The sequence below is a fragment of the Lissotriton helveticus genome, chromosome 7 (genome assembly GCF_964261635.1).
Source record: "Lissotriton helveticus chromosome 7, aLisHel1.1, whole genome shotgun sequence".
NCBI classification, from domain to species: Eukaryota; Metazoa; Chordata; class Amphibia; order Caudata; family Salamandridae; genus Lissotriton; species Lissotriton helveticus.
Window position 1 is genome coordinate 1397737409 of NC_136068.1, and position 144179 is coordinate 1397881587.

General features: G+C 44.7%; 1 protein-coding gene across 1 annotated transcript; it reads right to left on the reverse strand.

The window, feature by feature from the left end:
* Positions 1-4775: 4775 nt before the first annotated feature.
* Positions 4776-103643, reverse strand: LOC144767433 (uncharacterized). Its single transcript, XM_078650867.1, has 3 exons — positions 103554-103643; positions 37147-37241; positions 4776-7054 (listed from the first exon to the last, which is right to left on the reverse strand). Exon 3 carries the CDS (start codon positions 7047-7049, stop codon positions 5706-5708), a length of 1344 nt encoding a protein of 447 aa, XP_078506993.1. The 5' UTR covers positions 7050-7054; positions 37147-37241; positions 103554-103643; the 3' UTR covers positions 4776-5705.
* Between the last annotated feature and the right edge of the window lie 40536 nt (positions 103644-144179).

The following is a 144179-nucleotide window of genomic DNA, read 5'->3' on the forward strand; positions in this document are numbered from 1 at the left end:
TTTGAATGAATTTAATGAAGGTTTTTTTTTGTAGGTCTGGCCTCATCCTTGCTACCTCAAGGTGGATCATTGACTCGAAAGGTATTGCATGTACCACCTGCTGTGTACAAAATGGCTGTTTTGAAAGACAAGAAATGACCAAGTATGCAAGAATGTATGTACAATGTGGGTTTATTTTCGATGTGTCGATATATATATATATATATATATATATATATATATATATATATTTATATAAACACACACAAGTTTTCCGTAAAATGTATGTTAAAGGTGGAATGCCTAAATAAGTTAGATTGTATTTTGTTTTCTATTATATATAAATGATCAAGAAGTGCTCACAAGTGTTTGAACAGAGATGTGGGGTGTTATGAAATAATAGAAGATTTCAAAAAAGTTACTCAAATGAATGAATTTCAGTTCGTGATATAGTAATTGTTAATTTAATCTTCCACTTCCCATTTTTAGCCCAAGGGGCATCCCCGTATTTTTGTTGACACCCCAGAAAAAGTAGTTGCTCTTCCAAAGCAACATGAAAGAGCGGCAAGCGCTAAAACACAGCCATTAGGGTAACAGGAGAGTGGGACCAAAGAAAGCCAGACAGAGATACTGCTGCGGCCACACACCGGCACAGTGTATCGGTATATATCTGAGGTAAAATGTAAGCAAATCATGGCAAATAAAAGTGATTGCATTGTAAATGACATGCACTCAACACCAGGAAAAATGCCTTGTGTTACCATCTACAGCAGTGGTCTTCAAACTTTGTTATGTCAAGCCCCCCCTTTTCAAAATACGTAGGAGGCATGCCCACCATACTTTTTAAGAGGGTGGATCAAGCCAATGGTTAGGTCAACATTATGAGGCAGGGGGACAAGCCCCATTCAGGACCCTCATCAAAATCGCATCAAGGATTCCTCTATAAAGTGATATCATGACCCTTCGGTACACAGTCCTGTACTTACAGTGTAAATTTCCACTCAAATTCAAACTGTAAAGTTCTCATAGCCCCATCCAGAACATATGCAATCTACGTCACTTCTTCTGCTATGTAACACCAATACCCCAACTGCAAACACCTGGACAGATCCACTAATACCAAGCACCATTCCGACAAACTTTACATAGCCCATCTAAGCACCTCTTTAAAACACACCCTTTAGGCCAACTCTTTAATACCTCTCCAAGAACCCTTTTTCAAAATCCCATCCAGCTCTCTTGTTAACAGCCCCGTATAAAAAGCTCTCTGATGCTGGTGAATAAAGCAAGGCAGCAGTGGACCCCTTTTGTGTTCAAAGGTTAGTCCCATGCTGATTACTTTACATTAGTAACTTGCCTCTAAACACAAACATTTCAGCTCAATCCCCAACTCATCCACAGCTCAGCTCTGTCTCGCTGGTGCCAAGTTATAGGTGTGAGGAATGGATTGTTTGTGCATCAAGGCAGAAGGTGAGAGAGAGATGAGATGGGAGGGGAATGATGTTTAAGTGGTGCTACAAAATGGTGGCTCCGTATGTAACAAACTATTAAAAGTAGCTTAAACAGGAGCAAAGTGAGAGGGGTGATAATGTATGTAGGTCTTACCACATACTGCTTCTTGTGCCCAAGTGAATGTTGGTACCCTGGGCATGGCCCCAGCTTGCCCATGCCACAGGCAGGTCCTGCTAGTCAGTCTCTTCCTTAAAAGCTCACATTCAGTATCACCTTACTGAAAGCTCCATACACTCACCCGTCTGGAAAGCCCCATCCACCAAATTTAGAAAAACCTGTTAATCTCCTATTGTTCAAAGACAAGTTCAGTTTACCTCTTTACATGCCTTTGCCCGTTTAAAAATACCCATTCAATTCCCAAAGCTTAATCTATATGCCCTCTGCAAATTGCTAACCACCTACCAATACAAAATCTTATCCAGTCCTCTCCTTTGAAGCCATAGCGAGTGCACCTTTTTCAAACCATAGATGCTAAGTTTTCCAGGTCCATGCAAAACTAGCTGGCTGCAGTCCAGGTTTTTTATCTGCATTCTCAGACTTGTATTCCTGATTTTATAGTGAACCAAACATGACCTCAGTCCCACAATGCAGAGAAAAATCTCTGGAGCAGTTACATGAGTATAGCTATCAATTATGCAGAAGGTGCACTGACACCTAATTCCAGTGGCTTCAGACCCATTAAACTATGATTATTTCAGTTTTGATTGTTTTACAAACACAGCAGTTGGGGTGGTGAGGGGATAATCTTCCTTGCTCGCCTAAAGGTCTCTGGCGCCCTTACTATGCAACTGACCAGTTAGCATGCATAGATTTGACAAACTTGAAAGGGTTGCAAAGCACCCTCCAGATCACCCAGTAAAAAGCAACCTCTACTCTACTTTAAATAATAATTCCCCCTTCAAGCCCCATCCATAGCAGCCACTCTACCTCTCAATGCATGCAGACTGCAGCTGTCTGTAGATTAACACAGTGGCAACATCCTAAAAAGCCAGTGTATGTGTAAGTACTGAAAATCAGACTGCAGACAGCTACAAAAGGATTGGAAAGGGATTTTGAAGCACAATGTTTAAGCCTCACTGCCCACCTTCCCTAACTTGCTGCGTTTCCATTGATTTTTCTGCAACGAGCCTTCGAGATCGAGTCAAATGCAGAACAAGCCCAACTTCCTTTTACGAAGTAACCCAAAAACAACAATGACAAAAATTGGTTAGAAAATGCATCAGTGAAACCTGCTTGTACATTTTGTCTGTTGTGGGGCTCAAATGCCATTGAGGCATGGACTGATACCCACCTTCAGATTACTCCACACCCCACAAGGGACCCCACAGTCTGAAGACCTCTGATCTAGATTGTGCTAAAGTCAGGACATGAAAAATTGATTGTAAACTCACGCCAACAGCAAGCGGAATAAGAAAGCAGAAGAAAATAGCGTTTGTACAATACATGATTCATTATTTGAGGAATCTCTAAGCATTGATTAGTCAAGCCAATACGAACCATCAACATTAAGTTTACAGATTAGATTGAATGGGGCCTCAAGCCCAAATGGCCTGCCAAATGCCATTTTTAGAGCAAATGCAGATTTGTGGGCCGAAGTTTTGACTTCCTATATAAGGATGTTCTTCTAACGAATGTGGTTCCTGAGACATGGCATGGAAGTATTCTGTAGCCTATTTTCAAAAGTGGTCCCTCCAGAAAAACGACCAATTACCGATAAATAGCCCTAACAGATGTTGAGGCAAAAGTCTGTGCTACTTGTTTATTTGAGGATCTGGAAAAATGGTCACTAGACAAACATCTAATCCGTATAAATCAGTCACTCAATCAAGTTTTTGTAAAGGTGAATCCACAGTTACTTATAACCCTGAAGGCCGAAAGTGCAGTTTTGGAAAAACAAAATCTATATGTCGTTTTTGTAGACTTAAAAGTTGCATTCGACTCGGCCGCATGAGACACCCTATGGATAACATTTATGGGATGGGGCAATCCCGTAAATGCCATTATTGTATCATATACAAACACTTGGGTTCAGGTTAAATTAGGGGATTGCCTCAGTCTGACTTGGCGAGCCAAAGCGTTTAATGGTTTTAAACAAAGGTGTGTACTTGCTCCATGATTATTTGATCTTTTTATGGCAGATTTGTTCCAGCATTTGGATAAGGCCAATGTCCATCCACCTAAATTTGCAAATTTTCACATAAAATATTTACATTATGTGGACAATATGATCTTACTTAGTTAGATCCAAATAAGTCTATAGTAACTTATAGATTCTTTTGAAGAATATACAATTATAAATGGTCTTGAACTAAATACTAAGAAAACAAATTAAACCGGGCAAGCTGGAGTTCGTCTAGAGTTTGATCTCCTCAGCCTAGTCTTAGCTATATAGGCAGCATTTCTCAAATGTATGTATTCTTTATCTCTATCTGACTCCATCTCCGTCTGGCGAACATGTGTTGGCAGGAAATAAATCACTCAAACCATGCTAGTGCTTGGAAAGCACATTTATCTACCTGTCTCCAGACTTGAGTTGCAGTCTAAATTTCAGGAAAGGACTAGAGTCTTTCTCAAACTTTTCCTGAACTGGAAAACAAAAGTCATCTCATTTATAACATCTAAGGATGCTCTGGCAGCAAATAAGCATACATGGGCAGTCTTAAGATCATTTGATAGACTGGAAATACAGCCTTACCTGTCCGCATATTTTCCGTCCCAAATGAGGGATATCTTTTTGAAAATGTAATCTTGGCAGATATCCAACTAAGGATTGAATACCAAATTGGATACAACAATGGGCATCCAACCGTTGCAGACTTTGTGGCTATACACAACACACTTTATTACATATTGTTTATGTCTGTCCTTATTTACTTGAGGCTCGGTCTGTTCTTTTAAAGCCATTATTTTTAAAAGCAGGAGCAAGAACATTTTGTCAAGCTGTAATGCTTTGTTTATGAGGCAAATCAAGCCGAACAATTTGCCAGTTTGTTAAGTTTCTGGTTTTGGTGGAAAGAATGTTTGAGGCCCTGATTATGAGTCTGGCGGTCTTCTCATCCACTCGAATCCAGTGCTTGTGGTGCGGCAGTGTCATTGCAGCAGGTATGTTTGGCTCATTGAAGAGCCTAAACAGCGTTCCACCCACTTGACAATGTCTCCAGCATGTCCATTCACGGTGTGGCATGCACCATGTTGCGCTTGCCACACAGTGCACACACAACCGTGCACTTTTTGGGGGGCAAATCATATGCCCACTGCATGCAGCCCTATGGGCAGATGTTCCCTGGGGCCCCTTTCCATGCCTTTCTGCTAAACATTTCATGGTGAGTTCTCCGCCATGAAATGCTTGGTGGAAAGGTAGGTCAGCACAGCTACAATTCCAGTCTGCTTTCTCCACCGCTTCTGCCGTGGGATCCTGACAGAGGCGGCATTCTTGTGGTGCTTCCACAGCCACCATTGTAATATGGCAGTCAGGCCACCTGCGTGGTGGTGGTTGGACTGCCACCAGAAGTTCAGCGTTCCCAGGGCCGCCAAACTCATAATTAGGCCCCAAATATTTATATTAAACTGTTTTAATTCTTCTGTGCTAAGTGTATAGTTGTAAACACTGTGATTATATGAAGTTATCTTTTTATATCACATCGATATTTAATGGATTGATAAATTATAGGCACTTATGCACTTTAGTTTTAACATGCACTAATTGTTTTAAAAATCTTATCTTGGTTATTTTTCGGCTATTCTTGCATAAAGCGAAAGTTTCACTGGCAAAATGTGGTTCTTTTATCTTGTGCTATTTGTGATGATTTTTATTAATCACACAATAAATATTACATTACATTAAAGGTTAGTCACTCTACTTATATTGTTTTGTTTGTGGTAAGTAATCGACTAACACATTATTGCGCATGAAAAGCTTATCCATAAGCTAGAAAGTGACTTTGTCTTGTGGACTTTGTGACACCCCTGTTTTATATATTTTACATGAAGACATGCAGGTTTTACATTGTATCCTATTCAGATGGTGAAGTTCCTAGTAAAGTGGTTGTATATGGTTTCAAAGGAAAGTTAACTATGCTGTAAGTGCACTATACAAATAGATTGTAACGTTTTTCTGATCAGAATACAAACAATCATGTTCTAGTATCACAACAAGTATATATTGTGCAAAATTATAAAGTCTTTATGGCTGTCACACAAGGTGGCAAACACCCCTATTGTGATACCCCAGTTTGTGGTTCGTACACATGAGGCATGGGCTTAGGGTTTTCAGGCACCATTAGGATGTTAGGAGTTTCAGGAAATTTTTTAAACTCAAAACCAGTGCTCATTTTCTTTTTCCCCCATTTGAATACTTTTTTTAAAACATAGAATATGAAAAATGCAAGAGCTATGAGGAGAAGCCCAACGCAGACCCATATCAGTATCAGTGTAGTCTTGTTCTGTGCAGAAGGGGAAAGTGTGGGGTGTAATGGTATGGCAGTAGGAGAAGTGGCAGTGGTGGTGGTTGTGGTAGTGGTCCGAGGAGCAGGCAAGGGGATAACAACAAGTCTATACAGGTTTGCTGCTGAACCCTCACTATTGGTTGCAATGCATGCATATAGGCCTGACATACTCAGCTGTACCTGGTTTAGAATTAGCATACCATTTTTAACAAATATGGATCCCATTGGTGAACTCACTGGCACTCCAGAAGGGAGCAACCATGTCAACCTCGGAGTAGGGTAGCCATTTGCAGAGCACACTAACCCAACAGGGAAAGGCTCTTGTACATACACTTCTTTATAGAGGTCAACAAATGATGGCTTTGAACATTCGGGGGCTTTCACGTCTCTGCTGGTAAAGGAGATGTTGGGTACCAAAGAATGTGCGAACCACTGGTTTTCAGTGATGCTCACACCTCGGTATTCACACTCCTCGGTTAAGCTGTTACCCATCAAATGTATCTGCAATGACGAATAGTTGGCTGAAGCTTTGAACCACATTGGTGTGATGGTTGACAAACTATTGTAGCCTAGGTTTAGAATAGACAACTGCACCAGGCTTTGAAAAGCCCTATCTTGAATGAGAGAAATCTTATTTCTGGAAAGATTAAGGGTTTTAAGCTTGCTCAGGCCACTGAACATTTGACTATTAATCGTGGTAAGGCTGTTGTTGCTCAAGTCCAGGTGCTGTATTTGCAAGTCTTGGAAAGCAGCTCTGTGAAGATCCATGCTTTGTAGATTAACCTCATTTAACATCAGACGTGACAGGCTTTTGAGGCCGCTAAATGCTGAGTCATCAATGAATGCAATGTTTGTGTGTCTAATAGTCAACTCAATCAGATCGTCCAAATTTGAAAATGTTCTACGGGTGATATCCAAAGTATTGCAGAAATTCAAAGTCATAGTAGTGATGTTCGGGTGCCCAATAATGTAATCAGGCAAAGATTCACCAGGTTTGCAGCAAGAAATGGAGGCCGTGTCACACTGGCAGCCATGCGGGCATGTCACACATTCCACATGCAGGAAATGCAGCACAGAGAGCAGCAAAAGAAGAGTGCAGAAAGTGTAAGTCATGATCCCTGAAAAGAAATATTGAGATATTACAATAAGTACTAAAATGAAACAAATTATTAATATCTGATTTGAAGAAAATGCACATAAACTTTCTTATAGCATAGAGATTTTACAACAAATTGACACACTCTCCTGTGGCTGGGAAGACAGTGGAGTAAAGAACAGTATAACATAGGTGTTAGAAATAGGGTTCTTGGTTGGCTGAGGTATGCACCCAGGCAAGGCAGGAAATCTCATTCTAATCAGGGACACACTAAAATATAGTCTAGTCTCACCCATTGGCAGTATGTCACAGAGCAGTCAGGCTAATCCAAAGAGACAATATGTAAAGTATGTGTGCAACACACACACAGTAACACAAGGGATACACCACAAAAAGACTCCACACAAGTTTATAAAAATAGGTTATTGTATTGACATAAAAAAGACGAAAATGACAAAAAACCATTGAAGACTTTGCAAGTGCTGACGTGGAAAGACATAAAAGTAACTAAAGTGGGCTCGATTCACAAAAGTAAACTAAGACCAAATCCTAACTTTACGACTTTCGGTATTCTCAAAAGGCATTTAGGAGTAGTAAAGTTTGGATTCCTAACATTACTACTCCTAAACTGAGAAAAATCCTAACTTTATGACTTTCAGTATTCACAAAAGGCATTTAGGAGTAGTAAAGTTTGGATTCCTAACATTACTACTCCTAAACTGAGAAAAATCCTAACTTTATGACTTTCGGTATTCACAGAAGGCATTTAGGAGTAGTGAATTTAGAATTCCTAACTTTACTACTCCTAAACTGAGAAAAATCCTAACTTTAGAATTTTAGTTGCACAAAGATCCCTTTCAACGGAGTCCTGTCTACCAGGCTAACTGTGGGTGAAGAATCAGTGCTTTGTGTGTGGAAAGGAGTATACCTATTGAAATGTGTGAGACCCTTCCATTCCTCCCTGTCCAGGAAGACCCATCAGAATGCAGATGAATACAGATGCGTGCTCAGAATGTGGATCAGCCTCACCCTTATGTGTTTGTGGCTGTCTAGAGGGACTGCACAAAGTGTAGCTGTCACCCAGCCCAGACATGTATTGGAGACAGGCTAAAGCAAAGAGCGTTATAAGCACAAAGAAATGTCCACGTTCTGAAAGTGGCATTTCTAAAACAATGTTAAATCCAACTTCACCAATAAGGAGGATTCCTCATAACCATTCCAAACATTTGAAACATGAAAAAGCTACTCTTCTGTGATCAGGAATCAGAGCTTTAAATTGTATTAAGGAATTCCCAATGCTAACCTAAGAGAGGAGCAGGTTTCAAAGTGCTGAAAAACAAAATAGACTTTGTCACTACCAGGACACACAAAACATAAAAGTGCTAGTCCTACGTTTAACTTACATAGCACCCTACCTAGGGCCTACCTTAGGGGCAATTTATGTGTAATAAATGGGGAGTTTAAGGCCGGTTAAACAGTTTTATATGCCAAGTCGAAGTGGAAGTAAACTGCACTCACAGGCGTTGGATTGGCAGGGCCTGAAACAGGTTTGAATGGCTACTTCTGTTGGTGTCACAATTAATGCCGCAGACCCACTAGTTGCCTTTGAAGTACAGGCCCTGGGAAATGGCACACCACTTTACAAGGGACTTACTAGTACATAAAATCAGGTATACACGAGTGTCATTATGTTTAGGGGAGAAGCAAATGCACTTTAGCACTGGTTAGCAGTGGTAAAATTCCCAGAGTCCTAAAGTAAACAAAATGGAGGTCAGAGAAATAGGAGAAGGAATACAAAACGTTTGGGGTGGCCATTCAGAGGGGGTAATTTTCCAACTGGACCCCCCCAGCCTAAAGTCAGAGTAACCTAATCAATACCTTGATGGACTTCCCTGCGTAGGGAGCCAGAACACGGACAATGGCTCACAACTGAAGAGGCAATTGCCAGTTCTACACCTCCCTGAACCCAGTTAGATCCCTCTATCTATGCGGTCAGGTGCCACTGAGCAAATCCACGGGGAATCCTTCTTGTTACTTGTGGGCCCCATCTGTGCAGCACCTAGCTTTAAATTTCTCATAGAGGCATCCCAGTAGGCAGACAGTACCACCAAGGCCAACAAAGTCATGTGGCCCAACCCATCCCCTGGGTCCGAATTCTGTCCCCAACCAACCCAACGAAAGTTCTGTCCACAAGGACACCAACAAACAGAGGCCACAGCAGACCGTGTCAAAAGCTAGGACCCAAGCCATCCAGGGGTCTGTTCTCTGTAGTTTCTCAGAGTGGGGGGCTGTAACCCCAGGTGGTATTAATCCTTTCTGCATTCCACCTCTCAACAGATATGGGGTGATATCCTGAACCCAGGGCCTGTGCCCTTAGGCTAAACATGTGCCTGTCAAGCCAGGATTTCCAAGGGAGTACAGTCTGACAAATGGAAACACACTCTCTATGTGTGGCACAAGATTCTGCCTGGCGCAGGTCTGCCCACCCATGTGAATGTGATAGAGCATGGAGAACCCCTAGGCCAGAAGTGGCCTCACCAGGGTCAGTCTTGGGCTGCTCTGACCTCAGAGCTGGCAACTCCAGGTCCTCCCACTTGGGATTGTGTCTCCCTCTTACACATCCAGTTGGGTTTCGGAACCCTCTTTTTTGGATTGGAATTGTCAGAAACCAGAACTGGTTGGATGCTTGTGGCAGCCACCCTCCCAAGTTCTCCTGACACTGTGGGGGCCGTCAGTGACAGTGTGTGCCCCCCCTTGGTACAGACCAGGCTCCCCTGCTGGTGCTCCCGGCTCCCCTGCTGGTGCCTCCTCTGGGAACAATCCAAGCTCCCAGGCTGGGCATAGGGCACCCTGGGTCTCTGCCCACCCCACCTCTCCTTCAATTCTGAGAAGGTACATGTGACCCTTTAACCCACCTTATACTGGGCCTTCTCTGGGTTACGGTGAGCCTCCTTTACCCTCGGTTTGGGGTGAACCTGTACCAATCCACTTAGGGTCACTCGCAAATGTCTTTTCAAACACAGTGATACTCACCCAGTGGTCTGCCTCCTTTGCACGTTCCCTGGGGTCCGAGAACTTGCATTCAAGCAGGTGTTGGTGTAGACCTCGAAAATAATAACTGAACATTTGCTCTCTGGCAATCAATATGTACTACCCTTCAAAAGTGTTTGCCATGCTGCCCTTCACCCAACCATTTAGTGTTCTTTAAAAGTACCCTGCAAAATCCTCCCAGGACTTGTGAGAAAGTTTCTGACTGCCCCTTGATCTCAACCTATACCCTACTGAGGTGAATTCATACTCCTTAACCAGGGCCCCCTTCATGGAGGTATACCTCAAACTGTCCCTGTATTCTATGGCCAGTAGGGCGTCCCTAACACCACCACGAATATGCCTCCATAAAAAAATGTAAATTGATACTTGTATAGCGCACTACTCACCCGCAAAGGTCTCAAGGCGCTTGTACGAATACCGCTGTGGATCCCATCCTAGCTTTCCCTTTGAGGTGTCCACTCCTGGGCACCCCCAAGGTGGAGGCCAGGCATCCTTAGCATTGTGGGGGCCGTTGTGGAGATTAAGCAAGCTATTGCCCAGAGTTGCAGAGTGGGACTCCATGATTGGAATAGGCACCGAGGCGAGAATTATCAGGTCCGTGGAATTTTGAGCCCAAGACCCGCCGAGGCAGGGAATTGAACCCTGGTCCCGGGCTAGACCTCTGCATCAGGGTCTGCCGCTCTAACAATTGAGCCACTCTTCTCCACATGCCAGCTCCCCATTCCTCCTCAGGGATCATGTGCACCTCTAGAGCTACTGCATATGCCTGAAACCACTGGTGAATGTCATCTCCCTCCTAGAAGCTAGGCACCAAGCCTCCTGGTATGCGGGCTGTCTCTTCAGCACTGGACACAGTAGTTTTGCTGCCACTAATATTGTTTTTGCTGAACCCAGGGTTATTATTTCCAGCTCTTTGAGACTCAGTTCATGAGCCCACAAGAGATGTTTCTCCTCCTCCAATGCATTCTTAGCCTCAGCTTTTCTCTCCTCTGAAGCTAACTTGACCTGCTGCAGCCTCCCTCCCCTCTCAGCCTGTCTGTTCTTGAGCTCTTCAGGGCACAGGGATTGGGATGAAACACTTCTCACATATTCGGGTTAACCAGGGGACTTTCTCCCTGTGGGTTACCCTCTCTCTTCTGTAGCCTTTGCCCAGTAATTTGTGTTTCTCCTCATCCTTCTCTGGACCACTGCCCTCTTGAGGCCCTGATTCTGAGGTCAGGTACAACCAGGGTTCAACATTTTCACATTTTCAAGAGTGCTGAAGTAGTGCTCTTCAGACGCTTCCGGTGGTGCAGATTGCATCCTGGGGATATCCTCCTAGACTATAAGGGTGAACTGGTACTCCAACTTGGGTTCACCCTCTGAGATTCTCAGTCCCATCTCTCTGCATAACCTCCTCAGCTCAGCCTTGCTATAGCTCCTAATGTTGTTGATGTCTAAAACCATATGTGTCAGGCCCCTTCAGAGAGGGACATTTTCCAACAATAGGTTTGGATATTTTTTTGCAGCTTTCAGTTTGATAGACAGGGCCAGTCCTCAAAGGAAACTAGTATGTAGTGTTGTAAATTGCTACGGACCTGCTGTGTTTTATGTAAGCACTATACACTGGTACATGGCTTTGTGTTCATAACATGGATCATGCCAGCGCAAGAAAGATCTGGACAGGATAGGGTGTCACAGTCAAGAACATGCACTTTTTGTTGTGTTTTCTGTTAAATTGCCTAGGAAATATCTCATTCCACTTTTGACACTGTTAAGTTATTTTATAATGACCAATGATCCTCTGCCTTGAAAGCCCCTTCTTTTAATAATCTGTGGATGATCTGTTGGCCAAGAAGTACACTGCCAGAGCTCTTCAAATATAAAATCTAATTTAATGGGTTTCAGGTCGAGTTATATGTATAAGCATGCTTTACCAGCAAGAGACATTGATCATGCTCAACCTCTATCAGCAACAACCTGCTAGACTACCATCCAGTTACTGTCACCTTCTTTTCTGTTAGCAGAGGTCTGAGCCCCTGGCGCAGACATGCTAAATAATTCTTCCTGGCACCTCCACACAGACACCCAGATAAATAACTTCATGGGTGTGCTGGCTCAAGATTACTGGCTCATGCTTACCCCTGAAACTTCGTCCTTTGCACCAACACTTTACAGAAACTCATGCACCACTGCACACTTACCAGTACACACTCTACTGGCATCCCAGAGACAAAACCCTGTTGCCAGGGAAGTCATCAGCTGCAGCTTGCCAACATAGAGAACAGTCATTCAGTGCAGCATTAACACTGCAGCCCTCATGCACACACAAAAAAGAAATCCAATGACACAAAATACCCCACTCCAAAGCACCAAAGGATGCCGGGTCAGTAATGGACAATTATCCCAAAACAGCTGGCCAAACCGTCACGCGCACTTAGGTGCCCCAACCGCTCCGCCCTTGCTGACCGTGATGACAGCCAAGACGCCTGTAAACCTGGCTGCAATGGGACAAAAAAATATAATTACACAGTTTATTATCATTTTATTTTTCCTTTTTCCACTGTTCACATGGCACCTTAGTGGAGGAGCCACCGCTGTGTAAAACATCTCTGAAGTATTGCAAAGTCAAGTATATTATACAAGGATGCTCCACCGGGAGCAATTCTCTTTCAGAATACCACATTCTCTCATTCTTACACTCTTACATGTATCACAGCATTCTGCAAACATTCCACAAGAACCAACAAACACTCAGACAGGAGATGATAGGTATAACTCTTCCACGATCTATAAAAGTGTGAAACATAAACTAGACTTGATAGATCATTATACATGAAAGATACGATCTGGATGTCTTAAAATATGTACCGCCATTGTATGTGGCTGGTCAGTTATTGACTTTATTGTTATTTTCTTAAATTAGCTTTATTGTAATTTTCTTAATTGCTCATTGAAAGCTGGTTGATATTAGACTTGATAGATCATTATACATGAAAGATATGATCTGGATGTCTTAAAATATGTACCGCCATTGTATGTGGCTGGTCAGTTATTGACTTTATTGTTATTTTCTTAAATTAGCTTTATTGTAATTTTCTTAATTGCTCATTGAAAGCTGGTTGATATTTATTATGAATTAGATTTTATATTTCATTAAATGGTTGTTGAAATTTCAAGTTTATGGATTTTTTAGTTTAAATTAAAAATAAATTAACTTCTGATTTTATTTGTGAAAATAAGGTAAACGGACTACCTGGCTTGACTTAGGTAAGTCTAGGAGGCTACTCGTTAGGACAGTAAGAGACAGTAGAGGTTGACACACAGATACTCCACATTAGTACTAGGAACATCAAAATATATTGCGTGTACAACTAATCTAAAGAAGGACATCTTTATAAGATGAGATGAGTCCTGTAAAAATAGTCTTTTGTGTGTTAGTTTACTACTCATCTGGTAAGTCACCTACAAGTGTGATTAAACAAGTATGTACAAATAAACATTAATGTCCTTATGTTGAAAAAGATTCCTATCGACAATTAGGATCTTGTATTGAAACGAATACATCAGACTTACAGTCTCGACAAGCGTTTTAAGAAAGCCCAGTCTTTGAACAATCTCTGGTCGTTTTTTTTTTTATTTTAGCCTGGGGACAGTGGAGATAAGTGAGCCATCACAGCAGAATATATTAATCCTATATAAAAAAAGCTTATGTGCCCATTTGTTAATATTAGGCTCATAGTACGACTCCGGTATCAAAGGGCAATACATTAATTTACAGAACAAAGAGTATCCCTGATTAGGTTCCTTGGGGTCATTAATGTTCTCCTCCCAGGTCAACTCTTGTATTGGGTCCTGCCATGACACCCAGGCAAGAGGAGGTGTGGGGCAATGAAACTGATCTCTGACTAGTCTGGGTACTGCTTCCTAGGTATAATTGCGTCCAAGTCGCTGAACAACCAAGCTGTCTCAACCCCTTCCGATAATGCACCGGGTCAAGGTCTAAAATCTCAGTAAACCAAATGCAAAAAGGCATGCACAATGCTTTCGAAACAAATGAACACAGAAAGCAATTGAGAAATACACTTTCCTTTTGTTCAAGTTCATTGTGCGCTAGCACATTTGTTTTGTTCTGCTCACTCCTATACAAAATAAGGGAGCAAGAAGTCCAAATTGTAAATTCATTTTTATTCCGCTTATAAATAAACACTAATCCACCACCTGTCCCTGGAACCCCTATTTAAACATTTCAAGCACACTTCATTCTGGCATTTCTTCTGAAGAGTTACATTCTCTAGAAAGGTCACAGTAGGGTGCTGCTGATTCAGTTCTATAAAGGGACAAATGTTTTTGCTACCACATATGTATATATATTTCAGGTTCTGTGTATTGTGTTGGCTAAAGAAAATATAAATATTATTTATATGAAGAAACCAGCAAATTATTACATTAATTAATCTTTCGTTCACCTGAGCTGGTGGTGTTGTAGAGCTCTCCTTATAAGGAAGCTGCTCTCCACCTAATACTTTGGAACCAGGGTGCCCTACTACATTTTTACAAAATGTATGCGGCACTCTAAGCCTGAAATAAATATACATTGTGTATGTAACTGGCGCTTTTTGCATGATAACCCCCATTATTTGGGCTGATGTTGTTAGTTTTTTACTTCTGTGTATTAGGACTTTGCTTATCAGGCTCTGGCCTCTAAAACATGTCAACATTTGGTAAATACCTAATTGGTATATTTAACTTACCTATAGGTTCCTAGTGTATGGTATAAAGTATACCCAGGGCCAGAAAATATGTGTCACTAGTGGACTGCAGCAGCCATTTTGTCACCCAAGACCATACAGTGACAGTGCAAACATGACTGCCTAAAATGCGGGCCTACCATTGTATCCTGGTTGTGAAGTTTTTAAACTGCAAATTTAACCTGTGAAAATAACCCCTTTTGATGGGCATTAACCTTCCTTTTAAAGATCACCCCTCAGTAGACCTTACTGCCCATAAGGCAGTGTGTATGGTATTTCAAAATATGACATGTACATTTTTAATTATACAGATGTCACTATAATCAAAAGGTCACACACGCTATTTTCAGTCTGACAGGAAAGCATTGGGATACAATAATAAAAGTAATAATGTTAGCTTCAACTACGAATCTGCTAAAAAATTAATTCTATGACTTTTTGAAATATTTATTACAAAGCTAAATTCACAGGTGAAGTTGAATTTGTGATATAAAATTCAGAAAAGGTACTTATAGAAAGTTACTGGTCCCTACCTAAAGCCTCCGGACACCTATTTGAGTGAGTTTCACCTGTCAACATGAAACTGAATAACTCCTTTGATGGGGTGTGAACTTGCTCCCAGAGATGAGAATAAGGCCTTGGGCGTGGGGAGATGTTGATTTCCTCTGACAGGGTGACCATCTGGGCTCTGCCGAGGAACATGATTAGTTTCAAAGAGGCATACACTGCCACAGACAAATGTTAGCTGACCCTTGGGCAGGGCACTTGTTTGTTTCCCCAGTCTGGCAGGCACCAATCCGAGTGGGAGAGGAGCTGCACCAGAATTGGTTTGAAGTGACCACAGAGGAGTGGTGTAACGCCCCACTCCACCTCTGTATTTTGTGGCACATGGACGTCAGGTATTTGGGTCCCTGAGGATGCATATTAAACTGATACTAGACCTTTTCCATCACCACCCAAGATTCTGTATCTGTAGGACACATATAAAGTACGGCCATAGGCCTTTGCTGCCAAAACCCATGATTCAGTATGATTGTGAACCCTTTAGTCAGAGTCATTTGGCATTCCAAGATGTTCCTGCTCCCCTATAGCCTTGTCACATCCACCTAACCTGGTACAACACATTCAACATATCTATACTGAGCCCCACAGTCCCGCTCACCTTTCCTAGTATTGCTTTTGCCCTTCCAACAGTATGTGCCAAACTCTCACAAGAATCTGAGTTCCTGTGATATCTGGTGGCAATTTTGGGTGCAGCGCTAAAACTACCATGCCCACTCACAAAGCCATGCTGGTCTTTGAGTTCCCTTTCCAGAGAAGAAGTCCTTGTTCCTGCAAACTTACCCAACTATGAGTTTTGGCCCTTTTTATTTCCCGATGCCTGTTTCTCCTCTTTTGTACCGATGCCCAGTGGAGTATCTCCTCTGATTCACCGACACAAAAAGCCTAAAAGACAAAGAAATTACTTCTTCTTCTAGTCCAGGTCAGTGCACTGAACCAGCAGGTTCCCTTTCTTAAAAGACAACAAAAGAGAGTGATGTAGAAAAAGATTTGAAAGGACAATGCTAATAACAATATGTTTGATTAACAGTAAAGATTTTCAACGTATTTATTCATTGGTGCACAATAAGAAAGCCTTGAGGAATAAGAGTGATGATTCTTTATAAGACTGTGATAGAAAATGTATTTAGTGCTTTGCATGAGTGGGCTAGTCTTGCTGAATCTTGACTCCTCTGAGTACCAATAATCTCAGGAGTAAACACACAGAATTCGAACTGTCCTTGAACAAGAGTCATTTTAAGACATTGATTAGCACGATCAGAGGTTAAAAAGAGCTACTAGTTGGGGCTATAAATGCTATAATTACTATTGTATTGTGTGAGTCTAGTAATATTTCTGTTAATGAGTCTTATGTTTGTGTCCCAATAGTGCCTTCAGAGAATACCCACTCATGAGTGAAGCAGATAACCAGGTTCATGGCATGACACATGGAACCCAGAGAATCTTTGTCTTCCCTTCCCTTCCTCAGCCCCAACCCCACTTTCCCCTTGGAGACAATTGCTAACTCTTGTACGATACGTCTGTTGAGGTTTGTTTGCGAAGGGTAGAGAAGGACTCTCTTTGCTCCTGCAGATCCCTGCAATTCAGATGAGTGCAGTCTTCACAGAAAATCAAGTCCACAAAATGGATCACTGACTGTGCGGAGATGGAGCAGGGAGACCCTTTTAACTTTGTGGATTTAGCCCTAATCCGGGTTTTTCCTGACAGCACCAGTCTACGCCTAGCTATGATGGCCCCGCGTCTTGGGTTCGAGCGCTTTGGGTAATCTTCGAGACCCAGTTCGTTGTTCTGAACTCCTATACCCCTTACTCCGGCCAACCGACGACGAGTCCTCGTTGCCTTCCTGTTGTACACTCGGCGGCATAAACCTACCATCAAGCAAGCTTCCATCTAGAAAAGGTTGTGTCGTCCATATTTACCTACCTTCCGAGATTGCCCTATTATCAACCCCCGTACCGAACCAACATCCAGACGCGGCGGCCCCGTGATACCATTCTCAGTGCCCCCACATGAACGGAAGACTCTTTCCTGTAAAATCCTACCTAAATTGACCAACCGGATCATCACGACTGACGTGCTTTCCATCTCTCCATCTCTCCTTCCGTGTGACTAATTACTGGGTCACACCCGGAGTTCCTGCCATCTGTTCTTACGACATTCTTGAAAGAACCTTGTCTCTTAGACTCCCGACCCCTATTCTCATAAGACAGTGTGTCCCCCTCCCCAGTCACCTGTGCCAGCCCTGACGTAGGTGCCCCACACCGAAACGCGTGTTGGCGTTATTATGGCATTTACCACCAGGAACGGCCACTATATTCCATCTCTCTGCCCTCCTCAAACTGTACCTGCATCCATGCAACCATTATTCCATCTTTTGTCGGTTGCAGGCCTAACCTAATCCATATGTATGAAATGACAGAATGTATTAGAGTATGAATGATTTTCTGTTGAGCCCCCCGTCCCATTCCCTGGAGTGAGTGGAACACTGCATTTTTATACTTACACCTACCTATGAATGCATTTCCTTTTACGATATGATGATCAAAACTTTAATGATTTTATGAAACTGTATATTTAAAATTCTTTGATTATCTTTGCAAATGTGATTCACTGTACTAAATTAAACCAAATAACTATAATTAAAAAATATATATTTTTCCTATAAAAAGTGTGGTCTATTCGCCTTTTTTGGCCCTGGTTATTCGTTGCTCCCTCCTAACCTTAAATGGATCCCATCTGGGACCAGTATTCATCATTCTAGGCAGGGTGATTCTTTCTATTTTTGATTCACAGAAAATCAAGTCCACAAAATGTATCACTGACTGAGCAGAGATGGAGCAGGGAGACCCTTTTAACTTTGTGGGTTTAGCCTAAGCCACACCCAGTCCCTCATTCACACCAACTATCAATGATCTTGCTAGAACTCAGCTGCAATGCAATCCGACTTACATGGGTTAAAGCAAGGAAAGAAGATATTTAAAGCAAAGTTAGTCGGACATAAACCCTGAAGTGAACCTTTGGGGAGAAGTCATGGAGCTATACCCAAAGCACTTACGCTAATAATTCAACCACCCCACTTTTCTATTCCTGGAATCAAAGAGAGCTCCCCTATGAGCCCGGTAGTAACCCCACATTGAATTTATGAGTCTTAACACTGAGTCTTGTGCCAATGGGTGCTTCGGAACACTTAATGGGCATAGCACCAAATACAGTGTATTAATAAACCGATGGCTTCCTCAGTTCCTTTGCTGACCAGCCTTCTTACCGGATGCTGCATCTAAGGTGGCTTTTGCTATTTTGTATCTAGTAGGAAATGTGGCAACTTAAGCAGTACCCCAAGTCAATCAAGGCAAGCCTGTGTTGTATAAATTCCCAGTATTCTAGGAGAAAATGCAAGGCTTATTTGCCAAACACACATCCATGCAGGCTAGCAACTAAGAGCTACTGAATTAAATGCAAGGTAACAAAGCTATATTATCCTAGGTATCTGTTTTACACAGGTTAGTAGCTTAAACACATTGGCCTAAAGAAAAGAGAACCTACCCCTTTATTTGTGCATTCAGGATGAGCTTAAAGATAACCTTTCCCAGATAATGGATCCCAGAGAAGAGTGTTCGGAGTTCATTAACCTTGTCTTAAACTGGATAATTGGATGGGAGAAAGGAAAGAAGAGAAAGACAAGAGTGAGGTCATCTGAGTTGTAGTGTATTTTAGTGATAAAAAGATACTTCTGACAGAAAAAAACCCTGAGGGAGGTAAACTTATGCTTATTGAAGGGGTTTGAGTACTGGAGTAAAAGAGAAGAGTAGTAAATTGTATTTATGTCTCTATTGCGAGCAGATAGGACATTTCGCTGAGGAGCGTCAAGTGAAACTAAGGACTTCTAGAAAAACTGTGGCTTTCATTGGTACTCAAGTGCTCGTGATCCCTTGCCGTAAAATGAAGGAGCTCAAAGGGGAATGAGATTGACCTTTCAAGAAGCACTGTTTACGAGATCTCCCAGTACTTGGCCAACCATGTGACTCATGTCCCATAGCAATTCCCAATAACTGTGACATTGGCAAATACCAAAAAACGTTGGCTGTTTTGTTAGACTTTGAGGCCCCAAGTAATTTCTTATATATAATTCTTGCCAAAGATTTGAGGATTCTGTTTGTACCTGAGGAACACCCAGAACTTGTCAGAGGTAGGGATGGGTCTGAGTTGTCTTTGGGTCTTAATATTTATTTTTCTAAAGAACTTGTTATGGTCTTCAATAATGGGCATTTGGAAAATATTCATTTAATCTTATTGATACTCCAATTTTTGGAGGTATCATAAGGTTGCCTTGGCTACAAGGGCACAATCCTCACATAGATTGGTCCACTGAACAGTTACACAAGAATCTAAATATTGCTTGCTCCATTGTTTCAGTGAAACATCAGAATGGCTAACACCCTTAACATATGCAGCAAATCTGGCTCAGGACAACATTTCATTACCCAGGTAGTACTCAGAGTGTCACAATTTGTTCAAAATCTACCACTCAAACCTCTCATCACAGTTTTGACTGCAGGATAGATCTAGCTCATGGAGCTGAGCTGCCTTGTAGTAGAATCTGTTCTTTGATGGAGCCTGAAACCAAGGATTTGACAGCATACTTGGATGAACTGCTGTCTAATGGGTTCATCCATCACTCACCTTCACTGTTTTTTTCCCATTCTTATTTGTTCCCAAGAAGAATGGTAAGCTTTGTACTTGCATGGACTATAGGGCCTTGAACATGTCAACTGTGGAGAACAAACACACTTTACCACTTATTCCTATGCTTCTGGATCAAGTGAGGAGCTCCACTATCTACACCAAATTAGATCTACATGGAGCCTATCACTTGAATCAGGTGCTGAGCGAGATGAGTGGAAGACTGCCTTCTCAACGAAGTATGGCATGTTTGAATATTGGGTGATGCAGTTTACGCTGTGGAAAAACCACAACAGCTTTTCATTTTTTTTTATAAATGAAGTCCTTCTGGACTTCCTTGATCTGTTTTTCATAGAATATATCAATGATATTTTATATATATTCTCAGGCTGAAGAAGAACACGTTACACATGTCATATTGGTTTTGCAACTCTTGAATTAACATCAGCTATTCACAACCTTGATAAATGGGCTTTTCATAGGACTCATGTTCAGTTTTTTAGGTTCATCCTTTCCCCAGATACCATCCATATAGATCCCAGGAAGATTAAAACGATTCACCAACGGCCTACTCCCTCTAACTATAAAAAAATCCAATCTTTCCTTGGGTTTGCCAATTTTTATAGGCGAGTCATTCATCATTTTTCGGACATAGTAACTCTGATCACAAAATTGCTTCCAAAAGGAACTCCATTTATTTAGACAGAGACGACCAATCACTTTTTTGTACTGCTCAAAGAGAAATTCAACTCTGCCCTAATCCTGAAATATCCCAACCCCAATCAACCCTGCTTCTTGGAGGCTGATGCTTCCCAGTTTGCTGTGTGAGGGGGTGTTATCTTAACAGGATAAACAATCCAGAAGGATGTACCCCAAAGCCTTCTTGTCCAAGAAGCTAATAGCAGCGGAACAGAATAACACCATCTCTAACCGCAGTTTGTTTGACATGAAATTGGCCTTTCAAGAGTGGAGGCACTATTTATTAAGAGCTCAAAACTTAGCTATATATCCAGATAATAAGAACTTGCAGTTCCTCGGATCACCCAGACCTCTAACTCTCTGACAAATGAGGTGGGCCTTTTTTTAGTGAGTATGATTTTGTGATCACTTATCACCCTGGAGCAAAACAAGCAAAACCGTATGCTCTCTAACATCTCGAAAAGGTTCCAACCTATCTTCACTCCCTAGTGAGTACTTGCCTACCCTGCCTCAACATAGACTAATTGGAAGTTGTGAAAAGAAAAAGGGACATTCTGAGTTATTCCTACAGGATCTTCAGCTGGCCCTCAAAATGTGTACCTCACCATGTCTGGGTACAAGATCCTAAACACTTTATCAAAGCTGGATTTTTTTATCATGAAGATTGAATATTTGTTTCCACCCTTGAGCTACAGCAAAAAGTATTACACTAGTGTCACTTTACTCCTTTGGCGGTCATCCAGGTGAAGAGAAAACAAACACAGTTTATTATCATTTTATTTTTCCTTTTTCCACTGTTCACATGGCACCTTAGTGGAGGAGCCACCGCTGTGTAAAACATCTCTGAAGTATTGCAAAGTCAAGTATATTATACAAGGATGCTCCACCGGGAGCAATTCTCTTTCAGAATACCACATTCTCTCATTCTTACACTCTTACATGTATCACAGCATTCTGCAAACATTCCACAAGAACCAACAAACACTCAGACAGGAGATGATAGGTATAACTCTTCCACGATCTATAAAAGTGTGAAACATAAACTAGACTTGATAGATCATTATACATGAAAGATACGATCTGGATGTCTTAAAATATGTACCGCCATTGTATGTGGCTGGTCAGTTATTGACTTTATTGTTATTTTCTTAAATTAGCTTTATTGTAATTTTCTTAATTGCTCATTGAAAGCTGGTTGATATTAGACTTGATAGATCATTATACATGAAAGATATGATCTGGATGTCTTAAAATATGTACCGCCATTGTATGTGGCTGGTCAGTTATTGACTTTATTGTTATTTTCTTAAATTAGCTTTATTGTAATTTTCTTAATTGCTCATTGAAAGCTGGTTGATATTTATTATGAATTAGATTTTATATTTCATTAAATGGTTGTTGAAATTTCAAGTTTATGGATTTTTTAGTTTAAATTAAAAATAAATTAACTTCTGATTTTATTTGTGAAAATAAGGTAAACGGACTACCTGGCTTGACTTAGGTAAGTCTAGGAGGCTACTCGTTAGGACAGTAAGAGACAGTAGAGGTTGACACACAGATACTCCACATTAGTACTAGGAACATCAAAATATATTGCGTGTACAACTAATCTAAAGAAGGACATCTTTATAAGATGAGATGAGTCCTGTAAAAATAGTCTTTTGTGTGTTAGTTTACTACTCATCTGGTAAGTCACCTACAAGTGTGATTAAACAAGTATGTACAAATAAACATTAATGTCCTTATGTTGAAAAAGATTCCTATCGACAATTAGGATCTTGTATTGAAACGAATACATCAGACTTACAGTCTCGACAAGCGTTTTAAGAAAGCCCAGTCTTTGAACAATCTCTGGTCGTTTTTTTTTTTATTTTAGCCTGGGGACAGTGGAGATAAGTGAGCCATCACAGCAGAATATATTAATCCTATATAAAAAAAGCTTATGTGCCCATTTGTTAATATTAGGCTCATAGTACGACTCCGGTATCAAAGGGCAATACATTAATTTACAGAACAAAGAGTATCCCTGATTAGGTTCCTTGGGGTCATTAATGTTCTCCTCCCAGGTCAACTCTTGTATTGGGTCCTGCCATGACACCCAGGCAAGAGGAGGTGTGGGGCAATGAAACTGATCTCTGACTAGTCTGGGTACTGCTTCCTAGGTATAATTGCGTCCAAGTCGCTGAACAACCAAGCTGTCTCAACCCCTTCCGATAATGCACCGGGTCAAGGTCTAAAATCTCAGTAAACCAAATGCAAAAAGGCATGCACAATGCTTTCGAAACAAATGAACACAGAAAGCAATTGAGAAATACACTTTCCTTTTGTTCAAGTTCATTGTGCGCTAGCACATTTGTTTTGTTCTGCTCACTCCTATACAAAATAAGGGAGCAAGAAGTCCAAATTGTAAATTCATTTTTATTCCGCTTATAAATAAACACTAATCCACCACCTGTCCCTGGAACCCCTATTTAAACATTTCAAGCACACTTCATTCTGGCATTTCTTCTGAAGAGTTACATTCTCTAGAAAGGTCACAGTAGGGTGCTGCTGATTCAGTTCTATAAAGGGACAAATGTTTTTGCTACCACATATGTATATATATTTCAGGTTCTGTGTATTGTGTTGGCTAAAGAAAATATAAATATTATTTATATGAAGAAACCAGCAAATTATTACATTAATTAATCTTTCGTTCACCTGAGCTGGTGGTGTTGTAGAGCTCTCCTTATAAGGAAGCTGCTCTCCACCTAATACTTTGGAACCAGGGTGCCCTACTACATTTTTACAAAATGTATGCGGCACTCTAAGCCTGAAATAAATATACATTGTGTATGTAACTGGCGCTTTTTGCATGATAACCCCCATTATTTGGGCTGATGTTGTTAGTTTTTTACTTCTGTGTATTAGGACTTTGCTTATCAGGCTCTGGCCTCTAAAACATGTCAACATTTGGTAAATACCTAATTGGTATATTTAACTTACCTATAGGTTCCTAGTGTATGGTATAAAGTATACCCAGGGCCAGAAAATATGTGTCACTAGTGGACTGCAGCAGCCATTTTGTCACCCAAGACCATACAGTGACAGTGCAAACATGACTGCCTAAAATGCGGGCCTACCATTGTATCCTGGTTGTGAAGTTTTTAAACTGCAAATTTAACCTGTGAAAATAACCCCTTTTGATGGGCATTAACCTTCCTTTTAAAGATCACCCCTCAGTAGACCTTACTGCCCATAAGGCAGTGTGTATGGTATTTCAAAATATGACATGTACATTTTTAATTATACAGATGTCACTATAATCAAAAGGTCACACACGCTATTTTCAGTCTGACAGGAAAGCATTGGGATACAATAATAAAAGTAATAATGTTAGCTTCAACTACGAATCTGCTAAAAAATTAATTCTATGACTTTTTGAAATATTTATTACAAAGCTAAATTCACAGGTGAAGTTGAATTTGTGATATAAAATTCAGAAAAGGTACTTATAGAAAGTTACTGGTCCCTACCTAAAGCCTCCGGACACCTATTTGAGTGAGTTTCACCTGTCAACATGAAACTGAATAACTCCTTTGATGGGGTGTGAACTTGCTCCCAGAGATGAGAATAAGGCCTTGGGCGTGGGGAGATGTTGATTTCCTCTGACAGGGTGACCATCTGGGCTCTGCCGAGGAACATGATTAGTTTCAAAGAGGCATACACTGCCACAGACAAATGTTAGCTGACCCTTGGGCAGGGCACTTGTTTGTTTCCCCAGTCTGGCAGGCACCAATCCGAGTGGGAGAGGAGCTGCACCAGAATTGGTTTGAAGTGACCACAGAGGAGTGGTGTAACGCCCCACTCCACCTCTGTATTTTGTGGCACATGGACGTCAGGTATTTGGGTCCCTGAGGATGCATATTAAACTGATACTAGACCTTTTCCATCACCACCCAAGATTCTGTATCTGTAGGACACATATAAAGTACGGCCATAGGCCTTTGCTGCCAAAACCCATGATTCAGTATGATTGTGAACCCTTTAGTCAGAGTCATTTGGCATTCCAAGATGTTCCTGCTCCCCTATAGCCTTGTCACATCCACCTAACCTGGTACAACACATTCAACATATCTATACTGAGCCCCACAGTCCCGCTCACCTTTCCTAGTATTGCTTTTGCCCTTCCAACAGTATGTGCCAAACTCTCACAAGAATCTGAGTTCCTGTGATATCTGGTGGCAATTTTGGGTGCAGCGCTAAAACTACCATGCCCACTCACAAAGCCATGCTGGTCTTTGAGTTCCCTTTCCAGAGAAGAAGTCCTTGTTCCTGCAAACTTACCCAACTATGAGTTTTGGCCCTTTTTATTTCCCGATGCCTGTTTCTCCTCTTTTGTACCGATGCCCAGTGGAGTATCTCCTCTGATTCACCGACACAAAAAGCCTAAAAGACAAAGAAATTACTTCTTCTTCTAGTCCAGGTCAGTGCACTGAACCAGCAGGTTCCCTTTCTTAAAAGACAACAAAAGAGAGTGATGTAGAAAAAGATTTGAAAGGACAATGCTAATAACAATATGTTTGATTAACAGTAAAGATTTTCAACGTATTTATTCATTGGTGCACAATAAGAAAGCCTTGAGGAATAAGAGTGATGATTCTTTATAAGACTGTGATAGAAAATGTATTTAGTGCTTTGCATGAGTGGGCTAGTCTTGCTGAATCTTGACTCCTCTGAGTACCAATAATCTCAGGAGTAAACACACAGAATTCGAACTGTCCTTGAACAAGAGTCATTTTAAGACATTGATTAGCACGATCAGAGGTTAAAAAGAGCTACTAGTTGGGGCTATAAATGCTATAATTACTATTGTATTGTGTGAGTCTAGTAATATTTCTGTTAATGAGTCTTATGTTTGTGTCCCAATAGTGCCTTCAGAGAATACCCACTCATGAGTGAAGCAGATAACCAGGTTCATGGCATGACACATGGAACCCAGAGAATCTTTGTCTTCCCTTCCCTTCCTCAGCCCCAACCCCACTTTCCCCTTGGAGACAATTGCTAACTCTTGTACGATACGTCTGTTGAGGTTTGTTTGCGAAGGGTAGAGAAGGACTCTCTTTGCTCCTGCAGATCCCTGCAATTCAGATGAGTGCAGTCTTCACAGAAAATCAAGTCCACAAAATGGATCACTGACTGTGCGGAGATGGAGCAGGGAGACCCTTTTAACTTTGTGGATTTAGCCCTAATCCGGGTTTTTCCTGACAGCACCAGTCTACGCCTAGCTATGATGGCCCCGCGTCTTGGGTTCGAGCGCTTTGGGTAATCTTCGAGACCCAGTTTGTTGTTCTGAACTCCTATACCCCTTACTCCGGCCAACCGACGACGAGTCCTCGTTGCCTTCCTGTTGTACACTCGGCGGCATAAACCTACCATCAAGCAAGCTTCCATCTAGAAAAGGTTGTGTCGTCCATATTTACCTACCTTCCGAGATTGCCCTATTATCAACCCCCGTACCGAACCAACATCCAGACGCGGCGGCCCCGTGATACCATTCTCAGTGCCCCCACATGAACGGAAGACTCTTTCCTGTAAAATCCTACCTAAATTGACCAACCGGATCATCACGACTGACGTGCTTTCCATCTCTCCATCTCTCCTTCCGTGTGACTAATTACTGGGTCACACCCGGAGTTCCTGCCATCTGTTCTTACGACATTCTTGAAAGAACCTTGTCTCTTAGACTCCCGACCCCTATTCTCATAAGACAGTGTGTCCCCCTCCCCAGTCACCTGTGCCAGCCCTGACGTAGGTGCCCCACACCGAAACGCGTGTTGGCGTTATTATGGCATTTACCACCAGGAACGGCCACTATATTCCATCTCTCTGCCCTCCTCAAACTGTACCTGCATCCATGCAACCATTATTCCATCTTTTGTCGGTTGCAGGCCTAACCTAATCCATATGTATGAAATGACAGAATGTATTAGAGTATGAATGATTTTCTGTTGAGCCCCCCGTCCCATTCCCTGGAGTGAGTGGAACACTGCATTTTTATACTTACACCTACCTATGAATGCATTTCCTTTTACGATATGATGATCAAAACTTTAATGATTTTATGAAACTGTATATTTAAAATTCTTTGATTATCTTTGCAAATGTGATTCACTGTACTAAATTAAACCAAATAACTATAATTAAAAAATATATATTTTTCCTATAAAAAGTGTGGTCTATTCGCCTTTTTTGGCCCTGGTTATTCGTTGCTCCCCCCTAACCTTAAATGGATCCCATCTGGGACCAGTATTCATCATTCTAGGCAGGGTGATTCTTTCTATTTTTGATTCACAGAAAATCAAGTCCACAAAATGTATCACTGACTGAGCAGAGATGGAGCAGGGAGACCCTTTTAACTTTGTGGGTTTAGCCTAAGCCACACCCAGTCCCTCATTCACACCAACTATCAATGATCTTGCTAGAACTCAGCTGCAATGCAATCCGACTTACATGGGTTAAAGCAAGGAAAGAAGATATTTAAAGCAAAGTTAGTCAGACATAAACCCTGAAGTGAACCTTTGGGGAGAAGTCATGGAGCTATACCCAAAGCACTTACGCTAATAATTCAACCACCCCACTTTTCTATTCCTGGAATCAAAGAGAGCTCCCCTATGAGCCCGGTAGTAACCCCACATTGAATTTATGAGTCTTAACACTGAGTCTTGTGCCAATGGGTGCTTCGGAACACTTAATGGGCATAGCACCAAATACAGTGTATTAATAAACCGATGGCTTCCTCAGTTCCTTTGCTGACCAGCCTTCTTACCGGATGCTGCATCTAAGGTGGCTTTTGCTATTTTGTATCTAGTAGGAAATGTGGCAACTTAAGCAGTACCCCAAGTCAATCAAGGCAAGCCTGTGTTGTATAAATTCCCAGTATTCTAGGAGAAAATGCAAGGCTTATTTGCCAAACACACATCCATGCAGGCTAGCAACTAAGAGCTACTGAATTAAATGCAAGGTAACAAAGCTATATTATCCTAGGTATCTGTTTTACACAGGTTAGTAGCTTAAACACATTGGCCTAAAGAAAAGAGAACCTACCCCTTTATTTGTGCATTCAGGATGAGCTTAAAGATAACCTTTCCCAGATAATGGATCCCAGAGAAGAGTGTTCGGAGTTCATTAACCTTGTCTTAAACTGGATAATTGGATGGGAGAAAGGAAAGAAGAGAAAGACAAGAGTGAGGTCATCTGAGTTGTAGTGTATTTTAGTGATAAAAAGATACTTCTGACAGAAAAAAACCCTGAGGGAGGTAAACTTATGCTTATTGAAGGGGTTTGAGTACTGGAGTAAAAGAGAAGAGTAGTAAATTGTATTTATGTCTCTATTGCGAGCAGATAGGACATTTCGCTGAGGAGCGTCAAGTGAAACTAAGGACTTCTAGAAAAACTGTGGCTTTCATTGGTACTCAAGTGCTCGTGATCCCTTGCCGTAAAATGAAGGAGCTCAAAGGGGAATGAGATTGACCTTTCAAGAAGCACTGTTTACGAGATCTCCCAGTACTTGGCCAACCATGTGACTCATGTCCCATAGCAATTCCCAATAACTGTGACATTGGCAAATACCAAAAAACGTTGGCTGTTTTGTTAGACTTTGAGGCCCCAAGTAATTTCTTATATATAATTCTTGCCAAAGATTTGAGGATTCTGTTTGTACCTGAGGAACACCCAGAACTTGTCAGAGGTAGGGATGGGTCTGAGTTGTCTTTGGGTCTTAATATTTATTTTTCTAAAGAACTTGTTATGGTCTTCAATAATGGGCATTTGGAAAATATTCATTTAATCTTATTGATACTCCAATTTTTGGAGGTATCATAAGGTTGCCTTGGCTACAAGGGCACAATCCTCACATAGATTGGTCCACTGAACAGTTACACAAGAATCTAAATATTGCTTGCTCCATTGTTTCAGTGAAACATCAGAATGGCTAACACCCTTAACATATGCAGCAAATCTGGCTCAGGACAACATTTCATTACCCAGGTAGTACTCAGAGTGTCACAATTTGTTCAAAATCTACCACTCAAACCTCTCATCACAGTTTTGACTGCAGGATAGATCTAGCTCATGGAGCTGAGCTGCCTTGTAGTAGAATCTGTTCTTTGATGGAGCCTGAAACCAAGGATTTGACAGCATACTTGGATGAACTGCTGTCTAATGGGTTCATCCATCACTCACCTTCACTGTTTTTTTCCCATTCTTATTTGTTCCCAAGAAGAATGGTAAGCTTTGTACTTGCATGGACTATAGGGCCTTGAACATGTCAACTGTGGAGAACAAACACACTTTACCACTTATTCCTATGCTTCTGGATCAAGTGAGGAGCTCCACCATCTACACCAAATTAGATCTACATGGAGCCTATCACTTGAATCAGGTGCTGAGCGAGATGAGTGGAAGACTGCCTTCTCAACGAAGTATGGCATGTTTGAATATTGGGTGATGCAGTTTACGCTGTGGAAAAACCACAACAGCTTTTCATTTTTTTTTATAAATGAAGTCCTTCTGGACTTCCTTGATCTGTTTTTCATAGAATATATCAATGATATTTTATATATATTCTCAGGCTGAAGAAGAACACGTTACACATGTCATATTGGTTTTGCAACTCTTGAATTAACATCAGCTATTCACAACCTTGATAAATGGGCTTTTCATAGGACTCATGTTCAGTTTTTTAGGTTCATCCTTTCCCCAGATACCATCCATATAGATCCCAGGAAGATTAAAACGATTCACCAACGGCCTACTCCCTCTAACTATAAAAAAATCCAATCTTTCCTTGGGTTTGCCAATTTTTATAGGCGAGTCATTCATCATTTTTCGGACATAGTAACTCTGATCACAAAATTGCTTCCAAAAGGAACTCCATTTATTTAGACAGAGACGACCAATCACTTTTTTGTACTGCTCAAAGAGAAATTCAACTCTGCCCTAATCCTGAAATATCCCAACCCCAATCAACCCTGCTTCTTGGAGGCTGATGCTTCCCAGTTTGCTGTGTGAGGGGGTGTTATCTTAACAGGATAAACAATCCAGAAGGATGTACCCCAAAGCCTTCTTGTCCAAGAAGCTAATAGCAGCGGAACAGAATAACACCATCTCTAACCGCAGTTTGTTTGACATGAAATTGGCCTTTCAAGAGTGGAGGCACTATTTATTAAGAGCTCAAAACTTAGCTATATATCCAGATAATAAGAACTTGCAGTTCCTCGGATCACCCAGACCTCTAACTCTCTGACAAATGAGGTGGGCCTTTTTTTAGTGAGTATGATTTTGTGATCACTTATCACCCTGGAGCAAAACAAGCAAAACCGTATGCTCTCTAACATCTCGAAAAGGTTCCAACCTATCTTCACTCCCTAGTGAGTACTTGCCTACCCTGCCTCAACATAGACTAATTGGAAGTTGTGAAAAGAAAAAGGGACATTCTGAGTTATTCCTACAGGATCTTCAGCTGGCCCTCAAAATGTGTACCTCACCATGTCTGGGTACAAGATCCTAAACACTTTATCAAAGCTGGATTTTTTTATCATGAAGATTGAATATTTGTTTCCACCCTTGAGCTACAGCAAAAAGTATTACACTAGTGTCACTTTACTCCTTTGGCGGTCATCCAGGTGAAGAGAAAACAAAGCAATCTTGTCAACTCTGGTGTTGGGGGGATGTAATGTCAAGAGATGTGCCTACCATTGTACAAACTTGTCCTACTTGTGCCATCCAGAAATTTTCTCACACTGCTCACTAAGGCCTCCTACAGGCATTGCACATTCTGCCTTTTCTATGGCATTCCTTCAGCATGAACTTTGTCACAGATTTTCCCTTAAGCCCTTGCACGCTGTGCGAAGTCCTCTGCTGTGCGGGCGAATTAATGAGTGGCGGGGTTCAGACAGCCACTGGACGTTCCCCGGACATGCCCACTGCGACGTCGGATGGCCGGGGCCCGCCCGAAGCACGCAATGGGTTAACTAACGGATTCACTAGCAGTCCTTATAGTCGGAGATTTATTAACCAAGATCATCCATTTTTTTCCCCTAAAGAAACTCCCAACATCCACAGATTTGGTTGAAGTGTTTATTTAACCTGTAGTGTGCTTAAACTGATTACTTATCATCAATTGTTCTAAGTGAGGAGCTCAATTTCTGTCCATGTTTCGGCAAGGGATTTGCACAACTCTTCAGATTGGCCACCGTTTGCCTTTTGCCTACCAACCCCAGACAGATGGAAAATGAAATGTACAAACCAGTCCATCGTGCAGTATCTACGGTGTTTACTAAGTACCTGTACAAGTAATTGGGCCCAATCTCTTTCACTAACAGAATTTACTTACAATAACAATTCACATTCTGCTACAGGGATCTTTCTCCCTTATTGTTCCTTTGGATATCACCCTAAGGTCTTCCCACTTGGGTCGCCTGAAGATGCAATTGCCATTGCAGCAGTTGAGTCACACCACAAGTACCTACTGAATATATGGACAAAAGCAAAGGAAGAATTACTATCATCCAAACAATGGATGAATTCTCAGCCAGATGGTCAATGTGGCCCAAAACCCTCATTTCCAATTGGAGACCAAGTCTCGTTAGTGACTAAAAATATTCATTTAGCAGGACCTCCTAAGTTGCAAACAAGTTACATTGGATCATATAAGATATTCAAGGTCATTAATCCAGTGATTCTGAAGCTAGAATAGCCTTCTGAACTCCAAATACATTTTGTGTTTCACACATACCTCCCCAAACCTTTCCGTCCTTCTACCCACCCAGATAGCCTTCCCCCACCTACTGTCCTTGAAGGTAATGCCAAGTTTGAGGTACGACAAATCATAGATTAGAAAATGGAAATTCGTTTATCACATATATGTGGCTGGGTATTCTCCCAAACACAGGACCTTGGAACAGCCGATTAGGTCCATGTTTCTCACCTTATTTGACAGCATCATGCCCGTCAACCTTCACCATGAGAAGCTCCAGCCAGAGGCTCAGCCTATGAGGGGTGAGAACTGTTACACCACGGTCCACCTGTGCACTCTATGTATGACAAAAGGACTTCAGATGTTTGGGACCCTGAGCACTCATATTGAACCCCTCTTAGACCTTTCTTATGGTAACTAGACACAATATCAACCAAAAAATATTGAATGGACATAATATCGAATCCAAAATATAGAATGGACATAATATCGAAATGCAGGTAAGTAATATCGAATGTTAAAATACCCAAGTACATAATATAGGCATTAAAATATATAGAATTTTTAATAATATCGAATTTTTATAAGTGTTTTAAAGCAGTATAAGGCTTTATTTCGATACAAAAAACATATCTTAAAAGCATCACATTAAAAAATACATTTGTACCTTAGGAAAGAAGAATTTGATACACAAATGGCATCAAAATTAAAATTGGAGGTAAAAAGAAAAAAGAAAAACAGGAGTGAAAAAGGTAAAATCACAATTTCCAGATTAAAATGTGTTCTGTATGTTAGTATATGAGTTAAAATTGTATATTATTTTTGTAATGTTTGTTTAAAGAATTTTCTGTTATTTAATTTTTGCGTAATTTAATTCCATAGCGGGTTGTGAGTATATATGGGAATAGGTGGGAAGTAATTTAATTATAGTAAATTTATTTTTTAGGAATTTTTAATTATTTTTCATTTAATTTTGCGTTGTAGTTCTGTAGCGGGTTCTGGGTTTATAGGGGAATGGGGTGGGAAGTAATTTAATTGTAATTTAGTAAATATTTATTTTTACTTATTGGTATTGATAATTAATTTATTGTTAATTAAATATTAATTGCTAATTAATGTTTATTAATTCATCATTCATTTTTATTAATTGATAACTATGTTAATTGTATTAATGTATTATTCATAGCGGGTTGTGGGTTTATAGGGGAATAGGGTGGGAAGTATATTAATTGTAATGAATTAATTATTGCAATTATTTTTGTATATTGATAATTAATTTACTGTTAATTAATTATTAATTGGTATTTGTTTTATTATTTATACATTTTTGGTATTGAAAATTAACTGATTAATTAATTATGAATAGGTAATTAATGTTTAATAACTAATATTTATTTGTATTGATAATTAATTAATGATTAAATATTATGCAATTGGTAATTCATTTTATTATTATTATTATTATTATTTTTGAAGCTTATAAAGCGTACGGCAACCCCCAACGGGGGTGTCCCGGCGCTACGGACAGCAGTCAACCATAAGAGGCACAGTGAAATCTAAACATTAGAAAATAGCCAGGTTTTTAGTCTGCACCGGAATAGTGACTCTGATGTCATAAACCTCAAGTCCAAAGGAAGATGATTCCAGAGTTTAGCAGTAACCACAGCAAAAGCCCGACCTCCAGTTCTAGAAAGACGGAAACTGGGAGCATGTAATAGGCGAAGATGATTAGATCTGAGAACACGCACTGACTGGACCGGTTTCAGTCTGTGTCTCAAATAGGCAGGGCCCAGACCATTAAGTGCCCTAAACGCAATGACCAGTGCTTTGAATTGGATACGATAGGACACAGGCAGCCAGTGAAGTTTAGCCAAATGTGGAGTAATGGAATGGCGATACGGGATATTACAGATCAGCCTGGCCGCGGCATTCTGTACTATCTGCAGTCGCTTAATCAGATAGGCCGGTGCTCCCACATATAGACTGTTCGCATAATCCAGATGGGACGTGATTAATGCATGGACCACAGTTCTCCGTGAATCAAGCGGAAGAAAAGGAAAGATTTTTTTAATCATGCACAGTTTACCAAAGCATGCAGCTGAAACTTTATTAACTTGGGACTTACAAGACAGAGCATTATCAAATTGAAAGCCCAAATTTCGTGCGGATAAGACAGGAACCGGCGCAGGGTCCAATTCAACAGGCCACCATGCTTTGGCCGGGAGAGGCGATTTTTGATTAAAGAATAGGACCTCAGTCTTATCCGCATTAAGTTTCAGATTGTTGGTAGTCATCCAGGAGGAGATGTTAACCAGGCATTGTCGAAAATTGGACAAACTGCCTTCAGAGCGATCTCTAAATGAAAACACAAGCTGAGTGTCATCAGCATAAGAGATCACTCTGACCCCCCAGGATTCAACCACCTCCGCCAACGGTGAATGGTAGATGTTAAAAAACAATGGGCTAAGTGCCGAGCCCTGCGGAACGCCACATAACAAAGGTTTCTCTGCCGAAGTATAGGGCCGAAGGAAGACCTGCTGAGTTCTATCTCTAAGAAAGGATCTCACCCACGCCAAAGGCGTCCCCCCAAGCCAATATCTCGGAGACGATCTAACAGGATGTCGTGTGCGACAGTATCGAAGGCCGCAGATAGGTCGAGGAGGACCAACATGGCCTCCTCGCCCACATCCACGCACTCTCGAATAGCCTCCGACACCTCCAGAAATGCAGACTCAGTGCTGAAGCCGGGCCTAAAGCCCGACTGGGAATCATGAAGAAGGTGATTTGATTCCAGATGTTCCGCAAACTGCTCCTGCACCACTTTTTCCAAGATTTTCGCAGGCTTGGGGAGGAGTGAGATAGGTCGATAATTACTAAAGAGAGTTGGGTCGGCATCTACCTTTTTCAGGATCGGAATCAGCATGGCCTGTTTCCAAAGAGAGGGGAATAGGCCGGAGGCTAATGAGAGATTCCAGATCTCGAGGAGGGGATCAAGCAGCAGGGGGGCCAGATTGCTTAGTACTTGTGCAGGGGCAGGGTCAAGAGGAGAACCTGATTTACATCGATGTAACAGAGTCTGTGCATATTCCGCTGTTATGGGTTTGAAAGAAACAAAAGTGTCTTTATGAATAATTTTGGGAGCAGATGGTGCAGAAATCCTAGTCTGATAGAATGCATCCGTTATCTTGATAATTTTGTCTGGAAAAAATTCTGAAAGACCATCACAGAGGGTCTGACTACCAACAATCGGACAGGCCACAACAGGGGGATTAGAGAATTCTTTAATGATGTTAAATAGGGTCTTAGATGTATTCTCAGCAGCCTTGATTTTCTCTACAAAATGACCCTTCATGATGGAACGTTTAAGTCTATGAAAATGCTTAAGGGCAGTTCTATAAGTAATTTTAGCGACCGGATCATATGACCGTCGCCAAATACGCTCCAATTTCTTGCACCTGCTTCTTTCCTCTCGCAGTTCCGGTGAGAACCACGGGGCCGAAGGCTTAGATCTTAAAGAAGCAAGAGGTACCAATGGAGCATTAAGATCAATCGCTGATGGAAGACCAGAAGTAAATTTGGATACGTTGATGTTGAGATCATTAGTGAGCTGCCCTATCCGAGTAGAGAAAATAGGCTCAAGTGCCTCACAAATGATCTTGTGCCATTTTCTCCCCAGGTCTCTGATTTTAGAAGGGCCCATTAGAGGTCGTGGCACAGCCAACTCAAAAGGTATTAAATAATGATCAGACCAGGTGAGGGGCAATGAAGGTAGTGTATTAAGACCAGGGAAATTCGCAAAAACGAGATCAAGAGTATGGCCAGCAGAGTGTGTGGGTCCCCGAACCCGCTGAATAAGGTTAAGGGCATACATAGAATCTAAGAAATTATTGGCTCGTGTACAGGAGCTCACATCTACATGGAAATTGAAATCGCATAATACTAAAAATGGGGATGTTTTAACGATAGATCCGCTATCGTAGCCAACAGAGTGGCAAGTGGGGATGAGACAGCCCCGGAAGGATTATAAACCAAAATACCCGAAGCGATGGCAGAAGTGGCATTCAGAATAGAAAAATACATCGCTTCAATAGGGTCTATGGGCCCGATGTAGGTAAATCCCATTTACCGATTTTGAAATACCGAATGTTACCGATTCGGTATTTCAAAATCGGTAAATGGGATGTAGGTCCCAACATCTGGATTCGTTACCGAATCCTTAACAATTCTTTAATTACCGATTCGGTAAATACCGAATCGGTAATGCCCATTCATTCCTATGGGCTTTGAAGCCCATAGGAATGATTAGGCATTACCGATTCGGTATTTACCGAATCGGTAATTAAAGAATTCACAAGGGTGCAGGGGGTGTCACTTTGACACCCTCTAGCACCCCCAAAACGGGCATGTGTGCAATGTGGCACACAGACATGCCCTAAGGGCACGTCTGTCTGTCACATGGCACATGTGTACATGCACAGATGTGCATGTACACAGGAATCGGTTTTTTACCATGGATTTGTATTCCATGGTAAAATACCGATTCTGTAAGCCATGTGCTGATGGAACATAGGCTACCTACATTGCATTTTCGGTAATTTTACCGAATCGTTATCATTACCGAATCGGTACATATTACCGAATCGGTAAATTTACCGATTCGGTAATGATAACGAATCGGTAAAATTACCGAAAATGTGCCCCTACATCTCGATAGCCCTTTACCGATCGGGAACGGCCGAAAATCGGTATTTTCGGCCGATTCCGATCGGTAAAGGGTTACCTACATCGGGCCCTATATTGGCAATTTTCCTTGAGGTAATGTTAAAATGAGAACGTAAAATGTAATACTTTTTTTATTGTAATTTAAGTATTTTTAAGTATGTTTTAGTAAATTATATTTAAAATTTCACATTAGGATGGCTGGGGGGTCCACGGCAGACGGGAAGACCGTCCGCCGCTTTTCCGCCGCGGTCGCCTTGCGACCATGGCGGACAAGGTCTAATATGGTGGCCACTGTGGCGGGTGCATCCTAATTCGACGCACGGGACCTCCGCCATTATGGCGGACGGTCCCTTGCCACGACAGGATGGTGGACGGACAAAGTCCATCCGCCATCCTAATCGACCCCTATATTTGTTACAACGATATTTTGGATTCAATATTTTTGTACATACCTGTTTGTAGATAGGAATTCCATATTTTGGCATTCAATATTTTGTCCTCGATATTTTGGCAGGTCAATATTTTGCTCCTCGATATTCTGTAAGTGATCCCTTTCTTATCAGCACCCATGATTCCGTACCTCTGGGACACGCAAAATGACCCCCACACCTTTCCCACCACAACTCACAACTCAGAATGATTGTGTATTCATTAGTGAAAGTCAATGGGCATTTCAAGATTCCTTTCGACCACCACCTCAGCTAGAACAACACATCCCGCATATTTATAATGGACCCAGAGTCCCATTCACCGTTCCTTGCAATCTTCTGGCCCTTCCAAAAGCATATACCCAACTTGCATGAGAATCTGAGTTCCCGCGAGATCTGGTGACCATTGTGGGTGTGCTTCTATAAATACTGCGCATACTCTCAAAACCATGCTTGACTTTGAGTTCCCTTTGCAGAGAGGAAGTACTTTTTTCCTTGAATTTACCTGATGGAGATTTGTTCCTCTTCAGTTCCTAGTTCCTATTTCTCCTCTTCTGACGCCCTGCAGAGAATCTCCTTTGATTCGAAGATGCAAAAGGCCTGAAAGACAAAGAAAGATTACTCTATATACTAGTCCAGGTCAATGCACTGAACCCACAGGTCCCTTTTCTTAAAAGACAACGTGAGAGAGTAATTTAGGGAAAACCTTGAAAGGACAATGCTAATAACAATATAGTCAATCAACAGTAAAGACTTTGCCAAACAATTTATTTGATTATGCAAAATAAGAAAGCCTTGGGGAATAAGAGTTATTGTTCTTTATAAGACTGTGACAGGAAACTAATTTGGCACTTTGCATGAGTGGGCTAGCTTTGTGGGATTATAAATGCAGTCATTACTATTGTGTTAACCTAATAATGCTCTAACAAGTCTGTTTGAGTTCTAATAATGATTTCGGGGAATATCCAATCCAGAGGGAACAGGAGAAACAGTTCCACAGCATGACAGTTAGAATCCAGAGAATATTTGTATGCCCTTTCTTTCCTCATCTTTAACCTTCTTTAACCATGGAAACAATCATCAACATTTGTACAATCTGTGTTTTTAGGTTTGTTTGCAAAGAGAAGCAGAGAATGGTCTTTGTTTCTGCAGATCCGTACAATTCAGGTGAGTCAAGTGTTGCTTGAAAATGAATTTTCCTTGAACAAAAGAAACAAAGACAAGAGGGGTTTGGCAAAAGGGGAACAGCTGGTTTAATCAAATGCCACTGCTGGGAGTACAGTATCAAGAAATGAGTCTGAGGACTGACTCAAAGTACATTAATTTTGAACTTTCTTTTGTACATTTCTCGAAGCATCATAAAACAATTCACCTTGTGTGAACACAATGAGGGCCAGTGGGTAATGTGTCCCGATGTCCCACATGGGGAGTACTTGATTACTGAGTGAGCAGTGTCCTAAATGGCTCAGTGTTCCTAACTTCATGTGGCATCTAACTATATGATGTTTTGGGAATGCGCATTCCTCCAGTCATGTGCATTTATTGGGGCCAATCTCCCAGGACCATTGTGGTGCCGCTATCTATCTGTGGGACCAATCTGTGTTTTTCATGTTTGTGTATTTGTCCTGCTGGTTACGTGCCACCAGATGTAATCTGTCAATCAGTAGCCTCAGGGCTAGGTCGCAGGGCCTGCCTGATCACGTCTTTCTTACTCGGGGTTGATGGAGAGGTCATAGCGAGAGATTTCCACAAGGGTTACTTGATTTGTTTTTGTACATACATGTATCATTACATACATTGTCAAAGAACAAGATAAAGTCCCTTCGGTAACCAAATAATCAATAACCAAATAATCATATCAATCATACAAAAAACCAATTTTTGTGTGATTGATATGAATGGCTTGCAGTATATTTGAGATGATTGGTTGAACAATTATTTTGTTTGGTTACCGAAGGAGATCTAGCTTCTTCTTTGACTAAGTAACGCCCTGTCCCTTTTGTCCGTGGGGATTCTCTCTCTTTATTGGGTCATTACATACATCAAAATCAACATTCCCCCCACTAGTTGAATGTTCAACTCCATAATTTACTCATACTTCATTGTTGTGTTTTAGTTGTAAGTATGACTACTTCCCTAGTTACTTGCATTCTACCCAATTCGAGGACTGCATTTTTACAGCTGGAAACCCCCACTTGCAGGAAACCATATAAAAAAAGTACGAAAATGAGACTAGGCAGCATTGATGCGCACAGACCGGTCACGGCGGTCACCCACCGGATAAGCCAGTAAATTCAGCGATATACAAATCCTGCTCAGGGGTATCTAGCACCTTATGTATGTTGGTTTGTAAACGATGCAACATTTGGATGGCAGGAGTCAGAGTCCCATTGTTCATGTCATTGCCTCGGATGAACATTCAACAGGACGCAGCAATCTTGGTAGAAAGTCCAACACATACCGATGTTGCATCGCCAGGAGGTAGATGGCTCTTAGTTATTTCTTGTTTGCAGTAAGGTCGAGCTCAGGACTGTTCATATTCATCATCTCTCATCTGGTTATTTGTAACCAGCCGGCATTTGCTATTGCCTGAACTGTGAAGAAGGGTATGGACCCTCCCGCCTTGACATGTGTGTCAGAAAACAGTCTGAATACTTCCAGAATGTCCTTGAACTGAGCCTAACCAAAATAATCAGCAGTCCTTTTTTCTTGAGCCCGATGCCATAATGTTTTTTTTTTTCTGTAGCGGATGTTGGTACAACTCTGACATATCTTCAGAAAGGACCAGGGTAGGGGTGCTTATGGTGACTAGAGAGAAAAGGTGTCACCATGCAGGGACAAGCTGGGTGCATACAAATTTGTAGCACTGCCAGTAGGTATCCATTAGTGTGGAGGTGCCCATTGCACATCTGGTACATGCAGAATAGAGCCACGGTTGTCATCAGTGCCAAGTGAAACTGTTCCTTTACCTCTGAAACATAAGGAATACAGTGTAAGTTTCCACACAATTATGGGTTGCCCCTTCCAATTAGGCGTATCGGTCTAGCTTAGTGTTCCATATTTCTAGAAAAGGGTTATCTATGGTGGTATTTAACCCTCCCCTATGAGACTAGCTTAACTTCGTATCATTGAGGTGGATGGCCCTGCACTAGAACTTCATGTCTAGTATCCATTTGTTAGTAGAGGAGACTGCACCAGACACGCTAATGGCCACCCTGGGACAACAGATGGAAGCAGGAGTGGAAGTGTTCGTGTACTGGTGCGGTGGGTTTGCTACCTCCAAGAATCTTTTTCTGGAATGTCATGGGGCCAAACAGTACACTCCGATGTGGTGCCCTGTCTGCACATCCTACCTAGATTTGTTTAAATCTCACTGGGATCAGTGAAGAGGTGTAGTGCTGTGAGATTGGTTTCATAACGGGTTACGTTCATTACTACTCTATGAGGTTTTACGCTGTTGGGTTGTATCTTGGCCCTAATCCTAAATAGGTACAGGTGGAAAAGGCATTTTGCTTTTTTAGGGGCTATCCATTGGGACAAGTAAAGCATGTATGTGCCTATTGCATTTGGTACATGAACAAATGTAGCACAACCTGGCTGATGGCTGGGCGCCCATGGCGGTCATGTGCTGATGCCATGTGTTGTGTAAGAGTACGCTGTTTAATGTGTGTGGAATACTAGTATTGTTTTCAGTGTAATTATAGGTGACATGGGAGAGGTCGTTACATAAGCACTGTACAAATGTCAGAGTTGACTTCCTTTGACTAGGCAGATCTTTGGCAACATAGATGTGGCCACACCCTCAGTAAACAGAGGGTATACAATTGTACAACAATACATAACTTCTTCAAAAATCTTGGTGGATGTATCCAGGTGATATGTCAGTTTTCCTTCAGTGATTGGGAGATTTATTTTCTCTGGCGAAGTTTTAAAACGTTTGGTGTAAAAATTTGAGAATAGTTTGAGGTCTTGTATTTGCATGCTTCAGTCTTTGTTAGGATTATGGGATTGTTGTTGGCGAGATGTTGGGGCACTGTAAGGGTGGTGCACTTTCATGACTCAATTGCAGACATGATGGATAAGAGCTGTTGTTTGTTGTTTAAGGTTTAGAAAACACTTACACCTTATGTTTCAATGGTGCACAGACATGATATCGAGTTTTTTATTTCGACCTACATAAATATTGAGTTTTAAATATCGTAGGGACAGAATATCGACATAAAGAATATCAGTGACCAGAATATCGACCTAAATGTAAGAAATATTGTTTTTGTTAATATCAAAGTTAATAATATCGATAGCAAAAATATTGATTTTAATAATATCGATGTTTATGTTAGTGTTATGAATTTAAGCATGTATTTTATAAGTATGTGTTTCAAATGTTTTGTTATGTTTTGTATTTTTTTAATGTATTTATTAAATGTTTAGAAGTTAGTAATTCTTTTTAAAGTAAATTTTGCGTTTTAGTACCGTAACGGGTTCTGGGTTTATAGTGGAATAGGGTGGGCAGTAATTTAATTAAACAAATTAATAATAATTTTTATTTAAATGTAGCATTTTAGTTCCGTAGCGAGTTGTGGGTTTATAGGGGAATAGGGTGGGAAGTAATTTAATTGTAATTAAGTAAGATTCATTTTTATTTATTGGGATTGATAATTAATTTAGTGGTAAATAATTATTAATTGGTAATGAATTTTCAATAGTTGATTAATTGATCATTATATTATTTGTGTTCACTTTTTATTGGAGCGGGTTGTGGGTTTTTAGAGGAATACGGTAGTAAGTAAATTGATTATATAATAATTTTTATTTTTTGGTATTGATAATTACTTTATTGTTAATTGATTTATTAATTATTAATTCATGTTTATTAATTATTATTTATTGGTATTGATAATTATTTATTGGTAATTAAATATTAATTGGTAAATAATTCTTATTAATTGATGAATTGACCATTATATTAATTGTGTTCATTTTTATGGGGAGCGGGTTCGGGGTTTATTGGGGAGTAGGGTGGGAAGTAATTTAATGTTTATAAAGTAATTAATAATTGTATTTTATTGGTATTTATACATCATTTATTGATAATGTATTATTAATTCATTATTAAAATAAAAAAATATTAATTGATAAGTAGATTATTTTTAACTTCCTACGGTATCCAACACTTTCCCTACTGTTGCACTCTCTGGAGTTGAAATAGCAATTATAACCCCAACTCGATCCAACACTTTTCCTACTGTTGCACTCTCTGGAGTGGGAATAGTAATTTTTACCCCTACGCTATCCAACACTTTCCCCACTTTTGCACTCTCTGGAGTTTAAATAGCAATTATAACCCCAACACGATTCAACACTTTCCCTACTGTTGCACTCACTGGAGTGGGAATAGTATTTTTTACCCCTACCCTATCCAACACTTTCCCTACTGTTGTACTCACTGGAGTGGGAATAGTAATTTTTACCTCTGCGCTATCCAACACTTTCCCTACTGTTGTAATAATTGGAGTGGGAGTAGTAATTTTAACCTCCTTGCTACCCAACACTTTCCCTACTGTTGCACTCACTGGAGTGGGAATAGTAATTTTTACCCCTACGCTATCCAACACTTCCCCTACTGCTGTACTGACTGGAGTGGGAATAGTAATTTTAACACCTACGTTATCCAACTCTTTCCCTACTGTTGTAATAATTGGAGTGGGAGTAGTGATTTTAACCTCTTCACTATCCAATACTTTCTCTACTGTGGCACTCACTGTAGTGGGAATAGTAAATTTAAACCCTTACGTTATCAAACACTTTCCCTACAGTTGCACTCTCTGGAGTGGGAATAGTAATTTTTACTCCTACACTATCCAACACTTTCCCTACTGTTGCACTCACTGGAGTGGGAATAGTTATTATAACCCCTACGCGATCCAACACTTTCCCTACTGTTGCACTCTCTGGAGTTGGTATAGTTATTTTTACCCCTAGGCTATACCAACACTTTTCCAACTATTGCACTCTCAGGAGTTGGAATAGTAATTGTATTCCCTCTACTATCCAATATTTTTCTGCATTCATTTAGTTAATGTTGTGTATCATTTATTTTAAAAAGATTACAAATATTGTAATTTTTTAATTTGTTATGTATATTTGATATATTTTTATTTATATTATTTGTGTATGTGTATATATGTAATTGTAATTTATGAATTTTTTTTAACAATGTATAATTTATTAAAATAATATATTTATGAGTATTATGGTTAATTTATTTTAACATTATGGGGCCGATTCCGATTCGGTAAAATGCCCTCCGAATAGCCGTACGGAGCTTTTTTCCTGTACGAATCATAGGCAGAACCGTACCCATACGTACGATATAGTACGATGTGTACCCAAAGCAGTTCTCTGTACGAATCGTACCGAAGACCGTACAACACACTAATCCGTACGAATCGCATTCGGAACGCGCAGTATGCGATGTCCGTATGAATCAAAGCTGCATTTTCTGACCCAGCAAGTACGAATCGTATCGACAACACTCCGTACGACTCTTTTTCTACGGAAGCTTAAAGCGTCTGTAAAAGCAGAATTCGCCTTGAAATGCATACAAAATGGACCCCCCGGGTACGGTGCATACACCCCATGATTGCAGGGGTACGGTGCATCAAGGTACGGTGCGTACACCCCATGATTTCAGGGGTATGGTGCATATGTCCCTGTACGTACACCCCATGATCGTAGGTGTATGGACCATAGGGGTATGGTTCGTACACCCCAAGGTTATAGGTGTACAGTGCGTACACCCTGTGCGCACGCCCCTGGATTTCAGGGGTACGGTGCAGATGTGACCGTGTTGCCTCCCGTACGAATTGCTCATACGCGACGTTTACCGTACGAATCGTGTACTCATTCTCTGGTCCGGATCGTACTTGGCGGGTCGTACGGCATTTTTACGAATCGTATGGTTCACTGTGCGGGGTGATGTCATATGGATTGACCCTTCATTTTTTGTACGGTTCGCAATGATTCGGAGGTATTTTCTCGCAACGGATCGTACTACGCCATTCGGACAGATTCGTATGATTCGTACGGAAATGGCTACGAATACGAACCGTCGTACGGATTCGTTTGCCGAATCGGAATTGACCCCTATATGTATTAGTTATGATTTGTAAACATTTTTAAATATTTTTAACTATGTTTATTTTAATTATTTACTTTATTTTACATCATTTTTTTAACGGTGTGTGTACAGCTTGGTGTGTTGTTAGTTGGTCACTCGGATGGATATGGTGTTGAGCCTATTTCTGAGTGCCTCGCACAAAGCTGTGATAGATTTTTGTGGATTCTCCTCTTCCTCACCCACCCTTTTCCTTTGAATATGTCCTACTTGAGATTTTTTGGTCCTGTGCCCCCAGCTGTGACCAGAGACTTCCAACTGGTGACACCTTCGATGTTTTGGAGAGACATGATCCAATATGTTGGCTTCGGATGTTTTGAGAAGTTTGAGGAAAAGGAGGAGGCAGAATGTTGGTCAATGAAGAGTATTGTGCGATGTCCGAACTGGTTGAATTTTACCTAATGCGGGTAATGGACTGTGAGAGGTTTATGCATGCTATGGACGTTATGGGGTCTTCATCATCCTAAGTGTGAGGGAGACCTGACTCCTGATCCTGGAACATCTCCTTGTTTTGAAACTGGAAAGGTACCTCCATTGGTCCGGAGGCTGTTGGTTTCAGGTGGGACCAAATGCTACGAAGGAATTTTAGTCCCATGCAGAGGCCCAGGAGGGGGGGTCAATTTGATCTGGACATAGGAACCCGTCTTAATTGAATTTGGGTGAGAGGACCTGGGGGCCTGTTCTTATGCACTGGATGGGGAGGCTGCCCTCCCTCCAGGGCATGGCCAGTCAACCCCGCCCTGGGAAATCAGCAGCAGAGTGGGGCCTAGGCTCCTGTGGGCACCCGAATGACAAGCTCTAGTGCAGATTCCTGAATGACATAACATACAGCAACCCTGTGTTTACCACACTCAAGTAAACACTTGGAATTCCTAATGTTGTCTTACCAGTCTTTATTTTGAAATGTGTATTAAGGTGTGCGTGAAATGAATGCTCTGCATTGGGGGTTTGAATCTACTGCGTAGGTGGTTTTTGTGATTGTGTAAAGGCATTGCCTTACCAGATAGTTTCCCCTCCCTGCTGAGGTCCTTGTTGGTCTGGGGTCCTTGTCAGTTGCTGCTGTTGCCACATGTTGGACCAACCACCTGCTCCCTTGTGCAGAGGCTGTCTGACCTCAATGCGGCTGAGCATACGATGCATTTGGGTTCACTTGGGCTTGTTTTTGAGGATGGGGATTCTTCATGAACGGACCCAGATTTATAAGTCTCTGGTCATGATAAGCTTTTCAATGGCATTTTTCAGCCACTCATTTGGTGGAAATAATAACATTCTCTGAGGTCCCGCTGCTGCCCACCTTCCTGATCTCTGCCATTGTAACTGGTTTGAAGCAGTCTGGGATTTTGCAACGGGCCCCCTTCGAGACAGGTATCCTTTGCATGCTAGTGGCCAGCGTGGCCCTCTCAAAGGTGATCTTTTTCAATTTGTGCTGGAACAATTTGGCAGTGTCTCTCTGGGCTTGCTCCCTGTCTGTTTCAATTTTCTTTCTGTAATTATGAAATATGTGGGCCTGTATTTCCCACCCAAGTTTGATATCTGACCTACTATGCTGTCCAATTCACTACGTATTTTAGTGGACATCCCCTTTGTGAGGATACTGTAGAAACATGGGAACTGGGGGCCCATATTGGTCTATGGATCGCCTGTCTTATGTCCCCATCATTCCCTCATTCTATTTGGAAGGGCCGAAATGGTCTCACTTGGCTTCATACTTTCTGCCATCAATCTTCCTACATCTGGGTGATCAGGGAATATATCCCTCAGGGCCGTCCACATTGGGTGTCCGCATGAAATTAATGCAGCCCTGTCATGCTTGGTGCCTGTCAGCATGAGTGCCGGAATGCGGTTCAGGCAAACACCATGTTAGTCTGCTCTACGATGAGACAGCTTAGCAGATTTTTTACATCGCCTTTTCCAAGCTTTATCCCCGTGGTGTTCTTCTCGAAACAGGAGATACACTTCCGTGCCCCATCCATCAATGGCGGCAGCTTGGTTCTGATCTCTTCCTTATCCATCTGGGTCCAAGGCATATAGACGGGCCCAGGTGAGCCGTTCTGAAGCAGTGGGCACATATTGGTTTGGGACACCTCTGTGGGTTTCTCTCTAAAGTAACAATCTCATTTTCTTAGGCAATCCTGCATGTAGGGACAGTTCCACTTGAGATTCCCCAAAAGCCATGTCCTCTGGTTTGATGGGTCCTACCTTTGGCCAGGGTCTATCATACTGGCATTCCCTTTTGGTATACCAGGTGGGAAAATGGTTATGCAAAGATCTCACCTTCCTCTCTTGTCACTATCTCCCTTGGGGTCAGTTGGTTTATACCGGGGGGGAGCAGCAAACATCTTCATTGCTGCTCTCCTCATGCACATGTAAAGGTGCCTTGTTGCTTCTTCTAAGTCATAATTGAGTCTGCGCCAACCTACTTGAACCCTTATCACCTGGTCAACCCCTCTTCCATGCCAATGATCTGGTGAGGTTTGTACCCCCGGCAGAAGCCTCCCTTCTAGTTCTGATTCAGACTCCTCTTCGAGTAATTCTCTATACCGCCCCCACATCAACCATCCACGCGCGCAACCTGGGAGTCATCCTCGACTCAAAACTCACCATGACCAACCAGATCAACGCAGTCTCCTCAACCTGCTTCTACACCCTGCGCATGCTCCGCAAGATCAACAGATGGATCCTGACAGATACAAGAAAGAGAGTCACCCAGGCCCTCATCAGCAGCAGACTCGACTATGGAAACACCCTCTACGCGGGAGCCCCGACTAAGCTCATCAAACGACTATAACACATCCAAAATGCCTCGGCTTGACTGATCGTCGACATACCACGCCACAGCCACATCACCCCCTACCTGAGAAACTTGCACTGGCTCCCCGTCAACAAGAGGATATCCGTCAAGCTCCTCACCCACGCACTCCACAAGACTGGCCCAGCCTACCTCAACAGATGGCTCTCTACAACCCCAACCGCCAGCTACACTCCGTCGACCTCTCACTCGCCACCGTCCCGCGCATTCGAAGAATAACCACCGGTGGGAGATCCTTCTCCTACCTCACCACCAAGACATGGAACACCCTCCCACTGAGCCTACGACAGACCCAAGATCTGCTGACCTTCAGGAGGATACTCAAGACCTGGCTGTTCGTTCAGTAGCGTCCCCCCCCCCCCAGCGCCTTGAGACCCTCGTGGGTATGTAGTGCGCTTTACAAATGATTGATTGATTGATTGAGTGGGCGTAGCAGGCCTACTCTGTGTGCCACAGAGACAGAACCAACCCCGCAATGTTTTTAAACGTTTTGATAGCACGGGTGGGAGACGGGTGGGAGGCCAACTCTGCTCCACCGTGAGTGTGCGGAGATTTACCTGCTTCGCCTACTTTGCGGAGCGTGGAACAAGCACAATTCCACACATTCTGTGGGCGGAATGGAGTTGTCTGCCCACCCCTACGAATTTGTTAATAACTTTGGCGCCATTTACAAATCTTCACAACAATTTCAAAATTAGTTTGCCACTCACTTCAGCTGCTGTATTGAACGTTTTGGGGTGATTCATCAAGTGGGAGATAATGGGAAAAAAAACTAATTTGTATATCTAGGGACACAGATCCTCAGCAGATCAAACAGATCTCATGCTGAGATTTGATTGGCTACCAACACTTAATGAGAAATGTAGGAAGCCATTTTGGGTCTCTGACTCATCTGAGTCCCAAAAGAAAAGTTAAAAAAAGAGAAAGGGCAGAGTAGGAATGCCCTGAGCCCCTGGTCTGGTGGTGGGGTCACACAGGAACCCCACCAAGTGCAAAAAGCATGTTTTAAAAAAGGTTGCTGTGAAAATTGAGGTCAAGCCACCAATCTCTCCAATTTTTTAAAGAACAAAGAGTGGTCTCCTCTGGTTGTTTTTACTTTAGCCCCGGGTGGTCCAGGTCCTGGGGTAAAATGAAATTAGTATAGTGGATGAATGTGGCCTACCTCCCAGGCTGTTTATGGCCCCAGGTAACAGCTTTTCCTTGGGGCAAGTCCAATGCTTATAACAGGAGATGGGTCGCGGGGACTCTCCCCCTCCTGGACCCTGTACAGCCCTGTAGACCACCACCTCCCTGTGACCAGGTCGATTTTGAGAGTGGAAAGTGTGTAGTGCGTCCCCCCTCCTGGGCAGTTTTGGTCCCAGAGACCACCACCCCCTCATGCAATTTTAACCCGTTTCTTGCTTCGAACGTTCTGCGCCAGTGCTGATCGTTCAAAGAAAGGGTGCGGCCGCATCGGCCAACGGACGTGCGCAGCACTGGCAAGGTAGTGCTCGCGACGACCGTTGGCCGACGGCAGCACTAAAGGGGTTAAAGAAGGGGGTAGCATGGCCTCTCTCCTAGAGCCTTTAATGACCCTGGGGACTGATGCCCCCTCCTCGTTTGCTGAGGTGCCCTCCCTCAGGATATTAATGTTTGTTTTCAATTCGTGGTAGCTTTGACAGGTGCTGCCAAGAGAGAAAACAATAAGTCTGCCCCCAGCAGACTGAAGCAGGACAATTACTCTCTCCCACTGGATGCAGACTTTTCATCTGTTTCCATGCCTGCTGTCAAGTGGGCAGTGAAACAGATAATTGCTCTTGCACGCAGAAAGCAGCATTTTGTGCTGCTCTCTAGTTGCACGAGCAATGCCGGCTCCCATTTGATCCTGAGAGCTGACAGGGACCCCGGGGGCATTGAGATTCCACCTTGTCCCCTTTTCACATAAATTAAAGCTTAATGGAAAGCACTTAAAATATAAACATAGCTGGTGTGACCGTCCTGTCCTGGACACGAACGGCCGCTCCCCTTGCCTCCTCCTGCGCAGACGTGGTATTGTAGCGCCTGACTCTGCTGCCCTTTCACCACCACGCTGTTATTGTAGCGCTTGTCTCTGCATTTTGGATCGTAGCGCTTGTGTGCAAAGTATTTCTCTTCTAGGAGCGATTGTGTGCTCTGGGGTAACAATTGAAATTGGCTGCATTACCATTGCCCTTGAGATCGCTAGCGCGCACATCCTGCCTGTGTTTGCATAAAAGATAAGAATATCTAAAGTGCGTCCGTTTAGTTTGCTGCATACCTTGTTGTTATTGCTGCCCTGTTGTTGTTTCTGCCATTTTCTTTAGCATCCCCTGGCCCTTCCCCCACCTCGCTCCCGCCTCCCGGCTGACCCTCCCACCCACGGAAACCACTAGCCGTCCTCGCACCCTCCTTGGAGCTGTGACCGTCCTGTCCTGGACACGAACGGCCTCTCCCCTTGCCTCCTCCTGCGCAGACGTGGTATTGTAGCGCCTGACTCTGCTGCCCTTTCACCACCACGCTGTTATTGTAGCGCTTGTCTCTGCATTTTGGATCGTAGCGCTTGTGTGCAAAGTATTTCTCTTCTAGGAGCGATTGTGTGCTCTGGGGTAACAATTGAAATTGGCTGCATTATCATTGCCCTTGAGATCGCTAGCGCGCACATCCTGCCTGTGTTTGCATAAAAGATAAGAATATCTAACGTGCGTGCGTTTAGTTTGCTGCATACCTTGTTGTTATTGCTGCCCTGTTGTTGTTTCTGCCATTTTCTTTAGCATCCCCTGGCCCTTCCCCCACCTCGCTCCCGCCTCCCGGCTGACCCTCCCACCCACGGAAACCACTAGCCGTCCTCGCACCCTCCTTGGAGCTGTGACCGTCCTGTCCTGGACACGAACGGCCGCTCCCCTTGCCTCCTCCTGCGCAGACGTGGTATTGTAGCGCCTGACTCTGCTGCCCTTTCACCACCACGCTGTTATTGTAGCGCTTGTCTCTGCATTTTGGATCGTAGCGCTTGTGTGCAAAGTATTTCTCTTCTAGGAGCGATTGTGTGCTCTGGGGTAACAATTGAAATTGGCTGCATTATCATTGCCCTTGAGATTGCTAGCGCGCACATCCTGCCTGTGTTTGCATAAAAGATAAGAATATCTAAAGTGCGTCCGTTTAGTTTGCTGCATACCTTGTTGTTATTGCTGCCCTTTTGTTGTTTCTGCCATTTTCTTTAGCATCCCCTGGCCCTTCCCCCACCTCGCTCCCGCCTCCCGGCTGACCCTCCCACGCTCCGCCCCCTCCACTATCCATTAATGCCTGATGTCCCAACGTGCAGCGTCCACGCGCTACGGCCGCGCCGAAGGTGCGCCAAAGGTAAGCCCGTCTGCGCCCGTCCCGCCTGGACCGCGCCCAGCGCCCGTCCCCCTGCTCTATGCCGCTCCCAACCCCCCAGAGGAACTTATGATGCCGCCACTCTCCTCGCCCTCAACGCCGGACGTACCCCACTTTGCTGCGAAGCTACCCCAGGACGTACCCACGGCCCATTCTCCTGCCTCTCCTGTAAGTTCAACTGCGTCAGGACCCTCACCAAACACACTTCCTCCACACACAGCCCCGAACCCAACGACTTGAAATGCATCCTACTGAACACCCGCTCGGTCCACAGACATGCAACCGAACTCTGGGACCTAATCGACACTGCGTCACCTGACATCGCCTTCCTTACTGAAACATGGATGAATGCATCTTCTGCCCCCAACATCGCCATAGCCATACCGGACACTTACAAGATCATTCGAAAAGACCGCACCAATAAAAAAACTGGAGGAGGCATCGCCATCGTCCATAGAAACACCATCAAAATTACAACCAGCTCTGACGTAAATCTTGCAACCGCCGAACACCTCCACTTTCAGATCCACACCGACCCCAGGACCACACTTAGAGGAACACTCATTTACAGGCCCCCAGGCACCCGATCTCAATTCAGTGACGACATCACTGACTTCGTCAGCCCGCACGCCCTCGCCTCCGAGAACTACATTCTTCTAGGAGACCTCAACTACCACCTTGACAACATTCACGACAACAACACCACCCCCCTTCTGGACAACCTGTCCAATCTCGGACTCAAACAACTTGTTGACACCCCCACTCACATAGCCGGACACACGCTCGACCCTATCTTCACCTCCAGCAAGCACATCTCCTTCGATCATACTACAGCCCTCCACTGGACGGATCATAGCTGTGTTCACTTCAGCTACAAAACAACCCTGACCCACAACCGTCTACAACCCATTCCCCGAAGAAAATGGAACAAAATCTCCACCGAACAACTCCTCACATCACTCAGCCAAAACATTCCCACCCTGGCAACGGACCCAGACCTAGCAGCCACCAACCTCAGGCAATGGATTACCCACAGTGCGGACGAACTAGCACCCCTGAAAAAACACCAGTCGAAATCATCCAGCAAAAAAGCTCCCTGGTTCAATGATGACCTTAAAAAATCCAAGAAGACATGCCGGACCCTGGAGAAGAATTGGAGAAAAGAACCAACTTCAGACAACATGGACTCCCTCAAGACAGCCACCCGCAAACACCACCAACTGATCCGATCCGCCAAGAAATCAGCACTTAAGAACCGTCTCGACAACAATTCTCATAACAGCAAGGAACTCTTCAATATCGTCAAAGAATTCACCCACCCTCCCGCAGCATCCAACGACATCACTAACTCCCAAGACCTCTGCGATGCGCTATCCTCCTTCTTCTACAACAAAATTGCCGACATCCACAACAGCTTCAAGAATACTCCCAATGACCAACTCACCCCACCCACTTCAGATCCCACCCCTCCAACTAACTACCTCAACTCCTGGAACCCAATCACCATTGAAGACACCATTCGCCTCATGAACTCAATCCACTCTGGCTCACCTTCTGACCCCTGCCCCCACTTCATCTTCAACAAAGCTGACTCCATCATCGCTCCCCAACTCCGCGATGTCATCAACGGCTCCTTCGACTCCGCCACCTTTCCAGAAATATGGAAACACGCCGAACTCAGCGCCCTTCTGAAAAAACCAACAGCAGACCCCTCAGATCTGAAAAACTACCGACCCATTTCCCTACTCCCTTTCCCGGCCAAAGTCATCGAGAAAGCCGTCAATAGCCAACAAGCAGCCTTCCTTGAATCCAACAACTCCCTGGATCCCTCACAGAACAGCTTTCGAGCCAAACACAGCACCGAAACCGCCCTCATTGCGGCGACCGACGACATCCGAACACTCCTGGACAACGGTGAAACAGTGGCCCTCATTCTACTCGACCTCTCCGCCGCCTTCGACACTGTCTGTCACAACACCCTCATACAACGCCTCAACAACATCGGCATACAAGGAAAAGCCTTGGACTGGATCATCTCATTCCTAGCCGGGAGAACACAGAGAGTCCGACTCCCCCCATTCTACTCAGAGCCCACCGAAGTCATCTGCGGCGTACCTCAAGGCTCCTCACTCAGTCCCACCCTCTTCAACGTCTACATGAGTCCCCTCGCCTCCATCGCACGTCAACACAACCTCAACATCATCTCCTACGCCGACGACACCCAGCTAATCCTTTCCCTCACCAAAGACCCCAACACCGCCAAAAACAACCTTCACGAAGGTATGAAAGAAGTAGCCGAATGGATGAAACAGAGCCGCCTAAAACTCAACTCAGACAAGACGGAGGTGCTCATCCTAGGATCCTCCCCCTCAGCTTGGGACGACTCCTGGTGGCCTTCCGCTTTGGGATCTGTGCCCACACCCACAGACCATGCACGTAACCTTGGCTTCATTCTAGACTCCTCCCTCTCAATGTCCAGACAAGTCAACGCCGTATCGTCCTCCTGCTTCAACGTCCTTCGCATTCTCAAAAAGATCTTCCGCTGGATCCCCCTCGAAACAAGAAAGACTGTCACCCATGCACTGGTCACGAGTCGACTGGACTATGGCAACACACTCTATGCCGGAATTACAACAAAATTGCAGAAAAAACTCCAGCGCATCCAAAACGCATCAGCGAGACTCATATTAGACATCCCGCGCCAAGAGCACATCACCGGTCACTTAAAAAACCTCCACTGGCTTCCCGTCAACAAAAGAATTACTTTCCGCCTTCTTACCCACGCACACAAGTCCCTTTATAATCTAGGACCTGAATGCCTCAACACCCGACTGTCCTTCTACTATCCCACCCGCCAACTAAGATCATCCAATCAAGCCCTCGCCGCAGTCCCGCGCATCCGAAAAACCACCATGGGTGGCAGATCCTTCTCCTTCCTAGCTGCCAAGACCTGGAACTCACTCCCCACCCACCTCCGCCTTACTCAGAATCACATCTCCTTCAGAAAAGAACTGAAAACATGGCTATTCGATAAAAAGTAAACCCCTCCCTCCAGCGCCTTGAGACCCTCTGGGTGAGTAGTGCGCTTTATAAATACCTGAACTTGAACTTGGTGCTCCAGTTGAAGCTCCACTTCTGTAAAGGCCAAATGTTCCTGTCTTCCTGGGTTTGGCAAAAGCAAAGCAAGTGTGTTTTGTCGGCAATTCAACTTTGAAAAGCAAACTTCACGGAAGCTTGTCCATTAGTGCCCTCCCCTGTTTACCTTAGTAGAATTCAAAAGGTCTTCCTGTCTTTTGCCAGGATGATGGACAGCTTACCAAAAGGCTCAATTAGCATTTTTTTGCCAATTGCGGTGATGCATTCTTGATGCCAAGGAATATGAGGAGATCTCGACCATATACAGAAGCACTTTCTTGATATAGTTAAAAGAAAGTACCCCGGTTTGGGGGAGATTGTTGGCTGCATGTGGGGAATTTGGTATAGCTAGAGTTACCTCCAGTAACTATAACTCTTGCCACAAGGTAACTATAACTTACACACTTGCCATGAACTGCTAATTGCCCCAAATATTAAATCATTCTTGACCTCTCCTATGAGATCATTGATGATATCACTGCAATAATATATATATAGTGATGTCATCAGTGATGTAATTTGAGATGTCATCAGTGATGTAATTTGAGATGTCATCAGTGATGTCATCAGTGATGTCACTGACCATGTCATGAGTGTTGAAACATGTAAAGTCATAAGCAGTGCATTGCGGGGGGCACAAGTTATAGTTAGCACAGCTAAGTATGATTGCTGAATTTCTCTAGTTTTGTGTGAGCGAAATGTCAGCCTAACTATAACTTACCTGTAACCTTTGTTTTTTTTGTGATTTTCTATTGTTTTTTTAATTCCATTTCCTAACTATAACGTCCCTGTAACCTTTGTTTTTTTCATGGTATATATTATATTTATTTATATATCTCCTCCATTGATTGTTAATGTGGCAACAGCCAGTAGGTTATATATACATTTATATCCCTGTAACCTTAAGTTTTTTTATGACTTACAGGATTGATAGAAGTCTTTCTTTTATGTTATTTCGGTTCTGCATGTATTTCTCTGGTGAGTTGAGCACATGACATTACCTTGACAAAGGCTTACTGTTGAAACGCGTTGTTTCTTTTGCACATAAAGTTCTGTGCAAACGCACTTGGTGTGCCATCTTCTTTCATTTCTAAATAATGAATGAATATTGACCTCTGAGTCTGGATGGTGGTTGCTTCCATTGACGGCACTGGCACTGCGAGGCCAGCGGCGGGGCGCAAAGGGGTGGAACAAAGTATAGACCTGTGTGTGAGTCAAGATAGTATCGTCCGTGGCAGTATCACACAGGTTCTTCCCGCTCAGCCATCCGGCTACCCATTGCAGCTGCGCCGCCAGGTAATAAAGTTCCTGATTGGGGACAGCAAGGCCTCCAGCGTCTGTAGACTTGTAGAGTTTCATCAGTGCTACTCGAGGTCTCCCAGTGTTCCATACAAGGTTTCTAATCGAAGTTTCCAGCTCTCAAAAGATCCGATCCGGGACATATACTGGGATGTTGTAATAATAATACAGTAGCCTTGGTAAGACTATCATTTTTGTCAGTGTAACACGGCTGGGTACATTAGGGGGGAGGGTCTTCCAAAAGGCCATCTGTGCCTGCAAGGAAGAGATAGCTCGCACCAGGTTACCCTCCAATACATCAGGCAGGGTTCTATAGATGTAGATGCCGAGGTATTGGAACGTGGCGGGATACCAAGTGAGTCGTTCATTGTTAACGCTGACCTCACACTCCTGCACATCCGGGCTGAAGGAATACACTCCAGACTTCCCTAAGTCCCGACATGGCCTCAAAAGTGCGAAAGGTGTCTGACAATGTAAGTGGCAAGCAGGTCAGGTCTCTGACATACAAGAGGAGATCGTCTGCATTTAAAGAGACCGCATGGAGACCATCCGCTAAGGGGATCCCCCACTCTGCGCCCTGGGTCCTTAGTAGTGTTGCAAGAGGCTCCATCGTCAACGAGAAAAGTAACGGGGACAGAGGACATCCCTGCCTAGTGCCCCTTTTGACTTGGATGACCTCAGATAGCAGTCTACCAGTGCGTACCCGCACTGTGGGTTTCCAGTACAATAACCCCACCATGTCAATGTAGTCATCTCCAAGGTCATATTTCCACAATACTGCCATGAGGTAAGGCCACTCCACAGAGTCAAAGGCCTTTTCGAGATCGAGCACTAAACACCCTGATCGGGGCCACTTCAGCGTGGCATAACCCTGCACCCTGAACAGTCGCCGAATATTATGAGAGGTGCTACGTGTGGGCACAAAACCATTTTGGTCCCTATGCACAAGGGAGGGTACCAAGGGGGCCAGACGCTGACCTAGTGTGGAAGCAAGTATCTTGTAATCAGTGTTTAGGAGGGCCAGCGGTCGATACGAGCCCAAGAGCGTGCAGTCTCTACCAGGCTTCGGGAGGGAGATGAGATTGGCTTTATTCAGCATAGGGGGAAGGGAGGAGTCTCCGGCAGCTGCCGTATACAGCTTTAACAGCTCAGGGATCAATATATCAGAATAGGCCTTAAAGAACTCTGCGGGCAGCCCGTCTGGGCCTGGGGATTTGCCGTTATAAGGGCAAAAATGGTTATGCATAGCTCATCAGGCGTGAGCGGGGCCTCGAGGTCATCTCGGTGCACGTCGTCCAACCCTGGAAGCGTTATAGCAGAGAGATATTCAGCAATATCAGCAAGGGGAACATGTAGTCGGGAGCAATATAATGTACGGTAGTGGGCAACAAAAGCCGCGTGAATTCTGCTTTGTGTGTGGACCACCTCACCATGACCGGTGCGTATCGCTGCCACAGGCGCCGCCCGGTCCTCCTGTTTGATCAACCAGGCCAACAGTTTTCTGGGTTTATCGCCTAGATGATGTGTGTGTGCCGAATGGGCCCTGTAATTGAGGTGACAGAGGGTACAGCAACCGTGCATGTTCCGCACAAGCCTCCAGCAGTGACCCTTCATCATCCTCCATCGCCTTCTGTTCCCTTAGAAGCAGATCTGCTTCAAACTGTGTCAGTTCCCTCTCCAATTGTTTCCGCATATTAGCCTGTGTGTCCAGACAATGGCCCCTGATAGCAACTTTGAATGCGTCCAACTCTATTTGGGGGGAGGATGCTGTGCCAGCGTTCTCCTCAAAATAATGGGCTGTTTGTGCATATAGGGAATTCCGGAAAGGGGCGTCAAGGAGCAAGTCTGGTTGTAGCCTCCAGGTGGGCATAGGTGGGTGTGGTTGTTCCCACGCCATCTCCAGTACGTGTGGGTTGTGATCGGAATGAGTGCGGCCCATATAATAGGAGTCAGTAACATGGGGGAGCAGTTCTCTGGACAACATGTACTGATCCAACCGTACATGCAATGTGTGCTCACCTGAGTAATAGGAGTACATGTTGGTGGTAGGGTTACGACTCCGCCAAGCATCATGCGGATCCCATTGTAGGGCCCAGTTCACGAAGACTGTCATAGCCCCCTGCACAGGAGTGCCAGACGGGCGGAAAAGAACGGTCTAATGCAATGTCAAGGATACAGTTATAATCACCTCCCAACACCCAGGGGATCCCATGCCAAGGTGCCAAGTCAGCAGAGAGCTGCGTAAAGAAACCTCCCTGGTCCGTGTTAGGGGTGTACAGTGAAGCCAAGACTAGCGGTTGCCCATCTAGCCTGCCATTACTATTACAAATCTACCCTCCGGATCAATGAGGGAGCGCGAGACTACAAAAGGGGTCCCTGGCCAGACCCACAACAGCGCCCCACGGGCATAGGACGAGTATCCTGTGGCATAAAGTTGCCATCGCCACCTACGGCGTAATGTTTGTGCCTCAACACCATTCAAGTGCCTCTCCTGTAGGAGTGCAATAGGGTCATGATGACGTTTAAGGTAGAAATAAATCTGGTATCTGCGTGACGGTGTATGCATGTCTCGTACTTTCCACGTACATAGTTTTATCGCTGACATTTTATCTCTTTAAGTAACCCCCCTACCCGCTACCTGCCACAACCCCACAGTAGGTCGCCACTTCTGCACTCCTCGGCCTCCCCCACAGTAGATTACCAAAGACACATCGATAATGTTTGCAATACATGTGCAAAATAACAAAAAAATTGTGACCCAAATAATGCAATAATCCATAAAAAAACAGAACAAGTGAAAAATGCCAAAAGGTCGGCTGCTGAACATGCCGCCGTCCAAACTCTCCAATGAGATAGTTAACATTTAAATCCAGGGGGGTCGCTGTGCACTAGGCATGGCTATGTTATCATAACAATTGGGTCGAGGAAAGAAGGCATCACCCTTCCCAGGCATCACGAATCAGGCACAACTAATGTGGAGTGTTCCAACTGAAAAGTGTGTGGCTCGTCGTACACTTCTCACCCAGTCCGAGGCGCCATCCAGAGGGTCAAACAGGTCTTGTCATTCCCCATCCAGCCGAAACAACACCAACTGGGCCCCAGCAAGCAGGGGTATCAGCAAGTCTCCACCAGCACCATGTCTCGCTAAAGGTTAAGCACCAAAAGGTAGTCCTCACTGCGCCTCACAGCGAGTGGCCAAGCGTCCAGAAGGCGACCATGTTCCGGGCGCCGTCACAGCCAGCGCCCGACAGGAGTCCGGGGATGCAATACGACTAGGGCGCCGCAGATCAGGCGCACAACTCCAGAGGACAGGGGCATCCGATCAATGAAGCAAGTCCGCCATTTGTGGTGTGACATCCCATAGATAGCCTCATCATCGCTAGGTAAGTCCCGGGGGCTGACATCTGGAGCCGTGTCCGTGGCTGGGGAGCAGCTAATTTCCGCCACCATGCGGAGAGCGTCCTGCTGTACATGATGAATGAGTTCCGCAGGTGGACTGATATCCGCCGCCATCCCTGCCCGACGGCCCGGTGAAAACCTGCCTCTGCGGCGCCTTCGAGGTCCATGAATGCGCTGCATAGTTGAAGGTCCCGACATCTGCCGGGACGTTGTGGCCGTTCCACTGTCCAACCAGGCCTCAACCTCCTCTGGGCTGGTAAAGAAGTGCATTTTGTCCTGCGCCACCACTCTCAGCCTAAGGGGAATAGGAGAGAATACTTGAGGTCTAGCTGGTGCAGGTGTTGTTTTACGGCAAGGAAGGAGTGTCTCTGGCGCTGAACCTGGATTGTGTAATTGGGGAAGAACATTATCTTGGCATTGTCTATACGGACATCTTGAAGCTGCCTGGTTTCGCGCAAGTTGGAATCGCGGTCACGCTAGTTCAAAATACGGATGAGCAGCGGTCTACGATTGGACCCTGTGGGAAGCGGCCTCGTCGGCGCACGGTGTGCCCGCTCCACGACAAAGTGAGGCGACAGTGCGCCCTCTGGCAGCAGGGCCTTCAGCCAGTCCTCCATGTGCATCGCAGGCTCCTTCCCCTCCCACCGTTCCGGCACACGCACGATTCTCACGTTGTTTCTCCATGCCCGCCCTTCCGCATCCTCTGCACGGTCCTCTAAGAATTCGACCCTATTAAGGAGGTCTTGTACCTGCTTATCAGTCTGAGTGACCCGGGGCTCAAGATCTGCCACGGTCCCTTCCAAGGTAGTGGTGCGTACCGCCAATTTCTTAATGTCAGCGCGCAGATGGGTGAGATCAATGGCGACACTGTCTATTTTGGTCTCCAGAGAGGTGCGAGTGAGTTGGACAGATCCTTCCAGTCGTTCCATAGCAGCCAGCATGGTGTCGAGCTTAGCCGCCATCTGATTGGCATCCGCAGGTGTCGTGGACTTGTTCATCTTTCCTTTCAGCTGCGCGCCTCCCGTGGCAGTCCGTGCCCTGGTACCCCCGGACATGAGCAGCGTGGTGGATGCAAAGCTTGCACTCCTAACAACAACGTCCAGTGGTCGGTGGGACTTCAGCAGGAAACTCTGATAGCGTGGAGAGGCGCACAGGTGCGGGGGGGGTTGCGAGGAAATGTGCTTCACCAGAACCTGCGGTCGCGTCTCTCCTTGGCCTCTTGCCTCCGGCCAACAGAGAATCAGGGGTGGGGGGTCACTGCGCCTGCGCCTGCACCCGGGGCCGGCCGGGGTGTTACTCATATCCAGGCAATGGATCTCAACTGCGGCGTCACAGGTATTGTCGATAGGCCAGAGTCAGTACCTCAGGGCAGCCATGGGATGTGCAGTTGGTGGCGTCGCTGCATAAATCCCACGCTGACAGAGCCTCGGCCGCTTCTCACCTCAATCTGCGCCAGCCGGCGGTCCCGCCTCACGGTGACCAATGGTTGGGGCCCCGGGTCGGCACCTCATGTAGTGGCACAACTTCAGTGGAGTGTGGGGTCTCCAGGATGGGGGGTGGCCCAGTTCGGAGCCCAGATCCAGCGCAGCCCAAGGCCGCAACGGCGGACATCCTCTGTAAATGCGGCTCCTGCAGCCAAAAGCACGCGCCACACCCACTAGGCCATGCCTCTGGGCCCAGTCGGCTGGCACAGACCCCGGCCTCCCGCAGATGGGCCCGCCGAAAGCGCGACCACCGCTCGCGGCGCCAGGAGGCACCTCGTCCCGGGGCACAGGTGTTCCAGTGTTCGGGACTCCCAGGGTGGGCGGCAGCCGAATGTGTGCACCAATATCCGGGCTCCCACTGGGCACAGCAGAGGGCGCCGCAGCCGAGTTCGGTGCCCCAAGGCAGTCACGGCCGCCCTGCACACCAGGCCGCGCCGCAGGGCCCTGCTCAGAGTCACAAGCCCCGGCCTCACCTAAACGTGTCTGCCGGTCCGGCGGTTGGACGCACGGCCGCGTCATCCCGGAAGTCCACGGTGCGGTCGGAAGCCTCCGATCAGCCCCAAACTTGGCTGGTTGAGGATCGACAGCTCCGTATCACTGCGCCTGAAGTTGCAGCAGTCGGCGGATAAGTGGGATGGAGTAGTGGCCTGGGGAAGGGGAGCTCGGGCCGGAGCTCTACCCTAGTGCGTCCGTCTCCATTGCGTGCTTAGCCACGCCCCTTTTCAATTTATTCATGACTGCAGCACACGTCCGTAGGAAAATAACAGCGCATCGGTGAAGCCAGATGTGTTTCGCGCCCCTGCCCTTAACCATTGGCTTTTGAAGACTGGATGTGACAAGACGCTGGTGCACCTGTGATTTTTTTCAAGTCCTACGCCTCCGTGGGTGCATACACTGCCTCCTGGGACTCGTAGTGCACCTTGGTGTTGCTCGAGTGAACTGTTTTGCATGCCAATAGTGAATTCATAAATCGGCCCCCAGTGGGTGGCTGTACAATCTTGCTTACACCTCTGTATCATGAACAGCAGCTTCTGTCCTGTAGTGATGGCAACCGCTTGGTGACCTGGGTATCACCACGAGGATTGCACAGTCACCCACTGGGGGAAGATTTATGAATTCACTACTGGCATGCAAAACAGTTCACTCAAGCAACACTGAGGTGCACTACGAGCACCAGGAGGCCATGTATGTGACCATGCCCACTGAGGCGTAGGACCTGAAAAAGTCAAACTTAAACTAAACTAATCAACAAAATTAAACTATAAACAACCTTAACCAACAAAATCAAACAAACAAATCAATAATATAAAACGCACACTCATTTTATCAGCTAAATATTTCAAAAACGACAAACGATGCAGACATTGAAAAAAAAAACAATACTCCTTTGAAAAGTTACTGCCAGAAAAAATCCTATCACAAACCAGCAAAAAGATATCAACAAAATAAGTATACATAAATTATTAAAAAATATAAACTCCATTTTCCTTTCTGTAATGTGCCTTACAGGCTTTACTATTCTGGCTGTGTATATGTTGTAGTTAGTACAATGTAAGTGGTTATACTAACATCCCCATCATACCCATCATAAGCTCCACTAACTGCAAGAGTCCACAGAAACTAGTGACACAAACCTGAATAGAGCTCACATTTGTACACTGTAACAGACATAATAACTGAGAAAGCTATGCCATCTTCCTAATCTGTGAGGAGGTCCCATTGGGTTTCCTCCGTCTATATGTTGGTGCTTCATGACAGAAATTCTCATTTGTAAGTATTTTATTGTAAATTATGCCATCTTGCCAGAATGTGTGATGCTTTGTCACAAATTGTTTTCACATGACTTCCCCTGATATGGGGTATGCACAAATATATGTTCTACTAAGGTGACAAACTATGCACCTTTTGGAGACTAGTGTCCAGCATTGTGCTGGAAGATCAGACAGTTATTGGCTGCTAGAATATTTGTTGGGGTTGGAGTTCCACAGCTCCTGGACTTGTTTCATTTTCTTTGAGTCTTACTTTCAGTATCGCATTATTTGAAATGTAATTCTAAAAGCCCTACTGTTAGACCTGTCAGCCCTAGGGTAATCTTACCCCATTTTTTTGTCCTTTTTGCCTTAATTTTGCCACCGTATTTTGTTGGACCTAGGTCTCTGGGCGCCTTACCACTGCCAAACAGTGTTGAGGTGCAGCTGCTTTCTCCCAATAACACGGCTGCCACAGGCCCCTGTTACTGCGGAGTGGCCATTGAATACACGCACTAGTAGTTAGGACCAGGCTGGGACAACCTGATACTGTATCTATGCTGTCCCACCTTTTTATCCCATAGCCCAACATGTGGAAGCTCCTGGATCCTTCCAGCCATGGGAGGAGTTATGCTTTGCCGCCTTTACAGGAGGGTCACCTGACCTAGGGGTATAAGAGGAAAGGAGGGAAACTGAACTAGTCAGTTGGGGCACCACTGGACCGGGGGAACCTCTACCGGAGTATAGGCGGTTTGGCCTATTAGAGGAACCTACACTACTGGGACTGACTGAGCTTAGGCCCTGCTGTACATAAGTTAGATGAGGGACTCTGCCAGCCTGCTGATCTTGCCCAGTGAGGGGGAAACCCAGGGGACCAACTCCAGTGTGCTGCAGGGAACCATCTTGCCTCTGATGCCTGCCAACTCACCCCCTTCTTTCTCTCCAAGAACATGCAACTCAAACCTGCTGAGTGATCTTCCCCCTCCCAAGACAAGCGCTGTAGTGAGGAAGTGCCTGCTGTGAGCACTGCTGGGGAATCAACCAGGTAAAGCGATGTGCCCATCTAGCGCCATACTCCAAGAACTGTGCCCCCAGCACTGTGCTACTGAGGAGCTGGGTAGCCTCTAAGCGGTGCTTGCCCAGGATTTGAAAGAACTTCTGCCTGTTAAGCGCTTTATTGTAGAACTGCTGCTTGGTCTCTGCATGATGTGACTCGCTAGGTGCTGGGATAGCGTGTTGTTAATAGCCCAGGACCTGCCATCTGACGCTGTGCCAGGAAGCACGCCATTTGCCCCAATCACCGCCGCAGCCTGGTACCTGTGTCCTAGCGCTGTGTCCTTAAAGCGCTCCTCTGCCGAGGATCACAGCTTTGGCCCGGGCGCCGTGCGATCTGAGGCGCTGCCTGCGTCTCCAACTTGTGTTTGCCTTGGTCGGGCGCTGCAGCAGAGTGCCACTTGGGCCCGAGAGTCACCCCAGCAGCCCCGGCGCCTGCCGACATGAAACCACCTGCTGCCCGAGTGCATCGCTGCGGCCCCCGGAAGCCTGGAGAGGGCCGCCACGGTATTGGAAAGGCCCGCGCTGGGCCCGAGAAGCCAGCGCGATCGTCATCATATGACAGGGCGCGAGCCGCGTCATCGGCCACGCCCCCCTGTTGAAGTCGCGTCCTCATTGGCTGTTGGCCCCGTGCCCCCGCTGCAATTGGCTGGTGCTGGCGCGCCCCCCTAGAGCCATGCGCTGATTGGCTCCGAGGCAGAGGAAGGAGCCGGGAATCCTGAGGCCGATCCAGGCCTCCGAGTGGGAGCTCAGAGAGGAGCGGGAGCCCCCCTGCCTGTCCCAGGCCTGTCCCAGGCCGGCCAAGAGTGGGTAGCGGCCCGGAGAGAGAAGAGGGGGCCCACATAGCCTGCACGGACTCCCCGAGTGAAGACAAAGGCTGTGAACAACAAGGTAACCCCCCCCCCCCCCCTAGGAGAGAGCAGAGATAGCGGGGCTGACGAGGAGCTAAATTGTAATGGGATGGCAGCCCCGTGACCGACCTCACCGTAAGAGGCCTGAGAAGAGCAGAAGAGGCCCCCTTTAACTCCCTATTGGCCCTGACGGCCCCCGGGGCCTACAGTAAGCGAACTACTTGGAGAACTACTGAGCCTAAATAAGAACATAGGACCACCATTAGACTCAAGGGCTCTCCCTGAGTTGAATGGGGAACTGCATTGGCTAATGATGTACTGTACTTGAATTAACCCTTGCTTGGGGACTGTTCTTTTTAGAGTACCTCTGCCTAGGTAATGTTAATGTTGCTGGTGCCATACCCCTGAATAGTAGAAGTGTTGCATTTTCATGACAAATCCCTTTTGATATCTATGTTTACAGGAACATTTTGCCTAGACTGCCCCTAAACAAAGTGTTATTTTCATTGAATGAATGTCAGAGAGATGCTAACCCCATTTGCCTGATATATGAGAAATGTTAAGTACCTGAATTGTTGCCTAGTATTTAAGAAGAGTTACTTACCTGAGCCAAAGAGATTAGATAGAGTCTTGATTTAACAGCAACCTGGTATGGTGTCAATTCATTGCGTGTGCATTCTTGACTCAGTGTGAGTGTGTGCTGCAACACTGCTTTACACATTGCCGTCGGGTGCCTTCCTGCCTCGCGCCAAGCTACCGTGTCAGAAATGGTGACCCCAGTTCTAACACCTACTTACCTGCAGACCCATTTTGGGAGCCAGTTCTCATGTCCTACATTTCTTGATTTGGATCTGACACGTCAGTGCATTGGTGTATATCTGAACACCCTTCCATTATCATCTCCAGGGTTCCTTCATTAAATGTTAGCTTCATACTCTTGTGCAAGTCATGCACTAATAAGGACTCATACTGCACTACATTCTCTGTACTGGGTACTGAGTTTGTGATGGATTATTAAGAACTCATAGTACCGTACATTCTGTGTACTAAGTTTGTAATGCGCTATGCCCCCTAGCCCTTTGCGATAGGTATAGTTTATTTTATGGGATGGAAAGAGCTTAGATGGTAGCTAGGACCTTCTCTTTGTGTGGTGCCTTTCCCAGACCATCATGCTGACAGTTACAGTGGTTGAGCTGTGTCTGAAGTGTTTTAGAACTGTGTTAACTTTGAGTCTAGAGAACAATGTGGAGATATGGAAACAGTACCATTCGAACTTGTTGTAATAAAGCTACAGGGCATGTAGCTAAGGTATTTTGGTGAAGTGCAATACGAAATATGTAATTCACAGTTTCCTTTATGTGTCCTGCTTGCCACTGTTTTATGTATTTTATTTATTTATTTTTATCATTTATTAAGCGCACTGTTACCGGGCAGGTGTGAATTCAGTTTATCAGTAATCATGCTTTAAGTTGATTCCAGTGACGTAGACAACCGTGCCATACAGTCCTCTGTCACCTGAAGTGATAAAAGGCTTTGATAGTTGTTTGTGTGGCAATGATTATGTTTGCAATCTAAATGTTCCTATTACCTTAACTGCTGGGTCATCTATTGGAGATAGCCTGCAGTTTCAGTAGTTTGCTTGACTTTGATTCTGGGCTGGAAACAGGGGTCATTTGGGAATTGCCTTTCCTTTCTGCCCGATGTGTGTATGTGTTGGATATTTTCATTGGATGAGTGATGTTACAAGAAGTTATATACAGGGGCAGTGCGCGGAGTGTGGTTCAGTGGTATGAGAATAAAGTAACTGTGACAACCATCTCTTTGCATCCCACGACTTCTGTACTGCCCCCTTGTCCTGGACACACCTCACAAAGCAATAATGGAAATAGAGAGGTAGATTTGGCAAGGTACATTTTCGAGTGTAGTGATGCAGGAGATGCAATATGTTAGTGTCAATTTCTTTTTTCTCACTTTAACTTTTACCTTTCACTGGGCTATAGAAATTCCATACACATACATACATATAACAAAAGACAAGTATCATTTCAAAAATATTATGTCAAACGTTCACTGACAGAATACACAAGGCAAGAATATTGTGTTTATATTTACTTAATTTTATTTAATTAAAATGCACAGAATATTGTATTTTAATATAATTTTACATAATATGTTTTTTAATTAGTTTGTCAAATTTTAGTTATTTTAGTATTATTCATTATCAGTATTGTAATATACATTTTTTAATGTTTACTTTTTATATGAAGTGTATTTTTTGTAATTTTTCTTAAGTTAAAAATAGTTGTAGGGGATTGGAGTGAAAAGTGTTTTAACATATACATTATTATTTCTAACTCATATTTTTTATTTCACATATGCATTTATTTTATAATTATGTCAATCAATTAATTGTTATTTTCATTATGTGTTGATTTGTAATTAATTGTTTATTGGTTGGTCAATGAACTAAGCTTTTATCTTAAGTTTATAGTTATTACTGGTATTAATAGCAATTGCTTTTTGCACATTTGATTGTAATATTAATAACGTATCTTTCCGATTTATAACTAGAATTGTTATGTGTAATAGTAAATCTAACCACTCTGAAGACCAATTCTTTCCCTACTTTTGCTTAAGTTGCTGAAAAATAGTAATTCTGACCCCTTCAAAGTACAACACTTTCCTTACTTGTGCTCCCACTTTAGCTGGAATACTAAATCTGACCTCTTTAAAGTCCAACACTTTTTCTGCTGTTTCTTAGATTGGATTAGGATAGTAAATCAGACCCTTCCAAAGTAGAGCACTTTACCTCCTTTTGTTGATGTTGGAGTAGGAGTAGTAAATCTGACTCCTACAAATGCATCAATTTCCCTACTATTGCTTAAATTGAAATGTAATTAGTTAATCTGACCCCTCTGAAGGTCAAGACTTTACTTAGTTTTACTTACGTTGAGGTGGGAATAGTAAATGTAACCCCTGGAAAGTCCAAAACCTTCCCATTCATGGCTTAATTAAGAGTGTAATATTTGTTTAAATTCTTTCGATTTTTAAAATGTATTTCTATTAGAGTATTTTACATTATATATGTTAGGCCTTAAAAGCCCATAGAGCAGGGCACATAGTAATTAAAATTTCAGACATTTATATTTAATGTTTTACATGCCCTAGCCGTAAAAAACCTCCAAAGTTATTTTTCACTGGAGCAATGCTAACTCCCCGATAGGTTAACACCGGTTAACACTATTGCATTTATTAAGAGCTAAATTCAGGTTGGGAAAAGCTAGAAAAATAGTGCAAGGACTCATTCTAATAGTCATTTAAAATCCAATCTAATGGTCAAGTAGGAGTTTAAATTACTTTTTTAGAAATTACACGTTTAGAAATTTGTAATTTTCATGCTTAAAACTTAAGGCTTTCCTGCCAGTATGCAGCTGTCACCTGACCACTGATGGCTCCCCTGTGGTGAGATGTGTATTGCCTGCAGACATTGGAGAAAGAGCTCTGGGTTTGGGGAGTTGAACTCCTTCCATGACAGTGTGGCCTGTGAGCTGTGTTCAACCACTGCCTGAGTTTAAAAGGAAGCCTAACTTGACATGGAAAATGAAGCACACACCTAGGCCTGACTACCCTTTGTCTCTCTAGTCAAGAAGGCACCAAACCCAGTGGGGCTTGAGGGACTGGCTTAAGTGCTGGAAAAGGGCTTGTCCTCAACCCACAGGATGGTTGGCATTGGTAATAAAAATGGATCTCACAGACCTCTCTTCGGAATACTCCTGGGCCTCCTAAGGATAGAAGAAGAGTTTTCCTGAAGTCTGAAACCTGAAGGTAGACTGGACCTACTAGCCTTGAACCCAGGACCCCGGAAGTGACTTCAATGGTCAGTTGGCTGACCTCCTGTTTGAGTTACAGGGACACAAGTAGCTTCCAGAGGCCTCTCTCCCTGCAACTGCCCAACTGACCTGTTCCAGCTAGAGCTCCCACAGACCCTACAACTGGCCTCTATTGAAGTGTGTCTAAACCGCCAAGTGATCCCCCCCAGCTCCTGGACCCTTATCCGGTGTACTCTTCCTGCCTAAAAACTGCAAGAAGTGTGACTTAAACGTTTTGCCAACTTTCTACCTTGCGAACCATTTGGACACTGACACCAGCATCAAAGCTGCAGCCATCGACAAAGAATTGCAGGTCGACCTCAGCCTGCTGGTTTGCTCCGCTGAAGGAGATCTGACTTCCAGAAAAGTTTCTGAGTATAAACATAGAGGGCTTCATCGGAATCAACGTCAAGGCTTTCCTGGGCAGAAACTTCAAGACTTCACCCACTCTGAGCTTTCCCACCTTTGTCGGTGTCTGCACTGAAACCCTGCCCTTCAGCAATCTGTCGTCATTGAGCCCTGCTTTAGATCTAGCTTGCAGATTGCCCCACCAACTACTTATTGATGACCTCATTTTCTCCATAAGCGTTTTTAAGTCAGAAGGTAAACTTCTAGTCGCTGTATCTGACTGGTGTTCCATCGTGCCTTACCTTTTGACTTTGACTGGGTCTAACATGACCAGATAACTGTGCTTGGTGCTTTTTGGTGCTATCTTTAAATCAAACTTTAAAATGTATCCCTCTGGTTCTCCTTATTGGATTTTTGTCATTTTCACATAACCATATTTAATTAAATATTCTTTATTTTTCTATGTTGGTGTGGGATTTTTCTAGGGTTGTATTTTCATTTCATTACCGTTTTGAGAAGAGCACAAATCATTTACACATTGCCTGTAAGTTAAGCCTAACACACACCCACGCGCACACGCGCACACACACACACACACACACACACACACGCACACCTATACACACACACAAATACACACACACACATAATGGCAATAATTCATTTCTTTTTATTTATGATATTTATATTTTTAATTTGGAAAGCCCTCCCAATTACTTCTCCCTCGATCCCCTCACTCACACTTACCCACGTTATTTTTTAATGTATTTTCTTCCATTAGCAGAGGACTCATCAGATGCAAAGAGTTACAGGGTCGCTCACTTATTTTATGAGTGCTCTACGCACTTTTTCGTTATTAGTTTACCTTCTTCTTAGCCTTGTTGGAAAGCTAAAGTAATAAAAAAAAGTCAAAATAGGCTTGCATCCAGTGCAATGTGCGCATGCGACTGTCGACTTGGAATGCATAGCGGTGCATTATAGCAAGCATGTGTACTCATGTGCGAACACAGCTGACATCATGAAATGCTTTTCATTTCATTTCAAGGTGACAGCTGTGTGCACACATGCTCGAGCATGAATTGAAACACATACATGTGAAAGTGCCCTGGAGGATATGCAAAAAAGCACTAGCAAAACCATTGGTCGATACCCACCTGCTAAAGAAAGCCCTATCAGCTTTGCCAATGCTTGTAATAAATTGACTTGATGCGCGAGATGAGCTGGTGGGTGGGAGTATCCAAGCTCTTACAGTAAACGTAAGAAATAGAGCTTGGCAAGATGGATTGCACTTCAAAATTGTTTGGAAACTCTATCGGGACGGAAAGCAATATAAGAGATATCTCATTCACATGTGATATTTTTTTTATAAACGTTTCTTTTACCAGCAAACGTAGTATCCCTCATCAAACCTCCTAGAGAATTTGAAAATCGCTGTCATTCTTGGTGAATTACTTAGTTGCAGATCATGGTATTGTCCAGGCTGGGCAAGGGTTAGTGCACCATGATATATTGTGGCGGTCGTGCCGTTCAAGTAAAAGGTGTGCTCCAGGAAGGATTTCCTGGTTGAATACAGATTTATACCTTAACAAGGAGGTAATTCACGAAGGCATAAGAAAAGACAAACGTGGGATACACATGCGCTAAACGTACTCAAATAGACCTAGCTTACACATTCATAGGTCAATTGCCAAAAATGCACTTATGTACATGTCCTGTGGTGTGTGATACGAGCCATGAACGAAGAGGTGTTTAGGGTCTCTTCATTTCAATCTGAATGGGCATTTACAAACATTTGTAAATGCATTACACACACTTTTAGTAAACCAACCTTACAAATAAAGGTTCTGTTGAGTGCAATCTGACCGGACACCTTACCTAAAGGAATTAAATGCTGCGTGCTGTGTCACCCCTGTGTGCCTTATAGACATTCAAGACACTCAACTCTTAATTAAAACTCATCCAAAAGGGGCTCTTAATTGTGTGACATTTTAGTTGTCTTCGAATGGAATTACATGTGGTGATTATTTCGATTTTCGAAGAAAATGGGCCTTTTCTGGAGCAGTATTTTTGGTTGCATAAAAACATCTTCAATTGATCCCAGGTGAAGTTCCACTTGGTCTGGAGAATCATGACATTTCCACATAATGTGATCAGTTTGGTAAAAAAAATAGTAAATTAATAGCGTTCTGCGCAATGACTTTTTATGGTCGCCAAAAGGTTGAATCTTTGGCTGATAAAAAGCCTTTTCTGATTATCAGATCTGAACAATCCAGTCGGAATGAAAATCATGATTCACTTTGTGATTACAGAGCTCTCAGGTTTCCCTGTTCCATGAGTGAGTACATTATCCAGTCATGTTTTTTCTATACATTCTGGGACGTTTAGTTCCAACTTTATACTGGGATCAAAAAGACTTCAAATCCAAGAATGCCCCCCCCCCCCAAAAAAAAAACCACCCGGATTGGATGAGCTACTCATGTAGGGTACTGTGAAACTCTAAAGCTATGGGATTAAGTACATTTAAAACGAATATGTTTGCTGATTCGTTTTTCATTGAGAGGCTACAAAAAATATCTAAGAATTAAATTATAAAACTGAGTGGGTAAGGGAGGGGTGGTACAGGGAAATACATGTAAATACATTAGAAAAGCTGAGTGCGTGAGTGCACGCGCAGCATACAATGTTTCTGTGATGCAGGGGAGGGGTGGGAGAGGGATGAGGGATGAGGGGGCCACTAAGCTTTTGCTTTCTTTTTTTCTGTCTTTCTACTTTCACCTCTTTATTCTCATTTGTTTCGATAAGTATGTTCAACCGGGTACTCTTAACCGATAGAAGAGGGAGACCGTATCATCAACACCTCCTTCGACACCGCCACCTTCCCGGAGGGCTGGAAGCACGCCGAGCTCAGCGCTCTACTAAAGAAACCCACTGCGGACCCCACCGAACTCAAGAATTACCGCCCTATCTCGCTCCTCCCGTTCCCAGCCAAAGTTATCGAGAAGACCGTCAACAAGCAGCTGGCCGCCTTCCTCGAGACGAATGGATCCCTCGACCCCTCACAGTCTGGCTTCCGTGCCAACCACAGCACCGAGACCGCCCTCATCGCTGCCACCGATGACATCCGAGCCCTGATGGACAACGGAGAAACAGCGGCCCTTATCCTCCTAGACCTCTCCGCGGCTTTCGACACTGTCTGCCACCGCACCCTAGTGCAGCGCCTCAGCAACATCGGAATCCAGGGGAAGGCACTGGAATGGATCGTCTCCTTCCTCGACGGAAGAACACAGAGAGTCCGTCTACCACGTACAAGTCAGAGGCCACCGGAGTCATCTGCGGCGTTCCTCAAGGATCCTCCCTGAGCCCCACCCTCTTCAACGTCTACATGAGCCCCCTCGCGACCATCGCACGCCAACACAACCTGAACATCATCTCCTACGCCGATGACACCCAGCTGATCCTCTCCCTGACCAACGACCCCGCCGCCGCCAGAGCCAACCTTCACGAAGGGATGAAAGTTGTAGCCGAGTGGATGACGACCAGCCGCCTGAAACTGAACTCAGACAAGACGGAAGTCCTCATCCTGGGTTCCTCGCCCTCCGCCTGGGACGACTCCTGGTGGCCCCCCGCCCTGGGCACCGCACCCACACCGACAGACCACGCACGCAACCTGGGCTTCATCCTGGACTCCTCCCTCTCCATGACCAGACAAGTCAACGCCGTCTCCTCGTCATGCTTCAACATCCTGCGCATGCTACGGAAGATCTTCCGGTGGATCCCCACCGAAACCAGAAAGACGGTCACCCAAGCCCTCGTCACCAGCCGACTGGACTACGGCAACGCCCTCTACGCCGGAACCACCGCCAAGCTCCAGAAGAGACTCCAGCGGATCCAGACCGCCTCAGCCAGACTTATCCTCGACATCCCCCGACGCAGCCACATCTCCGGACATCTGAGAGACCTGCACTGGCTCCCCGTCAACAAGAGAATCACCTTCCGTCTCCTCACCCACGCACACAAAGCCCTACACGATCAAGGCCCGAGCTACCTCAACAACCGCATCAACTTCTACACTCCCAAGCGCCACCTCCGATCAGCCAGTCACGCCCTCGCCGCCGTCCCCCGCATCCGAAGAACGACAACAGGAGGAAGGTCCTTCTCCTACCTGGCCGCCAAGACCTGGAACTCCCTCCCGACCGACCTGCGCCTGACCCAAGACCACCTCTCCTTCAGGAAGAAGCTCAAGACCTGGCTGTTCGAGCAGTAGCAGCACCCCCCCCTCCCAAGCGCCTTGAGACCCTCCGGGTGAGTAGTGCGCTCTACAAATGTCCTTGATTGATTGATTGATTGATTGAACACTGTTGCTAGCACAAGGCAGACACCCGTCCCACATCATGTGGCTGAGCCGCGAGGGAGGGGAGGAGTTAGAACAAACGAGAGCTGGGGGGGCATAGATTAGGTCTACCAGTCATGCCTCACCCTAGATAATGACCCTCACCAACAATCTCAACCTGGCTTCTGACCTAAAGATAGTATCCCTCAATGTCAAGGGGCCTAATCACACCATTAAACGCAAGAAGATCCTAGACTACCTAGCTAAAACTAAAGGAGATGTGGACCTGCTACAAGAAACCAAACTATCCCTGGGAGATGTCAGGCTAGTAAAAAGTAATTGGATCTCACAGGTGGCTTGCTAACCGGCAGAAAGGAAGAAACGAGGGGTAATCACACTGGTATCTAAAAGATCCAATCTAACTTTAGAATCACAGTACCATGATGAAGTAGGTAGACTCTTGATAACAAACCTAAGAAGGGGGGAGGAGCTTATCCACGTCGCTAACATATACGGCCTAAACACAGACAACCTTACCTTTTGGGAAGGAGTGTCCCACTAACTTGATAGCCTCCCACAGAATGACCTCATGGTGGTGGCGGGGGACTTTAACATGCCACTGGACCATATATTGGATAGGCAGTCATCCTGCCAATACCAACCCACAAATGCACACATTACACTCAAGAATATCTGCTCCAAATTCAACCTTAAGGACCCATGGCGTCTCCAGCACCAAGACACTAGGGACTTTACATTCTACTTCAACCCGCACAACTCGTACAGCAGGATAGACTACATATTAATCACAGGGCCATACACACATCCAATAGAACATTGTGACATAGCGCCTAGGTTAGTGTCAGACCATTCATGTATCTGCCTAAAGCTGAGCGGCTGCCATAACGAAGACATACCCAGGAGGTGGCGGTTTAACAGCGACATCCTAGAGATCCCCGAGAACAAAAAAAAGATTGAGGAGGCCATAATGGAATACCTTAGACACAATGACTCACTAGGGACTAGCGCCACTACCCTATGGGATGCACTGAAGGCTACCGTCAGAGGCACAATAATCGAAATTTAATCCAAAATAAACAAAAACACAAACTTACAGCGGACCCAGCTCGAGCAGGACATCAAAAGCCTAGAAACGGCCCATGCCAGGGCCACTCATGATACCAAACTCCTAACGGACCTAACTAAAAAAAAGTATGAATATAACAAGATCCTGAGTGACAGAGCCGGACTGTGTTTTAGTAAATACAAGGAGGAGATTCGATTCTATCATTCGAGGAGATAGAACGAGGCAGAAGCAGGACCTGCGCCACATAACGAACATATCCAGTTCAAGCAGGATTCTGTGCTGATGTATGCCCGTTCAAGATGTGTTTTTAACGATTTGAGATAAATACGGTTACCAAGCAAGGAACCTAGAAGTTCCCCTGCCAATCAAACAAAGATCGGAGAAGTTTTCCATCTACTCGCCAAATAGTGGTTGAAAGAATTTCAAATAGCCGGTATAAAGAAGGCTAAGGTGCTATCACTGATAAACTAGGAAGAGAAGAGGCCCCGGGTTTCCTTTTCATCACGTTTACATTAAAAAGAGAGACCGGGAGACCATCCTCGGAAGCTGAGAGTTTATTCTACCTACCACATCTTATATGGTACACTGTCCTAAACCCTTACGAAAGGGTGTAAAGCAACATTCTTTGATGCCGGTGACCCCTAAAGAAACGGCAAGTCCTGAGGAAGGTGCTACAATATCTTTTTGTTCCTTGCACCGAAACGCGTCGACGCACTTTTTTCAATCTAGAATCCAAAGAAAGGTCGAGTGAGCAACTGATATGCACGCATAAGTGGTACTCTTGACGTCACTCTCTGATCAATTAATGACCTCTGGATCCAGTTATTAATGGTGGTAAAGACATCAGCCAACCACAATTTATAGGGGTTTTTCTTTTTTCTTTTGTGTGTTCCTCATTGTGACCAGTTGTAATTTTTACTTGTAAATTCATTTTATGATGTATATTTTGGGTGTGTAATCATTTATGTCAATTTCAGAATGCATGTGATCAACTGTAATGATTTGTCTTGATTCCTTGCTTTGTGTTTTTAAAGAAAGATTCTTTTTCAGAGATCACTCTTTGAAATTTTAATTTGTCAATTGATGTACATTCTTTTATGTTTCAATTAAAAAGACTGTGAACGTTCGTATTTTAGTGTGGAAATTTAAATCCCTTTTTTATATTAATTAGTTGATTCTTCTAAACTTGAGGATTGAATGCATAGACAGAGTGGTGCGTAAGTTAAGTAGTCTATACTTGAGTGTGTACCCAGGGTTTTCCCTTTGACTGTTAGTAAATACAAGGCCATTAACCTCTGCGAAGCAAATAAAGCGGGGAAGCTACTAGCTTCCTATCTGAAACATAAACATAGCCAATTTACCATCTCATCCATCACAGACTCAAATAACAAAACCGACACAAGGACATCCTCAAGACCTTTTAAGAGTTTTATCAGGAACTCTACAAAAACGACCAGACCTTGGATCTGGAGGCGTGCATAAAATACCTCTACAGACTTAGCCTTCCACAGCTAACCAGTGTAGACGCACAGAGATTAGGGCAAAAAATTAGCATCGCTGAGATTGAATTGGTGGTCAGATCAATGAAAGACAACAAAGCCCCAGAGCCGGATGGGTACAGAGCCATCTTTTACAAGTCTTTTCTAGCGCAGCTGAAAACTACCATGAAGAGGGTGATCAATCACTGTGCGGAGAATGTGTTGGTATCACAATCCATGTCGGAATCCAACATAATAGTCATCCCAAAGGAGGGTAAGGACCAGTTGTCACCCAAGAACTACAGACCCATATCCCTTATTAATGTGGATTGCAAAATATATGCAAAAATCCTAGCAACCAGACAAAATTTTGTCCTATCCAACCTAATAAGGAACTCCCAAGTAGGCTTCCTAAGGACCTGGATGTCTAACGACAATACCAGACTTCTCTGCCACATACTAGAACATACAGCCAAAAAAGTAAAGCTAGCTGTAGCTATTACCCTTGATGCCAAGAAGGCCTTCAATAGAGTATCATGGACCTTCCTGGAGCAGTGCATGCAATCCTTCAACTTAGGTTAAGGTTATATACGGAAGGTGATGGCTCTGTATGGGGACCCAAGAGCCCGTATTGTCATTAATGGGTCACTCTCCAAACCACTTATGCTACAACGCGGTACTAGACAGGGCTGCCCACTGTCCTCCTCGCTTTTTCTGCTGGCATTGGAACCCCTGCTCAGCGACATCAAAGCAAACACGAAAATAAAAGGGGTCAATATTAATGGCACTGAAATAAAATTGGCCGCATACGCGGATGACATTCTAATTGTAACGAAGCAACCAAAGACCTCAATTGAGGCCCTAATGGAAACCATAGAGGTATACTCAGGACACTCAGGATATAAGCTCCACAGGGATAAATCAGAATGCAAACCCCTGAACATCAACTGCACTAGGGACATCCTAGAGGGATCGGGCCTGGCCTGGCAATCAGGGTTTATCAAATATCTAGGCATGCACTTTGGCAACGACCTGATGAGCACAGGCCAGAATGAGAAACTATTGCTAGAAAAACTAAAGAAACTCCTGGAGACCTGGTCCCCGAAATGTATAACTTGGTGGGGCAGAATCGAAACGATCAAAATGATGAGCACCCCAATGATCAACTACCTGATCAGCATGCTCCAGCTCCTACTCACAGTAGACTTCCACCGTTAAGTAGATATCCTGAAAACTAAATTCCTATCGCGAGGTAAGAAGTCACAGATGAGCATAAAAAAATAATACTGGAGTAAAAACTGGGGGGCGGGGAGGGGGGATCTAGCAGACTTTAGAATCTTCCAAACAGCATTTCTGGAAAAACAAGGGGCTTACTGGATATCACCTCCTCACAGATACACTCCGGTATGGCTACAAGTTGAGAGAGCCATACTGAACAATTGGATGTATGATGTTACAACGCGATCAAAATGATCGCGGTACATCACAACGCATCTTTTACAACGCAAGTCGTTACCACGACTTGCACTGTAGGGTGCTGGACTTAGGAATAGTAAGATTTACTATTCCAACTCCAGCCTACATACAGTAGGGAAGGTGTTGGAATAGTAAATCTACTACTCCTTAGTCTAGAGCGCCTTCCAGTGCAAGTCGTGGTAACAACTTGCGTTGTAAAAGATGCGTCGTAATGGCACCGCAGTGTTTTGACCGAATTGTGAAGGATGTTTGCCTGAACAATTTAAACCCAATGGCGCTGTTAACAACTAATAAGAATCTTCCTACCTCCAGTTCCATTTTTAAAAACACAAAAATTGCCCTACTAAGAAAAGATAAGAAAATGGAGAACAGCATAAAGGGCTCTAAGCTCGAGTCACTGGGCCAATAGCAAGATCAGATACAAGGGATAATACCTAGCCTTCGACACATGGATAGAGAGTGGCATTTCCCACACAGACCAACTAGAAGAAGGGGGATATCCCACCACGTTTGCTGTATTGAAATCTAGACATAACCTAACAGACATTGAGTTATACAACTTTTTGAAAATCATAACAGCCCTATCCAAAGCCAAACTATCGCCTGCCAAACCGTCAATCCCACAGTACATGGCAAAAATCAACAGACTAGGTAACCAGGTATCACATATCTACAAACTTGTACGCCCAAATTCCACCAAACTTAATGATAAGACAACTAACTATTGGGTAAAACAAAGCAATAACACACTTAATGAGCAAGAACGGGCTATATTATGGACCTCTGCCTCACATAATAAAATCTCCCCGGTACTATCACAAATGAAATTCTGGCTACTCCATAAGGCTTTCTGGACCCCTGATTGTTTAATCTCACTAGGCCTCAGGGAAGATGATCTATTCTGGAACTGTAGCAAGGAAAAGGGGAATCTAGCACTTCTTATCTACTATTGCCCAACACTCAAAACGTTCTGGGAGAAAATCTTTGGTTTCATAAGTAAAGCACTGGGCTGCACAGAAATAGCTGAAATTTTCTCCCTCACCACCACATTCATGACCACTAGACTAAGATCAGAGCATGACAAAGACCTACTAGACCTGCTTCTGACTGCGGCAGTAAAAATGGTCATGACTAACTGGAAAGACATAACTAAGACCTCATACAAGGCTGGGTCAACTGGGTGACGTGCATCAGAGGCGCGGATAGCATTGCACTACAGAACTCACCCTGGATGCCAGCAACCGGGGGGGTGTAAGTCACTCGACACGTACCTAGATTTCTATTAACCCCCATGAAACTATTACGATTCTGATCCCCCCCCACTCGCGGGCAGTGGGGCGAGAGCGGTGGAACTCTACTACCATAGCCTAAGAGGCGTCGGGTGGCCTGACATGGCTACCATTCTTGCCACAAGCTAACCAGTGGGGTGACGGCTTTGTCACACGGCTAATAGCCCAATTAGGGTTCATTGCTACAGAACCTCTCTTGTATCCTCTCTTCACCCCTTTCTTTCCTGCTTCTTTCTTTCTATCATCCTTTGCCTAATTTTCAAGCAAGTTAAGTTGGAGGGGATTAGATAAACATATATTTCAAAGTACCTGTAACCACTACGTTTGGCTAACCTTGTAACAGAAATACTAATGTATCTGCTTATAAAATTAATAAAATACTTTAAAATCAAAAAAGAGACTACCGTTCCGATCTGGGACTTCATGGAAAGGTCACAGCTGATTTTGACCAATCAAAAAGATATACCTTCTTCCAATAAAAAGTCACTCATTCATGCTTTTCAGAGAAAGGTACCAAGGCATCTGAATTTAAGGCATCCCCTTCGTTTGTAATGGATGGTCACTTATTGGAATTTCTCTGTTTTTGTTTACAGTGAGTGAACCATTGTGTGAGTTTCTCAAACAAAGAGGCAAATGACTGCAAAGTGAAAGAAAACAGCTCTCCCTGCAGTATATTAAAGATGTCGTGACGGCTAAAACTATTCATTTTAATTTCAAACTTTGTAAGCATAACCAGCTTTAGATGTACATCTTCCCCCGTACTGTTCGCTCTCCTTCTCCATTTGTGCTGATCTTGGTTTTAGCTAGATTGGGACTCTGTGTACTTTACCACTGCTAATCAGTGCCAAAGTGCATGTGCTCACTCCTCAAAACATGGTAACATTGGCTTACCCCCAATTGGCATATTCAATTGACATATAAGTTCTTTGTAAAGTGGTGCTACATGGACCAAGGCCCTCTAAATTATTTTTGTTTTTTTTAAATTTGTTTTTATTATCCAGAGAGAGAGCAGCAATACAGCTTACAAATATACCTCAATTAAATATGCAATAAATAGCAAATTCATAAAACTACATATGCATAGACTGTGCCAAAACCATTGAGTTAAACAAGAAGAGGTATACAGCCAAACAAAAAACAATTATACCGGTATCTTAGAGCGAATTTAGTATTAAAACCATAAGGAAGTACACTCCTGAACATTCCCCCATAGCAATTAGGGGTGGCCCGAACCCTATTGCCCAGGTCCTTGGTAGCCCCCTTAACCAATGGGGACCAGATCTTGTGGCCCCTACATCTGGGGCGCCCGGCCTTGCAATTATATAGCGCTATTTCTTGGTTATATATTCCAAATAGATGACCCAACCAAGCTTGATAGATAGGGAGTTCTGAATCCTTTTATTTGGTTGCTATAAGGAGCTCTGCTACAGAAACCAGGATAAAAATTAAATTAATCTGGGTTGTAACTAGTGCATCTTTATTATCATACCCCAATAACATCATGAGTGGGGTAACTAAACCTGCTTTCCTATGGCCCCCTGCATGAAATCCTCCAACCCCTGTTTTAGGGTTTTCAATTTTTCACAACTAAAAAACATGAGAATCAGATGCTGGACCTTGTGTGCACCTAGGGCAATTATCATCCTCCCTTTTACTTCACCCAAATAGCTTTGCCAGAGTACAATAGAGGTTGAAGATTGTTTTAAATGCTATGCTTTCAAGCTCGCTGATATAAAAATCTTCCTTCCTAGTGCAATTGACCTATATAGATCTGCATCTCAATCGCCCATCTTGCTTGCCTAGTTAGCTTCAACTCTCTCTAAGTCAACTGACATAGAATCCACAAACATTTTAGAAATATGTTCTATCTGACAATCTGGGTTGGTAACACCATCCAGAAGGGGGATGTTATCTAGGGAGAATATTAGAGCTCTCATTTGATTTAGAAATTTCATAATCTGTATGTACTTGAAATAGGAGCCAGCACTTAATCCAAAATCTTTCTGTAGATCTGAAAATTAACACATTTGCTCAGCCAAATAAATATTTTCAATCTTCATTATATGCGACAGCTCCCATTGTCTGCCCATTACATCATACAACATTGGTGGGAACAGAGAAGATCACCATGATGGCGTGCACCTATTATACCTTGGTATCTGCAGTAATTAGCCACTTTACCCAAAACTTTGCAAGCCGCTATTAAACACTTAAATCGTGTTTTCTATAATAACTGCCCTCCACCTGTCGAAACAAAACCCCTTGGCTGTCTTTCCGATAGCAAGCTCATATATATTGGGGATGGTGGCCCCATATTCCTGGTCCCCAATATTTATGTTTGCATTTAAATGTATAAAGAAACTCACCATCTGTTGTAAAAAGTCTGCACAATAATAAAATCTTAAATTAGGGTCTGCCCACCTGCCCTGTTCCTGCGGAAGGGTTAAAATGTTTAAAGATCATCAGATTTTCCTATAGTGCCAAATGAAATTGATACAGGTGGAATTTAAGGTCTTAAAACAGAGCCTTCAACTTTGAGGGTGTTAGAAATGGGATTACAGGTTGGCTAGGCAGGCACCTAAGCCAGGAAGAAACCACCTCTCTAGCCAGGGCAAGGGAGTTACACGCTTAAGATAACCCCTGCTCACCCCCTTGGTAGCTTGGCACGATCAGTCAGGCTTATCCCAGAGGCAATGTGTAAAGCGTTTGTGATGCATGCTCACACATCAGCCACAGACAAAAGAACTCTACACAAGGTTATATCAAAAATAGCCTTAGTATTATCATAAACACATTAGAGAATAATCACAAAAGTACACTGTGCCCTCTGGCACTGGGTTATACTTCACAGGGGATTATATGCATGACAGGGCCAATTGGGTCACTGTCAGTACCATAAGAAAAGGTAGTAAAACACAACCAGTAACTACTGGCAAAGTACCATACTCAGCATCATCACATTAGGCATAAACATCATAGCATGACATTAGGCATCATCATAAGCATAAACACATTATGCATTCATCACAATAGGCATGATCCTATATATTCAGTGCACCTTTAGCAAGGCAACCAGTAACTACTGGCAATAGGGTACACTTAGCACAACCACCTTATGCAGAGCATTGTTAGGCATATAATCTTCAGCAATACAGGGCATCATCTCCATATCACATCACCCCCTGTACAGGTACGAACATAACCGCACAGTATGCGAAATCTGGTCCTCTGTGCACTTTAGTACACACTTAGCATCATCACGTACCCCTTCTGACATGACCAGCTCCTGTTATCTGGTCTCACCCCATACTGGAACCATCCTGGGCATCAACACCCCTTAAGTGGACACATCGCATCTGCGCTCTTTCGTGGAGGTTCCTTCCCCCTTCTAGACTCCGGGGCCTCCGTCGAGGTGTGGCCCGGTCCTAACAACGGCCTGAGCAGGGTCAGGACCTACGTCGAGGATCTCCACCCCGACCTGCTCTCTTACGGCACCTTCTTCAGTGCCCTTAAAGGGATGTATGAGGGCCACTGCCCACTCCCAGTCCCTACGTGGCTACCAATAGGTAGCGCAATGCCCCCGAGGGTGGGAAGACCTTATTCGGTCCCCCCTACCCTGTGAAAGCATCGGCTGGACTCACCTTCACTCAGGCTTAGAAAGGCTGTTGTGTGGCCTACTGATGGCCAAGGTAACTGCACTGTAGCCTCACATCTCTCCTCCTGGGATGGCTTCAGGGATGACGGGACGAAGACTCCATTGGCCCAACTGTCCTGCGGGGTGGGTTCCCATCAGAAGTTGGTTTGGCAGCGTCTGTTTTGCCACTTGACTTCAGCTTGGCTTCTGATCTGCTAGGGAAACTCTGCCTCGGTCAGGCAGGCTTGCTTGACTTCCAGCTCTCCCATGAACCGAGAACCCCAGTGCAGCAGTTCTCTACATAGGGACCAAGGCACTCCTCCCCAGACACCCAAATGGTGCCAGTAGAATGTCGGGAGCAGCTCACCAACTCTCAGTGCCTGTCTTTGCTGCTCACCTCCTGGAGGCAAAAACATGTGGGGGGACTCCCGCTTTGTTCTGAAAGACACTCCCCAGGCACGAGCTGCATGCGCTTGCTCCCCGGCTTCTTTCCGATTTCCAGGCTCTATAGCCCACCCACAACCAGGCAATGGCCTAACCCTCAGGACACTGCGGCATCCACGGAGCAAAGTCTCCACAACTCTCACCACTCCTCTCTTTCTTGTCAGGTTGGAGCCCCCATCTTCGGCTCAGGACTCCACAAAAGGAACAGTGCTGACCAGCGCTGTGCAGCACCCAGGTCTACTTCTCTGGGCAGATTGGCTCGTTCAGCACTCCTCACGTGCTCAGCCTGTGGACCCTAAAGATGCAATACTTGCAAGGCACTCAGTCCTGCTAACCTCAGCAGGCAGCCCTTCTTTTCCAGAAATGTGCGTGCAGGCCAGCACGCTGGGGCACCAAGACAGCCAGCAGACCCCTCAGTTGCCGCATGGCAACAAGTCCATCCCCAACAGCGGTTTCTCCCAGCAGGCTGCCAGCCTGCCTGACACAAGTCCAAATAAGCACAAGCAGCACACCTTACATGGGGTCACAGCCGCAATAGTTATACTGTGTTTTCTTTTTCCTGCTCTGGCACAGTGCTGGGGCAACCAGTTCTACCTGGTTCTGGGGGTACTGGAGCACTTTGTTTACAGTGCTTCTACTCCCCTTTGTCAGGTGGGGGCTAGGTCCTCAGACATACCACAGGGGCGGAGCCAGGATTCACCCAGGCAGACACAGACCTATTCAGGGTGAGGGACTACTCCTTCCACTACTCCTAATGCAGATCTGCCCATTCAGCCTAGCACTGACTCACCAGGCCCCTCTGGAGCCACACAGCTCAACAGCCACTGTCACCCCAGAGCCACACGTGCAATACACATCAGGAAGGCAGAGACACATAGCACACAGAAATGCTAACTTCTAAAAGTGGCATTTCAAAAATAGTGATAATAAATCTGCGCACACCATTACGCAGCATTTATTATTACTATTCCAAACATACCAAACTTGACCACACTGCTCCTTTCTTATCAGGAAATAACCACTGAAACACTTATCAGGGAATTCCCAATGAATTCCTATAAGAGGGCAGCATCACAGCAGTGAGAAACCAAAATGGCTGTTTGTCACTACCAGGACATGTCACACACTTAAGTTACATGTCCTACCTTTTACCTACAATGCACCGTGCACATAGCACTAGCTAGGGCCTAGCTTAGGGGTGCCTGACATGCAGTAAGAAGGGGATCACAGACATGGCACACACTTTAGGTGCCACGTCACAGCAGCAGTAAACTGCGCGCACAGGCCCTGCAATGGCAGAGGCCTGAGATAGACTTGAAAGGCTACTTTGGTGGATGACGCAATCAGCGCTGCTAGGCCACCAGTAGCATTTAATTTACCGGCCCTGGGTATCGGAGATACTACTTTAAAAGCGACTGACAGGTAAATTAAATATGCCAAACAGGTGTAGACCAATCTTACCATGTTTACCACAGAAAGCACACACACTTTACACTGGACAGCAGTGCTAAAATGCCCACAATCCTAAAACCACCAACACCATGTCAGAAAAAAGACTAGGAGAAAGGCAAAAGTCCAGGGATGGCCCTTCAAAAAGTGCCAAATCCAACAGAGGGGAATAGAGTGAAATAAGTAAAGTAACTTAGTGAGTATGACCATTTTAAGGATATTACGTCTGCCTATAATTGATAGGTGAAACCCATCAGTTCGTCTTAGGTTGGTACTAATCTTATTTAACAGTGGGTTGAGATTGATCGACTCTATTGAGTTAACTTCACTACTTATCCTAATCCCTAAGGACAGCAACACATCTTTCCTACGGGCATCCAAGAGGACAATGTTTGGGGTAAGGACAATCAGTGTTTTTTCTTTATTGAGAAGGTACCATGAGTTCCTACCATATTCCAATACCAGTCGTCCTACTTCCTCCATTGCACTCACCGGATCTGGGGTCACAATAGCAATGTCATCTGCATATGCCAATACGTTTGCATCTTTTCCATTAGTGCACTCAGGCTTTATTATTGGACGTTGCAAAATGTTCTCAATAAATGGGTTGATATATAAAGCAAACAAAATTGGGGAAGAGGGACAGCCCTGTCTTGTCCCCCAAGCAAACTTAATACTTTGTGAATCCCTACCAATTATTTGTAGTTTGGCATAAGGATTAAAATACATTGCCTGAACAGCCGTAATAAAACACAGACCAAACCCATTTTGTGCCTCTATTCCCCAAATGTACTGCCATGACACTTGGTCGAAAGCTTTTTCGGCATCCTGAAGGATCATAGCCATCTAACCTCCTGTTGCTTTTATTATGTCGAACAAAACTATGGGCCACCTTATGTGGCCAGTAGTTCCCTGAACAGGTATAAAACCATGCTGCCACGGGGTAACTAGATAGGCTATGATCCTTCCTAGACAAATAGCCAGTAGATTTGACATCAGAACTTATAAGAGAAATCGGCTGATAATATGCCGGGTTATCCAACGGTTTGTCTTTCTTCGGAAAGATAACTATGTCCATTTCCTGCCAGGAATCCCGGGGGAAGCTCCATTTGCTGTACGCGTAAGAACAGATCCAAAGGTAGGGGAGCGAGCTTAGCCTGACATACTTTGCATAGCTCCAGAGAGGTTCTCTCGGGACCTGACACTTTCCCTGAGGCCATCAACTGCAAAGCATTTAGGAGTTCCTCAAGTGAAATGTCTGCCTCAAACTCCTGCCTAGATTCAAAATCAATCCCTCTCAAATTACCCTTAAACGTTTTCTTATCTCCCCCATGTGGGTGACATTATTGGTATCCTGTTGAATAACTCCTCAAAAAAAATGTCAAATATGCTAAGGATGTCGATTACATCTCTGGCATACAAGCCATCTTTCCCTCTTATTCCTGAAACGTTATTCCTATCAAGCTTCTGCCTTGTGCGGAGGGCTAGAAGCTTTCCCACAGACTCCCCATACTTTCATTCTTGTGTGAGTGAAACCCTTTGACATTCCTTTTGCTATGAAAGCTGCTGATTTCTGCTTTCAACATAACAATTTCCTGCTGGAGCTGCACTTCAGACTCTTCTTGTCTATATCTTATTGCTGAATTATGATCCTTTTCCAAGGCTGCTAGTCTACCAATTAGGCCATTGATGTCATCCCTTTGTTGCTTCCGAATCCATCCCACATAGCTAATAACTTCCCACAGCAAACCGGCTTTAAAACTATCCCAAACCACTCCAAAGGAGTCACTAGAGTGGTTTATATCAAAATACACTACCACCCAGTGGCGAATATGTTGAACAAACAATTAATTGGAGAACAATTTCCAATTACATGTCAATTTAGACAGGACCTTAACAGTGCCTTTCACTTTAATATCCAAGATTAAGGGATTATGGTCCGACAGGAGCCTAGGTAATTTCTTACTTCCGATTTTCCCAAGAATGGAGGTAGAAGCAAGAAAATAGTCTAGTTTGACATACTTCCTACACAGACATGAAAAAAATATGTATACCCTGGATCGGCAGGTTTCTTAGCTACCCAAACTTCGGCCAAATCATAGCTAGTTTTTAGTGCGGCAAGTGCCCTATAAACCTGAGGTTTTCAACCTTGTTATTTATATGTTCGAGCCCCATTCCCCTCCAGATGTATATTTAGATCTCCCCAGATTATCAAGGGGTCTGGCCAGGATACCAATTCCATCTCTAATTCATACAGTACCTTAGGGTTGCCCTGGTTTGAACCATAAATAGTGCAAACCGACAATCCCACAGGCTGGGCAATAAAGCCCACCTACCCCACTCATCTTTCAGTGCTCGCTATGCTTGTCCCATATTGTTCCTAACATGGGAGTAGAGGTTTGGGTTGAACATGTCACTAAGGTATAACCCTTAATCATCAAGATTACCCTGTTGTCCCATGGTATATGTGTCTCCTGCTGACATAGTATGTGAGCACCTTGGGATCCTAATACCTCAGCCACCCTTAACCATTTGATCTTATTGTTTAACTCCCCTCTATTGAGCATATATGTATTTTACCAATTTAAACAAAAAATAAATTGCCAACATTTGCTGTGTAGTCTAACTTGCCATGTTTAAGCCTTTCAAATTGTCAATTACATCCACTTTCTGGATTTTCCAACCCTGTTGGATCCCACCATCCCCCACACTGTCCAACCCTTCAGCGTCCCTCCCTTGCCCTTCCCACTGGCACAAAGTCCCCCCACACCAAGTCCACCCAAACCGCTCAACCCTGGAAGGCAAACCGACCAATCGTTGGTCTGTAGCAGATGAAAGCAGGCCCCCTTACAAATATCACCTAATAACCAACCACCCTTTTACCTGTTCAAACCTATAATAAAACAAAAAACCGTAAGTGGTCAAAACAAATGATGGAAAAAAAACAAAGTACCCCCCAAAAAAATGAAAAACTCATATATTACCCAGCATTAACGTTGAGACCTGAACTAGCCCCTTTCGCTCTATCTTTATTATTTGTTAAAACATGCTCCCTCTAGAAATTCTTTTACTTTAATCTCCAAAGTGAAAAACTGAGTTGGATACCCCTGTATCACTTTTAGACAAGCAGAATTTGACAGATAAACTTGAGCCCCCTTATCTTGAAACGATTTAATCAACTGCCACAATCACCAACACCTCTCAACTGTACAAAGGCAATAAGCTGGCCTAACAAAAAACATATAGTCTCCCTCACTACGTTTAGCTTCAGGTCTGGCCTTTTCAATGATAGATTGTCTCAAAAGAAAGTTGTCAAAATATACTAAAATCGCACGGGGCTTTTTGTCTGATCGAGCTGGTTGTGTAAAAGTAAATGGCACCAGATGTGCTCTCTGCACTTCTACAGACCATTCCCAGCCTCCCAAATCTGTGAAAGCTTTAGAAAGGGTATCCACAACATAAGTGAGGGCATTAGCCCCTTCCTTGCCCTCCGGGACACTTAAAATCCGTAGATAATTGCGTAATTGGTGGTTTTCTGATCCTCAATGTCCACCAGCTGTAACTCATGAGCCCTGGTCTGCACTTGTGTCCCAGCCAAGCCGGTTTCAAGAGCCTCTGTTCTGGTTTCAAGACTAGGCAAGCATTCACCCATGGCGCTACATGTCTTTGTCACCTTTCTGTCTGTTCCTTGCATTTTACGTATAGCGACTTGAGATTGATGACTGTTCTGTCGGGTTTCATCCTAATGAAATAATATGCATTGTAGGACAATATCCAAGGTCGGGGTATTGGACTGGGACCACCTAGAGAAGTGGTTATTGAGGAGCCAACCAATTGCTCCATAGGTGACAAATCCCATTTTAGATCTTTCTTCTGCGAGTATGATCGCACATAATTTCTGGACACTTTACATGCTGTTACCACCGGGTCAATTATACTCATACCAGATATGCTCTCATTCTCACTTTATTCAGTAAGTGAGCCTGACCCAGATCCAGACCCATCAGCAGACCATGCCTCATCGAATAATAAAAAAAGCAGTTGTTAGTCTCGAAATCATTAGATTCAAAATCCTGCTCTTTAAACTTACTACCTGAAGGGTGTGTTATTGACTACTGCCCTTTCTGAACCCTTTGATGTGTTGAAACAATACTCTGGGGGTGAGTTGACCCCTCCTTGAACTCACCATCCTGACGACCAACTCGGCCTGCCACCCCTGCCCCTTCACTTGTTACTTCATCGTCTATGATCTTAAGTTGGGCCGATGCAAAAAAAGTTCCATTCCTCCAGTCAGACCCTTTATGATAGACAAGGAAGTGTAGTCTGTTACAGTGTCTCCTTCGATCTGGCTGATCTGATCTTCAATTTCCCCTTCCTTGCTAGTGTGCGGCAACACTATCTTCATTTGTTCCAGATTCAGTACCTGCTGAGGAATCATATCATGCTGGTGCAAGGAGGAGGGAGGTAGCGTCCCCCCAGTGGGGGCTTGAAGCAGCTCAAGCCCTGACGACCTAGGCGGTCATTGCAAAGGTGTGGTCCCGCCTTTCGCTTTCCTCTCAACCGCAGTCTCCATCCTTGTGATAGGAACAGAGGTAGCGAGCCTTCGCCCATTCCTCCATGTCGCTGCTGACGTTTTGGTTGTGGTCTCTGCACAGAGTTGCTTGTCAACCGGAGTTTCAGACATCTGCAGAACAGCTGTGCCGGCTGCAGCTGAAGACTTTCCTCTCACATTGCCCCCATCAAGAACATACGGGCCCATTGCTAGAGTAACAAGCAGCGCCGAGCAGTCCCCTCAGCCTGTGTGATAGTCCACTTGCCCCAGCAGCAGCCTCCAGGCCCTGAACAGTTTGGCCCAACACAGGGCCATACAGGAATGCCTCATACAAAGCGGTAAGAATTGTGCTACAACTATCTGTGCTATCGCAGTTTCCATTAGGGTTTCTGTGACTACTTGGAGTTTTTGGCGTATTCATCAGTAATTTGTTTTCACACTCTTCAGTGCTTCCGTATCCAGTCTGGGAGCCGCAGCACAGCCAATCCAGACTGGCGCTATCTTGCCCTTCCCCCTTTGTCACCCAGGGGCTCTAAATTAAATGCTACAAATGGCCATGGGTATGCCTGGACATGCTTCCCTTGCTCACTGTGCCACTGGATTTAAGCTAGCCTGGCTGAAGAAGGGTGACACCACAAATGTGGTCCTAGGATCCTAAATTCCAGTCCATGGAGGACCTGGCTTAGCATTTTGGACAGGTCTATTCCCATGAGGAGCAGGGTCAAGTCTGATTTGCATATGGATGGGTCCAAACTGGGGTGGCATAGTGAGCAAAAGAACAATGGGTTAAACCCAGATCTCCTAACTGGGGGTGAGTGGTTGAAAAGTTTCACCACTCCATCCATCATGTTGGTGTGTTTGCTATGTTCACCATAAGTGGCAATGGGTATGCCCAGACGTGGGTCGCTTGCTCACTACGCCAATGAATTCCAACTATCCTGGCTGATGAGGCGTGATACCCTAAATTGAGTCCTAGGATTCTTGTTTCCAGTCAAAGTTGCGCCTGACTTGACAGTTTGGCCTGGACTGTTCCCATGAGGAGCAGGGTCAAGACTGATTTACATATGGCTGGGTCCAAGCTAGGGTGGCATATAGAGCAAAAGAATGATGGATTAAACCCATATCTCTTGATTGGGGGGTGAGTGGTTGAAAAGTTTCATCACTCCGTCCATCATCTTGTGTTTACAAATGGGCCTGCACTGCAGGAATTATTGTGTCCCTCACTTTAGCCCAGCCCTTTAGACATGTCTCAGACCTGCAATTTCAGCCTGTGTGTGCAGTTCCTAAACTACCATTTCTACACGGCAAAAGAAAACTTTTGTGAGGCACAAACCTTCCTTTTTTTTTTAAAGTATATGAGGCACTCGTAGGGTAGGTCCTAAACAGCCCATGGGGCAGGGTGCAATGTATTTAAAAAGTAGGACATGTAATTTTAGGTTTTACATGTCCTGGCAGTGAAAAACTCTTAAATGTCTTTTTACTACTTCATGTTCTACCTCTTCCATAGGGTAACATTGGAGTTACCTTATTACATTTAATCAGATGTAACCGCCCAAACGGGAACATGTTTGGTGTCTTTGGAATTGTAACAAAAAATCAGCTCTTATCGTAAAGTAGGATTTTAAATAGCAATTTTTAAAATGCCATTTTTAGAAAGTGAAACAAGCAGCACTGTCCCAGTCTAGGAACAGCATCCCCTCTCTTCACTCCACAAAGTTCCTCAGTGAGAAGAATTAATCTATATTACACAATTATTATGATCCTGTTTAAATGTAGATTCTTAAATCAAACTTGATGATTTGTGCGAAAAATAAAGCTCATGTGCTTCCAACAGGCAAGGATGATTCTTTTATTTTTTTCTGTCGTTTTCAATTGACACTCCATGATGTTACTCAATATATAAAAAGTCCCAATGCATTTCGGGCCATCTAGCCCTTCATCAGGGGATAGTAATTCCAAAGGAAAAATATGAATTTACAGTTTTCACCATCAACAAAAAAACAATGGACCAAGGTTAATATCACTCACACAGAACAATGCATATCACATTGCTAGTGTCATGACTGCTCACTTATTGCAATCAAAATTGAAACAAACTGAGATATTAATATTGACATAAAACTCACAGACCTGAGTATTATAATGATACAATCACGTTTTCAATAATGCGTGTCAAAATATGAGTGATGTGAGAACAGTAGAATGTCATAAATCATACAGCGGCTTGGTGACGGCATCCAGTGGCGTTGAGTAGACCAAAGCTGTGGGTGAAGTGGGGCAGTGCTTGTTGCGGTGCTGGCAGGTCGTCGTTGCTAAAGTGCTGTCATCTGTAGATGACCTGGAGTCGATGGTGGCATATAGAGCAAACAAATGATGGATTAAACCAATATCTCTTGATTGGGGGGTGAGTGGTTGAAAAGTTTCATCACCTGAGCTAAAGAATTCAGTTTGTATATCATGGTATGTAGACATCAAAAGCAATGGGAAAGTTCCAAATTTTCTTTACTGTTTCTTTTTCATATTTTACAGTCCATTATGTCCATGTGTTTAATAAAAGTGTTCCGATCAAGTGCACATATGCTAAACAAAAGCACACATATCCATTTTGCATGAGTCAACAAACCGAAATAAGACATGTGCCACCTGTCAAAACTCAGCAGTATGTACAAATCAGGAAAAGACATGTGTCAACTGCCAAACTCTAGAAGCATGTACTTCATCATATGCCTGTACACCCTGCGTGCACATTTTGCACACGGGCAGACTAGCAGCTATAGTATTTAAGCCACTCTTCATCTCGGCTATGCGCTTAGCCTCTTCAATTTGGAGCAAAAGACACACAATTGATGGACGGAATGCAGAACAAATCCAAATATTCACCCCCAGTCAAGAGATCTGGGTTAAATCCATCATTCTATTGCTCACCATGCCACCCCAGTTTAGACCTGGCCATATGCAAATCAATCTTGATCATGTGTCTTGTGGAAACAGTACAGCCCAAACTGCCAAGCCAGGTCCTCCCTGGACCAGAAACAAGCATCCTAGGACTGGTTTCGGGGTTTCACCCCTTTTCAGCCAGCAACCATGCCACCACGGATGCTTTCATTCTCATGGTAGGGATACCCGCCAGGTACCGGGTGGCATGGTCCAACAAGACTAGGATGTACTTGTTGCCCATGGCTGTCTTGGGATCCAGGAGCCCCACAATGTCCATATCTACCATCTCGAAATGGGAGCCTACAACTGGAAACAGTTGGAGAGGAGATTTAGAATTCCTGTCACTGTTACTACTTGCTTGGCAACACCTACAATGTGTATCAGACTGCCTTCGCATTTGGGGCCAAAGGAAGTGGGTGACAATCCAGTCAAAGATTTTGTCCCCCCCAAATGTCTTGCCAAACACATGTCATGAACTAGAACCAGTAGGAAGGTCCTGAAGTGCTGGTGAACCACCAGCACACGGGCTGACCCAGGCTCAGTGACCTTTGGCTCTCTGTATAGAACACCATTCTCCCAGTAGATCCAGTGGGATCCAGACTGATCAAAAGCTGCCTGATGTACAGCCTGCTGCCAACAAACCAACCAGAGAAGGGCATTCTTTCTGTTACCTGCAGAACACTTCCATGGTGGGACACCCGTCTATCTGCCAATGGGTCCACTCAGATAAGTCTCCCAGTCTAGCTACTTGTTCCCCGTAGGTTCAAAAGCATCCCCCTCGTCGTCAGCTTCCTCCCAGAGAGTTGCAACTTCAGGAGCACATTTCCTGTCCCCCTTGCCCTGTCTCTTGGCAGGCACCTGGGCCACTGTTTCAGGCTCAAGGTCCTTCTGATCACCCTTTCCCGCTGCCATCAACCGAGTGGTCACGCACGCCCACTCTGGAAACCCCAGCATCTTCATGTGAGATCTGAGCTCCACATCATTCCACAAGGACTGCCCTAGGTCGTTACCCAGCAGACAATCAACAGGCACGGTGGGACTCACAACCACCCACAAGGTACGTGAGACCCCCTACTCAAAGGGAACCCTCTGCCACCTTACATTGGCACTCTGAGTTGTATACAGCATCTACTTGGTGGAATGCACCAGGGACTACTTGCTCCTCAGATACCAGGTGACACCGGACTGAGGTCACACCTCCTCCAGTATCTCTGAGAGCCTCTACCCTTTCCCCATTGATGGTCACCCAGTTGCTGTACTTCTTAGCGATAACAGGCACTAGGCTTCCCTGGACCATCTCAATATCCCCTTCTGAGGCAAGGTTCATTTCTGCAGGGTCCCCACCCTCACCTGGGACCAACTCCTCCCCAAGCACTACCCTAGCCAACACCTTGGACTGTCCATTAGTGGGTGGCTTTGCCTAATTGGGACATTTGGGACCCTCCTTGTTGTGTCCCACCTGCTCACATGCAAAGCACTTACAGGGTCCCATTTCTGCAGGCTTTCCTGAAGAGTCCCATGGTTCTTATCTCCTGGGGGCACCAATCCTTACTCTGGGTACTAGTTTGGGGCCCTTTTGAGAACTCCTTTGTTTTATCCTTCTCCCCCCACTCTTCTGTTGGGGACCCTGCCCACCTTTGGCAGATTCTCCCCAGACACCTTCTTATGGACCCTGGTACTCACCAAGCGGTATGCCTCCATAGCAAGCTTCCTGAAATCAGTCAGCTTACTATCCGTCCAGTGCTGCCGCAGCTCTGCAAAACATAAACTAGACAAGTGCTCCCACACAATCAAATTGTGCAGCCCCTGAGAATCTGTCACATTGATGACCTTCATCCAACCATCCAGTGACCTGCACAAAGAATCTACACATTCTAACCATGTCTGGGAATCAGTTTTCTTCCTTCCTCTAAACTGATCTCAGTACTTGCCAGGAGTAAGACCATATGAAAAGGGCCTCCTTCATGTCAGTGTAGTATCCCTTAATGAAAGCAAACAATATGTCCCTCCTCTCCTCTGTGAAATGGCGTCACAATCCTTCTCCCAACTTCTTCTAAGGGACCCCATTCATGTGGATATAGGCATCATAGTCCTGTAACCACCTCTGGATACCATCTCCCTTTTTGTACTATTTTCCTACATTCTTGGGAATGTGTACTATTCTGAGTGCACTGAGAGACTTCTGCCACCATCTGAACTGGACCTCCTCCTTGGATCTAGCTCCTTTACTCTAAGCTCATGGTCTAACATTATCCTTTGCTCTTCCAATTCCAGGTTGAGGCTCTCCAGCTCCATTGCATCTCTCCTTGCTTCCATCCTGTATTCTTGGTCCATTAGGGACAGACCACTTCTGCCTCGCCTGGAGGGTCTCTCCCCTCCCAAAGGCACAGCAACCCTGGAAACAGACTCCTCAGCCTCCACACTAAGAACGCCAGACTGCCCACTGGCATTTCTGGCTGCTACCCAGGTCCTAAGCGTCTTTTGTAGGTCTTCCTTTTTGGTGTGGCCTGTGACTTGGACACAGAGGTTTTTAAACATTACCGCCAGTTCCTTCATGGTGTAAGATTCCAACCTCTTCTCCTCAAAAGCCACTTCAAGGGATGCAAGTGATGATGCTCTTGAGTTAGACATAACCAGCAAAAAGTTCAAGCTCAAAACAAATGGAAATATCAAACATAGACCCAAAAAGAAAACAGTATGTGGTAAGTCAATCACCAATCACTGTAGGACACAAGTCCTATCCCCATCGCTGACAACCAATGTTAGAAACGGGGGTCTCTGGTTGGCAGGTTTATACCCTTTCTAAGTAGGCACCCTAACATCTAGTCAGGGTAAGGGGGATTACACTTTAAAAATAGCCCCTGTTCACCTCCTTGGTAGTTTGGCACCAGCTGTCAGGTTTATATCAGACGCAATGTGTAAATAATTTGCACATAACACACAGTAATACAGTGAAAATTCTACAAAGACACCACACCAGTTTTAGAAAAATAGGCAATATTTATCTGTGTAAAAGTAGACCAAAACTATAATAATCCAACATACAGTAATAAAAATATGAATATTGCAAGAATAGACTTAAAGCACAGTTCCTTGAAGTCAGTAGCTCTTTCAAGGGCTATCACAGCGTCATGAACAAACAAATCCAACAGTTCAGGCTGACTGCAGTGTTGTGGGCCAGCTACGGACTAGGGAAGACAATACCTTGGAAATACAGGGCATGGTGTACCTGGCAATTGAGCTCCGAAAAGGCAGCATTGGCAGCTGTTCAGATCAGTGCAGGAGTCATTTGCTCCTTGAAATCACACAGGTTCCAGATCGAACTCCGTGAGGTTGAAGTCAGGAGTGCCGGTGTCAGCAGGTGTCGAGATGTGGTGCAAAGTGGAGCAGTGCGGTGTGTGGTGCCCTGAGGTCGTTGCGGTGCTGGCAGGTCATGCGCATGCAGAGGCGTCATTGTTGCTAAAGCGATGTCATCGTTAGGTGATCTGGAGTCGATGGTGCCATCAACGGTGGGCCAAGACGGCAGTTTGCGACAGGGCGGTGCAATGAGTAACTTACAAGCGGTGCTCCCAGGACACAGTGCCAGGAAGCTGTGTCAATGTTAGCGTGGAGCAGCATCGTCGGGGATACCAGGGCGGCGATGTGAAGTGAGGCAGTAAGGAGTGCGTTTCCCTCCGGACATGGTTCAAGCCACAGCTTTGTGACAGCTTTGGGCATCATAGGTGAGACCAGGGTTGCAGTGCAAAGCAGGGTGATACTCTCTGGGGTACCAAAAGGTTACGGTGCCTGCAGTGATGTTGTTGATGGCATCAAGTTGCTTTTTCCTATGTTGCAGCACAAAACACACAGATCCCAGTGTTGGTAGCAGATGATCTTGAAGTCTTTGTTGTTCCAGAGACTTCTTGAACAGGGGCAAGCTCTACCTCAAGCCCTTGGAGAACCTCAGGAAATGAGTTGCAGAAAGTTCAGTTCAGTCCCTTCACTACCGAAGACAGAAGCAGCAACCACAGGCCTACACAGCAAAGCAAACAGCGAAGTGGTAGCTCTTCCTGACCGCTTCTCCAGCTTTTCTTCATGGCAGGTTCCATAATCCAAAAGAGTTCTAAAGTTCTGCGGTCAGGGACCCAATATTTATACTACTTTTCCCTTTGACGGTTTAGGCAGAAAGTCCCTAAGCTCAGTGAAAACCAATTCTGTCCTCCTTGGTCCGATTTCACTACAGGAGGCGGAGACAGCATTTTGCAGAGGAGACACAGCCTATTCAAGTGCTAGTGAAAACTCCTCCCACCACTCTAGATGCAGGAAAGGTCTATTCAGCCTAGCTATTAGTTACCCAGGAAAGGCTGGAAACAGCTAAACCCCTACTTGTGACTGTCTAGTCTGAATGCACCGCCCAAGCTCATGTCACTCCAAAACCAGATGGTGAATACACATACAGGCAGTGGCACACAGTATGGTTAAGTAAGAAAATGCCCATGTTCTAAAAGTGGCACTTTCAAACATACAATTAAAAAACGACCTTTACTGAAAGATTTGTTATCAAATTCTGAGTTCAGAGAGACTGAACGCCACATCTTTATCTTATCCCAATGGAAAGTTGCACTTGGAAGCTGCCTTGTAACATCTTATATGTTCACCTATGGTAGAGGCAGCCTTTCAATAGTGAAAAATGAAATGTATAGTATTTCACTATCAGGACATGTAAAACACACCACTATATCTTCTGCCTTTCACATACACTACACCCCACCCATATGTCTACATTGGGCCTACCTTAGGGGTGTCTTACATGTAGTAAGAGGGGAGGTTAGGGCCTGGCAATTGGGTGCACTTTCCAGGTCGACATGGCAGTAAAAATTGCAGACAGACACTGCAGTGGCAGGTCTGAGACACCTTTGAAAGGCTACTGGACATGTGGCACAACCAGGGTTGCAAGTTGGCCTAACGGCTAGGGCGCTCAACCTCGGACCGGGGGATCTGGATTCGAGTCTCGGTAAAAACGCCAAAACCTCCTGTGATTTTGGGCAAATCACTTAATCTCCCCGTGCCTAAAATGAATGTGTCTCCTCATGTAACGGAACTGGTGCTATGTACAGCACTCTGATACCCGATTCGGTTCGGGTCTAGTTCGCACTATATAAAACTCTGCAAAAAAAATAAAAAATACTAGTAGAATTTATTAACAAGTCATGGCCACAAGCAGTGCACTGTACTAGGGACTTACTAGTAAATCAAGTATACCAATCATGGAAAACCAATCATAACACAATTTACAGTAGGAGCACTTGTACTTTAGCACTGAATAGCAGTGAAAAAGTGTACAGACACTAAACCAGTAAAAACAAAGCCCAGCATATCATCAAAACAGGAGGTCAGAAATCAAAAAGACAAGGGAAACACACCAAAAGTTGTCAGGTCTAACACATTTAAACCTGCAATTCTCCACTTCTACTTACTGGATTTTTGTTGTTTTGGCCTTGTTTTATATATTAACAATTACTCTAAACTCTTATTTTTCTGAACTGGTGTGTGATCCTTTTGTGGTGTGTTTTCACTGTGTTACTGTTTGAAGTGTTACACAAACCATTCACACATTGCGGCTGAGTTAAGCTTTACTACTCTGTGCCAAACTACCTGAGGGCTGAGCACAGGTTAGTTTAGGGTTTGCTTGTGACTTCACCCTGACAAGGATTATGGTTCCTGTTTTAGTAGGGCTTCAGCTTCCTGAACCAGTAACCCAATTTCTTTCAATTTTGGTTCGTGTTCGGGTCACTTTTTTTATGCAGACCTAACGCAAAATACTTTTTTTTATTTACAAAGCAATGCAAATGTTGATTTGCATTGCTTGTAGGAAAAAGTAATGCAACACAGCACATTGTACTATCTTGTGTTACTTTATATCAGGTAGGCATTTCATGGGTGGTGCATTGTTGTTCCATGCATGGATTTTAATGCAAAAACATATGTACAAAACCTTTCAGACATGAGTTTGTACCAAAAAGGTGCCCTTGCCTGAGGATGGTGTAACAAGGAAAAATATCTATATTTCTTTCCTCTTTGTGTTTGCTGCATTCTGCAGCAGAATTGCAAAGAGGAAAAAGCATTCAAGGATAGCGTGTATGCAGGAAAGTTCTGCTCCCTGTCTAAAAACTATCCTGACCACAATTCAGACACCCTTGCACTATGGCACAAGAGTACTTTCATTGGCGCTAGGCAGCCCAAAGTAATAATAATAATAATAATAATCCACATTTGTATAGCGCACAATCACCCGTTAGGGTCTCTAGGCGCTGGGGGCCGTCGGAAAGATTAAGCAAGCTATTGCCCAGAGTCGCATGGTGCTGGGCTAATCTGCCGCCGGAGCTGGGGATCGAACCCTGATCCCCAGATTCCAGCGTCAGTCGCCCTGGCCGCGGCGCCACACCTCTCCCCCAAAGTGTAGCAACGCATGGAGAAAAGGCCTATGCCTATTTTAACATGTGATGCAGTTCTACTCTCTGTGCTACTTCTTTGTATATATACACCCCTTTTTGATGGATTTACCAAAAAAGTTGCAAATTGCATTCATATTAATATTCTTGAATGGATGAAAAATGACTACTTTCGGAATTCACAAATATTGGCAGTAGTAGGTTTTGAAAGCTGTGCCAGACTCAGCTTTCCAGGCATACTACTGGCACTCAAACACCCAGAATGTGATGGGACAATTGTGTTTTGCCTTCTATGACACATGGACAGATTTAGGATTTAACAGGTGGAGTACAGGCAGGCAAGTGGTGGAGAACTTTACTGTCTTTGTGCTGCCTGCCAAATTTAGAAATGTCCGCCAGCTGAGCAGACATCCCTGTGAACTGGTAGAAACCACTGTCACAAGTTTAATAGGACAACTGGCAGTCAAATATTCCAAATTGTTTTATTTATCAAAATCAAACTCACAGTTAGAGTTTGTTTTTGAAACAAAAAAACGAGTGGACCACCATATCATTTTTCTCGAGGTTGCTGGGGCATATTATTTTCCTTACTGTCTCTCACAGCCAAGATATACCTGTCAGTGATGGACTGTGAAAAAAAAAGCTGTCTACTCTAGATATTTCGATTGGATGGTTTACTTCCAATGCCACCTACTCTGTCAGAGGAAGTTTTACTCTGACAGAGTAAAGTTGCTGCGTTGACATAAAACTTGCAGTTCACACTATTAAAAACCGGGAGGGCAGACCTTGAGTTTGGCGGACAGGGTACTCTGTCACCATTGCAACATAGTACCTGTCAATCAAACACTAAATGATCCCCTGCACAATGCAAATCAGAACTGGCCCTGCTCCTCATAGTAACAGTCTACCCTGAACCTTCGTCACCTCATACATTAACCCTGCAGCCAACTACTTTTTTAGTTGGGAAATGTAAGATTCCAAACGAACATCACTAACTAAGCCATGCCCCTGAATGGTGTTAATCTTTTGTGTGTGTGTGTGTGTGTGTGTGTTTTCTGCAAGCTTGTCTCTCAAAACTCGCCCTTTACTTGACTAAAAATCTCCAATTAGAGTAAATATTCAGCATTTTCCAGTGACAATCTCTTATCCCTCCCACATTAACTACAAAAACATATACCTCTGTGTGCAAAAGTGCAGATGTCTGTGCATAAGTCAGATAGTAAGGAGGTCGACAGAGGTCTTCGGGTTCAATTTTGTGAACTGCTTTTGACAGTACATGAGTAGTACGATTGTAGTACTACATTTCACACTACAAATGCAGTTTCTTAATTGGTTGCCATACGAATTTTACTCAGTTGGTATATAACTCCTTGTTTTATAATGTCATTATTTGGCATATTGCCTTAGGCTCACTACGTTTTGATGCCAAAGATCAACAATACTCACAAACTGAGGAAAAAAGCAATAGCCAATCTTTTGTGGATGACACCATTTCCATCATTTTATGGTTACTATGGATTCCAAGCTGCTGTTTTCTGTGTTCTCTGGACCTGTCCTGACCTACCCCAATCCACATTCCTATGTAAGGACATCGATTACGCACAGATGTGGTGCTTTTTAGGGCTTGCCTAGCGCAGCACGCATGCACTGCCCTAGGAGAGGGCCTCTTGGAATCACTTCAGACTTCCAAGAGACTTCTCCATGTGGATCTGCACATCTCATTGGCCTTTGCGTGTGGTTTTCGAATAATGAAAGTATGCAAATGGCCAAAGATGGGTGCATGTTCTGCCTTTCCTCAAAACTTTCACTCCCATTGCCTAGGGGTCTCGGGAGCGAGCAGCGGCGAGCATTGTGCCAGCTGCTTCCTCCCGGATCGCTATCTTGTCTTGGCCCATGTTACTATTGTCCTCGCATGTTCCCTCCTTCTGCTTCCTGGTTTCAGCTACAAGGCTATCAGCTACTTTCCGCCAGTGTCTTTGATGTTTTCCATACTCGCAAGTTTCTTTATTGTAAGGCGTTTCACTCTTTTGCCAGGAATCCTGTTGAGAACAAAGATTGGCTTCGGTAAACTCTGTTAATCTTTCATTGATCTGTGCAAGTTATTGTTTGTGAAGTATAATAATCAACTTCATCAGTTTGTGTGCAGGGTGCACTCTCTGGCTAACAAGACAAGCTCACCCAGCTTTGTGGCACGCATCTAGTTTAGTTCAGGCAAGGGGCGGGCTCACGCTGAGACTCAAACCCGGATTCCGAGCTCCAAAGTCGTCCGCTCTGAATGTTACACCTCATGCACAACACAGTTATATCAAAGAAACAGCTTTGTGAAAGATTGTTTCCTGTTCTCCTTATCCTGACATTTTTAAGGGGGACTGTGTGCTTAATATAAAAAATAAACGTGCCTCCGTACCGATTAGCGCCTTAGTAGCATGTATCAAAGTCCTTCCTTAGAACACCTTATAATGTTAATAAACAGGCTCCTATTTTTTGTCTGAAGCAATACTTTTGTTTTTATTCCACTAAGCCATAAGTCATAAGTCATAAGTCAGATGCTCTTGTAGAGCGCACATTTCACCGTGAGGTCTCAGGGCGCGTAGCAGTGGAGAACACACAAACCTTGACGGAAGCTAGGGTCTGATATCGCATTGGTTATTTTGGGAAAAGCCAAGTTTTTAAATTTTTACGGAAAGATTGATGGTTGGTAATTAACAAAAGATGGGGGGGTAGTTTATTCCAGAGTTGGGGAGCCACATAGGGGAAGGACCGACATCCATTGCGTGATGTCTGAGCTCGTGGCTGAACCAGGAGAGATTTTGAGCTGGATCTTAATGATCTTGTAGGACGATACCAGGCCAGTTTTTTTTGCAAGATATGCGGGCCCGGTACTGTAAAGAAGTTTGTGGGTCAGACTTAGTACTTTAAAATGGCTTCTTTGGCAGATTGGTAGCCTGTGCAGTTTCTTGAGGCTTGGAGCAGAGGCTGATCTAGGGGGAAGGCCTAGCACCAATCTCGCCGCAACATTCTGCAGTGTTTGCAATTAAGAGAGTAAACTCTCATTGATTGTTGCGAACAAAGCATTGCCGTAGTCCAAGCGGCTTATAATTAGACCCTGCACCAGTGGCTTTCTGGTTTCTAAAGGTAACCATTTAAATGTTTTTCGAAGTTTATGCATTATCCCATAGCAGACGCCAGATACTTGATTAATATGGGTTTTCATGGAGAGAGAGCAGTCTATAGTGATTCCTAGGTCACGTACCGCCTCCTTGGGAACGGGGCAAGGTCCCAATTCTAGGGGCCACCAGTCATTGTGACCAAACTTCTTTTGCCTTGCCAAAGAGAAGAATTTCCTTTTTACTGCAATTCAGTTGGAGTTTGTTGTTACACATCCAATTGCTGATGTCAATCATACACTTTCTAAACCTAGTACAGGTTTCAGCAAAGTCAGAATTGCAGGTGATGAGCACCTGAGTGTCGTCAGCATACGACACTGTTGTGAAACCATGGGATTTTATTATATTGGCCAACGGTGTCCGGTATAAATTAAATAACATGGGGCTGAGAATCGACCCCTGAGGGACTCCTACGGTACGTTGGTCAACCCTCGATGCAGTATTTATCCGCAGTAAAGTTCAGCGATCCCGATATGAGCGCCAAAACGAGCTGTCCGTTTTGGCGCTCATATCGGGATCGCTGAACTTTACTGCGGATAAATACTGCATCGAGGGTTGACCAACGGGCTACCCTCTGGATATAATCACCACTTGACCAATCCCCTTCCCCTCCCCCTGTCTTGATAAAGACCCGCCGCGACCACCAACTGGGGCGCAAATAGGGTCGAAACGTCGACGCTCTTTTCTGGCCAAGATAACTCCAGGAACTTGGACACTAACCATTTGCTTTCCTTGAAACATTTACGTTTATAATACTGGCCCGACAACGACAGAAAACACTTCGTTTTTTTCCTTCCCCCATCTTTCCCCCTTGTGGTTTTATTGTAAATATATGTACTGTATATAAGTGTCACTATATGCATTGCACTAGTCACTTTGATCACCACAGTCACTACTCACAAATTTGAAGTAAATATTGGTAAGGTAGTGGAATGAAGTAATTCCAATATATTGTTTACCCTTGTTTTTAATATATATAAAAACTTTGCTTCAGAGTGGTTTTGCTTGTTTTGTGTCTTTGAGCTGTTTTCAGCCTTACTTAAAAGCAATATTGTCACTACCCAACAGAACCAATTGTTTGTTAATCACATATACCCAGGTTCTGAGGGACACAGGGTTACCCCTTTTTTGTTAAAGACAAATCCAATAGGACAAGAATTGCGGAATCGCCTCTGTCTAGTGTGAGTCTGATGTTGTCCACAATCTCCATAACAGCTGTCTCGGTGCCATGGGCGGCGCTGAACCCCGACTGAGAGGGGTCCAGGAGCTCATGCTCCTACCACTACACATTGTGTGTGAAAACAACTTGTGAGTACACTTACATTTCGTTTTGGTTCGGCGTAGTCTCTTTTTATATGCAGATTGTAGTATGTGGTAGCTGTGCCATGGAGGGCTAGTGTCCTGTTTAGCAGCACATAGCAGACAGTAGCGCCCTGTGGCCCCTCTGTTTACCTAACTGTGACATATCATGCTGATTGCAGCCTGGGCCCGGCCTCCAAACCCCAGGGCTAAAATAAAGAGCTCGCCTCCAAACAACGACACGCTTATCACAGCCTCCTATCGTGCTCTCTCAAACCTCAGCCTCAGCCCCTGTTCCTTTTCTCTCTCATTCTAGAGTCCCCTCCTCCTACTACTAAAAATACCCCATTGACATTTTAAAGCAACTGGTGAGTGCACTTTATTTTAATTTTTTTCTCGGCGTAATCTCTATTTTAATTCATGCTTGTCCGAAAAAGGAAGTCTGCTAAAAGAAATAAATGTAACTATACAAACCGTTTGAGAAAATATGTATAGCGCACTCTTGACTCGTTTAACATATTTATGATGAAGTGAAAACACCAGCTCATACTTTCAAACCATACACAAGAGGGTGGCTAGGACGCGACTGTGCAATGACCCCATGCATTTTCTTCGCATTTGGGTCATTTCATGTCCTCTACCTCCACTCCCCCTTCTCCACTTTCACTCCCACTACCACCTCCACTCCCCCTCCCTCCCTGCACCAATACTCCCACCTCCACCTCCACTCCCTCCTCCCTCCCTACACCTCCTCTCCCCTCACCCCACTTCCAATCCCACCTCCTCTCCCTCCTCCCTTCACCCCCTCCACTCCCCTTTCCCTTCCCTTCCCTCCACCTCCACTCCCCCTCTCCACCTCCACTCCCACCATCACCTCCACTCCCCCTCCCTGCACCTTTACTCCCACCTCCACCTCCACTCCCTCCTTCCTCCACTCCCTCCTCCCTCCTCCCTCCACTCCCTCTACCTCCTCTCCCCCTCAATCCACTTCCACTCCCACCTCCCTGCACATCCACTCACTTCTCACTCCACCTCCACTCTCCCACCTTCACTTCCCCCTCACTCCCTCCACCTCACTCACCCCATCCCTCCACCTCCACTCCCTCTCCCTCCCTGCACCTCCCTCCCTGCACCTCTACTCCCCTTCCTCCCATTCCCTCCCTCCCTGCACCTCCACTTCACTCCTCCCAGACCCCCTCCCTCCCTACACCTCCACATCCCCTCCCCCCACTGCCCCTTCCCTGCATAAACAACAAAACTAGAACACATTTTTGGTGTTAATGCTGCTTTTTATTAGGATACTTCAGTTGTATATAATGTTTTCTAGATTATATATAAAGTGACATATATTTATAACACTTTTTTAATCATAACTTAAAACTTTTAAACATGCTGGGCAACATTCACAATGCTCTGCAGCACATATTAAAACGTCAACAAAGCCAATACCTCTCTCTAAACACTTATAAGGCCTCAAAGGCGAGACCTATTGGCTATGCCAATGCTTGTTTTATGTGTGCAAGTAAGCAATGAAGGCAAGCATTATAAGATTCAGCAAGTACAATTTCACATCAAAGAGGCAAGGATTTCTGCGCTGAGGATGACTCTTGGAAATGTTTGAGAATAAAAAAAAATGAAAATACTTACCCCTACCCTGTTTGAGCGTGTTCTCTTTCAACTCCAACCCGCAACTACATTTACCCCAGCCCCTGACTGGAATAAATAACAGTTTCCAGGGTAGTAATGAATCATGGAGAACCCCGTGAATATCTAGGAGATAACTCATTTGTGGATGTTCTACAACTTTCCAGGGTGTTTCCATCCTAGAATATCCACTGCCATCTTCACCAGATGTGAAATCTTAGTTAACATGCTCCCAGGTATTTAAGTGATCATGACGAGGGGAGGGACTACATACATTTGTTAAATCTATAGTGTAAGCACAGTTGCCTGTTTCCCACTCAGTCTTATAAAGAAAGGATTGTAATGAGGTAGAGAAAAGTGTCGTGGGAAGCTGTTTCACTACAAGTTGAAATACATCTTTGTTCGATTCTGGATGTCTGCAATAATGAAGTGGTACACAGTCCCTCGCTGGTGGCATTCTAGGCGATTACGGAGTGCTGACGTATTAAATCAGTAAGCTAGGTGTGCAACTGCTCAGCGGAAAGGGTTTGCATTACTATAATGCGAGTTTCGTATTTGACACAAATGAAAACGTTATACCTTCGTGAAATGACTGTCAAAAGCGCCGATAAGTAAGATGGAAGCGGATAGACCCTGAGCCCTCAAGCCGAACTCTGAGGTGCATGCCGTGGACTTTGACCTTCGTGCTCAGGCCAGTAGCCGCAGTACATGCATTTTTTACTGGGAATTTTTGCAAAGTCATACTTCTTCTAGCACAGCAACAGCTGTCCCTCTGCTCCCAGGTGTCCACTATAATAACATCTAGGTTGCCATGGCTAACGGCCCCTCTAGCGCCACCCCTTCCTCAAGTGGCGTTGCAAAGGTGTTACGAGCCGTATCGGAAGCAAGGGCAATATCAACAATTGAGGTGCTATTGCCCCCACCCCCATGTCTTGGAACCTCAGTGTCACTGCAGAGGTAGTTTATAAAGGCAGAATGGGGTCAACTGTGTAGATCAGGAAGCGACTTCCAAACATTGGCGCGCGCACCCGCACCAGATATGATGAATAGCATTAACAGGCATGAGATTCTATTCTACAGGTGACAGCAAATAATATTTGGATACTCAAATTCTTTTATTGCATCATTATAAAACATCTAAATGTACTTACGGGTCTCAGAAAGATGGAACGCGCAGCCTTTTGAGTCGCCTTGAAGTGGATAAAAGCACAACAACAAAGGGAACACCTTGTGAAATGAATGTTAGTCTCCTAGGTGAACTATCAAGGGTGAGATGTACCATTTTAAGTTGAGACCGGTCTCTGTCCTGACACCGGCTTCCTCAAAGCGCGCTTCCAAGAGGACACCGTCGTGTCTATGGGGCAAGCATTTCACACCAAGAGGACACAATATGCAGGACGCTTTGAACTGGAATGATAATATTAATTCCAAAGCGACATGCAGTCAACACCTGCATAGTGCGCCTCCCCTATTTAAAAGTGGTTGCATCCAATTAGTGGCAATTATTGTGCGCAAAGGAAGGTATAGGTAATTTAAGACAATCCCAAGGGTTTCAATTGTTAAAGCTGCAGTAAAAGCGCACGGTATAATGTAATGGAATAGCACACGGCCACTGTGTTTACTTGTCTCTGACTACAACACGTTTGCTCATGTGCAAAAAATAAATAAATGCAGGGCTTAGAAATCAAAGCCACACACACACACAAATAAAAGATGATCACATGCGGTCTGAAATGGGAAGTCGGTTGAGCCGTGGTTTTATCTTTCAGCTTTCACTGGAGTTTTGTCTTCTTCTAAAAGTGCACCCCGAATCAAAAAGGGAATAGCTTTTGGACAAAGTAAACTTCTCCTCAATTGGGTCGAATTAGCAAACTCCCTTCTTGAAGAAGCCCTTGATTGGCAAAACGTTATAAAAATCCCATAGCTACTGCTGGATGTCTACCACAGAAAAAAAAACAGCTACTATCCATTATTAAAAAATGTACTTATGAAGAATTTCCATCAGGCATATAATTCTAAAAGAATAAATGATAGCGAAATAAGCAAAAACGCATTACAAGAACGTTTTCCCTCTACCTTCCTAGTTCTGTCTTTGAAGGTGTGAATCTGCTGTGTATATTTTCAGGTTGAAAACCGCCTAAGAATTGTACATGATTACCGACAGTCTCTTAAAATATTAGCCACTAACCTTCCAAAGTCATCATACTTAAAAAAAAATCACTTTTTTTTCTATAGGTTTCGAATACCTCCTTATGGTGTCATGTTGTTCATTTAAATTCTCCTCACAACTGATTATGGTCTTACACGATGCACAATTGTAGAGGAAACTGTGTTTTGGATCAAAATGTACTGAAGCAGACATCCAGCAAGTAATATAACGTAATCTGAGGTGATATTATAAATATATTCCAGGGGTTACAAATCGTTATATGAAAAAATATTTTACTTCTGTCATTTGAAAGTAAAGGATCTGTAATCGGGTTGGTTATTTTACTTTTTTTTTTACCTTTTAGGTTTTCTTTATTGTTTCTCTAAGTTTTTAAAATGGTGTTTTAACATTTGTTTTTTAGTTTACGTAAAATGTCATGTTTTATTTTTAATGTATCAAGTTCTATACTTAATAGGGATGTGGCCTCTTTGGGCTTATTGCGGTTATTACACGTACCTGTATACAGACAACGAGTGAAACTGTTCAAGGACACCATGGTAAGTGTGATATGCCGCAATACATCCGTGTTCTTGATGATGTTAATGTATGACATAGGCTTTTACATGTTATGAACATGTTCAGCATTTCATGTTTTTGTGACTTATGTTTGAGTGCCTTCACTTAACGCCATGGCACAGATTTACTAAGGCATTAGGAATTCTCAAAGTGACACAAAATAAAGTATAAGGACATATTGGCATTTATTTTAGCAGTTAAGTCAAACGTTATCTTGTGTTTGAAAGGTGTGCTTTGCTCAGTACAAAAACCACTTAGTGCTGCTTTGAATCACTTTTTTGTGTCCAGAGGTTTGCAACTTGGCCGTTACTTGGACAGATCACTGCAAATACACATATATTTGATGCAAAGTGGATCTACCAAAATTGCTTCCTTGTAGCAGGCACTACCTAGGTGAAATGTTTTATTTCCCCAAACAAACACGCATTGCATGTGATTTGGAGTGGAAAGCTCACACCTAATGCATGGAATCCTTCAGAAATGTGTTTAGACATAAATCCTCTGCATTTTCACATCTACACCACAGTGAGAGGCTGTGTATTGTGCAAATCAGACTAATCAGACCCCCCGGATGTAGCGGAATGGATTCGCAAATTTAGCGGCACAAATATGGAAATTTAGCGGCACAAATATGGAAATTTAGCTGCATTTCTGCGGCACTTTATTTTTCTCATAATCACTCATTTTCTGTTTTAGCAGAGTACTTTACTTTGAAATAAGCATGTTTAAAAGTATCTTCAGCTCATTGGAAGCACAGCTACAATCCTAACCTCATGAGAGGGGATCCTATTTCTCCCTGGGATGTTCTAGCACCCATGTACGCACCCCTGCCGGGCACCACTGCCTCCTGGACCCATGAGGTATGATACCGCTTTCTCAGGTGCCCTAGGGCACAGGATCGTTCGTAGTGGGTGGAAATGCATTGCCATGGCTAATGTAAGCATGTTACATATTTCTCTACGCAGACTGGCGTAATGAAACTAAAGACTTCAAGTGTATTCAGCAGCCAACATAAACCAATTAGAAGAGTTCCATTGCCTCTCTTAATCCTGTTTGGGCTGGTAGCTGCTCTTACCGGCTCCCTGGAAAATAAGAAATCTAAACTGTTTTTTTTTCCTATCGGAGGAGGCACCATGATGTCCGCTTCACGGGCCGCCATGCATATACCTTGAATATGCACTGGTGCTGCGCTTTATATTTAGTCACAGCGCCCGTTTTTTAAATTTTAATTTTTCCTGCCTCCTGTTGTTTGACGGGTAGGGGAGGAATGGGCTCAGGGCAAACGTGTTATATATTACAATCACAGGCAGCCCAGAGACTCCTGGGTAAAGCTGAAGTATTTCAGTGTGTCTCCTTTAAAAATTCCTCCATTGTCATCCAAGCCCCGGACCATAATGCAGGCAGATTCTGAACGGAGTGTGGGGCTGTGGCTTGGCACAAGTGCTGAACATCAGGAGTTGCGCCAGGTAGTCCCAGGGTGCCAGTGTGGGAGTGTGGCTCTAATGCTGCCCCTTCCTTCTCCATGAGACAAAGCTGTGATGTTCTTAGCTCTGTTTCTGTAACAATAAACCCTCTGAGAGGCATCAATGGCAGACATACTCACTCCATCGAACAAGGGACCAGTGCTTTTCTAGTGCATACATTGCAGTTTTAGGTATGGCAAAATACAATTGTTTGCCCATGATCAGATGATTTGTGGTTTAGCACTGAAGGTGAAATTCGAGTCAAGGTGCAATGGCCAGCTACAATCCCACTTTGTGGTCCAACTGTTATGTTATGTTATGTTAATTTTATTTTTATAGCGCGCTGCTGCCCCAGCAAAGGGGCGTCCAGGCGCTCAGACAGGTACTATAACATAACACGCAGAAAAAATAGGAGGGAGAGGCTACTCAGAGACTGTAAATAAATCTTCATTATTATTGTGTTGTATTTCACGAAAGCTCTCGGGCAAGATAAACATATTTGTGGCAGCCTCGTTTGCATTTTGAAAATCTCTTCTTGAGCCAGTTGAAAAATGTTAGACCACACGAACGCCTGCACCCAAAGTAACCCGCTTTTCTCCTGTCCCCTTGGACATGTGTTTCCTTTATTCACTGCAGCATGAACGATGTAGCGTCTTCTGGAGCAAGAAACAGCCACAGCTCCTTCAAACTGAACCGGGACACGCAGCGCCCTGGAAAAAATAAACAGATTGGTGGCACCACAACAGAGGCTAAATATGTGAGGCCCTCACTTTTCTATCTATGCGGGAGAGGCAGTGAAGCAGGGACAGAATGTCTGGATGTTTGCAATGCTGGGGTGCAGTGAAACTGGGGGCTTGGCAGGAGGCAGCACCCACTCAGTGTCCCATATACATTATTACTTTGATCCTAAGGTTCCCTTATGACGCCTCAGTCATTTTCAAGACAAAAGGTGATGCAAATGCAGTTTTGACAACATGTCATGAAACGGATGATGCGCAGTGGTTTTTGGAGAGAAAAATTGAAAGGCGGAGTCTTAGGTATAGGAATGTTGTGGGAGTACTGGGATACTAGGTGAGAATGTTGGTGTCTTGCTTCACGAAGAAGAAAGAACCCTCTCTGTTCTTGAGGGAATCTTGATGTCTGCGCAGTCAAATGAAGAAATGGCTATTGCTCGGCTTTCTTGGAGACATGCCTGTCCATCTAAAGTGCACGCAGCCACGCTCATAGATGCCGGAGGAGTAACCAGGCAGCTATTACGGCTGTACGTGCCCATGTGGTGACGTAGGTACGTACAGCCAATAAGATGTTACCATCTTTTTTGCTGCCTGCCGAAGACCTTTTTCGCGGCCAAAAAGGTCAATATCGCGGTCATCGCGCCCTTCGGCTGATTTCGCGATTATTTTGCGAATCGCAAGATCGCGAAAAGCTGAATGGTCTGACTAATAAGAGAAGCAGCACAGGGGATGACAGGAGCAGTAGGCCAATATTAATAAATATGGCTCTGCACTATGCTTTCCTTCTTGCAAAACACAGTACAGTGCATTTGGTTGCTGCGCTGCATGAAAAATTAGTAAATCTGCCCCAAAGTTTTAATTAGGCCTTAATATGAGTGTGGTTACATTAAACAGTAGATATGAGGTTACGTTTTCCATGCAGAATGACCTTGTTGGGTGTCCACTTTCCAAACTCACTCTGTGTTTCAAAACTAAATCAGTACTAATACTTTCAATGCGTCATGTGAAAGAATTGTGGTCAGCTTAACATTGATACTTGCCAAATATGTGCATGCCTCCACCAGCTCCTTAGAATCAGTGTGAAATGCAAAGTTTATAATCACTTTCAGTTAGTAAGGAGAAAGAGAGAGATGAGGGCATGCTGACTAAAAGGATGAGTTATTGAAGCCTATCTGTTCTGCAGCAGGTATTCAGGAAACATTACATGCTTCAGCAACTAGGAACCATGCAAAAAGGAAGCATAATAGTGCAATGCTGCAAGGCTGCATTTATTTAATTATGTTTATTTATTTGAAGTAGCCGGATTCCACATTCTAGATTTACTCAGTAACCCTAGGCCAATGTCTCTTTTTCTTTGCATGAAAGTGTGGAGGGGAGGAAAATTGTTAGCCCATCAATCATTAGTGTGCCAATGAACCATGACTAAGAAGAATCACAGACTCCCAATTAAGTTTAGCTAATTTATTACAAAGCCAAGAACAGTTGGACATACATGTACCTCAAGATGAGCGTGTAGAAATACACTGGAACTAATACAAAGTGAAACCTACGGGCGAAATCAAGACAGTGCAACATGCACAGAATAACCAGTTCCAGAATCAGGATAAAGAAAATGATGGCTCCAATACCTAGATTCCCTTTAATTGGAGGTTGGTAGGTAAGATGCATTTGTCTCTCACTACACTACCACTAATGTGACATCCCTACTTAGTATATCCCCAAGGCAAGTTCTGAGAAGGTTTCAGCGCGTCCACTCACGCCAAATGGGTGAACTAGCATAAAGCTACATAGCTCTTTCTAACAAGCTCCCTCTCTCAAAGCAGGCAAAAGTCTGTACTTCATTACATGAACTTGCAAGTAATATCCCTAAATGCATTGCATCATCACACCCAAGCAAGCCACCTCCTTGTAGGTAACTTTCCCCACAACAGCGATGCTCCCAGGCCTTGGCAAGATTCCCAGGCTCTCTCTCTGGTGAGAAAATACAAAAATGCCGTTCAATGTATCTTCTCCTCCCTAAGCCTAACTCCTAAAACAAAGACATTATTCTAACAAGGATACATTTCTCCACCTGCAAAAGAAACGTGAGAAAGAACAAATTCCACATGCACATGAAATTAACTAACGAGTCAAACACAAGAGATTCCAGGGTAAAGTACAATTCTGGGCCACAAAATTCAGCCAACATAAGAAATGGCACATAACTTAATGAAGGCACACATATAAAATGAACATTATTACTGAGCACAGTCAAGTTAGAACATTACATAAGCACATCAATTATGTGAATACTTCATTAGCTATATGTACACATTCTACACGTTAAGGTCTACATCTACCCACATATAATTGCAATGTTCATTTCTTCACGTTTATATTGAAATACTTAACACTTCACTTTTCATGTTATCACTGTACGCATTCTAATGACCCAAGTTTAACACAATAAAGGATTATATGGGGGAGCGAACAACCCTGGTTAGAATGCACCCCAACAAATGAAAGAGGAAAATCATGCTACAACATATTTATTAAGTGGGAACCTAGCGCAAAAGAATCTGTAATAGGCAGCTAGCAAAAAGAAAAGCTGTATACAGGCAATGAAGAGGTAAGAGACGGGATTTAACTAAGTTGTCAACAGTTTTCTGAAGTTCAGCAAGATAATTCCTCTGAGTTTCAAAGGCATGCTGATCATTAACATGGCAGCTGCCACAGAAAAAGCTCCACCGCCCAACGCAACGCGGTGAAACTTCAGAACATTACGAAAGAAAGCGCTTTCAGATCTCAGACGGCGTTTAGGTTTATAAAAAGAAAACATTTTGCAAAAAGAATTAAGACAAGGATCATGAAGCGATTTGTGCACCAGGCATAGTGACTTAAATCTTATTCTTTGATTGACTGGCAGCAGGTGCAATTTGCCAGTATATTGGCACATATTTCGTAATGTTTAAGATAAATCTGGCTACTGTATTTTCTACCAATTAAAATTTAGTTATGGATTTTGCTGGAACATCCACGTGTGAGGCATTACAGTAGTCAAACCTTGCAGAGATAAATGCATTAGTAATCTGTATTCTATACTGTAAGGCACACATATTAAGAAAGCATTAAAAAAAACACAGTTGGTAAAAACTTGTGTAACCACTGATTTAGTAGGATTCAAACTTTAAGCCCATATTCTTAACATACTAAGTTGGTATGGGTTTTTGCCCAAGTTAACAAGGCCAAAATGGGTGGTTCCATACAGATGTTCGCTGACAAGTGGATAAGATTGACATTTTCCTACCATTTAAGGTTTTGTGAGATGCACTGCTGACCAAGTGACATACAATTGGGTACGTTTTCGGATCTGATGCTGGGATCTCTATCAAACACAAACTGGATCTGGGTATCATCAGCATACATAAATAAGTACAGTTGAACCAAAAGCATCGAGTCGGCCAAGGAAGCCATATATAAGTTAAAAAGCAGGGGTGACAACAGTGGCTCCTGAGGCACTCCAGATGTGGGCACACTCATTTCTGTAAGATATCAACCTCACCTAACCTAGGTATTTCGATGGATCAAAAAACGTTAGAGCCAAGCAAGCACAGTGCATCCATCACCAATGCCAGCCAGACATTCTATTAACATTGACGATCAACTCTATCAAAAGCCAATAAAAGGTTGAACAACACCAGAGCCACTGGGGCATCATGTATAGTGTAGCTGTGCAAGTCTTCCAGAACAGCGGTCACCCACCTTCTGTGCTACACCCAAAAGAGACCCTGTCTGCATTGGGTGACGGGCATTTTGTGATTTAACATAAGAAGAGAGGTGATTAAAGCGCACTTGTTCAAGTAACTTAGCCAGAAAAGGTAATTGTGTTGGGTCTATAGTTATGGGTGCCCTCCCGATCTAAAGTTGTGTGTCTTTTTTTTAAACAACAAGATATGTGCCTTTTTTCATTTGACTCTGGCAAAGTCCACAACCAGAGAAGCACAGAGAATAGACTGGGGATAAGAAAAAGATTTTTGCAATTAATCTTTAGGTAGCTTAGATTTAGAATTACCGTATAGACTACTGCTCTTTTTTTTGGGTCAAAAAATTCTTCTCATCACTAAATGGTGAAACCTGGCTCATGACCTCTTTTACTTCAGGGGCAAACAAACAACTACGTTCAGAGATAGTTCAGTTGAAATAGTCAAGTGGATGCGGCTGTTCTTGGGGTACCCTCTCCTGTGATAACACTGTAGCAGTAACTCCTCCCGGTGCCCTCCCTACAGGTTTTCCTCACCCTGTTTGTGATGTCTTTGTTGGTATTTTGACTCTGGATACTATGACTCTGTTATTTAGTCTCAGTGTATTTCTTATACATGGGCTGGCATGTATATTTAGACCACTCAGATGTAATCCATGTAATTTGTTTGTAACTCGGCTTCAATGTTGAACATAATGTTGATTTTATAAAATACTTTGCAAAGACTGCTAGAAGTGTCCGTGATGAGCAAAGGCATTTTAAAAACTCAGAAAGATCATTTGCAGACCATTGCAGGAAAACTAAAACAAATAAGTGACCACATGCCCACAATAGTGAGACCAGTTGACGAAAACAAGCAAAGAATGGAAAATGTGGCAAATCGGGAGACAGAATGGGATGCCCCCCAGTCGGCTGGCCCTCAGAGTGTATATCTGTCCAGACATCCAATGCTTGTAAAGAAAATGGGTGAACCTACAGTACAGGCAGTACTCGTCAACAGGCAGTATATACCCTGGAAAATAAGAGAAAGAAAAAGACCAAGGACGGGGGAGGGAGAAAAACCCCAGGGGAAAAATCTGCAGACTTAGGTAGAGGGTCCAACCAATAAGCAAAATACCCCATAAAGAATCCACTTGTAATTGTCCCAAAGGAATTTAAAAAGGTGATGAGCCACGTACGGGCTGGAAGGGGACAACTAGGTGGATTAAACACTAACCGCAAAGTAGGTAGGAACCCAGTAATGATAAACAGGTGGGAGAAAACAGAGGAATGGAAGACTCAGGAGATGGAAGGGGTAGAAGCAAGGAAATTAAAAGGAGATGTAGTATGAATAGGGGGAAGGAAGCATGATACCCACAGTAGTAAAGAGCAGAGATGAGATTAATCTGTGGATGTATCTCGAACCGCTTCAAAATGGAAAGAATGGAAAGAGTCAGGAAGGTACTACCCCTATTTTGAACCCAACTACAACTACTATTCTCCTTCTTCAAAAGCCCTAGCCTGAAAGCAATAGGGACAAAGGATCTTAGATAAGTGGGTTTCACGAAGAACAACAAAGGGAATGAAGTCACTAATGTATTGCTGTACTCAGAGCTGGTAAAGACAGCACTTGTAAAAGTGGAAATCGAGGTGTTGAAAGAAGGGCTCAGGTTTGATCCAGAAACCAAAATACCTGAAGTGGGTAATTAGAACAAACCATTCCTGAGGCAGCACGAACGGCTAGGACCAAGGCATGTTAGGATGATTGATCAGGGGTATAGGAAAAAGGAAGATCTGGAAATACCCTTTCCATACTCCAGTACAGTAAGGCCTTTGGGAGATGTGAGCCAGGAGAATAGTTAAATGTTTCTTTCCTCACAAGACTCCGAGTAAGACGAGTGGCTGAGTAATATTGATTAGGATACTGGGTTGTTGCACAGCCTAGAACTACTAACATGGAATATTAATGGATTTGTGGGAATGTCAACTCGAGAACGTTTTAAGAAGTTAATTAATCTACATGAGATTGTATCCTTGCAAGAAACATGGCTGTGCAACGAAACCCCAATGATTGATGGGTTTGTGTAGCTAAATAGGGCAGCCAAGAACAGTCAACAGAGACGCACCTCTGGGGGTTAATAGCCTCGAAATCCACCAAAATAGCAAAAAAGGTCACACCAATAGAAGTGAACTGTAACTGGTTGGTGGCCTGTAGAATGCACTTCCTGGACCCAGAGTTGAGCTTCGAATGTATGTTAATAGTAAATGCATACATCCATGGGGAAATAATGAAAGAGTACAGGTCTGAATTGGGAACTTTAAGGAAGATGTGGACTCCCTGTGTGTAAACTACCATAAATAATAATACTGTGTTTACTCTTTGGGCATGTTTCTTTCAGTGTGTTTTTCATTCACATCATTTTTATCCATATGTAAATGGAAACTTCAATTCCCATAATGCAATATTTTCACATATGCATTCTTGCTTATGTTTCTCCCTCGCAATGCATTTCGGCTTGATAAGCCTCCATCAAGGGAATATCTACAAAGTAAAATCAAATGCGGCAGGTTTATTATAGCGCCCAAGAATCGCAGATATTGTACCACCACTGTGCGATTAAGATGAACGAACCGAGTGAAATATTAGTCGAATGTGGTCCTAGCTCTTTTTTCACGTGTCGTGTATATTTATTGACGTGCGTTCTGTACTCCCCGTATAGTAATTTATAGATTAAAGTGCAGCCGTCTCTATTATGCATTCCCCAAGAGAGCCTATGGGCAAGATAGCCTTACAATAGTTAAAAAAGAAGAGTGCTGTAATTCACTACCAGAGCATGTCACCTGCACTAGTTCATTGCACCCTGCCCAAGGGGGTACCTTGGGCCTGCCATAGGGGTGACCAATGTGCACAGAAAAGGAAGGGTTAGGCCAGGTCATTGGGGACACTGGCCAGGTTGACATGGCAGTTCACAGACTGCACACAGGCACTGCGCTGGCAGACCTGAGACACCATTTTAGGGCTACTCATGTGGGTGGCACAATCACTGCTGCAGGCCCACTAGTAGCATTTGTATCACCAGCCCTGGCACACTCAGTGCACTTTACTAGGGACTTCCTGGTGATACAAATATGCCAATCGTGGATAACCAATTACAATAAAAATTTACTCAGGGAGCACTTGCACTTTGACACTGATCAGCAGTGGCAAAGTGCCCATAGCATCTAAACCAGCAAAAAACGAAATCCCGCACAGCATCAAAAATACAGGAGGTAGAGGCGAAAAAGACTGGGGAAACCACGCCAAAAATGCCAGGTCTAACACATGTCCCCTCCAGCTGAAAGTGGGGAGAACAGCCCACCCTCTTGGGAGTTCTCTTCACTAAGGCGGAAGAATCTGGACAGACCATCAGCGTTGGCGTGTTCTGTACCAGGGCGGTATTCCACCATAAAGTCCATTACCTGTAGGGAGATGGACCACCTCAACAGTTTTGGGTTTTGACCCCTCATCTACATTAACCATCTGAGGGGCCTGTGGTCTGTCTGAACCCAGAAGTGAGTCCCAAACAAGTAGGGCCTCAGCTTCTTCAGAGTCCAGACCACAGCAAAAGTTTCCCTTTCAATTGCACTCCACCTCTGTTCCCTGGGTAGTAGCCTTCTACTAATGAAAGCTACAGGTTGGTCCCAGCCCTCGTCGTTGATCTCTGAGAGTACCGCTCCCACACCATGCTCTGAAGCGTCTGTCTGCACTACAAACTCACTGGAGAAATCAGGTGCATTGAGCATGGGTGCTGTACACATGGCAGTTTTCAGGGCATCAAAAGCAGTTTGACAGGCATCGGTCCAATTCACTCTCCTGGGCTGCTTAGTTGAAGTCAGCTCTGTCAAGGGGGCAACGATGGTGTCATATACCTTGACAAATTGCCGGTAATACCCGGTTAGACCTAAAAAGGCTCTCACCTCTGTCTGGGTCTTGGGGGGCTCCCAAGCCAGAATGGTATCAATCTTTGCCTGTAGGCGCGCCACCTGTCCGCTCCCCACCTGGGGTTCCAAATGCACCACAGATCCCTGCCCTATCTGGCACTTACTGGCCTTGATAGTGAGGCCTGCCCTTTGCAGAGCCTTCAACACTTCACAGAGGTGTTGAAAGTGTACTGCCCACGTGGAGCTGAACACAGCAATGTCATCCAGATATGCGGGGCTGAATTCCTCGAGCCCAGTCAGTACCTGATTGACCAGTCTCTGGAATATGGCAGGGGCGTTCTTCAACCCAAAGGGCATGACTCGGAACTCGAAGTGCCCCTCTGGCGTTGAGAATGCAGACCTCTCTTTGGCCCCCTCAGTGAAGGCAATCTGCCAGTACCCAGAAGGTAAATCAAACGTACTGAGGTAGTAGGCAGCTCCCAACTGATCCACGAGCTAATCAGCTCTGGGGATGGGGTGTGCGTCCATCTTGGTGACGCAAATGAGCCCACTGTAGTCCACACAAAACCGGAGTTCTGGAGTGGCACCGGGCATAGCAGCTTTTGGCACTAAGACCACTGGGCTAACTCAGAGGCTGCTGGAGGGCTCAATTACCCCTAGCGCCAACATTTTAGAAACCTCTTCTTTGATGCTGGCCCTGACCTTGTCAGCTACCCTGTAAAATTTCTGTTTCACAGGTAAACTATCTCCACATCATGGACGCACCAATTGGTGATACCTGGGGTCAGGGAGAACAAGGAGGCAAACTGGCCCAAGACTTGGCGACAGTCCCTCTGCTGCTCTGGGGTCAGGGTGGGCGAGAGGACTACACCATCCACTAACCCGTCTTGCTCCTTGGCTGCCAGGAGGTCAGGAAGAGGGTCACTTTCCTCTTCCATTCCAGCATCTGTAGCCAGGAGCATTGTCACTTCAGACCTCTCAAAGTGGGGTTTGAGGCGGTTTACATGCAAGACCCTCAGGGGCTGCCTGGGAGTCTTCAAGTTAACCAGGTAGGTTACTACACTCTTGCGCTCCACCACCTCATATGGCCCAGTACACTTGTCTTGGAGCGCACAAGGCTCCACTGGCACCATCACCCACACTTTCTGCCCAGGTTGAAAATCGACCAGCATGGTATTCTGGTCGTACCATCTTTTCATTTCTTCCTGACTAACTTCTAGGTTCTCCTGAGCGAGTTTCCTGAAGCGTTGCGTCTGATTGTGGAAGGCCAGCACATAGCTGAACACATCCTGGGGGGTGTTCCTGCTGGATTTCTCCCACCCCTCCTTCACCAGTGTGAGAGGTCCTCTAACAGGGTGGCCATACAGAAGTTCAGATGGACTGAACCCTAAGGACTTCTGAGGCACTTCCCTGTAGACAAACAACAGGCATGGTAGAAAGTCGTCCCACTTCCATCTCATGGGCTCTGCTAGGCCTACAACCATACCTTTCAGGGTGCGGTTGAATCTTTCAACCAACCAGTTTCCTTGAGGGTGGCAAGGAGTGGTGAACTTATAAGTTACCCCACACTCCTCCCACAGAAACTTCATGTACCTAGAGATGAAGTTGGTACCCGGTTGGAGACCACCTCTCTGGGGAACCCCACACGGGAAAAGATCCCCATCAATGCATGGCCCACCACAGGGCTGTGATTGACCTGAGAGGGACAGCTTCCGGGTACCGGGTGGCATGGTCCCCCAAGACCAGGATTAACCTGTTGCCTAAGGCTGTCTGATGATCCAGTGGCCCCACATTGTCGATGCCCACCCGCTCGAAAGGGGTGCTCACCACAGGAAAGGGTTGGAGGGGTGCCTTGTACTTCCCTCCACTCTTGCCACTCGCCTGACATGTCTGGCAAGATCTACAGAATGTCCCGACTTGCTTCTTCATCTGAGGCCAGAAGAAGTGGGTGGCAAGCCTTTGGAAGGTCTTGTCTTGCCTCAGATGTCCTGCGAGCCAGACCCATTAGGAAGTTCCTGAAGTGCTCGGGTACCACCAGCACACGGGCTGCACCGGGCTCAGCGAACTTAAGCTCACTATATAGCAACTCATCTTCCCAGTAGATGAGATGATACTTGGACGCTCCACCTGCTGCCTGGTCTGCAGCCTGCTGCCGCATAACAATGAGGGAAGGGCACTCCTTCTGCGCCTTGCAGAATTCCTTGCTAGAGGAGCCACCTTATTGCTGCCAATGGGTCAGCTCAGGTAGGTCCCCCAGTTCAGCCACCTGTTCCCCGGTAAGCTCCAGGGCATCCCCCTCAGGTTCTGCTCCTTCCTGGGCCGTGGGAACATCTGGGGGGGGGGTCCAGTGCCCCCTGCCACTTCCTCTCCTGGCAGGTTCCTGGGCCACTGTTTCAGGCTCCAGTTCGGCTGAATCACCCCTACTGGCTGCCATAGCCCGCGAAGTCATGCAGATCCACGCAGGCAAACCCAACATCTCCAGATGAGCCTGGTGTTCCACCTCCTTCCATGGAGAACTCTCCAGATCATTACTTAGCAGACAGTCTACAGGCAGGACTTGACTTACAACCACCTCCAGGAGACCTGAGACCCCCCTCCACTCAAAGGTAACCCACGCTACTTTGCAGAGGCGCACTGAGCTGTCAGCTGCAACTACTGGGCGGAGTACATTGGGAATGACCTGCTCTTCAGACACCCACTGACACCTCACGGATGTCACTCTGGATCCTGTGTCTCTCAGAGCTTCTACCGCCCTCCCATTGATGGTCACCTTCTGCCCGTATTTCTTAGTGTTAGGGGGCAGGTAGGTATCCTGGACCATCTCTTGGTCTCCTAAAGAGACAAGGGTCATGACTGCTAGTCCTTCCTCCCCACTGGAAATTAACTCCCCTCACAAAGCTACACTTGCTAACCCTGGGGCTGGAGCACCAGTGGGTGCTGGCAGTTTCTTAGGGCACCTATTGATAACATGTCCCACCTTATTGCAGTGATAACAGGTAGGGGGACCTCTGTTATTCCTGCTGCCCCTAGGGGGCCATGGCTGCTTGTGTTTGGGGGATTGGGACTCCTTTCCCTGGGAACTGTTTTGGGGCCTTTTAGAGAACTCCTTTTGGTTACCCTTGTCCCCTCCCACTCTTCTGCTGGGGACCCTGCCCACCTTTGGCTGTGGTACCCACAATTCCTCTGTGGACCCTGGTACTGATCCAGCGGTCCGCCTCCTTCGCAAGCTCAATTGGGTCTGTCAGCTTGCTGTCTAAAAGATGCTGGCGCAGCTCTGGAACACAAAGACTACTCAACAACCCTTTATAATTAGTTACTTTGCTGCCCTTCATCCAACTTTCCTGTCCACGCGAGTATAAATTCACACACTCCATCTAAGTCTCAGACTCTTTCTTCTTAGAGTTCTTAAGCTGCAGTCTGTACTGCTCTGCAGTAAGTCCATACCTGAGACATAGTGCCTCCTTCATATTGGGGTAGGTCATGGTACCTGCTAACTCTAAGGGCTCCAGAGCACTTCTCCTAGAAGCCTCAAAATGTTTCCACAGGCCCGCCCCCAATGCTGTTCAGGCACACCATTCATTCTCAATGCAATTTCATAAGAAGTAAACCAGGCATAGATATCCTTACTCTTTTTATAATTCTGTACTAAATCCTTGGGAATATATACTTTACCCCCTGGCACTGGCCGTGCGCTGCCACCATTTGAACTGGAATCCACCTGCTTGGCCTTGATATCCAGTTCTCTCATGCTCAACTCATGAGCAAAAATCAATCGCCTTTCTTCTAGGGCACGGGCACTCTTGCTCTCCTCTACTACCTCTTTCTCTACTTCCAATTGCTTCATTTTAATTTTCATGAGTTCCAACTCATGATTTCTTACTCTTTGGTTCTCCTCTAACTCTTCTGGGGTCAGACCCCGGCTGGAGTGGAGCCTGGATTTCCCACTGGCAAATCCTGGGGTTGAAACTCCTCCCTTCCACTTGCATCATTTCCCTCTTGGGCCTCCCACCAGGCCTTCAAGATTCTCTGTAGCTCATCCTTTCTAAAGTTGCTTGTCACAGAGCAACTGCGGTCCTTGCGGAATTGTTTCCGCTGCTCCACTTTGTAGGAATACAAATCCTCAATGTAAAACTCCAATTCTGCCTCCTCACTTGCTACCTTTCCATTCTGAGACATGATGCTTTGAAGAGTTACTCAAAAATAGAACCAGCAAAAACTCAACCGTAGTATGCGGTGGCGTAGTGGTCTGCACTCACTAGTGATGTAAACCAATCACTGTGGGTCAAGTACAAATACAAGTTCAAACTCCCACCGCTAAAAAATATTGTTAGATCTGGGGGTCTCTAGTTGGCAGAGATGGGTACCACTGAACAAATAGGGCCCCATGCTTCTAGTCAGAGTAAGGAGGATACACTCTTTAGATCACCCCTGCTCACACCCTTGGTAGCTTGGCAGAAGCAGTCAGGCTTATTAAAGGCAATGTGTAAAGTATTTGTACCAACACTCACAGTAACACAGTGAAAACACCACAAATGGACTCCACAACAGTTTAGAAAAATAGAAGTATTTAATCTAAACTAAACAAGACCAAAATGACAAAAAATCAACATACACAGTTCAAGAATATGGTTTCAAAAGAGTTCTTAAGGTTGCATTAAAATAATCCACAGTTGCGTCACGTTTTAGCCAACAGTACCTTTAGATGCGACAAAAGTTCCGAGTGAAAGCTGCAGCGTTGAAAAACAAGCGATGTGGGGAGGCGATGCGACAACCCCGCTTGACGGAGCGGGCGTGTTGCGACAAATCCAGTCTGTATGGGGAGGGAGGCAATACCTTGCATGGATTCCGGTGCGCAGGTTTCATTGGAAGCGTCTCGCAAAAGGTACGATGCGACGATCTTCGGGATGGCGGCGATGCGCGGGCAGCATCGATCTTCTCCTCTCGAGGCCCCTCAATTCGATGGCTCTGCGACGACTCTCGCAGCGACATGATGCGGTCCGCAAGCAAGCGGTGCGACTATCTCACCCAATGACGATAGGCTCTGCAACGTTACTCGCAGCGGTGGTGGTCTTCCTGCACCGGAGCGATGCATTCCACAAGTGAAGGATGTGTCGGTTCTTCCAGCGGCAATAGGCGCTGCGACGATCTCGATCTTCCCGGCGGCGGGAATTTTCTCGCACTGACGGGGATGCGCTCCGCTAGCGAGCGATGCCTGAAACTTTGCAGAAAGTCTTTAGCATCTTCATTTCCAGCTTCCCAAACACCGGTACAACTTCCAGAGGCACAGCAACTGGCCCAAGACCTCTAGGAAGGACATAACTCTCTCAGTAGAGTTCAGGGAATCTGGGGGTGAAGTCCTTTTGTTCCTGGTACTTCTTAACAGGGAGCCAGCTCAACTCAGGCCCTTGGAGATCTCTTCAAGCAAGTGGACACAGCACAAAGCAAAATCCTTCCCCTCTCCTTGGCAGCAAAGCAACTGCAGGTCAGCCCAGAAACGCACAGCAGGACAGTCCTTCCTCTTCAGTCTTCCAGCTTTCTCCTTGGAAGAGTTTCCTTCTTGATTCCAGGATGATCTAATTTTCTGTAGTTCTGGGGTTCTATACTTATACCCCTAAAAGTCTGTGTTCACTTTGTGCAGGAGGGCTCTGAGCCCGGTCTGAACCAGTTCTGGGTGTTCCTTGAGCACTTTGTTTTCCTGGCCTCTCCTTTCCTTTCAGAGAGAGGTGGAGGGTCGTCAGCCGCCCAGCAGGAGGTGGAGTCAGCATTGTGGAAAGCAGGCACAGCCCTATTCAGGTCCAGGTGCTACCCCCTCCCACCACTCTTGATGCAAATGGAGCTATTCAGCCCAGGGATGGCGCACTCAGCCTCTGGGAGCCACCCAGCCCCTGTCACTTACAAACCAGACAGTCAATTCACAAACAGGCCAAGGCACACAGAAAGGTCAGACAGGAGAACAGCCACTTTCTAAAAATGCTGTTCTCAAACACAGGATTTAAAAACCACCTTTCCTAAAAGATGTGTTATTAAATTCTGACTTCAGGGATACCAGACTTTTATGTCCTATCTTGCTCCTCCTATGGGAAGATATGCAGGTACCCACTGTAGTCAGCATTCCCCATGATAGCCTATGGGCAAGATAGCCTTACAATAGTGAAAAACAAAAATGTCTGTAATTCACATCCAAAGCATGTCACCTGCACTAGGACATGCTCTACCTTTCACATACATTGCACCCTGCCCAAGGGGGTACCTTGGGCCTTCGCTAGGGGTGACCAATGTGTACAGAAAGAGAAGGGTTAGGCCTGGTCAGTGGGGACACTGGCCAGGTTGACATGGCAGTTCACAGACTACACACAGGCACTGCAGTGGCAGGCCTGAGACACCATTTTAGGGCTACTGATGTGGGTGGCACAATCACTGCTGCAGGTCCACTAGTAGCATTTGTATCACAAGCCCTGGCACACTCAGTGCACTTTACTAGGGACTTCCTGGTGATACAAATATGTCAATCATGGATAACCAATTACAATAACAATTTACTCAGGGAGCACTTGCAGATTGACACTGATCAGCAGTGGCTAAGTGCCCAAAGCATCTAAACCAGCAAAAACGAAATCCAGCACAGTGTAAAAAATACAGGAGGTAGAGGCAAAACGACAGGTTAAACCATGCCAAAGATGCCAGGTCAAACACAGACTATCCAAATTCCAAAGCACCTTACTACCATAATTAGTGACAACTGTATTGGAAAATTAGCTAACTTTCAGCATAATCAAGCTTTGACCAATGCCCCTATCAACAACATTAGTTGGTATGAAATATAATTTGTCAGGTAGTCCACTGTCTAAGCGTCGACTTAAAAGACAACAGAAAATGGGAAAAGGGGACCCAGGGTATCTGGAGGAAAGGAAGCGATTGGTTTGAGGAATACAGGAAACTAAAGGCTCAGATTAGGAAAGGGGGAAAAGCCTTAAAATATGCTTCAACTTTCAAAGTTATAATAGCCTCCAGAAAATTAGAAAAGCATATAAAATGCTGATCGGAAATCTGAAAAAAAACTCACAAGGAGAAGTGAAGGAGAAATCTGTTGGAATCAATAGAACCAAAAAATACAAAAAGGTTTTGGAAGTTAGTGTAGGAACGTTCAGGCAAGATGCAGGGAGCTATGAATTGTGTGGGTTGAGTATTTAAAAGAAATATATGGTAAAGGGAGAAAGTCCATTATAATGGGAGCAAACCCATGGACAGGAGTGGATGAGGACACAAGTCCCGGTTCACCGCAGCCAATATTAAATGCACTATATTTAACCTGGTTTTGACTAGAGAGGCTGAACCCGATAACCTTTTGGCTGTTATAATAAAGACACAGCCTGATTGGTGGGCAGAATTTTTTCACTGGATATTCCTTGATGTATTAGTCGCTGGTCGGTTCCCCGATAACTGGAAAGGCGCAATCATCAGATCCATTCACAAGAAGGGAAACATAAACGTCCCACAGAATTATAGGCTAATTAACCTACTCGATGTTGGAGAAAAATTGTTTGCAAAAATCATATTAGGCAGGCTTAAGGAATGTCCAAATTGAACTATGTCGTGTCCCCATAACAGGGTGGGTTTCAAGGAATGTCTTTCTACAATAGACTACTGCTTTTCCCTATGGTAAATTGCACTGAAGTCAGCAGAGCTGAGGGCAGTTAGTTCTGCTGCTTTGTAGACTTCTGTGCTTCCTTGATTTGGTGGACCAAAATTGCCTACATGGAAGTCTGGTCAAATGTGGCATTCCAAAGAGTTTTTTGGCTTTAATTCAGGAGCTAAACTGACACAACTGGCTCAGGTAATTATGGACACAGAGGGGACTCTGACCCAGAAAATATCGATCAACAATGTGCTGCGGCAGGGTTGTGTCCTCGCACCCTTACTCTTCTGCCTATTTATAGCTGACTTGCTATCAGCCTTGGTGGCGGCAAGGGGCACCAGCCCAAAATGACTGGAAAACATGTAACATGCCTTCTGTATTCAGACAATCTTGTGATTTTCGATCTAATAGAGATAGGCTTGCAAAGGAATTTGGATGCGTTTATGGAACACTGTAATTATAAAAAGTTAGTGGTATATATGAAGAAGACTAAGGTGTTGAGTTTTGGTAAAAACCTGTAAAGTTTAGTTGGCATCTAGACCCACCAAGCTGGAATCAGTTAATGAATATAAGTATTTAGGTGTTTGGTTTGAGAAGACATTAAAGAGGAATGTCCACATCCATTCATTAAAAGTAAGGACCCTTGCCTTAGTAAGTGGACTGAAAAAGTAGTGGGGACTATGGTGAGATGTCCCATAGGCCTGTCCTAAAAGCTTATGTTGCCATGGTACCCCCCTCAGGTTCAGTCTGGAGCCGAGGTGCTACGTGTTAGTGACGAAAGCGGTTGGGATGTCGAGGAGGGGAAATGTCTATAAAGCTTACTGTCACTACCAGGATCATCAATTATACAGGCTGTAGGAATGAAGATAGCATATGGTCCCAAGTGGCATTAATCAGATTTTGGCGATGTTTGAGTGCTGGAGAGGGGCAAAAGGTCTCTCTATGGTGTAGAAAGGATATCAGGCAAAGTGAACTGAAATGGGATAAAGGTGTTAGGAAAAGCCTGGGGTTATTTGTAGGGAAATGAACGTAAAGTTGTGGCCTCAGAATTTGCAAATAGAGTCCTTGAAGAGTGAATTTAGGGCACTAGGGGCCCGATGTAGGTGGCTATTTACCGGCCGGTAACGGCCGATTCGGCCATTACCGACCGGTAAATGGGTTATTGGGATGTAGGGGGTCTATTTTACCGATTCGGTAAATTTACCGAATCGGTAAAATACCGAATCGGTATTTTTACCGATTCAGTGACTTCCAGATGTAGGTGGGACTCTTCTGAGTCCCATAGGCCTTTCAGATTCGGTATTTCACCACCCAATCCAATTGGGTGGTAAAATACCGAATCCAGGTGTGCATGCACTTGTGTGCATGCACACCTATGCCATGTGACAGACAGACATGCCCTTAGGGCATGTCTGTGTGCCACATGGCACACATGCCTGTATTTGGGGTGCTAGAGGGTGTCAAAGTGACACCCCCTGCACCCTTGCTGCAATCAGTATTTACCGAATCGGTAAATACCGATTCGGTAATGCCCATTGATTCCTATGGGCTTCAATGCCCATAGGAATCAATGGGCATTATCGAATCGGTATTTACAGAATCGGTAAATACCGAATCTCAACGATTCGGTATTTACCGATTCTGAGATACCTACATCCCCCCCCCCCCCAATTTTATCACTTCTTAAATACCGAATCGGTATGATTCGGTATTTAAGAAGTGGTAAAATTAAATTACCTACATCGGGCCCTAGGTAAGGAACTGCCCAGAGATTACGATCAGCGGTATTTAGAGGAGAAATACTCAGTCCAGTTTATGTTCAACTCTTGGCAAAAGGAAGAATAGTTCCCTTATGTGGATTTATTACCTAACCGCTAGCTTAGATACAAATTACAAAAGCTGAGGATTGGAATCAATCGATGGTACACCAATGGCAAGATAAAATCATCAATGATCAATTCCGCTGGTAAACGTACATGTGATTTGAACACAAAATGTGATAATTTGCACATTTTAATGGGTTGTCAAAAAGTTCTGCCCCATCGGATAACCTTTTTATGCACATTAAAAAAAAAAAATATGGCATCAGGGATCATGCACCAGCTGTAGTACTTCTAATCGATATGCACTACATGGATGCAGCATGTGCCATTGGGAGACTTGTGATCGCTGTAAAATATATTTTTATTTATAAATGAAGACAGATTAAAAAAAAATTCATTTTATGAAGAAGAGTTAGAGCTAACTTCACACGGTCAAGGTGAAGACCAACATATTTTGCATACTTTAGGGCATTAACAGCTAGATGCATCAAGCGAAATACCGTTCGCAAAGGGACAGATTCTCAGAATCTGCCCCTCTGCGACCAGTATTTATGCATTTGGGATGCATCATCCCAAATGCAGGATGCATCATCCCAAATGCATAAATAGTGCGCAATACCAGTGTCCAGGTCAATTTAAGGGGTGCAACATGGTGTCCTTTGGACACCAGTCACCCTTGAAATCGCATTCTCAAATTGCGATTAGCTAATTGCTAATTGCAAATTGAGAATTCCTCCCCATGCATTCCTATGGGCCTGTTGGCCCATAGGAATCAATGAGATGTCATTCCTTATTTGCGAATCACACTCTGCGAGTCGCAGATAAGGAATATTTAGGAATTGCTAATATTTTAGCAAATCCTACATGCATCTGATTTTGCGAGTCCCTAAATGCGAATCCTTAAACTTCGCAATTAAGGACTCGCAAAATCGAACGTTGATGCATCTAGCAGATAGTTTTTAATGGATTTAATGAAAAAAATATTTTAAACCTTGTATGTTATTTAAGAGAATGTATTTATATAAAGAGATCATGCCCGTATGTTTTATGGCTTTTAATTACTTTTGGTTTAAAGTAACACTTTTTTTTAATAACACATTTTATTGATTTGAATTTGATACATGGTAATACAAAGTGCCTCATACCACACATCTTCGTAGCCAAAATAAAGTAGAGCAAAACCAAATGCACTCCCTAACTAGAAGCACCAAGACAGCTTCCAAGACACTTCTCGTAGACAGCAGAACAGATGTTGTCCTGATAGGCCATAATAGTCCCACGACTTCTGCCACAATTTGGTGAATTTCCTAGGACATCTCTTTGCCACTTAAATAATTTCTTCGATTTTCCCACACCAGTCCATGCCCAGCGAGAAGGTGCCGATGCAGCAGTCCAGTGACAGGCAATATCTTGCTTGGCTATCACAGTGCTGAGGCCCAACAGTATTCTGTCCGCTCTGGGCCCAATCAGATATTCCAGAAAACCTTAAATTGCTATCCTGGGTTGCAGCTCAAAATGGTCCCCAATCACAACCGAAAGGATGGAAAAAAAGAGCCTCCCAGTAAGACTGGATGACGGGGCATGTCCATATTACAAGGAAGAAATCCCCAGGAAAGTGTTGGCGTAGAGGGCAGGCGAGGGAATAATAATAATAATAATAATAATAGGGGGTTTTGTAGAGCGCATGGCGACGCACAACGGCGTGTCCCCGCGCTTAGATGCAAACGCAGCTAGAGAGGGTACTAAGGGGGAAGCTCACTATCTTGCATATAGAAATGTTTTTAGTTTGGCTCTAAAGATGGGCTCTGAAGGTTCCAAACAGAGCACCACAGGGAGTTTGTTCCAGCTGGATGCGGCCAGGTACCTGAAGGATCTGCCTCCCATCCTTGCTCTGGTCACCTTTGGAATGGTCAGGCGCCCCGAGCCAGAGGATCGGAGCGCACGAGAAGGCTCGTATTGTGTCAGGAGACCCTGAAGAGGGAGGGGTGCCCTGCCGTTAATAATCCGATGACAGGTGCATAATGCCTTGAATTCTACCCTGCTTCTCACCGGGAGCCAGTGCAAGGCCTGGAGCGCGGCTTTAGAGGCTGATCTTCTGGGCAGTCTGAGAATCAGCCGGGCAGCAGCGTTTTGCAAAACCTGTAGGCGGCTCAGATTCTTCTCAAGGGTCCCCAGATAGAGCAAGTTGCCATAGTCCAACTTGTACGTGACTAGAGCGTGCACTAGTATTTGGCAGGCTTTGGTGGGAAGAAGCTCCAGAACCTTCCTGAGGGTCTTGAGGATGACCTGGGGTCCGAAAGTCAGATCGGAATCGAACCAGACACCTAAATTCCTCGCCTCCTGGCAGGGAGTTGGTGCTGGTCCCAGGCAAGGTGGCCACCCCGCCGACGTCCAAGCCGCCCGGTCTCCCCCTACCACAAGCACCTCAGTCTTGCCGCCATTGAGTTTAAGGCAGTTGGCAGACATCCAGGCAGCAAGATCTTGCATGCATGCTCTGAAGATGTCTGCTGCAAGACCGGGTGCACGCGATAGGGAGATGACTAGCTGCATGTCGTCGGCGTATGACACCATGCGCAGACCGTGACTCTCCACTATAGAGGCAACCGGGGCAACGTATAGGTTGAAAAGCGTTGGGCTTAGAGACGAGCCCTGTGGCACCCCCTGGTCCAAGGCCACTCGCTTGGAATAGCAGTCGCCCTGCCTGACTTGGAAACCTCGGCCAGATAGGAACGACTGAATCCATTTTAGCGCTGCACCACCCACCCCTCCTTTGTTCAGACACTGTAGCAAGATGGAATGTGCTACAGTGTCGAACGCAGCACTGAGATCCAGCAGGATCAGGGCCATGGTATGGCCCTCGTCGGCCCCCTGCCTAATGGTTTCGGATGCCATGAGGAGCGCCGACTCAGTCGAGTGTCGAGGTCTGAATCCAAACTGGGTGGGATGAAGAAGATTAGTCTCCTCCACGAATTGCATTAGCTGCAGATTGGCCACCTTCTCCGCCACTTTAGAGAAGTAGGGTAGGAGGGAGATGGGACGCAGATTCTCCAGCTTTTCGAAGCTGATATTAGGCTTCTTGCGGAGGAGGAGCACAACTGCTTGTTTCCATTCCCTGGGCAAGGTACTAGACCTGAAGGAAACGTCCAACAGATGCCTGATATATGGTTCTAGTGTCGTCAAGCTGTCCCACAACCATTTGGGAGATGCTGGGTCCCGTGGGGAGCCTGATTTCACTGATCTACATATTTTGATCAGGTCTTCTGCTGACGGGATGGAGAAGTTAAGCAGCAGATTGTGTCCATCCACCTCTCTAGCTGATGCTTCAAACTCTCCTCCTACCACTGGTTGGGCGGCAAAGGCTGAATAAATTTTGGACACTTTATCGCCGAAATACTCGGCAATGCGATTGCAGGCAACAGCAGAACAGTCCTCTGAACCCGCCGAGGATTTGGGGACAGCCAAGGATTTATATACACAGAACAGTTCTTTCGCTGAGTTCTCTGCACCCATGATTCTTTCGGCATAGTGGGCAGTTTTCGTTCTCCTGATAAGATTGTGATAAGCTCGTCTATTGACGAGATATCTCTCTCTCGCATGGCTGTCATAGGCTTCCCTCCACTGCCTTTCAGCTCGCTTACACTCCCTCTTGGCACAGCGCAGTTCCTCGTTAAACCAGGGTGCCGCTCTCTGTTTACGACCGCCCTCCTTCGGACGGCCTAAAGGGGCCGTACGGTCCAGGGCAGCCGCGATGCGGTCATTAAGCAATTTATTTGCTGAATCCGCGTCAGCGCCTCCAGGGGGACCCTCAGCAATGAGAGCCTCGTTGAATTTAGGCAGGGAGAACCTAGCCCATTTGCGCCTGGGATAATTAAGGGGAGTGGGATCGGTCGCCTTATACTTGGGGAGAGAGATTTCAAATGGGACCAAGAAATGGTCGGTCCAGGGGAGGGGCAAGGGGAGAGCCGCTCTGACTTCCTCCCAGTTCGCAAACACTGGATCAAGCAGGTGACCATGTTGGTGTGTTGGTAGTTGGCCCTTTAGCTCTAGTTGTAAGGCTTGAAGTTCCTGCCGGAACTCCATCGCTCCTTTGTCCGACAGATCCTCGAGATGCATGTTAAGATCTCCAAGTAGCAGAAACTTATCTCTCCGCAGCGCTATCTCCGTGACACACTCTATTAGGGTACCTTTGAACCTTGCCAGGGGACCAGGAGGGCGGTAAACTAAATAACCCTTCACAGTGGTGCCCCCATTAATTTTTATGGTAAACACCCCCACCTCGCTTGCCGCCAGTTGGACTGGTTCCAGTTGACAGGCAAGTTGATGTTTAAATACAATCGCTATGCCTCCTCCTCTGCCCTCGGGTCTGTCCAGTCTTACCATCAGGTATTCCTCCGGTAATGCCTGAATGATGTCAGGGTCAGAGTGCACATCCAGTCATGTTTCTGTGAGGAATAGCAGGTCCAGTTGTCTATCCACGAGTAAGTCGTGGATATCGAGCTTATGACATCGCAGCGACCTCACGTTAAGCAAGCCGCACGACAGGGTGGGGCTACCCCGGGTATCCGCTATCGAAGTACTGAACCGAAATTGACAGTATCTGCAGCCTGCTTCCTCCCCTGTGTGCATGGTGTGCAGGCCGGGCATACATTTGGTGGTGGACAGATTTACAAGCTCGTCCCTACGGAATAGAGGAGGCCATCTCACCAAATCCACTAAGCTGTCATATATGCTTGGTACAAATATTTAGATTGTACTAAACGAAGCCTGGCTGAGATCGTCAGTGTCTGGGCAGCCATGCACGCATGACGTCAGTCAGCCTAATACAGATCTCTAACCCAAGTCTCCCATTTGGCTCTCAGGGTATCTAGTGTCATGTTGGAATGTATTACTAGGGATCAATACATCTGTGACACTCCTCCTTTGCCCAAATGACCCATAAGAAGCTTAAACTCCAGGGGATGTCCGTGAGGGCATCTTGATAAGGGGAAAGGACATAGCAGAGCTGTGGATAACAAACAAACTGGGAGGAAGGCATCTTAAATTCTAATGCCAACTCCTGAAAAGACGTTAACACCCCTCCCTTGCAAATGTCTCCAATTCTGGAGATCCCTATATTTTTCCCAACCCCTGAATCTCTTAAGGGAGGCCACCTGAGCTAGCCAAGTGCCCTCCCACAGCGGAGTTTCCAGGGGTAGTCTACAGTTCAACCCAGTCCAGTGGAGTTCTGTCGTCCGTGTATGGAACACTACCTGGGTCTCAGGCAACTGTGAGGGGATAGGGGCACCATATACAATACCCATTATTTTGTTGAGACCCAACAGGGTGAGCTTTCCTCAGTATGATGATCATCCCACCCCCATACAACCTAAATAAATACTTGTTTCGATTGATTGATGGACAATATAATGATACCCTACCAAGGAAAGTGCTTTGTCATGTATGACAACCTACATTTTTACTTTTGTAAGCGTTCCATAGGTATGCAGTGCATTGCTGCCCACAGGGGTAGGACACGCTAAATAATGAAATAATATGTCATTAAAGTGAATAGGCACAACATTAAATTTTAATGTAGAGGTAAAGTGGCATTTTTCTTTGGAACACCCTAATGGTGGGTAAATGTGATTGGAAGCATGATTTCATAATTTTCACTTGGAAAACCTAATTGAGAATTTATTTTTGTCATGCACAAAATCTAGCTCAATACTCAAGGTCAATGGTCAGTTCTAATAGTTATATGGTACAGGTAACTTTACAAAATCTTACGTTGTGCAGTCTGAATGCTCCAGCAGTAATTCATTCAGTTCTGCTATACTTCCCTGCTTGAGTGAATAAACCTTGATGAAGTGCTAAAGTCTCTTCATCAAGGAAAACAACAGAACTGCTTTTTAGAGCGAGAAAGCTGGAGAGGGGTAATCACCAATCACTGATCTGGAAATGTAACCAGCAGGAATGGCCAGGAACAGATTGTTAAAGAAATGGTTAAAACTGAGACTTACCCTTTAACTTGGGTATGCGAAGTAAAATGTGGGGTCTGCTGTGGAAGAAGCCTTTCATCAGGAAAGCCCTTATTGGTCATTGGTCTTTACTCCAGTAGGTGGATGATATGTTCAAAGCTCCGCCAGAAAGGTGGATTCTTATCTTCCTAGGGCAGGACCTGGGAGGGGACTAAGAGCTCTGAACAACGGAACCAGTCTCCTAACATTTTGAACCAAGGCTTCAGGGATAGTCTGCAGTCAGGCAAGGATGGAACTTTTACAAAACGAAATGGCTGATGATGGGAGTCCATCCAACAAATCCTAATGAGAACCTATGATACTTCACCAGATCCATTGGACTATCTTGGCTACCAGCCCAGAGATAGAGGAAGAACAGACACTGCACACATAACAAATTCACCTAAATGGTAAGGAGATTTGAGGTTCACTGAGTAGTCTGTTAAGGCCACCTATCCCTCTTAATATCAATAATAAATGATGTGCAGGACAGACCATAATCTGTTGGTGAATCATAAATGATAGTTGTAGCAAATTCTGTGTGATCTGACTAGATTTTTCCCCTTCACGAGCCTGTTTTACTGGTATCATAGTTCTGTGCACTGTGACACAGTAATTCAATGCAGACAGTGTGTGCTGTGTCCCTAAACATGCACTTTTGATTTTCCTAAACCTCATTGGCTTATTTAACTCTTCAATAAGGCTACTGTAAGTTGGGTAAGGAAATGCACCAGTGCAGTGGACGTTTATTGACAAATGGCGATTGCAGTGTGTATTCAAACCCCCCACAAGTATGACCAAAAACTTGAAGAGAGCTCAACTGAGGCCACAGCAAGGTCCAAGTACCTTAGGGGCACCACTTGAGGGTCAGGAAATAAATCCAGCAGAGGACAGCCGGGCGCAGGCAGGTCCAGTTGTAAGTTGGGTAGCAGGTCAGCTGGGTAGGTGTAGCTCAAAGCAGGAGATCAGCTGGCTGACCCATAGAGTCACTTCTGCCAGGAATGGAGGTTGCAGGTCCAGCCTTCATTCTCAGCAGGTAAGGCAGCTGGCAGCAGAACAGCAGAGTAGCAAAGTAGTAGAGTGGCAGACCTGGCACAAAGCAGCACAGCAGTCCGTCTTTTGTAGTATACTAAGGTCCAGGAGTGCACTGAAGAGTTGGGTCTGAGGATCCAATATTTATACCTGGTGTCCACTTTAAAGTAAACACTTCTGGATAATTCCTTTTGAAGTCCTTGAAGGTTCCTGCCTCCCCAGCCCTGGCCCCAAGCTAGCTGCATAAACAATGCAGCGGTGCCAAGTACTTTGTGTGAAGGAAGGGCAAAGACTATTCAGTTGCAAGTGGGGCTGTGCCCAACTCCATCCCCCCTCATCCTGCCAGTTGATGGCCTTTCCAGGCACATCCGGTCCCTCTATTGTGTGGCTGTCTGGGAGGAATAAACAAAGTCCAACTGCCAACTGCCCCCAGTCTTATGATCCAGGAGCAGGCTGCAGGCACTAAATAGTTAGAGCAGGAAAATGACAACTTTCTAAAAGGGGTGGCAATTTCGCAAGCATCCTCAATGCCAGGGAGTGCAAATGGATGCATATCTTTGATACTGTAAATAGAGGTTTGAATGAATATGAGGAGATTACCAGACAACTTGCCACATTGAACAATGGTTAGCACGTTAATCTGTCCCTCATAATGTGTGCTGCAGGTATCTCTATGTATTTACACATGCGCCCAAACAACCCTGTTTACGTTGTGGTGTAACTATATTTAAAACATAGTATATGTAATATATATGCAATTTCTGTATGAGTTTTAATTCACAATATGTATTATACATTAATCTCATTGTTCCGTTCACCAGGAATGTCATGTGTTTTAATTCACAGTCTTGCGCTTTTATCATATTGTAGAGTATGTATCATACACTGTTTTCAATTTTCCTTACTCTTCTATTCACCATTAATGCCCAATACCACTTTCCACATTTACTGTCTTTTCGAGCAAGATGGTGTCCGAGAGCTCAGCCGAATTACCTGGTGGGCCTCGCCTGGACAAACTCTCCCCTTGGAGCCGGTGCTCCTTGTTGAATCCCTCCACCGCTGCTACTTTCCAAAGCCACTCCGTCTTCAATGTTAAGGGCTTCGTCCCCCTAGCGCTATATTTGATAGCGTGTTCAGGGTTTGGCATGTGCCAGCGTTCTACTTACCGGCATTTCCACGCCGCATCAATCCTTCATCCCATCAACTTCATTGTGTGTCTCACGGCGGTACGATGACTCCCGAGGTAGTGGGGAAAAAAGCAGCGCAAAGGCTCGGTCAGCGGCAGCTGCTGTGCGGACGAACAGCGCAGGAGACTCCACAGATGCTGTTAAGAAACTCCCATTGATACATACAGCACGAGGAGGAGTGGTAGAAGCCCCTGGAGGGGCGTCTGGTGCCGCTGTTGGTCGACCAGGGAATGAAAGCAAGAAAAAACAGACCTTGCCGGCGCTGTTTAAAAATGTTATTGTTAAAGCTAATGTATTAGCCAGCAATGAAGGGGGCAAGCAGCAATCTCAGAGTCCCTTGCAAGCACTTAACAGAGCGGAGGATAACTCAGCTTCATCGGCTTCTCCATAATCTGCGGATGCGGATGCGTGCTCCGCACTCTCTCCTGTTGGGGCCTTGGGGGACGCTGCTGCATGCTTGGGGGTGGTTTCCCAGGTGAAAGAATCTATGACTAAAACTCTCCAACCTAGCTCTAGTCTGCTTTTGAATGGGATTCTGGGAGTTGTAGTGCAACAAGCAGATGATGTGCTAAATCCGATTTCCCCACCCCCTGCTGATCTTATTACCCTGCATAAGACTGTAGGTCCTATTGATGGCATTATTGGTGGCACTGGTGGCCCTGAATCCCTCAAAGAATCTGAAGGAGGCGACAAATTCTACTCATTATCCAAACACACGGGCTCTTCAGCTGATGAGGAGGATGGTGAGTGGACTGATGATGGTAGTGATTCAGGGTACTGGCGGCTACACGAAGCTTTCAATAATGGGATCTCAGCCAGTGGACCTCGCACATTGCGGAAAATTAATGGTTTAAAAACTCAGGGTGATCTGGAGAGGTTCCTGGTCTATCTGGATTGTCTCTTGAGGACAGCCCTTCTTTGGGGAAACCTGGTCTAGTGGGACATGCTTCAGAAAAAAGCCCTTTCCCAGCAACTGGTCAGGTTGAGCTGCCACCAGGTGAGATTACTCTTGCAGTCATTTACCAAACCATAATGGCACACCGCGAGGAATCTTGTCTGGAGAATACTTACACGTAGGGCGCTTGTCGACGAGTTCAAAACTCAATCCGCAGAGTCGCTAAAACCTGATCGGACATTGCAGCTAGAATTGGGGAGGCTGAGGAGTGGATTTCCAATTTGGAGGACGCTTTGGCAACACAGAAGGTTACAACAGATACTATTAGTGCACAAAAGGATGACATAGTATGGAAGCTGACTGACTTATAAAATAGAGCGAGGAGGTTTAACCGCAGAATTCTAGGGATACCGGAAGGTTGTGAAGGAGGAGATGTGAGGAAATTTGTTGTTGAACTTTTTACAGAAGCATTCCCTGATATTAAACAGTGGGACTGGGAGTTGAAGGTGCAACGCGCGCATCGATTTCCCTTCAAGCAGAGACAGAATGCTGGCAATTCGGGGGTCAAACCCCTAGCAATCTTGATATGTCTTAATAACTTTCTTGCTAGGAAGAAGATCTATGACGTAGCCAGACCCGATAGGAACAGGCTGGGGAAAGAGTGTGAGTTCTTTGTTCGGCCCGACTTTTATCCAGCTACAGTTGAGCGGAGCTGGCAGCTCCGCCAACTGATAACACCATTCCAGTCTAAGAGCGCTCAAGCTTTTTTTCTCTTTCCCTCTAAACTTAAGATTATTCATCAGGGTCAGACCTGATTCTTCCTGTCCGAAATTCAGGCAAAGGAATTCCTAGCTACTATTTAGTTAAGAAGCTGTTAGCTTTCACTATGGTATCATATTTATCGCAAATTTTCATTTTTTTTCAGTCAATCACTACTTTCTCTGGGAGGGTTTCCAGGAGTAGATGGGGGCGAGGCGATTGCCCGGGGGTAGATACCCCTAATTATCTTCTTATGTCTTCTCTTCAAATCTCTTTTTTTTCTTAGGGAAAGCAATTGCTTTAGCCCTTAGGCTTTGCTCTGAGGGGTTGAGGGGATCCAGGTGAGAACTGGTCATTGGCTCATCCCATTAAAAGGACCAAGGTCTTGTTGCCACTTAAGGGGTATGTAGGTGGGGGGTGGGTGAGGGAGGGAGGTCACAAGTGGGGAGGGTTAGGGGGTTTGGGGAGGGGGTGGGGGGCACATTCATGTAGGCTCTGGTTTACTAGTGCAGTTGTGGTTACAAAATGGTCTAATGATGGTATTAAGCAGCTGATAGTACAAACATGCTTGGAAAGGACAAAGTGGGTTCCAAGTTCTTTTTTTCTGATGGGGCAGGGTAAACCTATTCTAAGTTCATGGAACATTTGCGGTCTCAATGATTTGAAAAAACATGCTCTTTTTTCTAAGATTGTGCATACCATGAAGCTGGATATATTATGTATTAAGGAGACCCATATACCTTGGGGGAGGCGTGATTGCTTGAAGCTGCCGGAATTTGACTTAATTGCATGCTCTAAGCAGACATCTATGATCAGGGGGGTTGCTATTTTATTGAAGCGTGGAGTCGGGGTCTGTACCAGGGTTCGTGAGGACAGAATGGGCAGATGGATTATTGCTGAAATCTTAGTTGATAATAGACCCCTAACTTTGTGTACCATCTATGGCCCAAATTTGGACGACCCGGAATTGTTTAAATATTTAAATGTGGAATTAGCCACTTGGCCGTTTCTTTTATTTGTTTGTGGTGATATGCATATTAATCTGTCCGCCAATTTTAATTTAGCGGGTGATGATAAGTATCTTGGAAGGAAACCTAGAGTGTTTAAGGTCTTACAGGTTCAAGAACATGCGGTGACTGACCTTTGGTATCGACATAACAGTATGTATAATGGGTACACATATTATTCCGCCCCCCACAACAAAATGGTCAGATTAGATTCTTTTTTTTTGTCTGACCAATTGGCTGAAATAGCTTCTATCTCTATCTCTCCCAGAATCCTATCGAATCACAATCCGTTGCTTGTGGAATGTCCTTGGTCTCGCTTGCGTAGAGCCCCTCGGGTTTGGACATTTGAAAAAAATCTTTTGATGGACGAGGCCTATCAGGCCCATATGAGAAAATGGTTAGCTGAATTTCTTGATATTAATAAGGGGATGGCATCTGAGCCTGTGGTCTGGGATGCACTAAAGGCCGCAATCAGTGGTGAGACCAAGAGTTTTTCTTCGTTGCGGTGGAGGGAGGGACAAGAGCTGGTTAAGAAGCGCATTGAAGAGCTTAGGCTCGCGGAGTTAGAGCTAATATCGAAAATTAAGAATGGCCTCACTATAGAAGAAAGTCAGCAGGAGGTTGCTATACTAAAATCTAAACTTTTGGAGTCTTTTGGGCAGGACCTCGCTGCCAAATACCTCCAATATCGCACAATGATGTTTGAGTTCAGGGAGAACTCTGGGAGGGTACTTTCCAAGAGGCTGCACCAGAAAGGTCTTCAGAATCGCATTACCAGTATTCAGGATGCAAACGGTGTGAAACAGGACACCCAGGAGGGAGTGGATGATGTTTTTCAAAAATTTTAGGAGGAGCTTTATACAGAGGATATTGGGAGTATCCAGGTGGAGTCTGAGACTGAGGACTTCCTTTCTGGGTTGGACACCTCTAAGATCTCCTCTGAACAGAACGAACTGTTGTCGACCCCTATTTCATTGGAGGAGGTTGAGTTAGCAATAAAATCTTTAGCTACTGGGAAAGCCTCTGGTCCGGATACTTTGCCTTTGGAGTTCTATAAGGTCTTTAATGAGTAGATTCGACAGGATTTGCTGATGATCTTTAGATTGGTACAGAGTGGCATTGTTCCTGATTCATGGCGCCAGACTATAACAGTTCTGTTTAAAAAAAAGGGAAAGCCCGAGTTGAATCCTTCATCCTTCCAACCCATCTCTCTCATAAACAGTGATAGCAAAATGTATTCAAAAATGTTATCATCTAGATTGGCAGAGGTTATAACCCCATTAGTCTCCCTGCGTCAACATGGGTTCATCCCGGAAAGGGACACCGCAGATCATGTCCGGCGCGTCATTGCCCTATTGGACTGGGCCCAGGTCATGAACTCTCCCATCGGGTTGATCCTTTTGGATGCCGAGACAGCGTTCAACAGGGTCTCCTGGGGGTTCTTGTGGGCCGTGCTTCGGTGGAAGGTCTTTGGGAGTGAATTTTTTCAGTCAATACGGACTCTCTATACCTCCCCTAAAGCTGTATTGCGTATCTCAGGTCAGGAGTTAGGGTATTTTAGTATCATGAGAGGTACAAGTCTAGGGTGTACTTGTTCACCCTTGCTCTCTGCCCTATATATCGACCCATTCCTTTGTAAGATCGAAGGTCATTTAGAAATATCACCTATAAGGGTCGAAGGTACAGATTTTCGTGCTCTGGCTTATGCGGATGATATTGTGGTACTAACCTCAGATGTCTCTTCTGCATTTGCGGCCCTCAAGGTATCCCCTAAACAGTTTGGCTCAGTCTCAGGATATAAATTAAACGTGGCAAAAACCCAGGTCGTTCAAACATCTAATATGCCCTCCTCGGAAGCCCCTGTGGTTGCAGTAGCAACCTATTTAGGAGTCAAGAGCTCGGCTGCAGTTGAAACCATTCCGGATCTGAATATTCTCCCAGTGGTAGACACTGTAAATACCAAACTGGAACGGCTGGATCACCTACACCTTTCTTTATATGGCCGTTGCAGTGTTCTCAAAATGTTGGTACTTCCAAAGTTTTTATATCTCTTCAGGACAATCCCTTTAGAAATTTCTCATAAAAGCTTGTCGAAGGCAACAGGATTTGCTATAGGTTTCTTTGGGGGTATCGCCATGCTCGTAGAGCCGCTAATTGAGTATGTCTCCCCTGTGATCAGTACTTGTGGGTTGTACCTAATTTGTTAATATGTTACTGGTCCGCTTTTGTTCAATCTTTTGGAGTACCACTTTTGGGGTCAAGTGCTGAGGTTCATCCATGTAATAGACCCACTATCTTCGAGATTGGTCTTGGCACGGCCGCCAAGGGTATACTTACTCAAATTATTCAGCCCAGCTATTTCAAGAAGACCAGGTTTAAGGTTATCATTGCCATGTTCCATATTTGGCAGAAAATACGGCGTAAATTGGGTATTCCTAATGTCAATATTTACACTCCATTTAAAGCTGCACATCTCCTCTCTCCCATCTTTCTGGATTATATAATTTTTAGATGTCAGGCCTTTGGTATTCAGACTATTGGGGATCTAGTGTGCTCCGGGGAAATACTTTCTTTTTCGTTTTTTTTTTTTTTTTTTTTAAATTGGATTTTTTACAGAAAAAAGACAATACAACACATAAGACAACCCCCCCCTCCCTCCGATCGGGCAGATTAAATATGAAACAAAAAGAATTTCAAAAGCATATACATATTATGAGAGAAAAAAGTAAGTATATGAATTAACACATGATTATTCACGGACAAATAAACATTGGATGAGATAGGTACACATTGAAACTAGACAATTGTAGCCAGGTTATTGTTATAAAATAACTAGGATTCAGACCATTCTATTAAGGGTGACCAAATTTGTAAACCTTTAATTCTACGTTTCCTACCTTTAGTTTTATATATTGCCATTTCTAGATTAAAAATGGCTAACAATCTTGAAAACCACTGTTGGTACAAGGGGGCAATAGGATCTAACCAAGCTGATGCTATACAAATTCTTAATACGGCCATCGAAATAAAAATCAATTCATGACCAATATTCAAAATATGGTTTCTTAAGGATAAATTCAAGCTGGATACTCATGATTTTTTAAAATACTTGCAGATCAGAAGTTTTATTCATAAACGTCTTAAAGAAACCCCCTTAATGCTAGATAAGTTTGATATATTTCAATTAATACAAAGAAAAGCTAGAATAGGGATGCTGTACCAATACTTTCTGGCTAGCCTCCCGGATGACCTAGAGGTGCAGAATTTGAAGTGGGGGGATAGACTTGATAAAACTGGGATTGATCTGAGGCCTACTTTGGAGCTAGCTGGCGTAGTCCTGGTCTCAGGCAGTTTACGGACCCAAAGCTACATGGCTGCTTTCGATCTATATTATACGCCTGCAAAAATAGCGAAATGGGGTGGTAGGAAGGGGAGTCATTTTACTAGGTGTGGGCTTTATTCAGCTGATTCTATGCATATGTTTTATCTCTGCCCGGTCCTCCATGATTTCATGCTCGATGTGGAGCGATTTATCAACGGCATGCTTAATATCCCTTGCACTTTATCGTCAGAGATGGTTATAATGGGCTCTGAAGGCTCCTCACGGGCTAGCAACTCCCAGTATGACACTGCTTTTTTGTTACTAGCTATGTCTGTGATTCGCTTTTGTATTACGTCACAAAGTTTATCTCCTGACCCACCTGTATTTAGTAACTGGAGAGCTAGATTGCTTGCTATTCATAATCTGGAGTTCTCTGTGTTTACTCGAAAGGGTAGGAGGAAGCGGAAGCAGGCCTGTTAGATCTGGGCTGCTGTGAAGGAATGGTGGGAGACGTGTCAGCTCCGCAACGTGCTCTCTGTAGCAGTGTGCACGTCGCGCTCTGTTCTTTCCATGGGTATTTATAGCTGAGTCATTCTGCCTGCAAGCTTGTTGCAAGACAGAGTTTGATGTAAGAGGATGCACCTTGATCTAATGGAGATATGTTACGCGAGGTTGCGTGTTAGTGAAGCCAGACCTTTTAAGCTTATCAGCCGGCATGGAGTCTCTGACCCCTTTTTTGGTTATCCTTTTTTCCCACAGGCATAATGTGAGCAAATCGTGGGACTTCAGACCAATTTTCAATGAGAAAGTCTCTTGCCGATAAAACACAGCAGGTGAGTTGACACTGGCATTTGTTGTGCTTATATTTATTTCTCATTGTACTTTCGTCATGATTGGATTGGTGATCTAATGTTGAGTTTTGGTTTTTTTTTCTTTGTAGTTGTCAAGGGATTTACCCCTTTCCTGGGACGTTTTCATTACAGCCAGTTTTGATATTCACTCTGACATTGTGGGTTCAGGCGGGTCCTATATTAGTGACCCTCTTATGACTCGGCATCTCCTCAATGGTAAGTAAGTGTGGGATTGTCCATAGTAAACAGAAGGTCCATATGCACAGAAATATACATAATGTTTGTGGTGATATGGTCATTTGAGGTGGGGTACTCTACAGAGCCATCTGTGCTCTTCCAGTGGCTGTGTTTCATTAGTCCCATTGGAAAATATTCGCAAAGCTTAGTTCATGGATATTATCGCCATTGAAGGGCTTGACTGCGCAGAGGGACAGTGCACCTACTCAGGTGTTTAGCAGTCTGTGGGATTTTCCTCCTTCCATTGGCATATGAGCAAAAATTGTCCTTTTCTACTTTCTTCCTTAGTGTAAGATGATGACACATTGTGTTGGTACACTTTGGTGTCTTCTCTGTTACCTGATGTTGAAAGAGCTCTGTTGGTTGTTACATAAGAAACATTATACATGCTTGATAATTAATGATTTTTGGAGTTCCTGTAATTTTTTAGACTAGGGGCGTGATTTTCCTGACTCCACTAGTCATGATCTAGTGGGGCGCCAGAAGGTGAACTCCTGTTGGGTGTATTTAATTTATTTCAGGGAATTAGGGTGATTATTAGTTATCTAGACAGATCAAATTCTGTTTATAAGCCATTGAGAACCCCCTCCAATTCTTAACTGGATGCTTAGATTGGTGATATATGTTTGTGGGTTAGTCTCATGCTGATGAGCATAGGAAGGGATGGAATTGGGGCTTTTAGCTGGAGTGCAACAAAGGTGCTAGGTTTTGTCATTGACACTTCCCCCAGGGGGCTAAGGGTCTGGTTACTATGCCAACCTTTCTAGTGGCTATTTTGTCCAGCTCAAGGCTATATTTTTTGATACTTGCAAGAGCAACTGAGTTTAATATTGCTATAGATTAGTGAATACAAGTGGGACGAGGGGACATGTCACCACCAGTGTTCCTAATGTCTGCCTTGTGCCGTGGGCATGTTTTGATGCATTGGCACCTCTCTGTTCCCGTTACTGGTGAATAACATGGGGTGGCCCTCCCTCGTGTCTTCCACATACCTGACTTTGGTGATTTCCACGTCACCTTTGGGCTATCATTTGGATGGTATTTCTTTTGTTTTGGGTGTTTTCCTGGTCTACTACTTCATTTGTCAAGCAGGGGAGGGGGTTGCTGTTTGCTCTGTGGCCCCATTTTCTTCCATCTATGCTGCCATGTGCTGTCGGAGTTTGGGGCCAGCTGCTTTCCCTGGGTGGTGCCTGCAATATTGGAGTACCATTAGATCGTATTCTTGGTATGGAGGTGAGGCAACCAAGTGCACTATGTTCGTATGGAGCCGGTGTGGGGATTTGAGATCCCCTTCCCGGGCAGTGCCCTCTCCTTTGGACTACTGCCCACTAACTCTAAGGGCGCTGGTGGGGTCCATTGTCCCTGACTTGTGGTTGGGGTCTCCTTGGTCATGTGTGGCTTAATTAACAGTTGCATGTTTTTTTTACCTATTGGAATGGTGTGGCAGGGTCACCAGACTTTGGAAATCCCAAACAGAGAAGAAAAAAGAAAACCTGGGACTTTTGACCAAGAATTGCGAAGGTCTGCTGGGTGACTGTGAAAAAACAGGAATGCCTCAGCAAATCCGGGATGCTGGTCAGTCTGGTGACCACCCCTAACTTGAGGCTTGAACTCAACTTTATGCTGAGGCCTTGTAGCTTACTAGATCTTCGTGTGTACACAGTGGATTTTTCAAGTTTTACTATCCCCAGCGCAAGGGAACCCTGGTTTGTATCACCAAAGCTAGCTTCATTTTAGAACTGAAAGGGGGCCTCTGTTAGTGTGGCGAATTCAATCTTTTGGTGGTGCTGTGGGGACTACATGTCATGAAGGAAACTTTGGCTTTGGACCTTGTACCTGAGAATGGGGGCCTTTTGACTTGGTGATCAGAACACGTTCTTTGTGACCTTGCCCATGGGGCCTGAGTGTCTCTTTTTGAGCAGTTATCGGTCATGTCACCTCATCAGAATACCCTGACCCTGGGGTGTTGCAGCCAATCCTGCTCTGGGGGATCAGCAGAAGAGTGTGGCGCCATAAGATCACCCCTTGATGACACGCTTGGTGTGGGCCCCCGATTGACACAGCTCTCAGCCGCTATGAATTTCTGGATTAAAGTAAATATTTTGACCTCCCACTGCTGTTGATAAATGTTTTTGATCTGGTAATGGTTTGGGGGAGAGAGTGAGTGAGTGAACCACTAAGTGTTAATTTGTTGGGATCATTCCTACTTGGGCTGGGTGTTTTTATTTTGCTGCACAGATAGGCTTTGTGTGAAGGCTCTACCACCCTCCCACTCCCCCACACTGTCACCCCTTCCTGTGGATGCTGTGACCTGGACCCTTTTGCTTAGGATTCCTTGTCTATGGCTGAGGCTGCCACACCCTCGCCCAATTGCTGGATCTCTGCTCTGGATATGTGGTGACCACCAGATCTTCCTGCTGGATGTTGGTTACATTTGGATTCTGTTGTGTTTGGTGTTAAGGAGGGACATTGGTGGGGTATTATGGTGGATGGCCCTGGCTCATTGATCTGTTTTTTCTGTTCATGGTATGCCTTTAACCAACATCTCTCTTCCATATGCCCTGGCCAATGGCAATACTAGCATTCCCTAGGGTCTGATTGTTGCCAAATTCCCTGGCCTGTACTTCCACAGCCTGTTTGGAACCCTGTGGGTTTTGTGGTGGAGCCTCTATCGAAACTGGTGACATATGCATGGTTAGGGCCATTGTTGCCTCCCTGAGGGCAGTCATTTTCAATTTGTGTCTTCCAGTTTTGGGTTGTCTCTTTGGGCCTGCTCCTGTTTTCCTCTATCCTTTTCTTGCTTCTTTTTGTGGTAGTGAAGAATGTGAGCCTGTATCTCCCTCAAGGGTTTGGTATCTAACCCCACTATGCTGTCCAGCCCGCTCTCTGTATATCAATAGGTAGCCCCTTTTTAGGTTTCGCTGGAGGGCGGAGCTCTTAGCTCCGCCTCCAGAGAAATCTCTTGATTTCCAGTAAGGAGAATGGAATACGCCCCCCTGTCCCATTGGCTAGCTCCATAAATGGAGGCTAGCCATTGGAACAGAGATCTGTCCGTCAAGGCCGGACCAGATTCGGGGGCGTTCCCGAGATTTTTTCCCAGGGCGGAGTTACGTTTTTTCCCGTTCCCTCCCCTTTTTGGCGACGTCACGCGACGTTCTGCTTTCACCTTCCTGCTCCGGCCGTCTTCTGCGTCTCTCCTCCCCCTTTCCCGCCCCCTCCCGCAGTCAGTCCGAAGCGCTGTGCTTCCCCCTGAGCGCTTTTTGTGCACAGCCGTTTTGGCCGTGAAAATCCCCGCCGCAGCCCCGGGGCCGTGGAGAAGCCGAGGGAACCACCGCTGACGTCACCCGGGAGCCGCGCTGCCATTGGTTCAGGCTGCGGGAGGCTCGCCGGGTGACCTGCGCGGTGATTGGCTGCTGGAGTGAGGAGAAACCAGGAAGCGGACGGGAGGCCACCCCGCGCTCCTGCCGGGAAGAAGAAGGAACCGTCCTCCAGCGAGGCTCTCCCGAGGAGAGAGCCCTGCCACCGTCACCCAGAAGAGCCCAGCGGAGAGGAGCCGCCGCCGCCTCAGACAACCGGTGAGTGCGGGCGGGCTGGCTCCTGGTCGACGGCTCTATCTGTCTTATGCTTGCCCGGGGCCGTGGAGAAGCCGAGGGAACCACCGCTGACGTCACCCGGGAGCCGCGCTGCCATTGGTTCAGGCTGCGGGAGGCTCGCCGGGTGACCTGCGCGGTGATTGGCTGCTGGAGTGAGGAGAAACCAGGAAGCGGACGGGAGGCCACCCCGCGCTCCTGCCGGGAAGAAGAAGGAACCGTCCTCCGGCGAGGCTCTCCCGAGGAGAGAGCCCTGCCACCGTCACCCAGAAGAGCCCAGCGGAGAGGAGCCGCCGCCGCCTCAGACAACCGGTGAGTGCGGGCGGGCTGGCTCCTGGTCGACGGCTCTATCTGTCTTATGCTTGCTCCGATTCAAGGGCGTTTTTGCGTTTTCTTCTCCTTCACAAATCCTGTCTTTTTCAAGTTTGCTGATATTGAGAACTAGGCTTTGTACATTTGCCACCACTTGCTGTTAATCCGAAACTGAAAGCACGTTCCTGCTCTGGGCTTCCTGCTGTCTACGGAGCCCATCCCGTCTTCGTGCTCGAGCCTGTCTAAAAGAGCCAGATGTAACCTTTCAAAGTACACCATCTTTGAAAGAGCCCCTTTTCTGGTTACTGAAAAGCTGACAAGCTACACATTGGAGAAAACCCCTAACTTTTAGTGTAATTACACAGGATAGTGTTTGTGGATATCTGAGGGAGGCCGGAATATTCCTCCTTTTTTGTGCTCTACCTAGACTCCCGAAGTAGCTGAGGTTGCGCTGTTCAAAGCCTGGTTTCAGAGCAGGGCATAATCTGGGTAGGGTTGACTTGGCAAATAGATATACACCCGTTTGTTGCGATATACAGAGATGCTGAGGAAATAGCAGGCCTGCAGTA

Bases quoted from the DNA above. Each gene is read 5' to 3' on its own strand.
- LOC144767433 (XM_078650867.1), bottom strand. From the start codon at position 7,049: ATGACTTACACTTTCTGCACTCTTCTTTTGCTGCTCTCTGTGCTGCAT.